This window comes from Corythoichthys intestinalis, chromosome 18 (genome assembly GCF_030265065.1).
Source record: "Corythoichthys intestinalis isolate RoL2023-P3 chromosome 18, ASM3026506v1, whole genome shotgun sequence".
Classification (NCBI taxonomy): Eukaryota; Metazoa; Chordata; class Actinopteri; order Syngnathiformes; family Syngnathidae; genus Corythoichthys; species Corythoichthys intestinalis.
Window position 1 is genome coordinate 36,270,692 of NC_080412.1, and position 121,896 is coordinate 36,392,587.

The window sequence follows — 121,896 nt, forward strand, 5'->3', positions numbered from 1 at the left end:
TTTTCACTCGAAATCTCTCGATACATGGCCCCATTCATTCTTTCCTTTACACAGATCAGTCGTCCTGGTACCTTTGCATAAAAACAGCCCTAAAGCAAAGCATGATGTTTCCACCCCCATGCTTCACAGTGGTGTTCTTCGGATGCAATTCAGTATTCTTTCTCCTCCAAACACAAGAAACTGTGTTTCTACCAAAAAGTTCTATTTTGGTTTCATCTGACCATAACACATTCTCCCAGTCCTCTTCTGGATCATCCAAATGCTCTCTAGGGAACCGCAGACGGGACTGGACGTGTACTTTCTTTAGCAGGGGGACACGTCTGGCAGTGCAGGATTTGAGTCCTTGGCGACGTATTGTGTTACTGATAGTAGCCTTTGTTACTATGGTCCCAGCTCTCTGTAGGTCATTCACTAGGTCCCCCCGTGTGGTTCTGGGATTTTTGCTAACCGTTCTTGTTATCATTTTGACGCCACAGGGTGAGATCTTGCATGGAGCCCCAGATCGTGGGAGATTATCAGTGGTCTTGTATGTCTTCCATTTTCTAATAATTGCTCCCACAGTTGATTTCTTTACACCAAGCATTTTACCTATTGCAGATTCAGTCTTCCCAGACTGGTGCAGGTCTACAATTTTGTCTCTGGTGTCCTTCGACAGCTCTTTGGTCTTGGCCATAGTGGAGTTTGGAGTGTGACTGACGGAGGTTGTGGACATCCTTTAAAAAATTATGTGATGCTTCTCTAATTTGCGTAATTAACAGCACCTGTTACTTACCTGTGGTACATAAAAGGTGGTGGCAAGAACTAAATCAAACGTGCAGCCAGTTAAAATGGATTGAAATTGACTGAACCTCTGTCCTGTGTCCTTGTGTGTACTACATTGAGCATGGGGAAAAAGGAGACCTAAGAACTGTCTGAGGACTTGAGAAGCAAAATTGTGAGGAAGCATGGGCAGTCTCAAGGCTACAAGTCCATCTCCAAAGACCTGAATGTTTCTGTGTCTACCGTGCGCAGTGTCATCAATAACTGTAAAGCCCATGGAACTGTGGCTAACCTCCCTAGATGTGGACGGAAAAGAAAAATTGACGAGAGATTTCAATAAAAGATTGTGTAGATGGTGGATAAAGAACCTCGACTAACATCCAAACAAGTTCAAGCTTTCCTGCAGTCCGAGGGTACAACAGTGTCAACCTGTACTATCCTTCGGCATCTGAATGAAAAGGAACTCTATGGTAGGAAGACCCCACTTCTGACCCAGAGATATAAAAAAGCCTGGCTGGAGTTTGCCAAAACTTACATGAGAAAGCCAAAAACGTTTTGGAAGAATGTTCTCTGGTCAGATGAGACAAAAGTAGAGTTTTTGGGGAAAGGCATCAACATAGAGTTTACACCAAAAAAAAAAAACAGGCCTTCAGAGAAAAGAACACGGTCCCCACAGTCAAGCATGGCGGAGGTTCCCTGATGTTTTGGGGTTGCTTTGCTGCCTCTTGCACTGGACTGCTTGACCGTGTGCATGACATTATGAAGTCTGAAGACTACCAACAAATTTTGCAGCATAATGTAGGGCCCGGTTTGAGGAGGCCGGGTCTCCCTCAGAGGTCATGGGTCTGCCAGCAGGACAATAACCCAAAACAGACTTCAAAAAACTCTACAAAATGGTTTGCGAGAAAGCAACTGAGACTTCTAAAGTGGCCAGCAATGAGTCCAGACCTGAATCCCATAGAACATCTGTGGAGAGATCTGAAAATGGCAGTTTGGAGAATGCATCCTTCAAATCTCAGAGACCTGGAGCAGGTGGCCAAAGAAGACATTCCAGCAGAGCATAGTAAGAAACTCATTGATGGATACCAGAAGCGGTTGTTGGCAGTTATTTTGTCTAAAGGTTGTGCTACCAAGTATTAGGCTGAGGGTGCCGATTCTTTTGTCTGGCCCATTTTGGGAGTTTTGTGTAAAATGATAATGATTACATTTTTCTTTCATTCTCTTTTGTGTTTTTTCATTGGAAGCAAAATAAATGAAGATATTACTACCAAAGTATTTGTAATTGCAATCATTTTCTGGGAGAATTTGAGCATTATCTGACAGAATTGCAGGGTGCCAATACTTTTGGGCAGCAGTGTACTTTTTGTTTTAACAAAAATATGGCCGCCAAAACATTTTTATTCCAACTCATCCACAGACAAATAAAAAATGATTATTTGTAGCCCTAATTTGCACATACACAGATTTTCCAACACAGTGGAAAGGACGTGAAAACAATTTAAAAAGTATTACTCAACGCGTTATGTAATAAGCTTCAAACAGGAGTCAAATGAATCACCGGCTTGTGTTTACCGTTAAGCAATAATAACCCTAACCTCTCATTACTCATATACAGTGCCCTCTATAATTATTGGCACCCCTGGTTAAGATGTGTTTTTTAGCTTCTAATATATATACAGTGCCTTGCAAAAGTATTCGGCCCCCTTGAACCTTGCAACCTTTAGCCACATTTCAGGCTTCAAACATAAAGATATAAAATTTTAATTTTTTGTCAAGGATCAACAACAAGTGGGACACAATCGTGAAGTGGAACAACATTTATTGGATGATTTAAACTTTTTTAACAAATAAAAAACTGAAAAGTGGGGTGTGCAATATTATTCGGCCCCCTTGCGTTAATACTTTGTAGCGCCACCTTTTGCTCCAATTACAGCTGCAAGTCGCTTGGGGTATGTTTCTATCAGTTTTGCACATCGAGAGACTGACATTCTTGCCCATTCTTCATTGCAAAACAGCTCGAGCTCAGTGAGGTTGGATGGAGAGTGTTTGTGAACGGCAGTCTTCAGCTCTTTCCACAGATTCTCGATTGGATTCAGGTCTGGACTTTGACTTGGCCATTCTAACACCTGGATACGTTTATTTTTGAACCATTCCATTGTAGATTTGGCTTTATGTTTTGGATCATTGTCCTGTTGGAAGATAAATCTCCGTCCCAGTCTCAGGTCTTGTGCAGATACCAACAGGTTTTCTTCCAGAATGTTCCTGTATTTGGCTGCATCCATCTTCCCGTCAATTTTAACCATCTTCCCTGTCCCTGCTGAAGAAAAGCAGGCCCAAACCATGATGCTGCCACCACCATGTTTGACAGTGGGGATGGTGTGTTCAGGGTGATGAGCTGTGTTGCTTTTACGCCAAAAATATCGTTTTGCATTGTGGCCAAAAAGTTCAATTTTGGTTTCATCTGACCAGAGCACCTTCTTCCATATGTTTGGTGTGTCTCCCAGGTGGCTTGTGGCAAACTTTAAATGAGACTTTTTATGGATATCTTTGAGAAATGGCTTTCTTCTTGCCACTCTTCCATAAAGGCCAAATTTGTGCAGTGTACGACTGATTGTTGTCCTATGGACAGACTCTCCCACCTCAGCTGTAGATCTCTGCAGTTCATCCAGAGTGATCATGGGCCTCTTGGCTGCATCTCTGATCGGTTTTCTCCTTGTTTGAGAAGAAAGTTTGGAAGGACGGCCGGGTCTTGGTAGATTTGCAGTGGTCTGATGCTCCTTCCATTTCAATATGATGGCTTGCACAGTGCTCCTTGAGATGTTTAAAGCTTGGGAAATCTTTTTGTATCCAAATTTGGCTTTAAACTTCTCCACAACAGTATCTCGGACCTGCCTGGTGTGTTCATTGGTTTTCATAATGCTCTCTGCACTTTAAACAGAACCCTGAGACTATCACAGAGCAGGTGCATTTATACGGAGACTTGATTACACACAGGTGGATTCTATTTATCATCATCGGTCATTTAGGACAACATTGGATCATTCAGAGATCCTCGCTGAACTTCTGGAGTGAGTTTGCTTCACTTAAAGTAAAGGGGCCGAATAATATTGCACGCCCCACTTTTCAGTTTTTTATTTGTTAAAAAAGTTTAAATTATCCAATAAATGTTGTTCCACTTCACGATTGTGTCCCACTTGTTGTTGATTCTTGACAAAAAAATTAAATTTCATATCTTTATGTTTGAAGCCTGAAATGTGGCAAAAGGTTGCAAGATTCAAGGGGGCCGAATACTTTTGCAAGGCACTGTATATATATATATATATATATATATATATATATATATATATATATATATATATATATATATATATATATACACCCCTCTGTTATCGAGAGAGTTGGTACGCTCCATTAGCCGTGGGAGCTAAGCTAAGAAAAAGCTACGAGTGACGTCCCCACTCGTAATTAATATCTCAATAAAAGCATAATACTGTTTCTACAAAACCGTTGCAGCACAAACGATTAACATCATTATCATATAAATTTGCGTCTGATGGGGGGCGGGCAACTTCATAAAGTGTCTTTTTTTTTTTTTTTTTTTTAACTTCCGGGTCATCCACTTGCCGTTGTGTTGCGTGATTTTGGAGTTGTGCTCCGAGCTATTTGCTGTTGCGTTTTATGAGTTGGGATTCGTGCATTTGCCAATTTGCAATCGCGCGTTAGGAATTGGGAATAGTGTTGTGGGAATTTGCATTCATGCTACGAGCCATTTGCTGTCGTGTTGTGGCAATTGGGGTTCGTGCTTTTTTCTTTTGCAAAGCGTTTGCAATTTGGGTTTGTGTTTTTTTCTATTTGCAAAGTGTTTGGACTTTGCATTTCACCTGACACCTCTCGGCCACCGTAGTCTAGACATTATACCCTTTCACGACGCTAGATGGCGCCAGATATTGAAGCGATGTTCTGTCATGATAGATCTCAGCTACTCTCAAGTTTAACCAGTTTGCATTATTTTATTGCAATGTTTTTCCTTATTCAGATTTGTTTAAAGACTACAGTTACAGTTAGACTTCACTTTGATGGTTAATGCAGTTATTGCAGTTTTGTTGTTTTATCACAATAGATTGGGTTTATTTACATTTCAAAAACTAGATGCCATTCATTTACGAATGTGATTACACTTTAGTTTACATATTTAAATGTTCAGATATTAACATTTGAATGAGGCAAAATAACATGCTTTTTCTCTCAAATATATTGTTATAATCATTTGTTTCAGATGTACTGTAATTATTTTCTGTATAAAAATTAATTTGGTGTTCAAAAAGTCTTTTTTCAAATTTGAGTCTTGAAAAACAGGGGGTCGTCTTATAATCAGGGCTGTCTTATATTCGGGCCAATATGGTAACCTCTGCCCCCATGCAACCCTGGTAGATCTGTTATATCATGCACCTTCACACGTGCACACACACACTGTGAAAAGTAAGTGATTAAAAAAATTATGCCTACCAAATTTCATTGTGATCTGAGCACAGATAAGAGTTTTTTTCCTCTCCATGTGTTTATGAACACGACAAAAACTGTAAATGTTTAACTCACCGAATTCTTGTAAAACCATGAAAACATTAAAGCAGTAGATAAAAAGGGCAGTAATGAATTTAGAGGAAAACGGACATTAATGGTAATAACATTACTCGTGTTCCATGTAACAAATTATTGGAAATTCAACAAGCACACCAAATTATGTCCTTATGCTGGCCCAGAGAGTACTAAAGTCCTCTCTACCTGCCGAGGAAAGACAATTTCTGCTCATTTCACTATTTTTAACAATAGAACCAAGCCATTAAGACAAATTAATGTCATTATCAAGTCTCTATGAATATGAAAAATACCACCAGCTTTAGAGGCTATTGACAATAATGAAATTCGCTGTACAGGTACTGAAAAGAAACACTCCAAGTAATTATTTTCTAGTAGCTTGTTTGTCTGCCATCCGTTCATTTGCTTTCATCTCAATTATCTGACTCTGTGAGCATGTGGAGGCGCATAGTGCTCTGCGGCCCACGGAGCGAGGGCCCTAATTGGCCAATTACCGTTCTGTTTCTGGGCTTTTAGCACCGGTGGAGAGTGGAGGGAGATCGCCATGTGTGGCCATGAGGACCTCGCATACACAAGACCGCACAAAACAAAACCGATGCGAGCCTATATGGTGCATGGCGCTTGGGAACAGCTGCTGCCAGCGACACTAAAAACATGAAAAGTGACAGCAGCTACAGGACAAAACAAACTCTCTGCATCAAATGAATTAGGTGTGTTGATGCAAACATGCCATTACCTGTTCATCTGTCTGTGCATTCCATCAGCATTAACTCATTGGCTGACATTGATAGTGGAAACTGTTGTTCAAAAAATGAACTGGTTTTTATACCACTTACAACAGTCAAACTCAGAAAACATATCAACAGCTGTTCTAGCTGCTTTTACTTTGTACTGTGGTATGAAAAAGTGTCTGAACCTTTTGAAATTTTTCACATTTCTGCATAAAATCACTATCAAATGTGATCTGATCTTTGTCAAAATCACACAGATGAAAAAACAATGTCAGCTTTAAGTAAAACCGCCCAAATATTTATGTTTTCATATTTTAATGAGGATAGTATGCAAATAATTAGATAAGGGGGAAAAATAAGTAAGTGAACCATTACATTTTGTATTTTGTGCCCCCCCTCTTTGGCAGCAATAACTTCAACCAGACGCTTCCTGTAGCTGCAGATCAGTTATTTGGCACATCGATCAGGACTAATATTGGTCCATTCTTCTTAAAAAAAAAACTGATGTAGTTCAGTCAGATTCCTGGGATGTCTTGTATGAGTTGCCGTCTTTAGGTCATGCCACAGCATCTAAATGGGGTTCAAGTCTGGACTTTGATTTGGCAACTCCAGAACGTGCATTTTGTTCTTCTGAAACCATTCTGGAGTTGATTTACTTCTGTGTTTTGGATCATTATCTTGTTGCAGTATCCATCGTATTTTTAGCTTCAACTGTCTGACAGACGGCCTCAGGTTTTCCTGCAAAATATCTTGATAAACTTTTGAATTCATTCAGCCATTATTAATGATTGCAAGTTGTCCAGGCCCGGAGGTAGCAAAACAGCCCCAAACCTTGATGCTCCCTCCACCATGCTTCATGGTGGGGATGAGGCGTTGATGTTGGTGAGCTGTTCCATTTTTCCTCCACGTATGACTTTGTGTGTTACTCCCAACTTTGGTTTCATCAGTCCACAAATTTTTTTTGCCAAAACTTCTGTGGAGAGTGCCTTTTTTGCGAACATTAAATGTGCAACAATGTTTTTTTTTTTTGACATTAGTAACTTCCTCCGTGGAGTCCTCCCATTAACACCATTCTTGGCCATAGTTTTACATATAGTTGATGTGTGCACAGAGATAATGGATCGTGCCAGTGATTTCTGTAAGTCTTTAGCAGACACTCTAGGGTTCTTTTTTACCTCTCTGAGTATTTTGCGCTGAACTCTTGCCGTCATCTTTGGTGGACGGCCACTCCCTGGGAGAGAAGCAAGAGTGCCAAACTCTCTCCATTTGTAGACAACTTTTCTGACTGTCGATTGATGAACATCCAGACTTTTAGAGATGGTTTTGTATCCTTTCCCAGTTTTATACAAATCAACCATCCTTAATTGCAGGTCTTCAGACAGCTCTTTTGACCAAGCCATGATGCACATCAGACAATGCTTCTCATAAAGATATTTCTTACCAGGTGTGTGTTTTATAGTTGGCAGGGCAGCTTTAAAGCACTCATCAGTGATTGGGTACACACCTGACTTAAAATGTTTGGTAAAAATTGGTTTCAATTGCTCTTTAGGTCTCCCTAGGCAGAGGGTTCACTTACTTATTTTCCCCCTTCTGTCATTGTTTGCATGCTATCCTCATTAAAATATGAAAACCTATACAAGTTTGAGCGGTTTTAGTTAAAGCAGACGCTGTATTTTCATCTGTGTGGTTTTGACAAAGATCAGATCTAATTCGATGGTGATTTTATGCATAAATGTGAGAAATTAAAAAAGTTTAAGATACTTTTTCATACCATTGTAGCTATCTGGACTGGATTAGACGTCTATTGCTGTCAATGGCACTGAAGCATGATCATTCATTGGCATTGAATCCCAGCTCACAGGGTTTTGATGTCGATATGTAAAGTTCCAAGAATGATGACGCCCAAATCACATTTCAAACTCCAATCATTCGCAATAATAAAACACATCAAACTGAAAGTATTTCAATAAAAGAGGAGCTTTTACAGCAGGAATATAAAAGTTGTCAACTACTTTCCATCCGCCCTCCTCTACCTTGTCTAATTTTCATATTATCCCTGTGCTGTATGCTCTCCCCCTCACTTTAACATTCTGTCACGCGCTGGCAGGATCATGTTGCTGGTGTTAATTAAACCCTCTTTGGGATCATTTCCTTGCACAAGTGGCCTCAGTGCAGCACCCATTAGGCAGAAAGCTCTGTTATCTGAATTTCCAAATGTAGCTCAACATTTATTAAAGTGAAATTCATCCCATAATTGCCCGCCTCGGTATGCCCCATGTCTCCCTCTTATACCTCCAGGGCCACCTGCTCGGTGGCGCTAACTATTTACCGGCATGACGCAGGGTAATTAGACCTTTGACCCGGTCCAATAAGAGACAGGTAATTGCGTTAATAAAAAAAAATTAACAGCCGCAACATGAGGATCATTATGTAAAAATACCCTATAATGAAGCATTAGCTTTGATTCTATGCAGATTAAAAACAGCCACAGTTATTTAAGCTCCAGTTTAAAACATTTGAACGGATGATTTGTTGTGTATGAACGAGCAGTCCAAAAAATTCAGTTAATCATGAACTGAACAAAATAGACCAAAATAAACCTGTTTATTAAGCTCATTTTTATTGTGGATTTTATTTATTGACATTTCTCAAAGGTCACTTATTAAAATGTGAAAGGCCAGTGTTTGTTACCATGATGGAAGAATTACTAGATGATTATTTTATGTTTATAAATACACACACACACCCATTTAAAGGCATTATAACAAACTGACTGTCCCTTTAACTTTTGAGTTAACAATATTCACATCTGTGTCTCTTCTATAATAATCTGCTAATCCCATAAAAAATATTTCAAATGGAAAACGTGTAGCTTTTTGGGACAAATACTGTAATATGATTAAAATGTGATCAATCAAGGTTAGTGATAACAAAGCCTATAATTAATTAGATTGTGTTTTAAATCGAATTTTATCCCTAATACGTTGCAGCTTGCAGGTACTTGTATTTCTATTTCAGTTACATTTTAACAGCATTTATAAGTTGGGTGAAACCGTTTTAGAACATTAGTCACAGCTAGTTAAAGACACCACTGATTTATGTGGCACCTTGCTAAATTATTCGTGTATAAATCAAGCCTTTTACATAAAACTTGATTACACAACATCTGAAGAGTTATTCATAATTATAGTGACACCCTCTGGTGCAAAGTGCAATTGCAGCACAAAAGGGTTTTAAAAGTTTAAAACGTGAAATAATAATAACAATAATAATGATAAAGTGCTGTCTGGAATAAAAAATAAAATAAAATAAAATAAACATGGACAATGTTTATAAATGTTTACAAATCGTTTGACTTATGTTTTTTACAATAAAAAAATAAAAAATAATAAAATAAAATAACAGTTGTACAGAGGCCCAAAGGTGACATGGAAGAAGAAGAAAAAAACAGAGAATAGAAAAGAAAAAAAGTTGAAGTTAAAAAAAAAAACGGTGCCCCTAAAGCCATACAGAAGATTTCTTCCCCGTCAAAGCAGAAAAAAAAAATTACATCGGAGCAAAAAAATATGTATTTTTTTCACATCGAGGCAAAAAAAAAAATTTATGTTGAAGAAAAAAAAAGAAAAAAGTTAACATCGAAGCAAAACAAAAATCTTGGAAGATAATTTGAAGATAACCAGGCGAACGTCCTCTTTTCTTCCAAGGAGCCAGGGGTGAAAGTGGGCCAGAACGGTCAGGAACGCAGTTCCGGTATAAGATTCAGGGCCGGAATGCTGTCAGTTTCAAAGTCAATATTTGCACGATCTTCAAAATATATTCCATTTCACTCTGCATTATATAAGACATTTGTACTTATTTTTCTGAATGTATGTTACTTATATCTGTTATTTAAAAAAAAAAAAAAAAAGTAAATGTTTACATTATCTTCAATTTTATTATACTGTACATCCTATGTTCTTAAGTAGTTAAAATTGAGATTTGGCATTTTATTTTGCAAATCATTGAAAAAATACAATTTTGAATGAAAATCAGTTTTCGTACGTGTTATAGAAATAACTGTGCTAAAACAGTTTTCTTTGCATTTTAGTAGTTTAGGAGGTTTGACCCCCCCCCCCCCCACACACACACACACACACATACACAAATGAAAGGGAAAAAAATAAATAAAATTTCTTGCTCCGTGGCGACCTTCACGTCGGGGAGTTCCGGCAAGAAATTCTAGCCACTTTCAACCCCAGGGTTATTTGGTTATTATCTATTTAATTAATAGTGTTTTTATTATCATATTATATTATATTATATTATATTATATTATATTATATTATATTATATTATATTATATTATATTATATTATATTATATTATATTATAATTTTTATTTTATTTACTTTTGTTCCGTGAAGAATCCAGAAAGGGTTATTTGATTGTGGTTTTCTGAAAAACAATAAATTTTTACATTTAGGCACTCCTGCAATCGTCACGTTTTCTGTTACAAACTGACCCCGGCCCCTCATCAGAGAAGGGAAAAAGTATGTGGCCCTCACAGGAAAAAGTTTGGGGACCCCTGGTATAGCCCTATCGGTAACCATGTAGCTGTCCGGAGTATAGCAATTGGTTGATAATGTCAACAAGGACCGCCAAATAACAGAACGTTTTCCTACGAAAAATGTCTGGTTGAGTTTAAGACAACAGTTCTTTTGGTTAAAAATACAGCAGTCTATTTTAAAGAGGGACGCAAGAACAGAAACTGCTTTTTCAGCCTTGTCTGTGTTTTCAGTCATATGCAAAATACACATAAAACTTAATCAGACTTTGGTCAAACTCTAAACATTTTAGCAACTTCTTTAGCTCAACAAATACACTGGATGGCAATATTTAGTCACAATATACAACAGTGATGCGTGGAGCCATTATCAAGTGTCTTGTATGTTATGAAGACAACACTCAAATGAATGTAAGGCACAATGGACCCGCACTAAACAAGAAACTACGGCGTCAATCGAGGGACAAAACGCACTCATTGGCTTGAGCTCTAATTAATTTTAAACTCGCCGTTGACACCTTGTGGTGTATTTAAATCACTATCTTACATAGTGAAAGAGTGACACAACAATGGCGAGCTACTTGTTAATTTTTTTTATTTAAAATTTTACAAATTTTATCAAAACGAAAATATTAAGAGGGGTTTTAATATGACATCATTATAACTCGTACTAATATTCATCTTTTAAGAAATACATGTCTTTCTATCCGTGGTACCCTTTAAGACAGCACCTAAATAGAATAGACAAAACATAGGATATATTTTTACAGTCTCTCCTTTTAATGGGAGTAATTGTTGGGTGACAACACAGTTTGTTTTGTTGGGTTAAAAAGGCTGAATAGCAAGCTAGGCGGTGGCCTCACTCATTTCAGACACGCTCGGTCGGTATTTACAGCATCACGGACGAGCTGACCTTCACACCTCACACACCATTCATTCACTCTTACTAAATCAAGGTGGCCCCCCAAACAAGAAACTGTTTGCTGAAAAACCACCAAAGGCTTTGTGGCTTTACTAAACTTTTTTTTTTTTTGGGTTGATGCTAACAATGTGCGGGATGCAAAGTCGCAGCCGCAGGCAGCGTCCAATTAGCAAATGAGGAACATGGCCTTTATTGAATGCCCTTTTGGAAATCTTTTTAGATCTGATCAGTCGAGCGTGCAATCATCCACCTGCTACTTTTAAATCATGTTCTTTTTCAGATGTGTCTCAAAAAGAATTTAAATGGGTTTTCAAACATGCAGAATGATGGAAACCACCAACAGGCTTTTGAGCAGCTAAACTAATTCCCACATTATAAATTCTCCTTTTCAAATGAAAAAAATTACGGCCGAAAGCTAGGATTGTCCGATAATTACTTTTTAACTGATAACCGATACCGTCCAACTCCAAAAATCCACAGCCGATATCAAACCGGTACCAATATATGCGGCTGTGGACTTATTATGGCTAATTGTATTGTGATGCCCCACTGGATGCTTTAATTATGATTATGCTCACATGACAAATGCCAGGAATTGTAGTTTGAATAATTCTAATTGTCAATAAGCATAACTGCTGTGCTAAATTGAGACCAGCTCTTATACAAAGACGAAAGACTTCTACAGGCTGATTGAAAAGTAACTCCCTATTTCAAAAATACTTATAATGTATTTAAAGGTAGTTTGATATTTTTCTATTTTTTGAGTATGTACCTTGATGTATGCCAATTAAATCTACGTTCTAATCTGTTAATTTGTTCATGATTTGAGAGCCATACAGAAGTGGCTGGATGTAGTTTCGAGATCCGTTATTCAAGTGCAAAGATGATGGAGAACCATGAAATTAAGACATGCTTAAATTGAGTCTAAGACAATCAGGACTTGTTTCATGAAACGCATAACCACAGGATTTGTTGCTGATACTCGAAGAAGCGGTCGCCCATCAACTTCCAGGCAAAGACGGACTGGCATAGGGGGATACCGGGGATTTCCCCTGGTGGGCTGGAGGGTCGATGGGCCGGCGTCGGGAGAAATGAGTACTAGCAACACACACATCTCACATTTCTGCATAAAATCACCATCAAATGTGATCTGATCTTTGTCAAAATAACACTGATGAAAAACAGTGTAAACAGTGTCTTCTTTAACTAAAACCGCCCAAACATTTATAGGTTTTCATATTTTAATGAGGATAGTTTGCAAACAATGACAGAAGGGGGAAATATGTAAGTGAACCATCACATTTAATATTTTAATATTTTGACAGCCTTTTTTTTTCTGAAAAACTTCCGGATTAACTTTTCAATTCATTCTTCCATTTATGATCGCAGGTTGTCAGGCCCTGAAGCAGGTAAACAGCCCCAAAACATGGTGCTCCCTCCAGTATGCTTCACGGAGGGGGTGAGGTGTTGATGTTGGTGAGCTGTTCCATTTTTCCTCCACACATGACGTTGTGTGTTACTCCCAAACAATTCCGCTATGGTTTCATCAGTCCACAAAATATTTTGCCAAAACCTCTGTGGAGTGTCCAAGTGCCTTTTTGCGAACATTAAACGAGCAGCAGTGGCTTTCTCTCTGGAGTCCTCCCATGAACACCATTCTTGGCCATAGTTTTACATATAGTTTATGTGTGCACAGAGATATTGGACGGTGCCAGTGATTGCTGTCAGTCTTTAGCAGACACTCTAGGGTTCTTTTTTACCTCTCTGAGTATTCTGCGCTGAACTCTTGGCATCATCTTTGGTGGACGGCCACTCCTCGGGAGAGAAGCAACAGTGCCAAACTCTCTCCATTTGTAGACATCTTCTCTGACTGTCGATTGACTTTTAGAGATGGTTTTGTATCCTCTTCCAGCTTTATACAAATCAACATCCTTGATCGCAGGTCTTCAGACAGCTCTTTTGACCGAGCCATGATGCACATCAGACAATGCATCTCATCAAGACATTTCTTACCAGGTGTGTTTTTTATAGTGGGCAGGGCAACTTTAAATCACTGATCAGTGATTGGGCGACACACCTGACTTAAAATCTTTGGTAAAAACTGGTTTCAATTTGCTCTTTAAGTCTCCTTAGGCAGATGGTTCACTTACCTATTTTTCCCCCTTCTGTCATTGTTTGCATGCTATCCCCATTCAAATATGAAAACCTATAAATGTTTGGGTGCTTTCAGTTACAGCAGACACTGTTTTTTCATCTGTGTGTTTTTGACAAAGATCAGATTACATTTGATGGTGATTTTATGCAGAAATGTGAGACATTCCAAAAGGTTCAGATTCTATCTATCTATCTATCTATCTATCTATCTATCTATCTATCTATCTATCTATCTATCTATCTATCTATCTATCTATCTATCTATCTATCTATCTATCTATCTATCTATCTATCTATCTATCTATCTATCTATCTATCTATCTATCTATCTATCTATCTATCTATCTATCTATCTATCTATCTATCTATCTATCTATCCATGTAGCAGGTGATGCTCTCAGTCTAAACTGGTAGTTGTTTAAAACACTTCACTAACGCTTAACTTAAAGGCTGAGAAGAAAGCAAAGATTATAGCTTCTTTGTGTTGCACAGCATTAACCATATTTAGCTTTTGCTGGTCATCTGACTGTGAAATCTTTGGAAATGCTCAGTCTAAAGACGACTGAATCTTTTCTCCATTTCATTTTAAACTGAAATGAGGGAAGAAACATTTTTTAACCGAGAAATTCCGTTTTTACATGCGAACGAGGTAAAATTGTTGTTTTGTAATTGATTTAAACATATCGGTACACTATTTGGAGACATCTAAAATGAGCTAACAGAAGCCTCTTCATCCAGACCTTTAAAGAAGCCTTTGATGCCAGCCTAAGCCAAACAATTCTATCAGACCCCATCCTGCTAAGTGAAGGCCTACAAAGGGCCATTCCTGAAAAGACACGCAATTGTGGGAAATAATAGAAAAGCAAATGTTGAGAAATGAGAGCTTAGAAGACGAACACATTGGATAGAATGTGTACGGATGGTATTAAGTGCCATTCCCAGGAGAGCGAAGGAAAACAAATGGCAAACAGAGAAGGCTACGGAGTGAGGTCAAATTGTGTCGGGCTGAGTTACGTGCAGATGAGTGCACCGTGGCTGACCTGTGGAGCAAGCGTAGGCCCGCAATGGCGGCTTGAAAAAGCCCGGTTGCATTAGAGTTCCTTGATGTCATTCTATCTCCAGTGGGCCATGTTCCGATAGTTGACAGCCTCCTGCTTTGGTGACATTATTTCTCCTCAAAGCTGCCTATCAGTGAAAGCGTCCATAAAATGTCCACATCTGTGAAAGGGCACATGTGTGATCCGCTAACAAATTAGGCTATTCATGAATTCGGAACAATGACGAGAATTTCAATGGGCGGTTTCTCAGTGCGGTAAGGCAGCTTGAGGTGTTGTCATCTGTAGCTTGCGTATGAAATTTGTGGAAAATGTTACGCGGAAATATACTTGAATGAATGATGGGGTCACACTTTTCAGCAAAGATGTATATAATTGTAAGCTATAATTGTAGCAAATATGCTTAATCCAGCGAAAAAAGGAGACAAGACTAACAAGACTGAAGACATGGAAGATTTAAAATCTTGTATGCAAAAATTAGAGCAAATTTTGAAGCAGAATCAAGAAATCTTGAAGGAATTCCAGTTGCTGCTGGCTGAAAACGAGCAACTGAAGAAGACGATGAAAGAGAGAGATGATCGTATCAAAAAACTGGAAGCTTTGGCAGAGGATCTGGATCAAAGTGGACGTGCAAACGATCTCCTCATCACCGGTATTAAAGTCAGAACACGCGCATATTCGCAAGTTCTTCAGAATGACCATGAACCAAACTACGCAACGGTGGAAAAACAGAGTGACTGACAAGTTACAAGAATTGGGAATAAGAGTGGAACAGCAATTCCTTCAACAATGCTTTCCGTTAGCTTCACGAGGGAATAAACCGCCAATGATACTTATGAAGCTTACTGATCGAGAGAACAAGATTGCTCTGCTTAAACAAGGTCGTCTCTTGAAAGGATCCAACATCTTCTTCAATGAGAATCTAACCCACCGCAACGCTGAAATAGCAAGAAAGGCACGTTAGCTGAAGAAAGCTGGAAAGATTGAGAGTACATGGACCGCAGATTGCAGAATTTCGTCAAAACACAACACCAGAAAACAAAAGTTATCAAGCAAGTCGAAGCTCTGGCAGCTTATGAAAACTAATCATGACCCAAGTAGCGGACTCTATGCTCTCATCACAACTACAGTTTGAACAATTTGAAGATTGTTCCAATGAACCAAATGACATATTCGATCCTGATAAATACTTTTACGGCAACAGACCGGAGGAGTGCAAATACTACAGTGAGGATCAATTTACCAGCTCTTTTAAATTGGACAGTAAACTTTCATTAATCCATTTCAACGGCAGAAGTCTCTACAAGAACATTGAACACATTAAGGATTATTTACACAAGTTAGGCAACAAGTTCAACGTCATTGCTGTATCGGAAACTTGGATTAAGGATGTCAAAGGCTCTGACTTTAACATCAAGGTTATAATATGGCAAAAATGGATAGGACTGATAAGGGCGGTGGGAATATATATATATATATATATATATATATATATATATATATATATATATATATATATATATATATATATATATGTAACGGGTGCACGCAGGTCCATGTGAAGCGTGGAAACCTCCCTGCCGATTCCTTCATGTAAGATCGCTAGCGGCTGTGCCGTTGGCTCGAGCTTATTGGTGTAGTGGTTACCGATCTTGCCTGCCGAGTGGAAGCGTCGTTGGCGCGTGGGTTCGCGTCCCGGCCTAGTCAGAGGTGGGAGCGGAACGCGGGGCGGCGCTGACACAGGGGTTACAATGGTGCCGTGTACCCGGATCGGCAGCGAAGGTTTCGGGGGGTGAATGTAACGGGTGCACGCAGGTCCATGTGAAGCGTGGAAACCTCCCTGCCGATTCCTTCATGTAAGATCGCTAGCGGCTTTGCCGTTGGCTCGAGCTTATTGGTGTAGTGGTTACCGATCTTGCCTGCCGAGTGGAAGCATCGTTAGCGCGCGGGTTCGCGTCCCGGCCTAGTCAGAGGTGGGAGCGGAATGCGGGGCGGCGCTGACACAGGGGTTACATATATATATATATATATATATATATATATACACATATGTAGTACTTCATGGCTAAAAAAAAATTCTGAAGGGAATTATCTTATTGCTGCAGACATTTTTAATATGTAACAAAATTATGTTATGTCTGTTTTAATGCACACAAAAAAGTCTGGAAGTGCATTTTTTTTCTATGGATAACTTGTACACATTGCATGCATCTCATTTAAACACACCAAAACACATAAATCTAATGCTACATCAATAAAATAGCTGGTACCTCAAGCTAAAATGGTTGCAGAGAAATATATTAATAGCTCTATATCCCTCTTGTGGTGACTAATGGGTATTGCACTTCTACTGGACCAGTTGGTAAATGTCCTCAAGACTTGATCATCAGGTTAACGGCTTCCATGCATCTTACTTTGCAAATGAATATATAACTAATTCTAGTCATAGAAATTATAGTAAACCTGTAAAAAAAAAATTGTTTCATCTCTTGATTTTTTAACTCTACAAATATGAAACAAAGAAAAGCCGTTTGGTTTGCGTGTGTATTCGGCAAGGGCGTATGTTTGCATAGGGACGGTAGGGACAAAAAACTACACACTTTTGAGGATGCTCAAATTGTCCCCACCAACCTTTAAGTAACCTTATTTGTGTTATATAATGACTTCAGTTATATGTCATTTAGATTGCCATCCCATGTGTTTTAATTGTCGTAATTGACCGCACCATTACTAAGTGAATTATTTTCTATTATGTTTATATTTACATGTACAGCTTTTCACTTGCTGAATGTGCCAGTCCATTTTTTTCCCTCCTAAACGCACATTTGATTGACTGATGACTTGACCCTCACACACACGCACATTAGATATTAGAGATATGAGAAGTTTTTTTTTTCAGCCAGCAGCAGCCATTTTTAGAAATGTAAAAAGTAGGGCTGTCAAACGATTAAAATTTTTAATCTATTTAATTACAGCTTAAAAATTAATTAATCGTAATTAATCGCAATTCAAACCATCTATAAATATGCCATATTTTTCTGTGAATTATTGTTGGAATGGAAAAATAAGACACAAGATGGATATATACATTCAACAAAAGTACTGTATTTGTTTATTATAACAATAAATCAACAAGATGGCATTAACATTATTAACATTATGTTAAAGCGATCCATCGATAGAAAGACTTGTAGTTCTTAAAAGACTAATGTTAGTACAAGTTATAGAAATTTTGTATAAAAACCTCTCTTAATGTTTTCGTTTTAATAAAATTTGTAAAATTTTCACTCAAAAAATAAACTAGTAGCCCGCCATTGTTGATGTCAATAATCTTCAATAATTATCTTCAGACTTACATGTACCACTTTTCACTTGCTGAATGTGCCGGTCCATTTTTTCCCCTCCGAAACACTTATTTGATTGGCTGATGACCTGACACCCAAAAAATAAATAAATAAATAATAAATAAAAAAACACACACACATTAGATATCAGGAATATTTGAAGTTTTTTTCAGCCAGTAGCAGCCACTGTAAGAAATGTAAAAAGACATCAATGTTTTGGAAGTGGGGAACACACCACTAAATTTACTACTGAAAATCTGACCTGCAATAGGGTTAGCGTAACATTACGCAGTTTCAACTTGCTATCCTGCAAAACTTGAGTAGGAAGCTGCTTAGAGAGAAGGGTCCTCCTGTATGTGTTTGCTATTGTTGACGTTAGATTAACTGTGAGAAATGTAGTGAACCGAGGTCCATCCCCTTCTCCCCAATTTTACTTTTTATTTTATTTATGTGGTCTTAAAGCAGCCCACAGGAGCTTTCATTTTTTATGTGGAGTTTGGCCGTGCTTGTGGACAAAAGCAGCCGGACATTTTTTCTGGAAGTTTTCAAAATGTTTCTTTAGTAGTTTTTGAAAACAAAGGTTTGAATTGAACAGTGTAGGCTGAACCAATAAACATAAAAGTTAATATAAATCAATACAGATTTATTTTGCATTGATCATGATGTACATGCAGGTTATGCTGTTATATCGTCCCTACCAATGTTGAGACCAAACCTACACCCTTGGTATTCGGTCACATTTAGAGTAACATTGTAAAAAGGGACAAGCAACCATTTTAAAATTTACAGTGACATTTACACCAGCCTTTTTTCTTTCTTCAATGGCAGCGGTAACAGTGAATCTTTGCAACTTCATATTTTACTCAAATAACATTTACACTGACGTGATGAAAAATCATTTGATAATGTAGAGCACAGGTGTCAAACCCAGGGGTGAACGTGGCTAGAATTTCTTGCCGGAACTCCCTGACGTGTAGGTCGCCACAGAGCCAGAAATTTTTGTTTCTTTCTTGATTTCTTTTCTTTTTTTTTCTTTTTTTTGGGGGGAGGGTGTCAAACCTCCTAAAACTACTGAAATGCAAAGAAAATTGTTTTGGCACAGTTATTTCTAACACATACAAAAAATGATTTTCATTCAAAATTGTTTTTTTTTTCAATGATTTGCAAAATAAAAGTCAACCAAAACAGCAATAACCCCAACCTCCATCTCCTAATTTTTATTTTCCCTCATTTCCTCACATACTAAATGCCAGATCTCAATTTGAGCTACTTAAGAACATAGGATGTATATTAAAATTGAAGTTAATGTTGAAGCGAAAAGGTACCGTTCTCGCACACACCATATAATTGTTTGCATTAGTCTAACACATTCATTTAACTATAGTTTAGGCAGATTTCACTCAGTGGCCTTGACACAGTAAAGTTAATCACCTTATCGGGGCTCCTGAGAGGGAAAAGGAAAAATGGTACAGTTTCTCGTAGGCACCGTCTAACTGTTTGCATTACTCGAACACACGTAATATAATCAATCAGGGAATAGTATCATTTCTCATATTCACTGTAGGACTGCACTACTCTAACACACCTAATGTAAAATAAATAGCACACCATAGTTTAAAGAAACAGAATAGATACACAACGCCATCTTATCACAGAAGCCCGACGTGTGCGTCACGAGCAAGATTGACGCACCAACTCTTGCAATCAGTTCTCCCAGCAAACTCCAAGGACAAAGCGTTTTGTCCTAAAACAAGTAGAGTCAGCCGTCGGTCGCTGTGGCAACCACGTCCCATCGACGCACGAACCTAAACAGCCCGAAACCGGCCAGAGAGGGATGATCCCAAAGCAACACCCGGACACACCTTCGGCCGGCCCACCACATCACGGACTTAAAAACACTGGACACTGAGATAACACAGATTTTGCTGCTCGGAAACATTTTCTATGTAGCCTTGCTTTGGATCCAGAATGGTCCCTCCGTCATCTGTTTTTGCCTTGTTTTTTTACCATTGTCGACGAATAAATTGTGAACCTGGTTTCGGTGAGTCTTCTTCAAACTTTTGGAACATGGAGTCAGTACAAAGGGTTAACATCAGAGATGAACGCGCGGAGTTCCGCCTTCTCAGCCTTGTTCAGCTGTCGCTGTTTCTGTGCGCCTTGGCCGGAGGGGTGAATTCCAACAATGTAAACATTTACTTTTACTTTCTTTGTTTTTAATAATAAAGATATAAGTAACATACATTCAGAAAGATAAGTACAAATGACTTATATTATGCAGAGTGAAATGGAATATATTTTGAAGATCGCGCAAACATTTACTTTTTTTAAATCATAAAGAAATGAATAAGTAGCCTAACATAAATTAACAAATAGAAGTCCAAAGTGCACATTGATAGCTAAGATGTTCTGAACCTGCCCATCAGAGCATTTAAACTAAATATGATAAATAAGCCTCCTCAACTCTTTCCCTGCTCTTAATGATTTCATCCATTTTCTGTTGCATTGCCCTTTTTTTGTCAAAGGGCCGCAGTGGGTACTGGATTTCCTTCCAACCAAACAAGATGAATACCTCTTCACCAATCTGGTGTCTTCCACGTGTAATCAGTTGATTGCCGTCAGGTGCTGCTTATTTTACCAGAAACCTCATTGATTGAACAGTCTATGCTGGATCTGTTGGAACAAAGACCAGGACCCACTGCGGCCCTTTGTAGAATCTGTTTGACACCACTGATGTAGAGGATTTGACGTAATCCTAAGCAGATCGGCGGTCCGATCACGTCATTTTCAAAGTATCGGAATCGGCAAAAAAATATCGGACATGCCTTTTATTTTTTTTTTTTTTCAATTTTTTAATTAAATCGTTTTCTAATTGTATTTAACCTTACAGACAAAATGTCTTACACTCATCCAGAGTCTTTAGTTTTGGCTTAAAGTAGGACTATCAAATTTATCGCGTTCACGGCGATAATTAATATTTTTTCATTTAAACACATCAAAATTTTTAACGCGATTAACGCATGCGCTGCACGACCCACTCACGTACTGTCGCGTTCAATCTATAATGGCGCTGTTTCACCTATATATAGAGCTGAAAGGCAGCGTAAGATGAGTAGGGTGAGTTTTGAAACCTTTTTTTAATTGGCTAAAGCCTTATAATCCTCCTTTCAATAATTAGGACTATCGTGGGAAGCAATGTGGGGAAGTAAGATAGTAGTTGATCTTTTTCTGAATAACCATGTGTTTTATTCAAACGCAGAGAAGATGCCACTATGCACAGTCATGGGTGCACTTCCCATCATGCATTTGGGCAACCGTTAAATGGCTACAGTATCATTTAATGAAAGCTCAACAAATACACTAGATGGCAATATTTTGTCACAATATACAAAATCACATTTATCCTTTGAGAATTACAAGTCTTTCTATCCGTGGATCCCTCTCACAGAAAGAATGTTAATAATATAAATGCCATCTTGAGAATTTATTGTCATAATAAACAAATACAGTACTTATGTTGAATGTATATATTCATCCGAGTTTTATTCATTTTTTTCTTAATGCATTGCCAAAATGTATATGATCGGGGAAAATTATCGGGAATGATTGGAATTGAATCGGGAGCAAAAAAAAAAAGCAATCGGATCGGGAAATATCGGGATCGGCAGATACTCAAACTAAAACGATCGGGATCGGATCGGGAGCAAAAAAACATGATCGGAACAACCCTACTAAGCAGTACATAGTATAGAATCATGTTGATAAGTGAAACTCCAACAACAAAATGTCCACCCTGTTAGCAAGCTCAATTTTTCTAGATGTGAGGGAGCTTGACTAATGTGCATTTTTAACAGCATAACTTCTGGAGTTCACGAGGAAAAACTCAACTTTTAGCAGTTGAAAAAAAGACGTCTAAAGTCGGCCATGGAGTTAACCGACCTTAGGTCAACTAAAGTTTCAAACTTATCTTTTTGTCTTTATATCTCTATTAGCAGTGGAATAATTGAACTCGCGTGCCTCGTGAGAGTCGCACTGACGGCGGTACGGCCATTTGTTTTTTTGGGGGGCTGCACTTCTTTTGCAAGAAGACATTGTCCTTTTTTCTCTCCAAGCAACCAACGCACACGATGAGATTCCAGAGCGCACACAGTCACACAGCTTTTAGACACTCATTAGCCCTTGCTAATACAATAAGTGTCACCTTCTATTACATGGTGCTGGCAAAGATATCAGGATTGGAAAGCCACCAAATCTCCACACAAGGGGCGTCACAGTCTCATGGCCAGTATTGTCTTTCGGTCACAATGACGAATTGTTTTCATTTGCGCCTTTACCATCTCCTTAAATAGAAATACACATCATAAATGTGCGTGAAACGATCATAGTTTCTCTACCACAGATCATACTGATTGAACAATTCATAAAAATTGATGGAAATTAGAATGATGTGAAAGACACATTCCTTCAAAGTGTGAATCTTCATCTTCACTTTGCTTGAGAACAAGCAGCTGTTTAAGGAGCTGCCACACCCCACCCTATTGAAGCCATTGTCTCGCATATGAACAGCACATGCAGAGTTGTTAAAAATCTTAATTAAGACTCTTAATTCTCCATGCTGTCGCCTGAGCAGAGCTGTGCACTCACGTGAAAGGCTGTCTTTGTCATTCTGGTATTTACGCTTTTTTATGCTGTTATGCTGTTTAACTAAGGACAAAATGCACGTCTGACAGAGTCAAACCAGCTCCGAAGAATAGAATAAATAAGAATTGTATTTCTAGTTGCAGGTGCTCATAGTCAAAAGAAAAAAAAGCTTGTTTCCAGAAGTAACTAAAGCGTTTTTGCATCACTCTATATGCACTCTACTTTACGTTGTGATGAATATACCAAAAAATTCTATTCTACTTTAAAAGAATATTGTTACCTGCAACCCACAAAATTCATACATTATTTTATTTCTCCACCTAACAGTGGTAAATTATCATTATTTGGGTATTTGATAAAAGACCCAGAAAGTGTTATTGTTTTTTTTTTCAGGGAATTTTTCAAACGACCCCCAAAAAATTTCCGTTCGCCGGTAAACGCCGATCATTCACCGATTTATGGGTAAGAACATTTTTTTCCAAATGTATCTAGTCCAACAATTTTTGACCAAATCACATAATTTGGACAATAAAAATTCCAGGACGGTGAGGGGCATAAAAGTTGTAAACAGAATTTGGAATAATTATGGTTACCCGGAAATATGCCAAAAACTTTCCTATTCATTTTTAATGGGATGCAACGTTGGTTCAAATTTCCCATTCACTTCCAATGGAAAATGCAATGGAATTTACAGTGCATTGATGCAATTGACGGCCATGTATGTCGAATATATTGATGCCGATGTACTTGGATTCCATTGACATATATTTTAGGTCGATGCCATCGACGGCCATGGACGTCCAAATTTCCCATTCATTTTCAATGGCAAAAAAATTAATGTCCCCAAATAAACAGGAAATGACCAGATATCAATAGGACGTGTCCCCCAAATGTCCCAGATTCCATTGACGCATATGGAAGGCAATGCCATTGACGGCCATGGATGTCAAAATTTCCCATTCATTTTCAATGACATTTACTTTGTTTAATCCCATTGACGGCCATGTTTGTCAATTCTATTGATGCCAATGTACTTGGATTCCATTGACTCAACTGTAAGTCGATGCCATTGACGACCATGGACGTCCAAATTTCCTATTCATTTTCAATGGCAAAAAAGGAATGTCTCCAAATCAACAGGAAATGACCAGATATGACTAGGACAAGCCCACCAAATGTCCCCAAATGACCTGTATAACCAGGATGTGTCCCCCAAATGTCCCCAAATCAACAGGAAGCGACCAGATATTGTCCCCGAAATGTCCCCAAAACAACCTGAGCGGGGCTAAGAGCTATATCTCCACACAGCAAAGACCCAGAGTAATTGCTCCAGAAATGGCAGTTTCTAGTTACTTCAAGCATTTTAATCGACTATCTAAAACACAAGCACTTTTTGGTGTCTAAACCTGAAGTAAAATTCAACCAATTAAGAATTTCCAGTTAGGACGGGGGTCAGCAACCTCTAGTGGCTCCCTGGACTACTTTCAAAAATGTTTGAAAATGGAAAAATATTTTTCAGGGAAATATATTTTTTGTTTTGATATTGTTTCTGTTGGAGGAGAAAAATGACACAGACATTCTTTACTTTTTCCAATGCTGAAAAAATGTGTAGAAAAAATATTAAATTTCAAAATTTGCGTCATAGCTTGCAACACACGTTTCTATCGGCAAGGCGGGATGCCAGGCAGGTGGCTATTGTAAACAAACCATCAGCCGAGTACCCAGTTGGGAGTGAGAGAAAAGTGTGATTCAATTACTTCTGAAGAACTTAGAGCAGCACAAAAATAGCTTTAAAAAGTGGATTGCACCGCCAAACTCCACTACTGCTGCATGTTTTGTTGCAACCCGGGAGTTAATAAAGCGTGAAAAACCGTTCACAGATGGTGAGTACATGAAGCAGACATTCATTAACATATCAGAACACAGATTTGCACACTTCAAAAACAAAACCGAGATAATAAAGAAAATCAAAGAAATGCCCAGATAAGGGGCATGTTATGCACGTTCTATTTCTATTTTTTATTTATTTTTCGAAACCTCAAAATAAAAATGACATCAAAAATCGAATTTCTTTAGTGCATTTCTATAATTTCATAAAAGCAATGAAACAATTCATTAATAGTGTAATGAAGTTTAACTTGAGGTGGCATCATACAACAGAGTAGTCACGTGGTGCATTGGGTGCACTGCAGGGAAAAAACATTAAATCATAAAGGCTCATAATGTATTTTTAGCCGACTAAGTCATTTTGATAGTAGACTAATATAGCTAATACAGATACATACAGCATGCGTTGCCTTCATTATTAGGTTTATTTAACGCTTTTAGGTTTTTGCAGCTCCAGAGATATTTGGGGTTTTTTTGTTGGTTTTTTTTTTTGGGTCCAATAAGGCTCTTTCAACATTTTGAGTTAGGAGAACATGTTGAGGAACATAACTGTGATGCAGATGTCATTTTCTGTATTCCAAATCCGTTACATTTAGTCAGTATTACACTATAAAATTAGGGCTGTCAAAATTATCACGTTAACGGGCGGGAATTAATTTTTTAAATTAATCACGTTAAAATATTTAACGCAATTAACGCACATGCCCTGCTCAAACAGATTAAAATGACTGGTCAGTGCAATGTCCACTTGTTACATGTGTTTTTTGGAGTTTTGTCGCCCTCTGCTGGTGCTTGGGTGCGACTGATTTTATGGGCTTCAGCACCCATGAGCATTGTATAGTTATTGACATCAACAATAGTGGGCTACTAGTTTATTTTTTTGAGTGAAAATGTTACAAATTTTATTAAAACGAAAACATTAAGAGGGGTTTTAATATAAAATTTCTATAAATTGTACTAACATTTATCTTTTAAGAACTACAAGTCTTTCTATCCATGGATCGCTTCAACACAATGTGAATGTTAATGCTATCTTGTTGATTTATTGTTATAATAAACAAATATACAGATACAGATAATATACAAATACAGTACTCATGTACCGTATGTTGAATGTACAGTGGGGAGAACAAGTATTTGATACACTGCCGATTTTGCTGGTTTCCCCACTTGCAAAGCATTTAGAGGTCTGTAATTTGTATCATAAGTTCTCTTCAACTGTGAGTGACGGAATCTAATACAAAAAAAAAACAGAAAATCACGTTGTATGATTTTTAAATAATAAATTTGCATTTAATTGCATGAAATAGGTATTTGATACATCACAAAAATCAAACTTAATATTTAGTACAGAAACCTTTGTTTGCTATTACAGATACCAAACATTTCCTGTAGTCCTTGACAAGGTTTGCTCACACTGCAGCAGGGATTTTGGCCCACTCCTCCATGCAGATCTTCTCCAGAGCCTTCAGGTTTCGGGCTGCTGCCGGGCAACACGGACTTTCAGCTCCCTCCATAGATTTTCTATCGGGTTCAGATCTGGTGACTGGCTAGGCTGGTCCAGGACCTTAAGATGCTTCTTACGGAGCCACTCTTTACTTGCCTTGGCTGTGTGCTTTGGGTCGTTGTCATGCTGGAAGACCCAGCCACGACCCATCTTCAGGGCTCTCACTGAAGGAAGGAGGTTGTCAGCCAAGATCTGGCGATACATAGCCCCATCCATCCTCCCATCAATACAGTGCCGTCGTCCTGTACCCTTGGAAGAGAAGCAGCCCCAAAAAATGATGTTTCCTCCTCCATGTTTCATGGTTGGGATGGTGTTCTTGGGGTTGTACTCATCCTTCTTTTTCCACCAAACACGACGAGCTGAGTTTAGACCAAAAAGTTCAATGTTGGTCTCATCCGACCACATGACCTTCTCCCATTGCTCCTCTGGATCATCCAGATGGTCAGTGGCAAACTTCAGACATGTCTGGACATGCACTGGCTTCAGCAGCGGGACCTTGCGTGCGCTGTAGGATTTTAATCCATGACGGCGTAATGTGTTTCCGATGGTTTTCTTCGAGACTGTGGTTCCAGCTCTCTTCAGGTCATTGACCAGGTCCTGCCGTGTAGTTCTGGGCTGATCCCTCACCTTCCTCATGATCAGTGATGCCCCACGAGGTGAGATCTTGCATGGAGCCCCAGAACCAGGCAGCTTGACCGTCAACTTGAACTTCTTCCATTTTCAAATAATCGCTCCAACAGTTGTTACCTTTTCACCAAGCTGCTTGCCAATTTTTCTGTAGCCCATCCCAGCCTTGTGCAGGTCTGTTATTTTATACCTGATGTCCTTACACAGCTCTTTGGTCTTGGCCATTGTGGAGAGGTTGGAGTTTGTTTGTTTGAGCATGTGAACAGGTGTCTTTTATACAGGTAACAAGTTCAAACAGGTGCAGTTACTTCCGGTAATGAGTGGAGAACAGGAGGGGTCTTAAAAAAGAACTAAGAGCCAAAATATTTACTAGTCGGTAATGTATCAAATACTTATTTCATGCAGTTAAATACAAATTTATTATTTAAAAATTATGCAATGTGATTTTCTGGATTTTTGTATTAGATTCCATCCCTCACAGTTGAAGAGAATTTATGATACAAATTACAGACCTCTACATGGCTTGCAAGTGGGAAAACCAGCAAAATCGGCAGTGTATCAAATACTTGTTCTCCCCACTGTATATATCCATCTTGTGTCTTATCTTTCCATTCCAACAATAATTTACAGAAAAATATGGCATATTTTATAGATGGTCTGAATTGCGATTAATTACAATTAAATAATTTTTAAACTGTAATTAACTCGATTAAGAATTTTAATCGTTTGACAGCCCTATATAAAATGCATACTTTTTTCCCCACCAAGGCATAATTCATTACCAACCTCAAAAGGAAACGTCAGCCCAACAATCATCATGACCATATTTACTATTTTCATCCTTACTTCACAGAGAAACTGCCCTATATTTCTACTCTATAAAATAATAATGTGACAAGTGTGTGTCAATGTGATTTCTGAATGCAGTACCGCAGCAACGAGAATGCTCCATATGAGCGGTGGCAAAGGCCACGAAGTCCTCTGCATACAACAGTGCCCCTAAGACGACTTGAGTCGAAAATTAGCGTGACGCGTGTTAAACAGGCGTGCCAAGCCCCCGCGACATTGACGTTTGACAAGATGATAGGCGTCGGCAATCATTATCATCTAAGCGAGCAGTTAATACATCTAAGAGAGCAGTTATTACTCAATGTTGAACCCACCTTTTGGAATTCGATCGATAGAGTTTCAAGGTGAAATGCTTTTACACACGTAAAAACGTGCTTGTTTAATTTAAGACAGCCTTGTGTTAAACAAGTGATTAAGTATTTGTTTCAAATGATAAGAGGGAAAGAATTCCTTTCCTTGTTACTTAGCACTAAGGTGACCTCAGTCCTTCCTTCCTGACAGAAGGTGCCAATGACTGCTAGTTGGGCATCATGGCGAACATGCCAAGGAGGTGCCCCCACGCTCCCCCCACTCCAGAACCATTTGGACCACAGGGAATGGGTTAATCACATTAGAGGCCCAGAAGAGAGATGGGAAGTAGACAGTACCGTGACAGCCGGGGTAGCACTGGCACGACTAATCCCGTTAGAGCGAGGAAAAAGGGGGACGCCATCGCGCCTACAAGGCTGAGAAAGAGAAAAACATTTTCCCAGGAATGAGTTCACCTGTATGGTAACTGGGAGAAGTTGGCCTGTTGATGCCTATTAGTTGAAACAATCACACTTGGCACATCCAAATGTTTTTTTTTTTCCTTCATGCTGGGCACCACTTTATTGTCTGGCTTTGGAAAGAAAAACAAAACATGCGGTAGCAGACAGTGGCATTGAGTGAGATCCTCTTTCATGGCACGGTAAAAGCAGCCCCTTTCAAGTCTGTGCCATCAGCACCCCAAACAGTGAGAAGATAGGGGGGGTGCTGTAAGAAGGACAGGGCTTACTTCTTCTGTCATTGTAAGTGCACCCGAGTTCAACCTTAATGTAAACCTTTGCAAGCAGAATATGAATAGGATGCTCTCTATAAAAATCTATCCAGCTGGGTAATCCGGCAGATGGCCACAGCGGTGGACACTGCAAGCGAGGCCGGCCACTGCAAGGGGTAACAGGGAATGTCCGATCAGCCGCCACTCTTCAGCCTGGGAGATACGAAATCAAGATTCCTAACTCCCTTTCGACGAGGCTGGGAACGCGAGCCGTCACTTTGGATCCATCAAGTTTCTTCTTAATCTCGCTGGCCATTTTTTTTCTTTCTCCCCGTTTTTTTAGCATCGGCCCCTTTTGTCGTGGGGATTAAGCTAAGTGGTAAAACAGTGATTTAATGATCTTTCCATGGCTATGTGCACCACTTAAACCATGAGACAAACAAGCCAAGGCATTCTTAGAGTCACCCCCACTTAAGGCGGCTCAGGAACTGTGAAGGCTTTTCATGCGGTATTAAGCTGCGCCTGATTATTTTTCCCACTCTTCTGTGATGTGTGGCGCGCCACTATGGGAAAATTCAAGGTTTTGTCTTTTGTTGAGGCCCATTGTAAACAAGACAAGAAGACAACAGTGGCTTAATTACATAATGACAAGGCCACAATGGTACAATTAAGGATTTCAAAGGAAACACTTGGAAAATGTGTCTCAGACAGTTGCTTTTCAAAACGATGTCTTGAAAGGATCACCAAACCGATATCAGATTAAGCCACTCCCTTTTGTCAATCAGAAAATTACACAGCAAAAGCATTTTTACTCTATTAAATAAATCGTGTTCTAAAAAATTGAGCACCAAATATTAGAGATGTGCATCGGCACTGCCCTCACGATTCGATTCGATTACGATTCGGAGGGCCACGATTCGATTCGATTCATTTCGATTCAGAGGGTCACGATTCGATTCGGTTCGATTCGGCATTGCATCGCGATGCGTTAAAGCCTGGGATGCATTAAAATTCTAAAGCAAAGCATATTTTTCGTGAATCATGAGGCAACACAACCGGTCAGACATTAAACAACTTTTTATTGGCTCTTGTGTCACTCCTGGTTGAAGTCAAATGAAAATACTTTCAGATATATATATATATATATATATATATGTATAAAAAAAAACAGCTGATCACAGCATTTAATTAGTGCTTTGAATGAGGGCTTTCTCTTTTTTTTACACACAGTAGCAGCCTTTCACACAGTGCAACATCTGAACTCCTGTGCAAAATCAGTAATAACAGTCACTGTATTTTAGTCACAACGACCCAGCAATAAAAATATTCAAGTAAATATTAAAGAAAACGACAATGAAAATATTGAAGTGCAGCAGCATCTTTACCGCAATATCAATCCAGGGATCAGTTCAGTTGCAAACAAAACATCAACTTAATTGCAATGTAGAACAAAAGTAAAATGTAGGCCTAGCCCACTATATATGTGCAATAGAGGTTAGATCGGGCCTAAAAAATCCAGCCCGACCTGACACGGCCCGCTGGTATTGAAGCCCTACCCGGCCCGATCAATTAACTAGATTTGCAGGCCCAGCCTGAAAAAACGAATGTGTTTTTTTTTTTTTTTTTTTGGAGTGACACGGGGAAAAAAACCGCAGCAGCAGCAATTTATTTTCATTTCTTCGAGTTGGCAGAAAAAAACGCTTTTCTTAATGTTTAAATAGTCTACATATTTTTATGATCATTATAAAAGCATTTACACAATGAAATAACGCTGGGAAAGTTTAATATAAAAAAAAAAAAAAAAAAACATGCGGTTTTGCAGACACACAGAGGAGAAGATTCAAAAGGATCACATTTGTGTTGCCTTTCTGTGCATAAATAAAAGTGTCTTTCGTAACGAATTCTCAGTTGGCAGAAAAAAATGCAAGTTTTCTTAATGTTTAAATAGTCTACATATTTTTATGATCATTATAAAAGTATTTACACAACCAAATAACGCTGGGAAAGTTTAATATAAAAAAAAAAAAAAAAAAACATGCTGGCCACGGTGTTCATGTGCGTGCACAAGCAAATGCACAGTACAGAGAGCCTGCTCTCGGTTTTATCCCGTTTTTTTTTTTTTTTTTTTTTTATAATTTATTAGTCCGGCGCGGCGGCCCGACCCGACCCGAACGTGAATGCTTAACATTTTGGTCGGGTCAGGTCGGGCCCAAAATGTTAATCGGGTTGCATGGACCACTTGGATGTGTGTGGAAGCGATCGCTTTACTTATTCAATTTTTGAATCCCACACAACAAAAATGAGTGACTTCCGGCTCCAGTCTTGGATTGAGGACGAATGCGAATGTGACGTCACCCGGGTCAGCATCTCACAATACCGCATTGCTTTATAGCATGCAGATGGACTGCGGATTCAACTGATTTTGTGGATTAATTCGTTTATTTTTCACATCACGCCAGCCAAATGTGCTGCATGGTTTTGTTGCTGCGCCAGGGAGAGGCGTGTGAGCCTTTTTGGGTTTTAAAAAGTTCCCGTTCACCCCGAGATTGGCCAAAACAAGTCCGACAACAGTGGGACTATTAGACTTACGAGGAAGTGAGTAAACATCGTGTTTTGTATTATGTCAAATACTGGGATCATGGTACACGTTTTAATATGGAGGTGGCTTGCATTTTGTGCCTGACAATGCTCCTTGTCCACCGAGAATGCCACTCGGCCGACGACCGGGGGCTTGCTGCACACCCCCTTCGGTCCTTTTTGTGTGCCCGCTGGGAAGGCACTATACTCGGTGTATTACCCTCTTTGTGTGCCCGGTGTTCTGTCAAATTTTGCACCCCATCAGAAATTGCAACTTTGTGTTAAAAATAGGGTTGTTCCTATCATGTTTTTTTGCTCCCGATCCGATCCCGATAGTTTTAGTTTGAGTATCTGCCGATCCCGATATTTCCCAATCCGATTGCTTTTTTTTTTTTTGCTCCCAATTCAATTCCAATCATTCCCGATAATTTTTCCCGATCATATACATTTTGGCAATGCATTAAGAAAAAATGAATAAAACTCGGACGAATATATACATTCAACATACAGTACATAAGTACTGTATTTGTTTATTATGACAATAAATCCTCAAGATGGCATTTAGATTATTAACATTCTTTCTGTGAGAGGGATTCACGGATAGAAAGACTTATGACTTTGTATATTGTGACTAAATATTGCCATCTAGTGTATTTATTGAGCTTTCAGAAATGATACTGAAGGCCATGGCCAAATGAATGATGGGAAGTGGAACCATGACAAGTGGACCCATGACTGTGCGTCGTGCTACCAATTCATATATCTTCTCTGCGATGGGATATAACATAAGGTGTTAAGAAAAGATTAACTGCTACCTTGCTTCCCCGCATTGCTTCCCATGATATTTCTAATCATAGGGAGAGGGATTGTAAGGCTTTAGCCAATTAAAATAAGGCTCCAAAGGCTGCCAAAATTTACTCTACTCATTTCATGGGCAAAACGGCGCCATTACAGATGGAGCGTGAAAATGTGTGAGTGGGTTGTGCAGCGCATGCATTAATTGCGTAAAATATTATAACGTGATACATTTTTTAAAAATTCATTACCGCCGTTATTGGGATAAATTTGATAACCCTACCTTAAGCCTAAACTAAAGACTCAGGATAAGTGTAACATATTATGTCTGTAACGTTAAATACAATTAGAAAACGATTTTATTAAAAAATATATCCATATATTAAAAAAAGGCATGGCCGATATTTTTTTGCCGATTCCGAAACTTTGAAAATGATGTGATCGGCATCGGGACATCTCTAATAAATGCATTTTTTATATTTCATATTCGATTTAGCACAAGATTGTTATTTATTTACCAATTAGGGAAACATTCTTAGATGAAAAGAATATCCTGTAAAAATAATGGAGTTGAGAGATTGAAACAATGACATTTTGCTTCTCTTTTCGTAGCATTTTCCTCTTTCTGAATAATTCCCCCTCAACGGGCTGAATTCTAAATCAGATGAAATCGTGACCCTGTCGACGTCATCCTCCAGCTGGGGACGCTAGAGCGCTATAATGACAGGCAGGTGCTAAACGGCAGATTAAAAAACAAATTTCTCGTCATCTGCGCATTGCCAAATTGTTGTATATAGTCGAATCATCTCAAAATATGATTCTAATTCACATAATAATGCTTTTTAAGACTTTTTTTTATCCTTTTATTAGCACTTTAATGTGTTTATTAATCTAGTACAGGGGTCGGCAACCTATGACACGCGTGTCAGCACTGGCACGCGAAGGGTTAACCAGTGACACGCGAGGGCATGGCAAAAAAAAAAAAAATGCGTGTTATGTTTATTGTCGGTTGTATCTTTATCACTTGCTGAAGCGCCCCATCTTGTGGCCGTTTTATTTATTGGTTCTTAAACAGTAGAAGAAAAATGCAAATAGGAAGTTCTTCAAATGGGATTCATTGTGTTACATGGCAGCTCCACTCTCACAACTTGAGTGGCATTTGTGTTCTTTAGAGCAACGTCTGTGAGTATTTTGTTGTCAAATTGAGAATTACACTCTTTATATTGTCTTTAGGTTGCATGTTTGAGGGGAAATGTGTTTGATATTTCTAATTAAGAACTACTGAATACAGGCTAATTGTGTTTGCATATATGGATGGCATTTTTGTTATTTGCAGCATTGTTGCTGATTGCATGTATTTTTCATTGTTTTAGTTTCATAAAAAAGAAAAGCGACACGTAAAGGATGACTGAAAACATCCGGAGTGTGAACCTTTTCATGTTTAGCTGTTTGGATAGCGGAAGCGAGCCCATTTACAATGTGCCTTTTTACATTTTTAAATTAAGGCATTTTCAGTTGCGCGCCCTGTTATTTAGGGGTTTTACGGGACTGCCCCTCTCACCCACTCTGCCTGTGGCGTTATATGCGAGCAATAATGGATTTTGAGCACACCTCCAGCTCTTCCCCAATTTCTCGACTCCTGCGCTTGTCGGATTTTTTTTCTCTGCGCGTTTAATTCAGCCCACGCAACTAACATGTCACGAAGCCGACCAAACAGAGAGCTGGCGGAAGTACACTGTGTTACCAATTGCACTTTTTGGTAATTGCAACTCTGCACCGTAGGGTGTAGTGGACAGGCGATTAACGTGGCTTGTTGTAGTCGATTCGCCCGGTACTTACTTCAGAGAGGTGGTGATGTGTATAAAAACACAGTGACACGTTGGATGGTATTTTGCTGGAGACTTTAATTAACAAAACTAAAACCAGCATGGGACACAGCCACTTTTCGTGGCGCTCTTCGCACAACTCTCTCTCAACACCTTGCTCCCTGCCTCTCTTTTTCTTACGCTTAACTAGTAAGCTGGTCATACTGTAGGGGACAGCGGCCCCTTGGGGGTGCTGGTAACAACTGGTTGGCTGGTTACTTCCGCTTGCTCTGTGCATTATGCCTCGGGAGCGTTGTGTGTGTGTCGCACAACAAGTGTCAAACGCAACTACGAGACAAAACATGAAATTCATGGAAAACAGGGCCAGGGATCACATTAAGGTAGGCATCTTTTGAATTTGTTATATAAAATCTAAAATTGTGCATAGAATTCACTGTTCGTGAAAAAGACAAAGTAGTTGCTTGACTTTGAAGGTTAAAACAGCCCGCTCTGTACTGTGAGAGTCCTGCACTGAGAATCATGCTCTTTCCCCTTCTCTTGATGGGTTGTGTGTGTGTTATATGTTTACATAAGATGATGCTCAGGTTTTGCTATTTTCTACAATATACTTTTATTTTTTATTTATTTGATAAAGAAGAATGGTAGTTGTAAGATTTCAACGTATGTTCATGTTGTTTTCTTTGGAGTAAAATTACAGCTCTGTTGGATATAAAAATTCAGATGTGCGTCATTAATCTTGGTGTGGCACACTGATTGACAAGAAAATTTGAAAGTGGCACGCCACATCAAAAAGGTTGCTGACCCCTGATCTAGTATGTAAAACTACTGCATCACAGTGAAAGCTGACTCTTAATATTTTGGGTACCTTATAAAGTTACACAAGGTAAGACGAGGTGTGTTCTATTAGATTATCTATTTATAGACATACATCATATTTTTATTTCAGAATTTCTGGACACATCATTAGTAGTGTAGCTCAAAATCATTAGGTGTTTTGGTAATTAAATTACCACTAGCAACTCTTCATTCCTTGGTAAGCCAATAGCCAATAATGTGAGGATTTTCTTAAGAACTTGTCTTCAATTTAAGAGTCACCATACGTCATGGTTATATTCAGTTTATTGACATTAAACAGGCTCTCAAACACAAATCATAAATATGACATTTTCTTCTCATCTAAATGTTGTACCAGCTATAGCCAGCAGGCGGCACTATTGGTAGAGCAAAATGTATTCCCATGTTATAAAGCAGCGGGTGTAAAACTTTATACACTAAGTACAACCAAGAGAAAAAATCAGCATTGAGATGTTATTCCACAGAATATGATAATATTGTCACCTTATGAGCAGTTTTAACATTAACACTCTGCTTAATGATGATGATGTGGGGGTACATCTTATAATGGGGTTAATACCACTGATCTGAAGATTATTGCACCATTAAAAACACAGACACCCCCTAAGTGACATGTGCTCTTCCCGTGGCATGTCACCCAACATGAAAATAACCCACAAGAAAACAAAAATAACAGGCTTATGAGTATGTAATATGCACTGAAATGTTGATGTTCAGCTTTTATGATAACATTTTATTTTGGAATGCAATATTTAGTCATATTCATTGTACAGTAGAGGCCAAAAGTTTGGCCACACCTTGTCATTTGTGCGTTTTCTTTATTTTCATGACTACATTGTAAATTCTCACTGAAGGTAATAAAACTATGAATGAGCATGTGCGGAGTTACAGTGTATAACAAAAGTGCAGATTTCTGCAGATATTTAAGTATATCTTTTCATTGGACAACACTGATAAAATGACACTTTGACACAAAGAAAAGTAGTCCGTGTGCAGCTTATATAATAGAGTTAATTTATTTTCCCCTCAAAATAACTCAAAATATAGCCATTAATATCCAAACCCCTGGCAACAAAAGTGAGCACACCGCATGGTAACTACGTACATCCCTAAATGTCCAAATTGAGAACTGCTTGTCATTTTCCCTCCGAAATGTCATGTGACTCGTTACATGAGCGCTGTCAGCACAGTGTCATTTTGTCGGTGTTGTCCCATGAAAAGATATACTTAAATATCTGCAGAAATGCAAGGGGTGTACTCACTTTTGTGATACACTGTGTGTACTTAGCAAAAAAAGCGAAATAACTAAAAACAAGAAGAAAATCAGTATTTGAACACCCTGCTATTTTGCCAGTTCTCCCACTAAAAAAAAATCACAGAGGAGTCTGAAATTTTCAAAGTAGGTGCTTGTCCACTGTGAGACAGGTTATCTAAAAAGAAAAATCCAGAAATCACAATGCATGATTTTTTAACAATATATTTGTGTGATACAGCTGCAAATAGGTATTTGAACACCTGTCTATCAGCTAGAATTCTGACCCTGGAAGACTTATTAGTCAGCCTATTAAAAGTCCACCTTCACTCCATGTATTATTCTGAATCAGATGCAACTGTTTGAGGTCCATAGCTGCATAAATACACCTGTCAACCCCATACAATCAGTAAGACTCAAACTTGTAACATGGCCAAGACCAACGAGCTGTCCAAAGACACCAGAGACACCTCCACATGGCTGGAAAGGGCTACGGAGCAATTGCCAAGCAGTTTGGTGAAAAAAAGTCCCCTGTTAGAGCAATTATTAGAAAATAGAAGAAGCTAAACATGACGGTCAATCTCAATCTGAATGGAGCCCCAGGTAGGATGTCACCTCGTAGGGTCTCAGTGATTCTAAGAAAGGTGAGGAATCAGCCCAGAACTACATAACAGGAGTTGGTCAATGACCTGAAAAGAGCTGGGACCACTGCTTCCAAAGTTACTGTTGGTTAAACACTATGACGTCATGGTTTGAAATCATGCATGACACGGAAGGTTCCCCTGTTTAAACCAACATATGTCAAAGCCTGTCTTAAGTTTGCCTATGACCATTTGGATGATGCAGAGGAGTCATAGGAGAAAGTTTTGTGGTCAGATGAGAGAAACTTTTTGGTCACAACTCCACTAACCATCTTTGGAGGAAGAAGAATGATGAGTACTATCCCAAGAACACCATCCCAACTGTGAAGCATGGGGGTGGTAGCACCATGCTTTGGGTGTGTTTTTCTGTGCATGGGACAGGACGAGTGCACTGTATTAAAGAGAGCATGACTGGGGACCTGTATTGTGAGATTTTGGGGAACAACCTCTTTCCCTCAGTCAAAGCATTGAAAATGGGTTGTGGCTGGGTCTTCCAACATGACAATGATCCGAAGCACACAGCCAGGAAAACCAAGGAGTGGCTCCATAAGAAGCATAACAAGGTTCTAGCATGGCCTAGCCAGTCTTCAGACCTAAACCCAATAGAAAACCTTTGTAGGGAGCTCAAACTCTGTGTTTCTCAGCAACAGCCCAGAAACCCAACTGATCTAGAGAAAATCTGTGTGGCGGAGTGGGCTAAGATCTCTCCTGCAGTGTGTGCAAACCTCGTGAAAAAAATACAGAACACGTTTGACCTCTATAATTGCAAACAAAGGCTACTGTACCAAATATTAACATTCGTTTTCTCAGGTGTTCAAATACCGTATTGGCCCGAATATAAGACGGCCCTGATTATAAGACGACCCCCTCTTTTTTAAGACTCAAGTTTGAAAAAAGACTTTTTGAACACCAAATTAATTTTTATACAGACAATAATTACAGTACATCCGAAACATGATTATGACAATGTATTTGAGAGAAAAAGCATGTTAATTTGCCCCATTAAAATCTTAACATCTGAACATTAAAATATGTAAACTAAAGTGCAATCACATTCGTAAATGAATGGCTTCTGGTTTTTGAAATGGAAATAAACCAATCTATTGTGATAAAACAACAAAATTGCAATAACTGCATTAAACATCAAAGTGAAGTCTTACTGTAACTGTAGTCTTGAAACAAATATGAATAAGGAAAAACATTGCAATAAAATAATGCAAACTGGTTAAACTTGAGAGTAGCTGAGATCTGTCATGACAGAACATCGCTTCAATGATATCTGGCGCCATCTAGCGTCGTGAATGGGTATAATGTCAGTCTTATTTCAATGCAAAAAACACCGTCTTATATTCGGGCCAATACGGTACTTATTTGCAGCTGTATCACACAAATAAATCGTTTAAAAAATCATACATGCTGATTTCAGGATTTTTTCTTTTTAGGTTATCGCTCCCACAGTGGACATGCATCTACGATGAAAATTTCAGACCACTCCATGATTTCTACGTCGGAGAAAGTGCAAAATAGCAGGGCGCTCAAATACTTATTTTCTTCATTGTATAATATTTTAGTACCTTTAAAGTAGCCACCCCTTTGGTTTGATTACTTTTTTGCTCACTCTTGCCATTCTCTTGATGAGCTTCAAGAGGGAGTCACCTAAAATGTTTTTTGACTTGACAGGTATGCCTTTTCAGGGTTGATAAGTGGTGTATCCAAACTTTTGGCCTGTACTGTAACTCACTTGTATCCAGATCACTCGCACACAATAAGGCCTTGTACATTCCACTCATGCACTGCAATGTGATTCCAATTGTTTCCACGGCTGTCAATATCTTTCAGTGGATTCTGCAACTACTGTATTGAAACACTCAATATCTAAAAACAAGGTAAATCTGAACGAACATTCTTAATGTTAGATTACACAATGTATTTATGGAATAAACAGTCTACGTACTCTTTGTAGGTTTAAGAGTTTGACGATGTGCTACTTATAAAGATTTAAGCCTCGATATCTAGGTTACAATACTCCCTCCCACAATCCAGATGAGACCATCTGTGATGAAGGAGGGATGTATGTGTGTGTGCGTACGTGCTTGAGTGCGCGCGTGTCCATGTGATGCTTTTAAATCAAATAGCCTCTCCTTGCACTGTAAATCCAGGTCAACTACATTGAAGTATCAACTGATTGACTTATGTTTATGTTGAAGAATGGGCGATTATGAATAAGAACAAGATCAATTAAGCGGATATGTCGAAATGGACAAAATTATAGCATGGATAATACATTTTTGTATCAGTGCAACAGGTGAGCTCTACATCTGAAAAGGTATGGTACGAGATTAGAAGTCATAAAGTAAAAAATGCCGACTGAGTCGCCGTGATATGTGCTGAAAAACAGGTTCAGATTATTTCAACATTCTTAATTTCAGAGCGTTTCATGGGGAACGAGGGTATCTTTAACAGCTTCAGCTTTTTGTGTCACGTTGCAGATGAGAAAAAAATAATTGTTGGATGGATGGACGGACAGATGGTAGCTTGCTCCTTAACTCATGTTAGACCCCAATGCCTGGAGGACGTGGTCACAATACAGCCAAATGCAATTCTACCCTAACCCTAACCCTAACCCTTGGAATTTTGGCAAAGACTATTTAAGTATTATTATTAATTTAGCCATATTTTCATAAGAGGAGTTGGGGGGGGGGGGGGGGGGGCGAGGCCCCCCTGGTGGCCGAAAAGTGTCAGTGCATGTAATTGACTTTCCTATATATATAAAAGTTGTAAAGCAATAAAACAAACAACAAAAATAAATGAAATGAACAAAAATAGATATTTTTATAATGGGTCAAAATGATTTTTCCAACAGACCATGTGACGAGCACCTTAAATAGTCATTTGCTTTGCATATTATTTTCAACAACAACAAAAAATAGTGGAGGGCAATTTTATTTTTCAAATGATTTTTTTCTTTGTTTGAATTTTTTTTTTTTTTTTATTGAAGCAGCTTTTTGGGGGATTGAATGATTTAGACACAAATGTCACACAAAAAGATTTGCTAAAATCCAAGAATTTTTTTTTAAATGAAAAATTAAGTGTTCAAATGCAAATAATTGAGTCTCAAATATTTTTTCACATTCCAAAACTTGTCTTCTATGATTTAATTTTTTCTTTTTTTTAATTGAAGTGATTTTTCTTTTCAAAACATATATTTTTTGTTTGAAGCAATTTTTTGAGTGATTAATAAAGACACAAATGTTCTAGCCAAAATGTGGCCCAAACGCAAAACAACATTACTTCAGTCAAAAAAGTTGCTTCAACCAAAAAAAATGACTTCAGTCAAAAAAAAAAAAAAATCCAAAGAAAAATAGCATTCAAACGCATTTTTTTGAGTTTCAAATTTATTTTTGCATTCAAACACTTTTTTTTTTTTATTGAAGTCACTTTTTTATTGAAAATATATATTTTGATTCAACTTTTTTTTTTTTTTTTTTTTCTGATTGAAGCGACTTTTTATGGATCAAATAATGAAGACACAAATCTACCTCCATATGGCTTCGCCGAGGTGATACAATTTTTAACTGGGGTAACTACATTGGCACGACACCAGCGGGCATACCATATTCAATGGATGACGATCTTGGCAAAAACTATAGCTTTCCTAACCAGCCTGATTTAGAAATCCCCTCAAGAATGATGGGAAACAAAAAAACGCTCATTTTCAACTTATTATTATAAATATTCTTGTAAGTTATATTTATTGCTGACACTGCGTTTTGGGGTCATCAACATGATGTATTTTCATACATCTTTTTATCTGTAAAAAAAAAAAAAAAGCCACCACTCCCTAGTTCAAGAGGTGCAATAAAGGTCAACCTATATCAAGCATTACTGTAAAAAGTGAAGTAATCCTAAAAAAGTGACGTTAAAAGTATATAGCTGAAACGATTTGAGTACCTCGATTTTGAAAATTAATCGAGGAATTTTCTTTGGCTTGAGGAATCTTTTACTTTTGCCAGCTCTAAGCATGACATTTTACTACTTTTAATGCGGCACAACGCGTTGAAGTCACGTGCGTACAGGAAGACAGAGGCGGCGGATATATTTGATTTCAACCATGCATGAATATAGAGGTAACGACGAAGAAGCCGACGAAAGCAAAGAGAAAGGCACCAAGAAAAAGCAGAAAATATCAAAAGTGTGGGAGCATTTCAAGCTGGAGACCAAGGCGAGCACTGTTTCATGCGTTCACTGTAAAGGCCGAGTCATGCTTCCGCGTCAGACCTGCGCCGTCATCGAAGACCCGATTTACGACTCTGCGCTGTAGCCTCTCTGACTCCTTCTTTTTTTTCTGACTTCGCGTCGCGTCAACGCGTGTGACGTGGTGGAAATGGACTATGATTGGTCCGCTCAGACTGTATTGTGAGATTTTGGGGAACAACCTCCTTCCCTCAGTCAGAGCATTGAAGATGGGTTGTGGCTGGGTCTTCCAACATGACAATGATCCGAAGTACACAGCCAGGAAAACCAAGGAGTGGCTCCATAAGAAGCATAACAAGGTTCTAGCATGGCCTAGTCAGTCTTCAGACCTAAACCCAATAGAAAACCTTTGGAGGGAGCTCAAACTCTGTGTTTCTCAGCAACAGCTCAGAAACTGAGGCTTTTTGAACACCAAATTAATTTTTATACAGACAATAATTACAGTACATCTGAAACATGATTATAACAATATATTTGAGAGAAAAGGCATGTTATTTTGCCTCATTCAAATCTTAATATCTGAACATTGAAATATGTAAACTAAAGTGCAATCACATTCGTAAATGAATGGCTTCTGGTTTTTGAAATGTAAATAAACCAATCTATTGTGATAAAACAACAAAATTGCAATAACTGCATTAACCATCAAAGTGTAATCTAACTGTAATTGTGGTCTTGAAACAAATCTGAATAAGAAAAAACAATGCAATAAAATAATGCAAACTGGTTAAACTTGAGAGTAGCTGAGATCTGCCATGACAGAACATCGCTTCAATGATATCTGGTGCCATCTAGCGTCATGAATGGGTATAATGTCTAGACCGCGAATATAAGACGACCCCCACTTTTTCAGTCTTATTTCAATGCAAAAAACACCGTCTTATATTCGGGTATAGTCGTTTCCGGTTCAGTGCGAAATGACCGCCATTGTCAAGCATTATTTTTCTACACGCAAAAATGGACCAAGCCGACGAGAGTATGAACGAAGAGCAAGTATGACAACTTCTACAATGTCTCGTCAAGACATTATGAAGATTGCCAAATGGCAAGCAATTCGTGGGAGGAGATTGCTGAAAATATGGGGCTGGAGGTCAGCCAGCAATTGAATTTAAAAAAAAAAGAAGAACCACCGAGACAAGTACAGTATGTGTGTGTTCGGAATCGAATGGCCACACGAAGCGGTGACCCAAACGGCCAAAAACTGCCAGCTTTTTATCACTTTATGTCGTATATTTGGTTGGTGCACTTATTCATTTATTGTGTACATATGTTTGCTGTGAGTCTGACTTATTTACGTGTCACACTTCAAGTTAATGAAGAATAAAGCACAGGTTTGGTGTCAAAAGAGTTGTTTTGATGTTTAATTTTCAACAACAGACAGTTCACACACGATACATATTCACTTATTGAGATTGCTTCGGTGCTTTTATGATAACGTTAACATCAAGGCTTCCAACGCAGTTTGGGAAGTTCCATAGAGGGATGTCCACTGGCTGGTTATAGGACACGGCAAACAAATCGGGCTGGAAGGCTTTGCAGACCTCAGACAAAACTCTGGACGTAGCGCTCGACGCCAGTTTGAAGTTAGCCGCTACAGCTAGCTGGTTTCCACCCGAGGCTAGAAGTCTCTATGCGGCATCAAAAGTTGGACAGACCGCCTCCAAACTGTCTTCTGCGTCGCCTGCGCCTCAACATTTGTATGATCAATATTTATTCAATGTTGATGAGCTGAAGATCCAAATTCAAGCATTCCTTCTTGTATTGTTTATTTTTTCTCCGTTAAACTAGACAAGAGGAAGTCAACGAGCATGCCCCAAAACCGTACAAACATAACGCCACACCCCTCTAGTGGCTTGGCGGTGAATTACAGAGCAATGCATCACCAGGCTGGAGATCCATCGAATGTCAAATGACACCGTAGTCACTGCGCCGTCACCGCAACGCGGAAGCATAACTCAGGCTTAAGACAGCACTTGCATAACATTACTCTCACCCAGCCCCGGCTACCCATGGCCCCGCCGATGCTTCCGCACTCCCGGCTGAACCCCGCGACCGATGACCACGCCCGAAATCCGGGCCGGATGCCATCGCACGTCCCACCCGCCTAGCTCCTTCTCCACCAAAGGCACCCCGTTTACTCCAAGAGTGGAGGAGCAATACTCAAGACAAGGTAAAATTAAGTTTACGTAGCGCCATCATTGTCAGTGTTAGCTCAGTAATCAGTGATCGATAAAACACTACAGTGTATCACAAAAGTGAGTACACCCTTCGCATTTCTGCAGATATTTATATCTTTTCATGGGACAAAACTGGCAAAATGACACTTTGACACAATGAAAAGTAGTCTGTGTGCAGCTTATATAATAGAGTTAATTTATTTTTCCCTCAAAATGACTCAAAATACAGCCATTAATATCTAAAACCCCTGGCAACAAAAGTGAGTACACCCCTTAGAAACTACGCACATTCCTAAATGTCCAAATTGAGTACTGCTTGTCATTTTCCCTCCAAAATGTCATGTGACTCGTTACAGGAGTTCTGTCAGCATTGCTGCAGAGATTGAAGAGGTGCGGGGTCAGCCTGTTAGTGCTGAGACCATACGCCGCACTCTACATCAAATTGGTGTACATGGCTGTCACCCCAGGAGGAAGCCTCTTCTGAAGACGGTACACGAGAAAGCCTGCTGAAGACATGTCAACAAAGCGCATGGATAACTGGAACCATGTCCTATGGTCTGATGAGACGGGTGGGCTTTCGTGTGTACCGTCATATTAATTATGCACTTTGAAATTAATAAGAGTTGAAAAACTTTCTCACACCACTGAAAAGTGAAGTCTCTCAAACCCTCAGACTTCTTCAGTCAGACTGTCTCGAAAAATCTTGATTTAAACTGATGTCTTTGTCAATGGTACAAGGTTATAATTAGGCTTTGGGGGGGAAAGCACACAGGATGTCAGAGGTTTGCCATGCTTCCGAGGGATTGGCCGATCCAGTAAATCTGCTGAGTAAATCCCCTCATGTTGTGATTTAGACTGAGAGGTCATGTTGTCACAGTGCATTCCGTCGGGCTCAAATGACTCGAGTATCTACCTGGCACACGGCAGCAGAGAGGATTACAAAACTGTTTTTAATTTTTTGAATTAAAGATACAAGGGAGTCCCCTCCTCCGTCCGGCGCGCTGGTGAAAATTCAACAAAGAGCATACTTAATGCTGACAGCAATATAGGTAGGTTATTACTTTCAGCTTTTGTGTGTGTGCGGGCATTACCTATGGTATTTGAGAGCTTTACGGTCATTTTCAGAGGGTTTTTATATGTTGTAATTTCAGTGTATTGGTTAGCTAGCATAGTATGTTGTGCAATTAATTGTGGGTTGTTCACAGTCATAGACTTCATAATGATACTGATAGGACATGTGGTGCCAGGCCGATTGATAGGCGGCTTGCATTGTTGGCAGGGCCGTCAAAGCTGATAGTGGAATCACAGACAAAGAGCTTTTTTTGTTGAAAATTCTTGTGAATAAATGCTTAAATCCCTGAATTCTTTATAGATATGGACGGAAAACAGTCTCGATTCTTGGTTAAAAGCAAAACAAAACAAAAAGTGCAGTTAGCATTTATTTTACGTAAATATGTCGAAGTATAATGCTAGTCTGTTAGTCAATGTGGCGGCTGCCATATCTAAACAGAGCTTTTCCGGTGAAATTTCTTGTGAATAAATGCTTAAATCCCTGAATTCTTTATAGATATGGATGTAAAACAGTCTCGATTCTTGGTTAAAAGCAAAAAAAAAAAAAAAAAAAGTGCAGTTAGCATTTATTTTACATAAATATGTCCAAGTCTGATGCTAGTCTGTTAGTCAATGTGGCGGCCGCCATACGCAAATAGAGCTTTTCCGGTGAAATTTCTTTTGAATAAATGCTTAAATCCCTGAATTCTTTATAGATATGGACGTAAAACAGTCTCGATTCTTGGTTAAAAGCAACAACAAAAAAAGTGCAGTTAGCATTTATTTTTCGTAAATATGTCCAAGTATGATGCTAGTCTGTTAGTCAATGTGGCGGCTGCCATATCTAAACAGCTTTTCCGGTGAAATTTCTTGTGAATAAATGCTTAAATCCCTGAATTCTTTATAGATATGGACGTAAAACAGTCTCGATTCTTGGTTAAAAGCAACAAAACAAAAAAAAGTGCAGTTAGCATTTATTTTACGTAAATATGTCCAAGTATGATGCTAGTCTGTTAGTCAATGTGGCGGCTGCCATATCTAAACAGAGCTTTTCCGGTGAAATTTCTTGTGAATAAATGCTTAAATCCCTGAATTCTTTATAGATATGGACGTAAAACAGTCTCAATTCTTGGTTAAAAGCCAAAAAAAAAAAAGTGCAGTTAGCATTTATTTTACGTAAATATGTCCAAGTCTGATGCTAGTCTGTCAGTCAATGTGGCGGCCGCCATACGCAAATAGAGCTTTTCTAGTGAAAATTCTTGTGAATATATGGCGGAAAACACTCAGGTGACTTGACTTTCCGCTCTGAGACCCCCAATTTGGTCAAATTTCAAAATTTGCTGATGTGCATGTGTGATACATCATTGGAAAGCTTAAAATCTCCGTTTTCTGGGGGAAGAAAAATTTTGGACAGGAGGGCTTTTTTTTTTTTTTTTTTTTTTTTTTTTTATGTTTTTTAAACAGCAAAACCCTATCCGGAGGTGAGAGCACGCGAGAGCAGAATTACAGACGCCATGACTTAAACGAGATATTATCGTGTACTTACTTTGTTTCGATCCAAAACACTCCATGCCACATGGCCACAGCTGGATTTTTGGGGGATTTTATGAGTGAAACATGGTAATATAACAAGGGTCGCGATGCAGAAATCGCAGACATCAAGGAGTGGTTGAGATTTTCTTTTTCATATATTTACCCTTTTAAACTTTTTTTTTTTTTTCAATTTTTCTTTGTTTGGATAGATTATTAATTATCTAACATATCGGAGAAAATGTGACAGCCTTTTTTTCATTGTGACGTCGTGTGTTTAAAACTTTAAAATATGCAACGAATAATTTTTTAACCCTTTAACAGCTAAGCCAATTTTGGCCGAATTTGCATGCATTTGATGTTGCCTTTATATTTCCAAGAAAAAATTGTTCACAATGGCCAAGTTGGGTCCCTTTTTTCAGGACACCTTGAACTTCATGTCCAAAATGTTGTTTTCTTCACTGACCAATTATAATCCACATTTTGGACCCAAAAAGACAAAAAAATCCCAAAATATGTTTTCAAAATTTGTAATGTTGGTGTCACATTGACAACCAAACATGCTCGACCAACCGTTTTGAAGCTTGATAATATTTATTCAACTTGTTATGATAAACATTCAATAGAAAAAAATAAGATTGAATAGTTTTATGTTTGACTATTCAACACAAACAGCGGGTATGGGCAAAGGTGTTTTTGGCCTTTACACATACTATGGTCAAAACAGGTTATATACAGTGCAAAATAGTGAGGAAAAAAATTATATATATCATCTAACACAAAAAGGGTTTGGAGGATATCTCTTTGTGAAGTTAGGTATTATACCCATCACCTTATCTAAAGTATACGCAAATGCAATCAAGCTTATCGAACACACATCTATATAAAAAACGAAAAGATTCATAGTGAAAAAAAATATATATATAACATTGAAAAAAAGTTTTTTTTAAAAATATTGACAAGTAGTTTAGTTCAATTATTTCAGGCATGCGACCCGATAAAGTTTTTTTTTTTTTTTTTTGCGCACTCAAAGTTTGTTTTTGAATAGGTCACTGAGCTGCGTCACATAGAACGTCACACAGCCTACTCTTCTGCCGTTTGAGCGCTGCTGTCACTTCTACTCGCCGAGACGCCGACTAATCTGAGGAAAACGACAAATACAGCTCATCCTATTCCTTGACTTGATGAAAAAATGCATTAGCTTGCGCTAAATTTAGTTTTCGATTCATTCTGCACGTTTCAAAGTCGCTCGCGCAATCCAACCGGTGTTCATGCCTCCTTTTCCTTATTTGCCGCCTAGCTCGGCAATTTATTAAAAATGTTCACATTCGGTTCGTCCTTCTTGACATCACAACGGATATTGGGATATGTAGTCTTTTGTGCTGCTTTCGGTTTTGAAAAAGGACAAGAAAAGATGGAAATATGGAGATAGATACATGGTACATGCAGCGTTTTGATGCATATTTATGCGTGCAATAAGACTATAAAACTCAAATGACATTATCTCCCGTTTTTCTTGGTCGATTGACTTCAAATAAAAACTGGTGTGGACATCAACTTCCGCACTTTCAAATGAGACCAACCAGCGGCACGTGGGTGGCGTAATTACAGCGTGACGAAGCTTCAAAGATGACATGCGTAAACGCGTCGCTGCCGACACGTTCCGTGTTAAAGGGTTAAAGTCTTTTTTTTTTTTTTTAAACAAAATATTAGACATCAATTAATGATTCTAAGCTTAAAATGATATACATTTTGAATAATAAATATAATTAATTACCTTCGTTTTATGGCTGGGTTGAAACAAAAGCAGTTGCGCGACGTCTGTAAACTGGGATTTCCGGGATAAAACGGACTAATTAAAAATAGTTCGGGGGCCTAGGCGCCATGAATTTGCTATGGCAGCATTTAGACATATTGTTCTATCAAACGCAACAGTTGTTTTGGCTTAAAATACAGCAATTTCTTTTAAAGAGGAGTGCAAGAGCAGAAACTGCTTTTTCAGTCTTGTCTGTGTTTTCCGCCATATGCTTAAATCCCTGAATTCTTCATAGATATGGACGTAAAACAGTCTTGATTCTTGGTTAAAAGCAAAAACTTGCAGTTAGCATTTATTTTACGTAAAGCTTTTCAGGTGAAAATTCTTGTGAATCAATGCTTAAATCCAATAATTCTTTATAGGTATATAGGTAAAACATTTCTCAATTATTTGTTAAAAGAGCAAAAAAACGGGCAGCTAGCATTTCATTTACGTAAATATGTGGAAGAATAATGCTAGTCCATAGCGGTTAATTTCTCCCACTGATTTTTTTCACAAACTATTAAAATGCATGCATGGTACGAAAAATATAATAATTACCTTGAATCCTCAACCAATTTACTCCTGAGACAATCCTTCCTGTTTGTATGCGGTACACCTTTCACATTTTTTCAACCTAAATCTGGTGTTAGATCGCTGCATGTGTTGGATCTGCGAATAACTGAAGCGGATTGTAGGACGGCCCCCTCTTTGAAGGCGTTGCGCAGTGGCTGACGGATGTGACACGTTAATACAATTATAAAGTCTATGGTACAGTATATTTAGAAAACAAATGGAAAAGGTCTGTATTGGCTACTGAATAGGTCAAAAAAATATCAAGATTTGTGACTTCAGCAGTAGTTGGTTCATTAAAATGTAGTCATTAATGTTTTTATGGATATTTCAAATGATAAATTAAAGAATTATGAGCAGCATGAAGTGTCACTGATGGTGTAGCAACACTTTTTCCTGACTTTGGTGCAAGCATTATCCACATTTTAACTGTTGTTTTTACATAGTCTACAAAAGGTACTGCTCATCCTTCCATTTTAAACATCAGATGTCACCTTCGGTTAGTCAGTAGTTAAGTTGGAATAGCAGCTAAATAGGTTGATTCATATTTTTGTTTCAGCGATGGGGAGTCGTTTTATCAAAGGAATGTTAGGTTTAGTTTTACAGGTAATCTACTAACCCTGATGTCTATATTTTTTTCCAGCAGGACATGATGTGAGACGGTGTGATGCCTTTGATCAGGAGAGCCATTGAACCTCGGCACCTGTGCCAAACTGCAGTGCCCACCGGGATTGATAGCGAGCTGGAATGTGTGAACAACAACACCTTGTCATCAGTCATCCGTCAACTCAGTAGTCTGAGTAAGATACTCAGAGTTTCGTGGACTGGTGCTTGTTTGACCCGATTCGAGCTGCTTTCCAACAAGTCAAATTTTGTGCCTCAGCATGTCACACACAAAGAGAACTGCTGCAATATGACAAGCAGAGAAATATGAACAGGCTATTTTTGGAAACAAATTTACACTTGAGTTGGACATCTGGTTTATAGTCACTGACACACACATACAAGTGCTCAATATGAATGTGATGGGATTTAGAGAAGTTATGGGGTTTTAGAGCTTACTGCGGAGCTTGCAAAGGCAGATAAGATGGAGAATGGGTGGGTGGGAACACAAAGCCATTCTAATAACATATAAGTCTCTCTGCTGTTCTTAATGTTTGGTTGAGAAAGGATCACGTGGGGCTTCTGTAATCTACACAGATGAATTGGATTTAGAAAAGTATATTTTTAAAAATTGTATAGTGCACACTCAATCTAGGGAAGAGTATAAAACTGATGGATACTGTAAAATACATAGTGTATATTGAGAGGTGTTAGTCTAGCAATTTGTTTTTCGTATATTCAACTCTACTAATTGATACAGTGAGGAAAATAAGTATTTAGTCAATCACTAATTGTGCAAGTTCTCCCACTTGAAAATATTAGAGAGGCCTGTAATTGTCAACATGGTTAAACCTCAACCATAAGAGACAGAATGTGGGGAAAAAAACAGAAAATCACATTGTTTGATTTTTAAATAATTTATTTGCAAATCATGGTAGAAAATAAGTATTTGGTCAACACCAAAAGTTCATCTCAGTACTTTGTTATTTACTCTTTGTTGGCAATAACGGAGGCTAAATGTTTTCTGTAACTCTTCACAAGCTTTTCACACACTGTTGCTGGTATTTTGGCCCATTCCTCCATGCAGATCTCCTCTAGGGCAGTGATGTTTTAGGGGCTGTCGTTGGGCAACACAGACTTTCAACTCCCTTCGCAGATTTTCTATGGGGTTGAGACCTGGAGACTGGCTAGGCCACTCCAGGACCTTGAAATGCTTCTTACGAAGAGACTCCTTTGTTGCACTGGCTGTGAGTTTGGATCATTGTCATGCTGAAAGACCCAGCCACGTCTCATCTTCAATGCCCTTGCTGATGGAAGGAGATTTTCTCTCAAAATCTCTCGATACATGGCCCCATTCATTCTTTCCTTTACACAGATCAGTCGTCCTGGTCCCTTTGCAGAAAAAACAGCCCCAGAGCATGATGTTTCCACCTCCATGCTTCACAGTGGGTATGGTGCAATTCAGTATTCTTTTTCCTCCAAACAAGAGAATCTGTGTTTCTACCAAAAAGTTCTATTTTGGTTTCATCTGAGCATAACACATTTTCCCAGTCCTCTTCTGGATCATCCAAATGCTCTCTAGCAAACCGAAGACGGGTCTGGACGTGTACTTTCTTCAGCAGGGGGACACGTCTGGCAGTGCAGGATTTGAGTCCCAGGCGGCACATTGTGTTACTAATAGTAGCCTTTGTTACTGTGGTCCCAGCTCTCTGTAGGTCATTCATTAGTTCCCCCCGTGGGGTTCTGGGATTTTTGCTCCCCATTCTTGTTATCATTTTGACGCCACGGGGTGAGGAGGGAGTTGAAAGTCCGTGTTGCCCAACGACATCCCCAAAACATCGCTGCTCTAGAGGAGATTTGCATGGATGAATGGGCCAAAATACCAGCAACAGTGTGTGAAAAGCTTGTGAAGAGTTACAGAAAACGTTTGGCCTCCGTTATTGCCAACAAAGGGTACATTAACTACTGTAAGTATTGAGATGAACTTTTGGTATTGACCAAATACTTATTTTTCACCATGATTTGCAAATAAATTCTTTAAAAATAAAACAATGTGATTTTCTGGGGGGGGGGGGGGGGGGGGTCCACATTCTGTCTCTCATGGTTGAGGTTTACCCATGTTGACAATTACAGGCCTCTCTAATATTTTCAAGTGGGAGAACTTGCTCAATTAGTGGTTGACTAAATACTTATTTGCCCCACTGTATTCTGCGGACTCTTGCTGTGATTTTAGGTAAACATGCAGAAAATGTATTTGGTGATCTTTTTGATGAAGCCAACACATTTTATACACGCGCAAACTCTCTCCAAGACCGTATTGACCGCTTGGCTATCAAAGTCACTCAGCTTGACTCCAGCGTGGAAGAAGGTTGGTTGCATGTTTTTGTTTTTGCATTGTTTGGGAGCTAGGGGGTTAAATTCTCATCTCACATTTTACGCAATGCTATTGTTTTGCAGTCTCTCTTCAGGCCATAAACTTGAGGAAAGCATTTAAAAGTTCCAACATCCAGGATCAGCAGGTGTTGTCCAAAGGCAGCACTCCAAGCTCAGTGACTGACATGTATGAGAACAGCGACCGACCTCCTCCTCTGAGAGACCTCACTGATTACAGGTACTACAACAGTATTATTTAAAACATGTGCCTTAGCTTACAAATGTTTGGGGAACACTAATATAGTTAACTGGTTAACAAACAGAAAAACACAAGGTTGTTTTCTTCTTTTAAAACAGAGAGGATGGCAGTGATGCAATGAAGTTCTACTCAGACCCATCTTACTTTTTTGACTTGTGGAAGGAGAAAATGCTGCAGGACACCGAAGACAAGAGGAAAGAAAGGAGAAGGCAGAGAGTGAGAAAATACACCATATTTTATTCCCCTTTGCCTCATACTGACTGACCAAAATGGCTGCCTTTAAAAAGATAATCCTCTCTTTAGACGGACATTATGTTTAAGATGATTGACAAACCAAGAGTTGTAGTAACATGTTGCAAGCATGGTCACCAAACAAATTCACATTTTCAAGGGAACCTCGGACATTAAGACTTGTAGGCTCTAATAAGTCACAATTGTTCTGTTTCACTAAAATACGGTATTAGAAAAACATATGCATCTGTAGGTTCCATGAGAAAAAAAAACAGGATTTAGCAAGGGTTATAGATATTAGAGTGCTTATTACACATATTCATTTTGACTTTGGTTTTTATAAATTTGAAAAAAAAAGGTTTCATTAGGACCTTATTTTTCAAATTTCGGGATTCTCTGATAATTGCTTCATGTTGCAGGTATTTAAGGGATAATATGTAGTACATGTTTTGACCTACGGAGGGTGCCATGTTTTATGGACGCTCGGGGTGATGACGTAGATGTTTCACCGGTGTAGCACATTTTGGCAGCGTTTTTTCTACTCTCGTCTCGTTTCATCCCGTCTTTTCTGTTCATTTTGCTTTGGCTGCTCGTTTTATGAAATATCGACGATGCCGTCATGCTCATTGATACTCCTCTCGGGTTCAATTTGAAAGGGTTGAACAGATGACACGTTTATGTCGCTAGAGTCATACTCTAGAAGCCCGGCAACATAACCATGTGACATCACCGCCCTGCGACGTCAACAAAAATAGCGACCTACTAGTTAAACTAATTTTACAAATTGTACAACAACGAAAACTTCAAGAAGGGTTTCATTATCAACTTGTTTTAACTCACAATAACGTTGATCTTTTAAGTACTACAAGTCTTTCTATCCGTGGATCCCTTTAATGAATTTACTCTCCATTCAGGAGCAAAAACGATGCGTGGAAAGCAGTACTCTCCAGCGCCAGGTGAAGAAGGTGAGAAAGGCTCGAAACCGCAGACACGAGTGGAACATGATGGCCTTCGATAAAGAGCTACGACCAGATCACCGCCATCCTCAAACCCTGCGAAGAGGAGCATCTTCCGAGGGCTCCCTCTCCCCAGAGGGCAGGTTTGTTAAATGTCACCATTTTGTGACCTTTTATCAATGATTCTCTACAAAAAAGGCAAGAATGTTCACAATAACATACGTACATTGCTTTCCGAAATTTCCAGGTTCGCGGTGAATCAGTAACAGGCACACTTTTGCTCAATAGACGATGTTTATTGATTAAAAAATGCAGAATAAATGAGACTTATTGATTACAATCCCACAAGAGCAAGCAATAAGCATCAAAAACAAGGGTAACGATGACGCTAGATTTGAGTTTGTCAATCCCAGAATCCCCGCGCTACGTTATAGCACAACCAGGTGTTCCTTGGCAATACAAATCGCTCACCGTGACAAATGAGCCGGAGCCAACACTCCGGTTAGGCGGCGAAGGAACAAAGCCAGGCGATCCGTACGTGACCCGCTGGCGGACTTCATGGGTCGCCCGGAAATGTCCGGTTTTTGTAGGGACGCACCCCACGGAGGCGGAGAGGCCAACCTTCGTCTCCGAGCGGCGCGGCCCTGCCCAATGACAAACATTAAAGCTACTTTTGGTTCAGCCCCCTTGAAAAAGGGCTTTTCACATGGGACAAATGAGCTGTGCTGCAACAGATGCAACAAATGGTAAATATTATGGGTGCAAAACAAGTTATCTCGTTAGATTCCCTTCTAGCTATGGGATCCAGGTGTGTAACTATGGGACCCAGGCGTGTAATATAACAATACTATGGTGCAAAACAAGTTATCTCGTGAGATTCCCTACTCAAGCGCGTCTCCTAACTATGGGAACAAGGTGAAAAACAATAGAAGTTGTTCACAGACATAAAAGCAATAGAAGTTGTTACAAGCTACGTATGTCACAGAAGCAATCATACATCACAAAAGCATAATGTAATATTTTCCCCCATCATACATAAAGCTGCAATTTATATTTCCGAGCTGCAAATCATGTGTTGCTTTCTTTTTGTTCTTCTAGACCTGACCTTCCAGACTATCCCACCCCTCCTGTGCCAGGCAACAGTGCTTCTAACAAAATCAAGTCACATGGGAACGGGCAGCTCTCCCCACCAGCCGAGCACGAATACCACAGTATTGACGTCAACTACAATATAACAGCAGTCGAAGTTCAGACTGCAGACCCTCCATCTGCCCAAAGCCTGCATATAGCTTCAACCAAGACACCCTTTGCTTTCCCCCCAGCAGCAGTGAATAATGGAGCCCCTATACACGTTGGCACAGGTTTCCCACTTCCGCCCGTGCCTCCTCTGAGACCTTGCATGGCACCTCCACCACCAGGTCCCCCTCCTCCACCTCTTCCTCCCCCGGCTGTCCCACTACAACTTTCAGCCCTCCGTGGAAACACTGGAGCTGAAGTACAACCAGTCAGAGATGTCAGGAGTGACCTGCTATCTGCAATCCGCATGGGTGAGTGCAGATCTTCCTCAGTGGGTGGTTAATTCGTTTGAGATTATATACAATTCTATTTCCGTTTATGGAAATTAGGCATCCAGTTGAAAAAAGTGCAAGAGCAGCAGGAGTTGCAGAGTAAGCATGACCCCGTCGGGAATGACGTGGCCACCATCCTTTCACGGCGCATTGCAGTGGAGTACACGGACTCTGATGACGACTCAGAACTGGATGACAATGAATGGTCGGACTGACTGCTGTGAGGCGTCATTGAACCTTCGGTGCGACTAAAAACATTTTTAAGAGTACTGTATTTTTCAAACTATCAAGCATACCGCATTATAAAGTGCATTAGTGCATAAATGTAAAGCATTTGTTCTTTTTCTTTTAACATTGTAATTAATGTTTTATTTATCAATGAATTATTGGTTTTATTTATTGGTTTGATGAATGCTGTATGTGTGTCTTGAAAGGTTGAAGGTCATAACGCACAAACAGAATTTTGGGGAAAAAAAGGATTTTAAGTGCGCCATAAAGTCCGAAAAATATGGTGTATGACTTTATAATATTGTGGCGTCATTATTCATGTGTGTTTTCTCATCTTTGGATAAAAACTCACAACAAGGAAATCTCCGAGAACAAGAGCGTCTTGTTTCTTCTGATACACAATTCGGACTCCTAAATCAAGGCCAACTTTTTCAGTTAAAATATACCAAATTCCCCATGGCATTTTCCTCTTCTTGATTATTCAAGGCATGGAGTACAATTGAACACACCATTTAGTAAACCTTAATTCGTAAAAGGAGTGTATATGAATGTTTAAATAAATGCCCAATGCTTTTTGAGACACGTCTTCAAGGACCAACATGAAAATTCATTAATGACTGCTGCAATAATTAAATGTTCCTATTTTTGTAATATTTTTTATGCCACAAATTACCTGTTGTTGTATGTCTGACACATCTTTATATTTGTTTGTAATTACTGTCATAATGCACTATGGACACTTGGACAGTCTCCCTACCTTTCATTCCAAATCTTTTTTTTTTTTTTTTTTTTTTTTTTTTTTTTTGTAATATTATTACATAGACATATAACACACACACACGAAAAAACAGAACTGCAATATTGCAGCACTGGCTGGAATTGTTACTCAATAAAATGAATCAAATAATGCTACGCAAGATAAATGGCATTTATTTATGAAACAATCCTTATTTTAATAAACTGCAATGGGAAAAAACAATATGTCAAATAATTACAGGAGTCAAGTGAAGCATCCGTAACTCTGAGGGTGCTCTATAAATCTAAGCTATTAATAATATAATTATTTTTATTCACAATGGTTTTGTGAAACAAAACATCAGCAGTGGGATGTACTTGAATTTAGTACATGAATAGAGCGCCCAAAAATTATATAAATACTTTTTTTTTTTTTTTTTTTTTTTTTTAAACTGTATAACAACATTAGCCTGGTACACCAGACTCAACGCTGTTCCAGCTATTGTGTCTGGCCACCCTTCCCACTGAAACAATTTCCAGGGCGGAGCAAGCCACAGCATACAGACAGCGGAGTGGACCAATCAGCGACGGGCATACGTGACGTTAGAAAAATGGCGACTTCAGGATGACGGACTTGCGCGCGGAAGTAAACATACGAAGAGAGCGGAGTTTATTCGACATGGCTAGCGCGAGACAGATTGTTGTCAGTGACTCGTGTCGATGTGTTTTTGGTCATTTAAAACTGATTTTACCGTGGATTGGAACATATTCTCGGCTCTGCCGTTCACCGTCTGTGTTGCTGAAGGGACGACTGTCGACGCGCAAGAGTGACGTTGCTTGTGAAGAACACGTGACGCAAATAAACGAATCTGATTTGTCGATTGATTTTGTATCTGCTCGAAAAGGCCGTTAATGGGAGGGGTTCCAGACTATTTCTCTCAGTGTTTGAAAAATACAGGGAGAATAGTCTGGCAGAGCCAGGCTATAACAACATATGTATTTATATAACGTTTTCTATTTTGTGATTGAATTAGTGCGTTTTTTTTTTTCCATTGAGCTATGAATTGTGTCCAGTAGATGTCACTGGCGTGCCTTGTGACAAGAGTCAACTCGGAATCTGTGTTGCTTTCGCCGCCATGTTGGCTCCAAAAAATGACTTCCTCTTGGACACCGAGCCACAATGGCGACATTTTCTTTCAGTTTCTTTCCATTCTGGTAGCTGGTAGTGACGGGATCTGTCGTTCACTTGAGTAAACGAATCCATTCCGGTTCGTTCAGTAAAACGATTCGTTCAAACGAATCGTTCAACGAATCGTTCGCCCCACTCATCTCCCTCCCCACCCAAATGAATCGTTCGGTTAGTGAACGGGAAGTGACGTTGCCGAACGAATCACCAAAGACCGCTTCGCAGTATAACTGAACGGGACAACAATTTTCATGAAGAATTTGGATGAGGTCCCTAAGGTCCTGGATATAATTGAATTTTTTTCGAAGGCGTCTGGTTTAATGTTAAACCTTAAGAAATGTGAGTTGTTGCCAATTCATGATTCTCATCTGAAAACAATTCATAATATACCAGTTAATTCTACAGTTAAATACTTGGGCATACACATTTCTAAGGATGCTGACGTTTTAAATAACCAAAATATTTGGAAAAATTTAGAAAAATGTAAATCAATTCTGAATATCTGGTCTCAAAGGGACATCTCTATCATAGGTCGAATATTTCTGACGAAGATGGAATGCCTTTCTAGATTCATTTACCCAGCCTATTCTCTTCCACTTCCAAAAACAGTGATCAAAGCTATAAATCAGGCTAATTTCAATTACATTTGGAATAGAAAAGCACATTATATTAGGAAAGGTACTTTGATTAAAGATTATGAAAAAGGAGGCCTTAGAGCTATTGATGTTGATTGTATTAATGGTACTATTAAAATTAATTGGTTGCGATCCTTTTTGAAAGGTCAGGACGAAATATGGTTTCACATCCCATACTACATATTTAACCAGTTGGGAGGTATTGAATTCTTTTTGAGATGTGATTTTGATATTAATAAAATTCCCATAAAATTGTCTATGTACCACCAACAAGTTTTGCTATATTGGAGAATGATCTATAAACACAACTTCAGTCCCCACAATACCCCGTTATGGAATTGTCGATATATTCTGTTCAAAAATAAATCACTGATTTATCGCAATTGGATAGAGGGAGGAATTTGGTCGGTAATGCACCTCTTAGATGATTCTGGACATATTGCGTCTTTTGAAAATCTATCTTCCAAACATAATTGGATTGATAAAAAACAATATAACAGTCTTATTAAAGCAATACCCAAGTCGATTATTAAGATGTCTTATAATTTGTTTCAAATGAAGCTAGAGTCGAAGCTTCCTTTGCTGTTGGTAAATGGATTCAATATCAAGGATTCAAAATTACCCAATGTCAAAATTCGGAAAATTCTTGTAAATGAAATGTACCCATTTTCGTCGAACAGAATTTCGATTTTGAATTTTTTTTTCTAAAAACGATGTTGAAATTTTGAGATCCAAATTTTTTAAATTTCCAATTTTACCAAAGGCTAAGGAAGTTCACTATAAAATTATTAACAAAGTATATCCTTCAGCAGAATTTCTAAGGCTCCGTTTCAATTTGGACTGCAACAATTGTGTTTTTTGTAATGAAGACATCGAAACGATTGACCACTTATTTTTTGATTGTAAATATGTCACTGCGTTTTGGGAAGATTTGTATGACTGGTTATTTCCTAAATTGGCAAATTTGTCTAGGTTCACGAAAGAAAATGTTTTATATGGTATTTCTGTATCAGAGTCATCGCACGACCTGGTTATTAATATAAGTTTAATTCTTGGGAAATTTTTCATACATAAAAATAAATATTTCAAGTCTATTCCTACTTTTACCATTTTTCACAAAGAATTATGTCATTATTTTTCTTCTTTGAAACATATGAAGGGGAAAATTGCTTTAAAACTGTGTGAAATTGCTGAGGAGCTGGACTTGGCTGATAGACCCTAGTGTTTTTTTGCTTTTACTAATATTTATTTTGTATGTATATATGTATATATATATATATATATTTTTTTCTTTTCTTCCAAAATTTTATTTTTTATTTATTTCTTTATTTTTTTTGGTGTAATTTTTGTTGTTATGTAGATGATCAAGTTCTTGGCTTGTCTGTTACTTTTGAAGTGGTTTAACATTGTACCATGCCACTTATGTTGTAATGTTTGTTGTTGTTTGTCAATAAAAAAAAAAATATATATATATATATATATATATATATATATATATATATATATATATATATATATATATATATATATATATATATATATATATATATATATATATATATATATATATATATATATAACTGAACGGGAAGTGACATTGCTTGGTCCCTCCCTCTCTTGCACATTGACCACTCGTCGTAGTTTCAGAAATGAGTGACAGGCGATATCATTCTGCTCTCAGAGACAGCCTCGTCTCCCTCCCGCTGCTGCAAAAGCGAGGGAGGACTTCCGCGTCGTCTGTCCTAGTTCTATGGGCTCAAAGTCATGGCTCGTGCTTGCATTTCGAATTAGGACACGGTTAAACATTTTCCTTTTGAGGGGGAAGTCGGGGTTTGGGGTCGGGGGCGCACGGACTTTCTTTAGCATGATCTTGCTCACATATACAATGCTGCTGCTAACAGCCAACGCGGCATGCTTGCTGTCACGAAAATAAAAATAAATCGAAAGTTTAATTTCTAATTATGGAACGGCCAACACATCATATTAACCTCTCGCTCTGTTGTATTTTTGTTTTTTATTATTAAGATGATCGTTTTGAATTTTTGCACTGGTATTAATAAATAAAATAATCCGGTCAGCTCCCCTGTCGTCCCCGCATCTCAGATCGTCAAATGCTGACGAGAAATAATTGTTTGCTTTATGATTTCGCCTTTCTACTCTTATTAGTCTGTTAAGAAAAATGTAGACATATTGCGACATCTCCCGTGTCCGCGCGCTTTGTTTTTGGGGCGCTTGAGTAGCACATGATGGACGGATTGACATAATTTGTCAAACCAACCGACACCCTCTGACACGAAAAAAAAAAAAAAACACTCGGAAAAAATTGACATGTATATAGTTTCATTGCAAATCAGTATTATGGTGATCATACTAAATATTTTTTTTTTCTGTGCACATATGAGGTACATATCGCTGCCATGAAGCGCCCATATAGTGACAGTTCTCTGCCCGCTTCACTGCCGTCACGCGACCGCAGCTCAGGTTTTGCTTGCCTCGTAGCTACGCGTGTTTTAAATTACTGTAAATTTGATAGTATATCGTCATAGGCACAGTCCCGAGTCTGTTGAGAAAAGTAGAACACTAAACCATGCTCGCTAGATTTGTGTGGTGTTTTTGTCTTTTTGAGCAGCATTTGATAGGCTCCACGTTAACAAATATGTGACAAAGTCGTTTCCTTTCATTTTATGACTCGTTCACCGCATAGTCATTACTGGAAAGTCAAGTTAGCAGCAAGCTAGGTCAGGAACCGGAGGACCGAATCACTGAACGGGAAGTGACAAAACTTAGTCTTTCCCCCCTGCCTGCACGCTGGCTGCTTATTGGCCACACGTGGAAATGAGTGACATACGCCATGATTCTGTTTCCGCTCCCTCCCCTGCCCGCGATGAGGCTGGCGTCTGATTGGTCGTGTGCGATGTCAGAAGACGCTGCCGCTTGCTCAACGCCCTCCCACGCAGCGAACAAGCGCCACCAACTTCATAGAACGAATCAGTGCAGATGGTGATTAGTTCGGTCTCGTTCACCCAAACAATTCGTTCAAAAAGAACGAATCGTTCGCGACCGATACAACACTAGTAGCTGGCAGGTGATTAGCACAGCTAAGCTTCTCTCTTCTGCCAATACGTGAGTGACAAACCTGGACTACTGTATATCCCTGCGAGGTAGGACATTACTAATTGCATTTAGCTCACTTTAGAACAAAATATTGTTACCACACTTGAGCCATTTTTATCATAATGACGATTTTCCGTGTTTATGATGAGGATGATGACGTTAGCATGTCGTTGCGAGCTAGTCACCTGACTTGGACGCGTACACAAATCAGCTTTGCTAAGTCTTGGGGAAACACTCAATTTCCTAGTAACACAATAGGTCACAATAAATTATAATAACAATGTCATATTAGTGGAAGTATGTTGTTATGTTTCGCGAACTCATAGTGACCCTGTGTTGTCAGTGTCGGTCATTCATACTGCGGCAACGGGTCATATGAGCTGGCCTCTTACTGACATTGGAGATGTTGACATCCCTGCGATTGTTTAAATGGCCTGACAGCGTGTGTGTAACACGTATGTCTCAATGGATATTTCAGGAGAGGCACTGTCAAGATGGATATGTCAAAGCTTCCAAAGATCCAGGATGCGGAGCGAGAAAGCCAGTTTGGATACGTCCATGGAGTTTCTGGACCAGGTCTGGTTTATTTACCTTTAAATCGAGTTTTTTAATGACTAACGTAGCATTTTATATGGCATGATTTTCACTGTAGTAATAGCTATTGCTACAAATACAGTGGTACATCTACATACGAAGTTTATTCGTTCCAGGACCTTGTTTGTAAGTCGAAATTGTTGTATGTCGAGCAGGACTTCTCCATTAGAATACATTATTCATTCATTCATTTTCCATGCATTATGATTCCATTAACTCGTTCCACAGCACGAAAACATACACTAAATCCTTAATAAATACTGCTGGTATCATTACAAATGGCAAACTCACATAGCAAAACAAATAAATTATAAATAAAATTCAGAATAATAATATGATAATAATTCCTGTGATAATGTAACGAATCAGGTTCTAATGTGGCGCATGTGTTTTGTGTGCTGTACCTGAATGCTTTGACTGACATGACAGTGAGATAGATGCGTGCACAGATTTTACTTTCACTTTTAATGTCCTGTTGTTTTTGGCGTCATCTACGGCGGACAGTAGGTTTGTTGTGTTGCACAAGTTTTGAAATGAATGATTATAAACCTGCTAAAGCTGGCAATTTCTTTAGCGATGTTTCCATAATAATAATTGTCACCTTAACTTGTAAAGCAGGGGTCCCCAAACTTTTTCCTGTGAGGGCCACATAACTTTTTCCTTCTCTGATGAGGGACCGGGTCAGGTTGTAACAGAAAAAATGTGACGATTGCAGGAGTGCCTAAATGTAAAAATGTATTGTTTTTCAGAAAGCCACAATCAAATAACCCTTATTGAATTCTTCACGGAACAAAAGTAAATAAAATAAAAAATAATATAATATAATATAATATAATATGTAGGGCTGTCAAAATTATCGCGTTAACGGGCTGTAATTAATTTTTTAAATTAATCACGTTAAAATATTTGACGCATTTAACGCACGTGCCCCGCTCAAACAGATTAAAATGACAGCACCGTGTCATGTCCATTTGTTACTTATGTTTTTTGGTGTTTTGTCACCCTCTGCTGGCGCTTGGGTGCGACTGATTTTATGGGTTTCAGCACTTTGAGCGCCTTGAAAGGTGGAAAAGCGCTATATAAGTGTAACACCATTTACCATTTACCATGAGCATTGTGTAATTATTGACCTCAACAATGGCGAGCTACTAGTTTATTTTTTGTTTGAAAATTTTATAAATTGTATTAAAACGAAAATATAATTTTAATATAAAATGTCTATAACTTGTACTGACATTTATCTTTTAAGAACTACAAGTCTTTCTATCCATGGATCACTTTAACAGAATGTTAATAATGTTAATGCCATCTTGTTGATTTATTGTTATGATAAACAAATACAGTACTTATGTACAGTATGTTAATTGTATGTATCCGTCTTGTGTCTTATCTTTCCAATCCAACAATAATTTACAGAAAAATATGGCATATTTTATAGATGGTTTGAATTGCGATTAATTACGATTAATTAATTTTTAAGCTGTGATTAACTCAATTAAAAAATTTTAATCATTTGACAGCCCAAAATATAATATAATATAATATAATATAATATAATATAATATAATATAATATAATATAATAATGACACTATTAATTAAATAGATAATAACTACATAACCCTCTCTGGGTTCTTCACAGAAAAAAGCCAGGAAATAAATATGACTATTGGGGGAAAAAAAAAAAAATTGTTCAGGGGGCCGGACCAAATGTGGAGGCGGGCTGTAGTTTGGGGACCCCTGTTATAAAGACTGGCAAACACAGAGAGGAGGCATTCTACGGCCGTATTGTCCAGCCCATTCACGGACGCGCACACCACGCTCATATTTTTCGATCATTTCCATCTTTTCAATGGTAAACGTCACCTTTTTCCTTTTTTTTTCACCACCTGCACTAACATTCTTGGAACCCATGTTGATTTTCCTCGCAAGAAAGTCCGCTGTGTGTCCGTTTTACAGGAAAACAAAGAAAATAATCGTATTTCGAGCATGTCGTCGGATATAGAAACAAATAGTGAGTCAAATTTGACGTCTGATGTCAAAAGATCGTGTGTCAAAGTGATCGTATGTTGAGGTACCACCGCATAGTTATTGTAGGCTTCGGAAAATACAGAAACAAGTATGATCTCTTTTAAACCACACGATGCAAATCATTTCATTTCAAATAAGATCCTTTGCCATTGGGTCTGTTCCTGAATATTTGTTCTCTTCTCATCTCTTAGTGGTGACAGCTACAGCAATGGCCGGAGCAGCCATGTATGAGCTGGTCCGTGTAGGCCATAGCGAGTTGGTTGGAGAGATCATTCGTTTAGAAGGAGACATGGCCACTATCCAGGTCTATGAGGAGACTTGTATCCTCTTTTCCTACCACGATAGCTCCGAACACAAAGTCGTCAGCGTATTTTTCGCCGGTTTTACATTATGAAGCTTTCCTTGACTTAACACCACAGCTGGTGTGTCTGTGGGTGACCCTGTTTTACGCACAGGTAAACCTCTCTCTGTAGAGTTAGGACCAGGTGTCATGGGCTCCATCTTTGACGGCATTCAGCGACCACTCAAAGACATCAATGACCTCACGCAGAGCATCTACATCCCAAGAGGAGTAAACATTGGCGCTCTAAACAGAGATTTAAAATGGGAATTTACACCTAGCCAAAGTCTTCGGGTACGTTTTTGAAGTATGGTTGTTTATGCTCAGGTGGACGTCATTTTGTTATGTATTAAAAAAAAGGACATGCCTTATTTTTTTTAGGTTGGCAGTCATGTTACAGGTGGCGACATTTACGGCATGGTGTTCGAGAACTCTTTAATCAATCATAAACTGATGCTTCCGCCTCGCAGCAGAGGCACCGTGACCTACGTGGCACCGCCTGGGAATTATGATGTCTCTGTGAGTTTTTAATATTTTTCATCACAAAAGTTCTTGATTCTTAATTTGTGTTTTGCAAGAAATTGCTTTATTATTTTTTTTACATTATTTTAAATTTAGGATGTTGTTCTGGAGCTGGACTTCGAAGGCATAAAGGAGAAATTTACAATGGTGCAGGTTTGGCCTGTGAGACAAGTACGCCCGGTCACAGAGAAATTGCCTGCCAATCATCCTCTCCTCACTGGTCAGAGAGTCCTGGATGCACTTTTCCCGTGAGGCATTCTCAGCATAACCTAAACATACTTTTGTGCTGGGGGAAAAAAAAAATCAAACTGATGTGGCTGTGTATGTTGCATTACAGCTGCGTGCAGGGCGGCACCACAGCTATACCAGGTGCCTTTGGCTGTGGAAAAACCGTTATCTCCCAATCACTGTCCAAATACTCCAACAGTGATGTCATCATCTACGTCGGGTGCGGAGAGCGTGGGAATGAAATGTCTGAGGTGCTGCGAGATTTCCCTGAGGTCAGTGAAACAACTTTAATTGAAAATGAATAGTTCTGATCAAGTTATCACAATGTTCAAAATTCTCCTGCCCCAACAGCTCACAATGGAAGTTGGTGGCAAAGTTGAAAGCATCATGAAGAGAACGGCACTTGTTGCCAACACATCGAATATGCCAGTAGCTGCCAGAGAGGCTTCAATCTATACAGGTACCTACAAATAAAGCAAATCATAGACTTCATGAAGATATTGACGGTAAAGACGACCGATCGGGTCCGATCACGTCATTTTCAAAGTATCGGAATCAGCAAAAAAATATCGGACATGCCTTTTTTTAATATATATACAGTACTGTGCAAAAGTTTTAGGCAGGACACCTGCCTAAAACTTTTGCACAGTACTGTATATTTTCATTATATTATGTATATTCAGGATATACTGAATGTATATATTTTCCCCAAGTGGAAGCTTCCATGATCCTGATAAATTTAATAATTATAAAACTTTTGCACAGTACTGTATATTTTCATTATATTATGTATATTCAGGATATACTGAATGTATATATTTTCCCCAAGTGGAAGCTTCCATGATCCTGATAAATTTAATAATTAAAAGAATATATATATATATTAGGCAGGACACCTGCCTAAAACTTTTGCACAGTACTGTATATTTTTTAATTAAATCGTTTTCTAATTGTTTTTAACGTTACAGACAAAATGTCTTACATTCATCCAGACTCTTTAGTTTTGGCTTAAAGTAGGGCTATCAAATTTATCGCGTAAACGGCGGTAATTAAATTTTTTTTTTAAGTAATCACGTTAAAATATTTAATGCAATTAACGCATGCGCTGCACAACCCACTCACGCATTGTCGCGTTCACTCTATAATGGCGCCGTTTTATCTATATATAGAGCTAACAGGCAGCGTTAAATGAGTTGAGAGAATTTTGGCAGTCTTTGGAGCCTCATTTTAATTGGCTAAAGCCTTAAAATCCCTCTCTCAACAATTAGAAATATCGTGGGAAGCAATGTGGGGAAGAATGGTAGTGGTTGATATTTTCCTTAACACCCTGTGTTACTTCCCAATGCAGAGAAGATATATGAATTGGTGCCACTACGCACAGTCATGGTTGCACTTCCCATCATGCATTTGGGCAGAACAGTTAAATGGCTACAGGATCATTTACTTAAAGCTCAACAAATACACAAGATGGCAATATTTAGTCACAATATACAAAGTCACATTTATCCTTTAAGAATTACAAGTCTTTCTATCGGTGGATTCCTCTCACAGAAAGAATGTTAATAATGTAAATCCCATCTTGAGGATTTATTATCATAATAAACAAATACAGTACTTATGTACTGTATGTTGAATGTATATATTGGTCCGAGTTGTATTCATTTTTTTCTTAATACATTGCCAAAATGTATATGATCGGGAAAAAGTATCGGGAATGATTGGAATTGAATCGGGAGCAAAAAAAGCAATCGGATCGGGAAATAACGGGATCGGCAGATACTAAAACGATCGGGATCGGATCGGGAGCAAAAAACATGATCGGAACAACCCTAATTGACGGGGCACGGGGCTAATTAATAAGAGGCCTGCATTGTTGGCGTGGCCGTCAAAGCTGACCGAGTGGAAACACAGAGCTTTTTTTCGTTTAAAATTCTTGTGAATAAAAACTTAAATCCCTGAATTCTTTATAGATTTGTACGCAAAACAGTCTCGATTATTGGTTGAAAGCAAAAAATAAATAAATAAATAAATAAATAAAGAACGTGCAGTTAGCATTTATTTTACGTAAATGCTAACTGATGCTAGTCTGTTAGTCAATGTGGCGGCTGCCATATGTAAACAGAGCTTTTCCAGTGAAAATTCTAGTGAATAAATGCTTAAATCCCTGAATTCTTTATATATATGGACATAAAACAATTTCGATTCTTGGTTAAAAGCAAGAAAAAACGTGCCGTTAGCATTCATTTTACGTAAATATGTCGAAGTACGATGCTAGTCTGTTTGTCAATGTGGTGGGTGCCATATGTAAACAGAGCATTTCCGGTGAAAGTTCTTGTGAATAAATGCGTAAATCCCTGAATTCTTTATAGATACGGACGTAAAACAGTCTTGATTCTTGGTTAAAAGCAAAAAAAAAACAACAACAAAAAGAACGTGCAGTTAGCATTTATTTTACGTAAATATGTCGAAGTACGATGCTAGTCTGTTATTCAATGTAGCAGGCGCCATATGTAAACAGAGATTTTCTGGTGAAAGTTCTTGGGAATAAATGCTTAAATCCCTGAATTTTTTATAGATATGGAGGTAAAACAGTCTCGATTGTTGGGTAAAAGCAAAACAAACAAAAAAAAAACGTGCAGTTAGCATTTATTTTACATAAATATGTCGAAGTACGATGCTAGGCTGTTATTCAGTGTGGCGGCCGCTGTATGTAAACAGCTTTTCCAGTGAAAATTCTTGTGAATAAATGCTTAAATCCCTGAATTCTTTATAGATATGGACGTAAAACAGTCTCGATTCTTGGTTAAAATTAAAAGAAAAAACATGCAGTTAGCATTTATTTTACGTAAATATGTCGAAGTACGATGCTAGTCTGTTAGACAATGTGGCGGCCGCCGCCATATGTAAACACAGCTTTTCCGGTGAAAGTTCTTGTGAATGAATGCTTAAATCCCTGAATTCTTTATAGCTATGAATGTAAAACAGTCTCGATTCTTTGTTAAAAGAACAAAAAAACGGGCAGTTAGCATATATAATATAATAAAATAAACGAAGAATGGTACTAGTCCATAGCGGGTAATTTCTCCCGTGGATTTTTTTCACGTTTCAAAGTGCATGCATGGTATGAAAAATTGAATAATTACCTTGAATCCTCAAACAAATCACTCCTGAGACAATCTTTCCTGTTTGTATGCAGTACAGCTTTCATACTTTTTTAACCTAAATCCGGTGTTGGATCGCTGCATGTGTTGACTAACTGCGAATAAGTGAAGAAGACTGTAGAACGGCCCCTACTTGGAGGCGTTGCGCACTGGCTGACAGATGTGACCCGTCAATACAATAACGAAGTCTATGAGAAAATGCTATATTTTAACAATCGAAATGTGCTCATTTATTTCCTTATAACTTGGGCAGGAATTACACTCTCTGAATACTTCCGAGATATGGGTTACAACGTGAGCATGATGGCCGACTCTACCTCACGATGGGCTGAAGCTCTAAGAGAAATCTCTGGCCGATTGGCTGAAATGCCCGCCGGTGAGCTCACAGTGTTATTGCAGACGAGAAATAAGATGGCGTTTTGTTAACCGCGGCCTTGTATTGTTGTACGCAGACAGCGGGTACCCAGCCTACCTTGGTGCTAGGCTCGCCTCTTTTTACGAACGAGCGGGACGCGTGAAGTGTCTGGGAAATCCCGAGAGAGAAGGCAGCGTCAGCATCGTTGGAGCGTAAGATGACTTTAATCTTGATAAAACGTTGAAAAAAAACGTACATAAGTCAACTATAGATCATCTTTTCCAGTGTGTCGCCGCCTGGTGGCGATTTCTCAGACCCCGTCACGTCAGCCACATTGGGAATAGTTCAGGCAAGTGATGGCTAGTATGCGCTTATGTATAACCACTATGACGTGATTTCCTTACATTTAAATGCGAACCCTCCTATCCAATACATTCAGGTGTTCTGGGGACTGGACAAAAAGTTGGCTCAGCGAAAACACTTCCCGTCTGTGAACTGGTTGATTAGTTACAGCAAGTACACAAGGGCACTAGATGAATACTACGATAAACACTTCCCGGAGTTCGTACCTCTTCGTACAAAAGCAAAGGAGATTCTCCAAGAAGAAGAGGATTTGGCTGAGATAGTGCAGCTTGTGGGAAAGGTGAGGAATAAGACAGAGTGGCGCATACATGCCATTTTTAACATACAGTGCTGGCCAAAAGTATTGGCACTCTTGCAATTCTGTCAGATAATGCTCAATTTCTCCCATAAAATGATTGCACCTACAAATGCTTTTGTAATAATATCTTCATTTAGTTTGCTTGCAATGAAAAAACACAAAAGAGAATGGAAAATTTTTTAAATCATTATCATTTTACACAAAACTCAAAAAATGGGCCGGACAAAAGTATTGACACCCCTTGAAAAATCATGTGATGCTTCTCTAATTTGTGTAATCAACAACACCTGTTACTTACCTGTGGCACATAACAGGTGGTGGCAATAACTAATTCACACTTGCAGCCAGTTAAAATGGATTAAAGTTGATTCAACCTCTGTCCTGTGTCCTTGTGTGTACCACATTGAGCATGGAGAAAAGAAAGAAGACCAAAAGAACTGTCTGAGGACTTGAGAAGCAAAATTATGAGGAAGCATGGACAGTCTCAAGGCTACAAGTCCATCTCCAAACACCTGAAAGTTCCTGTGTCTACCGTGTGCAGTGTCATCAATAAGTGTAAAGCCCATGGCACTGTGGCTAACCTCCCTAGATGTGGACGGAAAAGAAAAATTGATGAGAGATTTTAACGAAAGATTGTGTGGATGGTGGATAAAGAACCTCGACTAACATCCAAACAAGTTCAAGCTGTCCAGCCGTCCGAGGGTACAACAGTGTCAACCTGTACTATCTGTCAGCGTCTGAATGAAAAGGGACTCTATGCTAGGATACCAAGGAAGACCCCACTTCTGACCCAGAGACATAAAAAAGCCAGGCTGGAGTTTGCCAAAACTTACCTAAGAAAGCCAAAAACATTTTAGAATAATTATTCTCTAGTCAGATGAGACAAAAGTAAAGCTTTTTGGGAAAAGGCATCAACATAGAGTTTACAGGAAAAAAACGAGGCCTTCAAAGAAAAGAACACGGTCCCCACAGTCAAACTGGTGGAGGTTCCCTGATGTTTTGGGATTGCTTTGCTTCCCCTGGCACTGGACTGCTTGACCGTGTGCATAGAATTATGAAGTCTGAATATTACCAACAAATTTTGCAGCATAATGTAGGGCTCAGTGTGAGAAAGCTGGGTCTCTCTCAGAGGTCATAGGTCTTCCAGCAGGACAATGACCCGAAACACACTTGAAAAAGCACTAGAACATGGTTTGAGAGAAAGCACTGGAGACTTCTAAAGTGACCAGCAATGAGTCCAGACATGAATCCCGTAGAACACCTGTGAAAGATCTGAAAATTTGGAGAAGGCACCCTTCAAATCTCAGAGACCTGGAGCAGTTGGGCAAAGAAGAATGGTCTAAAATTCCAGCAGAGCATTGTAAGAAACTCATTGATGGATACCAGAAGCGGTTGTTCGCAGTTATTTTGTCTAAAGGTTTTACTACCAAGTATTAGGCTGAGGGTGCCAATACTTTTGTCCTGCCCCTTTTTTGGATTTTTGTGTAAAATAATGATTTATTTTTTTTCCATTCTCTTTTGTGTTTTTTCATTGCAAGCAAAATAAATGAAGATATTACTACAAAAGCATTTGTTATTGCAATCTTTTTCTGGGAGAAATTGAGCATTATCTGACAGAATTGCAGGGGTGCCAATACTTTTGGCCGGCACTGTCTGAAGCGATTTCACAGGGAAAAATAAATCATGATTATATTCCTTCCCCAGGCTTCTCTGGCTGAGACCGACAAGATCACTCTGGAGGTGGCAAAACTCATTAAAGATGACTTCCTGCAGCAGAACGGCTACACACCTTACGACAGGTGATGACAAACTCATCGCACGCAAAATGTTGTCAACTTTCTCTCACTCTTACCCTTCAAAAATAGATTCTGCCCCTTCTACAAAACGGTCGGCATCCTCTCAAACATGATCGCCTTTTACGACATGTCACGGCACGCCGTCGAGTCGACGGCTCAAAGCGACAACAAGATCACCTGGGCCATGATCAGGGAGCACCTAGGCGAGATCCTGTACAAAATCAGCTCGATGAAGTTTAAGGTATGTCTCAGATCGTGTCGACACAAAATAACCGCAACATGTTTATGTACAGTTGTGGTCAAAAGTTTACATACAGTTGTGAAGAACATAATGTCATGTTTCTCTTGAGTTTCCAGTTATTTCTACAACTCTGATTTTTCTCTGATAGAGTGATTGGAACAGATACTTCTTTGTCACAAAAAACATGAAGTTTAGTTGTTTTATGACTTTATTATGGGTTAACAGAAAAAGTGATCAAATCTGCTGGGTCAAAAATATACATACATGGATCTGAAAAAGCGAATCATTGACTTGAACAAGTCAGGAAAGTCACTTGGAGCCATTTCAAAGCAGCTGCAGGTCCCAAGAGCAACAGTGCAAACAATTGTTTGTAAGTATAAAGTGCATGGCACTGTTTTGTCACTGCCACGATCAGGAAGAAAACGCAAACTATCACCTGCTGCTGAGAGAAAATTGGTCGGGAGGGTGAAGATTCAACCGAGAATCACCAAAAAGCAGATCTGCCAAGAATTACAAGCTGCTGGAACACAGGTGTCAGTGTCCACAGTCAAGCGTGTTTTGCATCTCCACGGACTGAGAGGCTGCCGTGCAAGAAGGAAGCCCTTGCTCCAAAAGCGGCACCTTAAGGCTCGACTGAAGTTTGCTGCTGATCACATGGACAAAGATAAGACCTTCTGGAGGAAAGTTCTGTGGTCAGACGAAACAAAAATCGAGCTGTTTGGCCACAATGCCCAGCAATATGTTTGGAGGAGAAAAGGTGAGGCCTTTAACGCCAAGTACACCATGCCTACCGTCAAGCACGGTTGTGGTAGTATTATGCTGTGGGGCTGTTTTGTTGCCAATGGAACTGGTGCTTTACAGAGAGTAAATGGGATAATGAAGAAGGAGGATTACCTTCAAATTCTTCAAGATAACCTAACGTCATCAGCCCGAAGATTGGGTCTTGGGCGCAGTTGGGTGTTCCAACAGGACAATGACCCCAAACACACATCAAAAGTGGTAATTGAATAGCTAAATCAGGCTAGAATTAAGGTTTTCAAATGGCCTTCCCAAAGTCCTGACTTAAACCCCATTGAAAACTTGTGGACAATGCTGAAGAAACAAGTCCATGTCAGAAAGCCATCAAATTTAACTGAACTGCACCAATTCTGTCAAGAGGAGTGGTCAAAGATTCAACCAGAAGCTTGTGGATGGCTACCAAAAGCGCCTAATTGAAGTGAAAATGGCCAAGGGACATGTTACCAAATATTAGCGCTGCTGTATGTATATTTTTGACCCAGCAGATTTGATCACTTTTTTCTGTTCACCCATAATAAAGTCATAAAAGAACCAAACTTCATGAATGTTTTTTGTGACAAAGAAGTATCTCTTCCAATCACTCTAGAGTTGTAGAAATAACTGGAAACTCAAGAGAGCCATGACATTATGTTCTTCACAAGTGTATGTAAACTTTTGACCACAAATGTAACATATTATAATGTATTTCCTTTTTCTTCTATCAATAAGGACCCAGTCAAAGATGGTGAAGCTAAAATAAAAGCAGAGTACGCCCAGCTGCTAGAGGACATGCAGAACGCGTTCCGGACCTTGGAGGAATGAATTCAACTCCTAAGCACCCCCCCTTTAATTTCTCACCCCCCATATTTGGTGGTGCAGTCTAGTGCAGATTAAATGGTCCTATTCCTGAATATCACGTGAACTCCTTTGTTTACCCTCCCATGTCAGCATTCCATCATGTGCACACGTTTTACAGTTTATCCTGTTGATTTACTGTAATATGGACCAGTCAATACATATTTATTCATGCATCACGGTGTTGCATATGAAAGTCAGGTGCTGCTGCAACAAGAGGGAACCTACTGGGAACATTACATGACCGTGAATAAAGGGACTTTGAGATGTCTGGAGGAAGGCTGAGCAATCTCCCGCCTCCTTCTAACCTCAAAAGTGTGACAATAATGTGATTTTGTGGACTATATACTTGATATTATGTGTAAATTGTGAATGAATGAGTATTAGTTGTGTTGTAACAAAAGATGTTTAAGTAAACTCAACTGTCTCATAAAATATATGAATATGCAATACCATTATTTTGGTCGTCTTTATTTTGTTGCTCATTTCACGCCTACCAAAACCTTAAGAGCAGTAATTCAAGAGTTATTTATACGACCCTTTGCCCTTTTACACTGCTAAATGCAGTAGGCAGAAATATGCTGAACTAAAACTGGACTGTAGATGGCACAAAAAGACCATGCTGTAGGAAATGCAATAGCACAACTATCCAATTTATCTCCGCTGACTTTGTGCAAAAGGTCGACTACGGTATTACCTTGGATTGGTCGACTATCAACAGGACGCCATTTACGGTGAAAGGCGATACTTGTGAGTCTTCATTGGTGCTTTAAAATTGAAATGATGCTTGACTGCAATTTCTATAGCTATTCAGCAACATCGAATCCAATGAAAATATGTTTCCTTAGAGTAGTTTTATCACGCAATACTTTTTACTTGAGTAGATTTGAGAAGAAGTGTTGTTTTCGGCAAGCCTTTTCATTTTCGTCTTAGCCTTTTGGACGATAATACTTATTAGTCTTAGTCATATTTTAGTCATTTCAAAATGTGTTCTCGTTTTCGTCTAGTTTTTGTTGACGAACAAGACTATTTTCACCTAGATTTCGTCGACGTTTACTCAAAATGTTTTGGTCTGTAAAATTCTCAAGTTTTACTCCAAAAATAAATAAAGGTTTTTAACTTTTTCGAATGAACATTGATACACGAGCACATGTCGTCACGTCAATTTAGCGCCAACTTGGTGATAATAGACACTCTGCAAGCAAACAGTACATTATTTTCAACTAATTATACCCACCTGGACGTCATGAGCTGTATTTTTAAAAAGTTGTGAGATTTAGAGGACTCTCGCAGTGACCATTAGCCTAATACTAACTCGAACGTGAATGCTATGCTAACGCTAAAAGTTATATTTAGTGTGTGATAATCACTCAGCACAGACCTTTCAAGCATAAGCGGATTTTAAGGGGGGGGCAGGGGGGCCTGGCCCCCCCGATGGCCGAAAAGTGTCATTGCATGAAATTGACTTTCCTATATATATAAAGTTGTAAAGCAATAAAACTGCAACAAAAATGAATGAAATGAACAGAAAAAATAATTTTTTATAATGGCGTCAAAATTATTTTTTGAACAGATCATGTGAATAGCACCTTATGGTGTTGAATCAAGGCCAAAAGTTTTGTAATCCGAAAAAAAAAAAGATTTGAAAGCGAAAAAAAGATTCGAAAGTGAAAAAAAGATTTGAATGTGAAAAAAAAAAAATTTGAAACTGAAAAAATAAGATCTGAAAGTGGGAAAAAAATTTGAAATTGAAAAAAAAAAAGACCTGATAGTGGAAAAAAAATCTTTGAACCTGAAAATATCAACTTTGTAACTGGAAAAAATAAAATGTTTTTTTTTTTTTCGCTTTTGAAAGATTCAAGAATAAAACAACATTCAGTTTCAAACATTTTTTTTTTCAATCGTTTCATTTTTTTCAGATTACAAAACTTTTGGCCTTGATTTAACACCATACACCTTAGACGATCATTTGTTTTGCATATAATTTTCAACACAAAAAAAAAGAAAATTGGGGGGGGCAATTTTATTTTTCAAATGATTTTTTTCTTTGAAAATATTTTTTTTTTGATTGAAGCAACTTTTTTTGGGATTGAATGATTTAGACACAAATGTCCTACCCACACTATGGCCCAAACACAAAAAGGATTGCTTCAATCAACACTTTTTCAATGAAAAATTAAGTGTTCAAATGCTACTTTTTCAATTTCGAATATTTTTTCGCATTCAAAAAATGTTTTCTATGATTGAAATTTTTCTTTTTTTGATTGAAGTAATTTTTCTTTTTGAAAATATATATTTTTTGAAAAAACTTATTTTTTGATTGAATAAGTCTTTCAGCATGACAATGATCCCAAACATACAGCCAGGGCAACAAAGGAGTGGCTTCGTAAGAAGCATTTCAAGGTCCTGGAGTGGCCTAGCCAGTCTCCAGATCTCAACCCCATAGAAAATCTGTGAAGGGAGTTGAAAGTCCGTGTTGCCCAACGATAGCCCCAAAACATCAGTGCTCTAGAAGAGATCTGCATGGAGTATCGAGATGAACTTTTGGTATTGACCAAATACTTATTTTCCATCATGATTTGCAAATAAATTCTTTAAAAATCAAACAATGTGATTTTCTGTTTTTTTTTTTTTTTTCCCACATTCTGTCTCTTATGGGTGAGGTTTCCCCATGTTGACAATTACAGGCCTCTCAAATATTTTCAAGTGGGAGAACTTTAGTGGTTGACTAAATACCTTTTTGCCCCACTGTAGGTTATAGTACAGTATAATCGTAACAGTTCATATACTATCGATGAAGTTGTACTGAGAAAAAAAATATACCATCATTATTATTATTTTTTTTTAATCAGACATTGTAAGCAGTTACTGACAATGTTACTCATTACTTGAGTATTCTTTCCAACAAATACTTTTTCACTTGTACTTGAGTAAATTTTTTGATGGCCACTTTTATTTTTTTACTTCAGTAATATCAATTAGAACTAAAGCTACTCTTACCTAAGAATTTTTTTTGGCTACTCTACCCACCTTTGGAAAAAAACACCGGCAAATAGACATTATATCCAAAATGCTGACGTCAAGAGTTTTCACAAGCTTTTCCCTCCTGCTCCTTCCAAATCTTTGTGGTGCGCCCGTGCACTCGTCACACGCTGGCTCGTCGAATTTGCGGCAGTAATTCCTCTAAAATAGATTACAGGCGGCCTGTGTATCTCCAGTTCCGGCCTCCATCAAGACTAATGGACGCACAAAGCCACAGGAGCAAGAGCAGCAGCTTTGGGCTGCATTGATTGAGTCCATCCAGACTCACACTCATGGACATTAAAAAGGTTTAAGTGACCTCATAAGGCTCAGGCCTTTATCTCGTAATGCACATGGCCCTTTTTAGATGATGTTCTAATATTCAGTGATAAATTCAAAGAAAAAGGAGGGTGTGTCTCTAACACAGCGGCTGTGCTGACGTCATGCAAAAATGCATGTCTATCCTATCCATTTGAATTGAGAATGCTGGCTATGAGTGACTGCCATTGACGATGATATACAGTGGGGAGAACAAATATTTGATACACTGCCGATTTTGCTGGTTTTCCCACTTGCAAGCCATGTAGAGGTCTGTAATTTGTATCATAAGTTCTCTTCAACTGTGAGGGACGGAATCTAATACAAAAATCCAGAAAATCACATTGTATAATTTTGAAATAATAAATTTGTATTTAACTGCATGAAATAAGTATTTGATACATTACCAACTAGTAAATATTTCAGCTCTTAGTTCTTTTTTTTAAGAACCCCTCCTGTTCTCCACTCATTACTGGAAGTAACTGCACCTGTTTGAACTTGTTACCTGTATATAAGACACCTGTTCACATGCTCAAACAAACAAACTCCAACCTCTCCACAATGGCCAAGACCAAAGAGCTGTGTGAGGACATCAGGGATAAAATAATAGACCTGCACAAGGCTGGGATGGGCTACAGGAAAATAAGCAAGCAGCTTGGTGAGAAGGTAACAACTGTTGGAGCGATTATTAGAAAATGGAAGAAGTTCAAGTTGACGGTCAATCTGCCTCATTCTGGGGCCACATGCAAGATCTCACCTCGTGGGGCATCAGGTGAGGGATCAGCCCAGAACTAATGACCTGAAGAGAGCTGGAACCACAGTCTGGAAGAAAACCATCGGAAACACATTACGCCGTCATGGATTAAAATCCTACAGCGCACGCAAGGTCCCGCTGCTGAAGCCAGTGCATGTCCAGACACGTCTGAAGTTTGCCACTGACCATCTGGCTGATCCAGAGGAGCAATGGGAGAAGGCCATGTGGTCGGATGAGACCAAAATTGAACTTTTTGGTCTAAACTCGGCTCATCGTGTTTGGAGGAAAAAGAAGCATGAGTACAACCCCAAGAACACCATCCCAACCGTGAAACATGGAGGAGGAAACATCATTTTTTGGGGCTGCTTCTCTGCCAAGGGTACAGGACGACTGCACCGTATTGAGGGGAGGATGGATGGGGCTATGTATCGCCAGATCTTGGCTGACAACCTCCTTCCTTCAGTGAGAGCCCTGAAGATGGGTCGTGGCTGGGTCTTCCAGCATGACAACGACCCAAAGCACACAGCCAAGGCAACTAAAGAGTGGCTCCGTAAGAAGCATCTTAAGGTCCTGGAGTGGCCTGGCCAGTCACCAGATCTGAACCCGATAGAAAATCTATGGAGGGAGCTGAAAGTCCGTGTTGCCCGGCAGCAGCCCCGAAACCTGAAGGCTCTGGAGAAGATCTGCATGGAGGAGTGGGCCAAAATCCCTGCTGCAGTGTGTGCAAACCTTGTCAAGGACTACAGGAAATGTTTGGTATCTGTAATAGCAAACAAAGGTTTCTGTACCAAATATTAAGTTCGATTTTTGTGATGTATGAAATACTTTTTTCATGCAATTAAATGCAAATTTATTATTTAAAAATCATACACCACGATTTTCTGTTTTTTTGTATTAGATTCCGTCCCTCACAGTTGAAGAGAACTTAAGATACAAATTACAGACCTCTACATGCTTTGCAAGTGGGAAAACCAGCAAAATCGGCAGTGTATCAAATACTTGTTCTCCCCACTGTACATCCTAATCCATATAAACTAGGATGACTGGCAGTGAATAATTACTGTCAATGTGTTAATAACAGAGGTGTGTAGAGTCGCCAAAAAATTTACTCAAGTAATAGTAGCGTTACTTAAAATAATATTACTCAAGTAAGAGTAAAAGTAGTCATCCAAAAAAAAGAACTCAAGTACAAGTAAAAAAGTATCCAGTTGAAAGAATACTCAAGTAATGGGTAGCATTTTGAGTAACTGCTTATTTTTGTTTGATTTTTTTTTTTTTAAACAATGTTTTTTTTTTCTCTCAGCACAAACGCATCTATATGAACTGTTGTTATAATGATACTGTACAATAACCCATTACATAACCACATTAAGCCAAAGAAATAGTTAACAAAAAAATCATGAAAGAAAGGGAAAACAACATTAATCAAGCATTTTTCATCCAAAGAGCATGAGTGCCTGCCCTAGTGGAGAAAATAGTTCCTAGTTTGAATAGTGAATACTGTAGTTCCTTCATAGTTACTATTATGAAATTAAAAGGTTTTCCGTGGTCAATCGGTGCCAAATAAAAACTGGGAGAGAGTTTGAAATCTGCGCTTACGATTCATGTTGAGGGCAGCGCTCTATGTCAAATACTTTATTTGCTACGGTGCTTTAAAGACGCGTAATTGAACAGGCTTGCGTGATCATAGAACGGCAAGCTTGCATCTGATTGGTGTAATGGAGTCATGTGATGATTGTTGCGACGTTTCATTGGTGAAATTAGTAGCACTACTCTTGTCAATATCATCGCTAGCAAAAACAAAAAAATCTGATTTAGAATAAAGAGGAAAAATGTAACGACTCTTGTGTAGCCCAAAGTAGCGGACGAAGAGTAGCGTTTTTTCTTCAAAAATCTACTCAAGTAAAAGTAAAAAGTAAGTACCGTATTGGCCCGAATATTAGATGGCCCTAAATATAAGAAGACCCCCTCTTTTTCAAGACTCAAGTTTGAAAAAAGACTTTTGAACACCAAATTCATTTTTATACAGAAAATAATTACAGTACATCTGAAACAAATGATTATAACAACATATTTGAAAGAAAAAGCATGTTATTTTGCCCCATTCAAATCTTAATATCTGAACATTTAAATATGTAAACTAAAGTGCAATCACATTCGTAAATGAATGGCTTCTGGTTTTTGAAATGTAAATAAACCAATCTATTGTGATAAAACAACAAAATTGCAATAACTGCATTCATCATGTAAGATAAGCTTGTTTTTGTATGCTGAATATATTATGCCAGTTTGCTCTCCCACAACTATTATACGCACACTCCCAAGCTATTATGAAGAATAGTTTTAGCCCATAATAATGTGCTTGCATTTTTATTACCGGCAATTGCTCACATTGTGCTGATAAATAGATACACACACATATGTTGATTCATCACACAACGTCTCAGTACTTTTCCACCAAGCTACAGTACTTTGATTCATCACACAACGTCTCAGTACTTTTCCACCAAGCTACAGTACTTTGAGTGCAAATGTGTGTTCAAAAAAAGATATCTTGCCCGCTCAAGAGTGTGACTGTTAATTTAATCAAGAGTGTAACTGTTAAATCAATGATTAGAATAAGGAACTTGCCCGATCGAAACTGCCACGTTGGACAACAATGTTGTAACTATATTTTGCCCAGCAACAAGCCTTCAATAAAAGTTAGCAGCGCGGGGGAGCTCGAAGAGAGACTTCGATGAGACAGCATTGGTCGCGGAACTCTGTCTCCTGGCTCTCCCAACCTCCAGATTGAAAAACGTCAACTCTCTGACTCTACCTCACTTCGTGCCCTGCCTTTTGTCAGCTTGCCTTGGGTAAATAACTAAGTTAAAGAACGAGTTTTAGACCCAACAATCATCAAAGTGAAGTCTAACTGTAACTGTAGTCTTGAAACAAATCTGAATCAGGAAAAACATTGCAACAAAACAATGCAAACTGGTTAAACTTGAGAGTAGCTGAGATCTGTCATGACAGAACATCGCTTCAATGATATCTAGCGCCATCTACCGTCGTGAATGGGTATAATGTCTAGACCGCAAATATAAGACGACCCCCACTTTTTCAGTCTTATTTCAATGCAAAAAACACCGTCTTATATTCGGGCCAATACCGTAATTAAAACTACTCTTAGAAGTACATTTTTCTCAAAAAGTTACTCAAGTAAATGTAACAGAGTACATGTAACGCATTACTACCCACCTCTGGTTAATAAAGATTTGACAGTTTAAGCCTTGAACAAATTCATGCAACTTTATTTCCTATGAGTAAAAGCGGTTTTGAAATAACAGCAAATTGTAAATCAACCAGCGACACAAAACCAATTACCGTATTGGCCCGAATATAAGACGGTGTTTTTTGCATTGAAATAAGATTGAAAAAGAGATGGTCGTCATATATTCGCGGTCTAGATATTATACCCATTCACGACGCTAGATGACGCCAGATATCATTGAAGTGATGTTCTGTTATGACAGATCTCAGCTACTCTCCCCACTGACGACGCTAGATGGCGCCAGATATCTTTGAAGCGATGTTCTGTCATGACAGATCTCAGCTACTCTCAAGTTCAACCAGTTTGCATTATTTTATTGCAATGTTTTTCCTTATTCAGATTTGTTTCAAGACTACAGTTACAGTTAGACTTCACTTTGATGGTTAATGCAGTTATTGCATTTTTTTTTGTTTTATCACAATGGATTGGTTTATTTACATTTCAAAAACCAGAAGCCATTCATTTACGAATGTGATTACACTTTAGTTTACATATTTAAATGTTCAGGTATTAAGATTTGAATGAGGCTTTTTCTCTCAAATATATTGTTATAATCATTTGTTTCGGATATACTGTAATTATTTTCTGTATGAAAATTTGTTCAAAAAGTCTTTTTTCAAACTTGGAGTCTTGAAAAAGAGGGGGTTGTCTTATAATCAGGGCCGTCTTATATTCGGGCCAAAACGCTATATTCCTTTATGTGTCGTTGAGCGTGTATAATGTATGAACTCGGTAATTAACGTGTATGTACCTGTCTATTTTCCAGTAATATTCCTTGGCTGCTGCCGTCTGCCAGAATAAAACTTAAAACTTTTCAGAAAACCCTAGTAAGTGTTGGCTGAGCCATCAAAATTCTATTTTCAAACAGAATAAGCAATTTTTATTGCTTTATGTTGATCAATAATATTTTTTAAAGCACACCTACATGAGGACAGAGTAATGAACTCAATCTGTGTATAAACAGAATGTAAAATTGAGCTAAACATTACCGACATGCATCATCTGTATCATTGCTATTGCTGCAACACATCGATTACAAAGTGTAATGCAAAGACACTCCCGGAACAACAAGTGGGCCGGGCACATACAAAGTCTTCCGGAGTTTTCTATGAGCAAGAGGCAAGGTCAGGTTGCTTGCGTTAAGGAGGAAATGCGATCCCAGAGGGTGGAGCTGCCCTGTGGATCATCACTCCACTCCACTCTATGTCCATCTACTACACTGCCTGTCATGTGGCTAATATTAAGCAGCCTTGTCCTGCAGCTACACCAGAGTGGATCCACAAGGGCTTCTGACCACGTCAACAACAAAGCTCCCTTAGTCAATCAAAATGAGCTATTAATGCGAAGACAAAAGAGTCACTAGGGCCAAAATGTGGGTTAAATAGACTCAAGAATAACTTTTTGTTGGCACTGCGAGGAATCAAGGGCAACTTGATGGGATACCTTCACCATGGGAATGCTGGAAATGACAATCATATCAATGCTTTGACACGCAGGCGCCACAGCAGAGTGACAGCTTCTCCGCTTTTTCTTTTTTTTTTTACTCATACAAGGAGCTCCAGTCGACAGAGACGTTTTTAATCTTTTTTTTTCACGAGTGCTTTTGATTTTGTGTTTGGAGACAAAAGGTGAGTTGGAAATTTCAAATAATTATCTTTGCTTCATTAAGGAGAGGAATTATTAGTCAACATGTAAATAATGATCAGCAATTGAATTTAAAGTTGTTGTGGAAAGTTGTTGGTAAGATTATAAATTCACTCAGTGGTCACATTACGGAAAGCTGCACAGATTAATTGCATCAAACCTTTCACAGGTTATGAACGTTCCTTTTGTGAGGGTAAAATCTGAAAGCTACAAAAGAAATATAGAAAAGTTACAAGTGCTGTACAGTTGAGTACTGAGGATGTCATTAGCCCAGATAGTTTGTCTCTATGGACATAGTGTCCTTCTTTCAGCAAATTACATTGGCAGCACTATAGGCTGATTATAGGAATTATTCATTTTTAGACATCTTGTGGGATCTAGATCATTTCTGCGTATTACGGTCGCTAAGAATTCGTTCATGACCGTGATAAAATTGTTGTCAGGAAATTGATCGATATGCATGGGCTTTGTGTGTATGTCAAAGTAAGCCACTATGAAATGGGAGAAGTTAAAACCTCCAGAACCTGACGATCCAATGTGTTGCTGTGAATGCGACATATTCCAGAACGGGTGTTGTTGTGACTGTGAGGATCTGAATGAGGCCTTCAACAGGTAAGACGAAGAGGCAATATTGTACCTAAATTTCACATCACGTTACGGTTTAATAACTATACGATGATCCATCCACACAGTCATTGCTAACTGTCTGTCGATCAATATAATTATCGTTTGTAGATGGCTGAGAGACAAGGCGCCAAAGAGTGGATGCCATTCATTTCTACTGGTAGCCTTAATTGACAACTTGGAGATCTCCCTGGTTCCTGCACTGGTTCTTCTGCCACTCCTGATACGTGTGGCGGCGCTGCACTATCTGCTAGGTATCATGATCCTAACGGCTCTACCTGGCTTGGTGCTATGGCTCTACTATGCCACCCACAAAAGGAAAAGACGCACGCTCTTCTTCCTCACCCTGGCGCTCTACTCTCTCGCCTACATGTATTACCTCTTCATCACTGAGATTTTACCTCGTGGAGATGTGAGTCAGGGGCAACTGTGCACTGTGACCACTGGGATGATCTTCACAATTGTCTCTCTGGTTCGGACCAAGAGAGGCCCGGGGATTGTCAGTAGCACACCACATGAGGACATCAACGGTTCATCACATCTTACTGTATCAGTGCTGTCAGAGGCCTCCTCACCTCTCTCAGAATCAAGACCTGTGGGAAAATGGAGCCGCTGTTCTATTTGCAAAATCCTACGACCACCTCGAGCGGGACACTGTAGAACATGCGGAGCATGTGTACATCGCCTGGACCACCACTGTGTCTGGTGTGTGGTTTTACAGACTATCCGCAAAATATCACAACAACATAAACTAAGATTCCAATGAATCTTCTCAAGTACAGTTTGAGCATTTTCAAGCATGTAATAAAACTTAGAAAACTGCAATAAACTTAATATTGCATTGCAGTAGCATTCATTCATCATACTCATAATTACACTGCCGGCCAAAAGTCTTGGCACCCCTGCAATTCTGTCAGATAATGCTCAATTTCTCCCAGAAAATGATTGCAATTGCAAATGATTTTGTAGAAATAGCTTCATTTATTTTGCTTGCAATGAAAAAACACAAAAGAAAATGGGAAAAAAAATCATTATCATTTTTACACTAAACTCCAAAAAATGAGCCTGAAGTATTGGCACCCTTTGAAAAATTGTGATGCTTCTCTAATTTGTGTAATTAACAGCACCCGTTACTTACCTGTGGCACATAACAGGTAGTGGCAATAACTAATTGACACTTGCATCCAGTTAAAATGGATTAAAGTTGACTCAACCTCTGTCCCGTGTCCTTGTTTGTACCACATTGAGCATGGGGAAAAGAAAGAAGACCACAAAACTGTCTGAGGACTTGAGAAGCAAAATTGTGAGGAAGCATGGTCAATCTTAAGACTACAAGTCCATCTCCAAAGACCTGATTGTTCCTGTGTCTACCGTGCGCAGTGTCATTAAAAAAGTGTAAAGCCCATGGCACTGTAGCTAACCTCCCTAAATGTGGACAGAAATGAAAAATTGACGAGAGATTTCACTGAAAGATTGTGCGGATGGTGGATAAAGAACCTTGACTAACATCCAAACAAGTTCAAGTTGTCCTGTAGTCCGAGGGTACAACAGTGTCAACACGTACTATCCGTCGGCGTCTGAATGAAAAGGGACTCTATGGTAGGATACCCAGGAAGACCCCATTTCTCACCCAGAGACATAAAAAAAGCCAGGCTGGAATTTTCCAAAACTTACCTGAGAAAGCCAAAAACGTTTTGGAAGAATATTCTCTGGTCAGATGAGACAAAAGTACAGCTTTTTGGGAAAAGGCATCAACATAGAGTTTACAGGAAAAAAAACGAGGCCTTCAAAGAAAAGAACACAGTCCCCACAGTCAAACATGGTGGCGATTCACTGTTGCTTTGGGGTTGCTTTGCTGCCTCTGGCACCGGACTGCTTGACCGTGTGCACAGCATTATGAGGTCTGAAGACTACCAACAAATTTTGCAGCATAATTTAGGGCCCAGTTGGAGAAATCTGGGTCTCCCTCAGAGGTCATGGGTCTTCCAGCAGGACAAAGACCCAAAACACACTTCAAAAAGCACTAGAAAATGGTTTGAGAGAAAGCACTGGAGACTTCTAAAGTGGCTAGCAATGAGTCCAGACCTGAATCCCAAAGAACACCTGTGGAGAGATCTGAAAGTGGCAGTTTGGAGAAGGCACCCTTCAAATCTCAGAGACCTGGAGCCATTGGCCAAAGATGAATGGTCTAAAATTCCAGCAGAGCATTGTAAGAAACTCTTTAATGGATACCCGAAGCGGGTGTTCGCAGTTATTTTGTCTAAAGTTTGCGCTACCAAGTATTAGGCTGAGGGCGCCAATACTTTTGTCCAACCCATTTTTGGAGTTTTGTGTAAAATGATAATGATTAATTTTCTTCATTCTCTTTTGTGTTTTTTCATTGCAAGCAAAATAAATGTAGCTATTACTACCACAGCATTTGTAATTACAATCATTTTCTGTAAGAAAATGAGCAGAATTGCAGGGGTGCCAATACTTTTGGCCAGCAGTGTAGGTCGATTTAACCAAAGCTTAGGATGTAACATAAATGTGAAACAAGTCCTAAGCTTGAACCAAAACCAACAACGTGTGTGTACTATTTTGTAGGATAAACAGTTGTGTAGGACAGGGTAACCACCGCAGCTTCCTGTTGACTCTGTGTGTGTTCCTGCTGACATCTCTGTACGGGATCAGTTTGGTGCTCCGCAGCCTGTGCCCTCAACAGTATCTAGTCAGCGCACTCTTCTACTGCCCTGGGGTCTACTCTCAAACCAGGTAGGTGTCATTTTTATTGCAGTAACTTAGCCATTTTGGTCCTGCTAAATAAGAAAAGATTCATGCACACATAACTTACTCTATGCGCTTTCTAAATCCTTCTTTGTGTGTGTGCAGCTCAGCAATCTGCTTCACCTGTGCCTGGTACAGTGTCATAGTTACAGGGGGGCTGCTGTACCTATTGGTGTCACAAGTAGTGAATATCAGCTTCAACGTGACCGAGCGAGAAGCTCAGCTGGCCCTGAGGAACAAAACGGCTCGAAGTCGTCTGTGGGGGCTCGCCATCACCACGGGAACATATTCACGGGGCTTCTACCAGAACTGGGTTGACTTCCTCACTATGGCTGATGCCGTTACATGCCCTCAATCTGCCCCACCAGACTTGGTCTAGTTTCACTTCCTTGGAAACAACGCAGCTTTAAGACGTGAATCTCATGTCTTTGAAAATAAAAAGGTTTTAGTTTTGTTGTTGATTTAATATTAAAAATAATGATGCACAAAATGTAGATACAATACACTTCACTACTGTATGTACATTTAACCGTCACAAAAGATCTCCCAGGACTGTTTTTGCAGTCATGCAGGAAATTTGTACTTTAAATTATTCATTTGTTAATGAAGGGCTTAGCATTGTGAGTATGATATTTACTGCGCTGTATCTCCTTGTCATAATGCATAGAGTGGGTGAAGCAAGCTGTTTAAATCAATACAGTGTTTTCATGTAAAGCCAAAGTCACTGCACTAAGTTTTTTTCCCCTGCACCCCTCCCTTTATCACGTGAATTAATTTGTGTTTAACGAGTTACATTGTCGAGAATTACAAGATCAATAAATGAAAAGCTTTTGTAGTCTTAGTATTATTGCATTTGTAAAGGGAGATTGTTTGATTCATTTCTTGTACTGATCTACTGGATCGTGTAATAATTCTACTACTTGAATACATGATTAAACTTTTTTCTTTTTTTTTTAACACCGATATAAAACATTGTTTTGACTGATTAGATTTTTTTCTGTTAGCCATCTATGAAGACGTTACTTGCATTGCTATTGAGACTTACTGTCCAACTAAAACACATGTGTACCTTCAATTTTAAGTGATTTTATCAGTGAGCATGTTTCTGTCAAAATGGGACTAAGGCTGCAGCTATCGATTATTTTAGTAGTCGATTAATCGATCAACTAGTTAGTTCGAATAACCGAGTCATTGGATGAGGAACATTTAATGTATTGCAGAATCAATTTTAGGAGATGTAAAACGGATTGCTGAGATTGCACTTTCAAAGGAGCATTAAATATGGACAAAATATAAAATTCCTGAGTGTTTCTTCAAATGAAGTAATAACAGAGCTTACCCTCAAACATATTAAAAAATAAATGGATGAGGATCTAAGTACAACAAAAGAACAATTGGCTAACTCACAGAGTTAGTCTGCTTGCTTAAATGCTCTAAAATGCTAAAGTTTGTTTTTTTTTAAACAATAGTCTTGAAAAATTGTTCAAACACATGTTCCTGCAAAAAACAGCTAAATATACTGTGGTATGAAAAAGTGTCTGGGCCTTTTGAAATTTCTCACATTTCTGCATAAAATCACCATCAAATGTGATCTGATCTTTGTCAAAATCACACAGATGAAAAAAAATCAGTGTCTGCTTTAACTAAATCCACCCAAACATTCATGTTTTCATATTTTAATTAGGATAGTATGCAATCACTGACAGAAGTGGGAAAAATAAGTAAGTGTACTATCACATTTAATATTTTGTGGCCCCCCCTTTGGCAGCAATAACTTCAACCAGACGCTTCCTGTAGCTGCAGATCAGTCTTGCACATCGATCAGGACTAATTTTGGCCCATTCGTCTCTACAAAACTGCTGTAGTTCAGTCAGATTCCTGGGATGTCTGGGATGAATCGCTGTCTTTAGGTCATGCCACAGCATCTCAATGTCGTTCAAGTCTGGACTTTCACTTGGCCACTCCAGAATGTGCATTTTGTTCTTCTGAAACAATTCTGAAGTTCATTTACTCCTGTGTTTTGGATCATTGTCTTGTTGCAACATCCATCTTCTTTTTAGCTTCAACTATCTGACAGACGGCCTCAGGTTTTCCTGCAAAATATTCTGATAAACTTTTGAATTTCCTTCTTCCACTAATAATTGCAAGTTGTCCAGGCCCTGAGGCAGCAAAACAACCCCAAATCATGATGCTCCCTCCACCATGCTTCATGGTGGGGATAAGGTGTTGATGTTGGTGAGCTTTTCCATTTTTCCTCCACGCATGACATTTCGTGTTACTCCCAAACAATTCAACGTTGGTTTCATCAGTCCACAAAATATTTTGCCAAAACGTCTGTGGAGTGTCAAAGTGCCTTTTTGCGAACATTAAACGAGCAACAATTTATTTATTTATTTTTTTTAGACAGCAGTGGCTTCCTCCATGGAGTCCTCCCATGAACACCATTCTAGGCCATAGTTTTACATATAGTTGATGTGTGCCCAGAGATTTTGGACTGTGCCAGTGATTTCTGTAAGTCTTTAGCAGACACTCTAGGGTTCTTTTTTTACCTCTGTGAGTATTCTGCGCTGAACTCAGCTGGATTCAAACATGTTAAATGAGTTATGTCATATTCACTGTTGCCAGCAGACAGGAGTGTATCCACCCAAATCAATAAAACTAAATGCAAACACTTTAAAGACAAACCATTATAACGCACTCTAAACAAAAACTCGAAGAAGGAAAATTCGATTCAAAGCTTTTTTTCTAATCGAATTACTTGAGTTAATCGATTAATCGTTGCAGCGCTAAATGGGACCTTTATGGTGTTTCTAGTACTGAGTCAGAGCAAGAAATTCCAAGTTAGGTTCCATGTTCTCTGAACTCACTGACAGTAAATTACAATCTTATGAAACTGTATAACAAAACATGACTTCTAATAATTCTATTTTCCCGCAAGGCTCTTTGCTTTCCTGTTTAAACTGGCAAGGTATGTGAGGATTCAATGTAAAGATCATCGTCGAAAGGAGAAAATCGCAAAGGCACTTTCTCACATTTTGGTTGTTCTAGGATTTATTTTCGATGCATATTGTAATGGTTATTCAAAATAAGACATTTGATGACATCTCCTAGCCTTTATGTATAACACCATAGTTATATTAAAGCCAAAAAATAGTTAAGACTGAAGCGTCAACTGCACCCCTTCGACACTATTATCTACCAGTCAATTCCACATTTTTGACTTGATTCTTGCCAAATGGAACTCTTCAAGTTGAACGCCATGTTGTAAAGTTTTGAGTTCGACCAAAATTTTCTATTTGTTGCATAAAGACATTGTTTTAAAATCATGATTGATGTGGCAAAAGCATTGCCAGTGTAGCACATGAGAATACAGTTAGTGATCCACACAACCACATGGTATTTGGCATTTAGCGATGTTTTTGTTATAACTGCTGACAGCTGGATTTAATTGTACTTTCTGCAGTGGAACACACCAGAGAGGAGCTGCTGTTTCACTCTCCATATTTAGTAAAAGATTATTCAGAGGGAGTAAACATTGGTCTGTTGCTTTCCAATCGACGTCATTTTTACTGAATTCTCACCCTGACAGGGTTAAAATTGTGGCTACAGGAACATGTTTGGACTCAGCTCCCATTTTTATGTAAGTGTGAGTGCTTGCAAGAGAGAGAATGTGAGCCCTCCACTATATAAAGAGATGTCAGACAAGTAGAACATTACCAGTCTCTTCATCATTATCCTCCAACTCTCATCCAGCCACGATGGTCTTACTAGTGATGGTGTTAGCAGCCGCTTTGGCGTCCGCAGAAGTCATGCCCCAAGCTGACTTCGATGTCCAGCAGGTAAGACATCTCCACTGAGTGGAAAAAATGTCTTTTTTTTTGCATGTCAAGGGCAGAGCTTCGGACATTATGCACTTTTCCACAGATGGCAGGAAAGTGGTACCTGATCGGTTTTGCCTCAAATGACCAATGGTTTGTCCAACACCGTGATGGCATGAAAATGGGCACAGCCATGCTCAACCCGACTCCAGACGGTGACCTGGATATTTCATATGCAAGTCTAAAGTGAGCGAAGAAGAAACGTGATTTTTTTTTGAAGAAGGAAATGATGACGGTGTTTACCAGTTGTTTCTGTGCAGAGCTGATGGAACATGTTGGAGAATGAACAACCTTGCCAAGAAGACTGATGTGCCTGGAAAGTTCACATACACAAGTCAGTGTTTGTAAACAAAAACAATACAGTATTTTCTATTAAATGACTGACAGTTATATGGACTCTTTAAAACAAGGGTGTAGGTTTGCATAGGGACGGTAGGGATATAACACTAACAACTTTTCAGGATGCTCAAATTGTCCCCACCAACTTTTAAGCGACCTTATTCGAATGTTACAATGAGTTCAGCTATAAAGGTATTTTAGATTGTCTTCCCTTGTGTTGTTAGAATATAATTGACCCTACCATTATTAAGTGAATTACTTTTATTATGTACAGACTTATGTTCACCCCTTTTCACTTGCTGAATGTGCCGGTGTTCTGCCAAAATCTGCTACATCGGTGAAACGTCGAATTTGACTCCCAAAGTACTACCGTGTGCTCTAAACTTGTTTTGTTTAGATGCATACAGGCAGAAGGTACTTTAAAAATTGCCTTAAGAAAATACTTAAATGTAGTTATAACAAATAAGGACGGTTTAAATACGTTACGTGAATAATGTGATCAACTGCCTCAAAGCTAACACAAAAAAACACAATGGTTAAAAGTAGGGTTGTTCCGGTCATGTTTTTTTGCTCCCGATCCGATCCCGATCGTTTTAGTTTGAGTATCTGCCAATCCCGATATTTCCCGATCCGATTGTTTTTTTTTTTTTGTTCCCGATTATATTCCAATCATTCCCGATCATATACATTTTGGCAATGCATTAAGAAAAAAATGAATAAAACTCAGACGAAAATATACATTCAACATACAGTACTGTATTTGTTTATTATGACAATAAATCCTCAAGATGGCATTTACATTATTAACATTCTTTCTGTGAGGGATCCACGGATAGAAAGACTTGTAATTCTTAAAGGATAAATGTGACTTTGTATATTGTGACTAAATATTGCCATCTAATATATTTGTTGAGCTTTCAGTAAATGATACTGTAGCCATTTAACTGTTCTGCCCAAAATGCATGATGGGAAGTGCACCCATGACTGTGCGTAGTGGTACCAATTGATATATCTTCTCTGTGTAGGGAAATAACAGGGTGTTAAGAAAAAGATCAATTACTACCTTTTTTCCCCACATTGCTTCCCGCGATATTTCTAATCGTAGGGAGAGGGATTGTAAGGCTTTAGCCAATTAAAAAAATGTTTCAAAGGCTGCCAAAATTCACTCTACTCATTATACGCTGCCTTTTAGCTCTATATATAGGTAAAACGGCGCCATTACAGATTGAACGCGACAATGCGTGAGTGGGTCGTGCAGCGCATGCGTTAATTGCGTTAAATATTTTAACGTGATGAATTTAAAAAAAAAAAAATTACCGCCGTTAACGGGATAAATTTGATAACCCTACCTTAAGCCTAAACTAAAGACTCTGGATGAGTGTAACATTATGTCTGTAACGTTAAATACAATTAGAAAACGATTTAATTAAAAAAATATATATATATATTAAAAAAAGGCATGTCTGATATTTTTTTGCCGATTCCGATACTTTGAAAATGACATGATCGGACCCGATCGATCGGGACATCTCTAGTTAAAAGTATGAGAGGGTAATACATGCAAAAAGTATTTTTGAGGCAATGAAAAGGTTCTAAAAAACTAAATAAAAACAAAAATAGTCAGTACTCGCCCCTTTGAACCGATGTGCGCGTGCGTGCGGATGCTTGCGCAACCGCGCTGAGCATTGTGTAGGACGTTTCGCCGCGTAGTAAGGAATGGCCGAACAACGGTCCATTTTTTTCCCCTCAAACACACGTTTGATTGTCTGATGCCTAGAACCCCCACTTTCACACAATCCCGACAGAAATACATGTCAATATACCGCCTCCTCCGCCCCCTTTGAAGAGGAGGGATATTAGAAGAGGGTGTTGTTGTTTTTTTTTCGGCCAGCAGCAGCAGCCACTGTAAGTAATGTAAAAATATGTCAATGTTGTGGAGGTGGGGAACATGCCACTAATTTTGCTACTGAAAGTTTGACCTGCATCAGAGTTAGCATAACATTAAACTGTGTGAACTTGCTAACTTGTGAAACTCCAGTAGAAGGCTGCTTAGAGGTGTCTTCCTGTATGTTTTCTACTGTCAACTTTAATTCAACTGTGCATTTTGTGCCTTTATTCATTAATTAAAATGTATTTATTTTCTACATTTTCTTTAAAAAAGTATATTTGCAGCCTATGTAAATTTTTAACCCCCCCCCCCCCCCCAAAAAAAAAAAAAAAAAAAAAAAACACACACACACAAACACAACCACTGTAAACTTCCTTGAAATGAAGGAAGCATTTTGAAAAATGACTTTCTCCCTATGAAAATAATTTTAACTTTTTTCATTTTTATGCAGTAACCAGCTATTTTTGAGAAATGTATCCAATCTTTTTGGTCTTATTAATGTTCCGTCCCCAGCCAAAAGTGTACAGTACATGCAGGTTATGCTGTAATGGCGTTCCTACCAATGTTGCAACCAAACCTATGCACTTGCTTTAAAATCATTAAGGTGCTTAATGTTACCAATGACTGCCGAAAGCCATTAGATTGGAATTATTATTATTGTTTAAAATGCAACATGACTTTTTACTGGGTAATTATTCATCTTGAAAAGCTGACATTTGAACAGTGGTTTACATGTTATATTGCCTATGCAAATCTGTTTACATTCCTTTACTCCCTGAAATATCTCCCCGTCCATCAGGTTGGGGGAATGAAAATGACCTGCGTCTGCTGGACGTCAGTTACGACCAGTACGCCTTAACACACACCGTTAAGACAGAAGGGGGTAACCCCACTGTTGTAAACAAGCTATATGGTAATAACTGCCACTGTACCCTTCATCAATAGAGTTGTCCGATAAAGACTTAAACCGATAATCGATACCCTAATTTGACGAACTCCAAAAATACGATACTGATACTGTATATTATTGCTGCAACGATTAATCGATTAACATTCTAATAGGAAAAAAAGATTCGAATTAAATTTTGCTGCTTCGAGTATTCGTTTAATTTAGGTGGCGTTGTAATAGCTTATTTTGAAAGTGTTTGCATTTCGTTTTATTGATTTGGGTGGATACTCCTTCTAGTCTGCCTCATTTCACATGGCTGAATCCAGGTGCTCCCTGTCAAGACCAACATAAGTTACAATTCTGTTTGAGCGGAGTTTTTTTTTTTATGCATTCGTTATTTAGTTTAAAGGTATTTTTAGCCTATTTTTGTGGGAATATGTGTCGGAACCATTTGTTAAGAGCATTGTAAAAAAAGTTAGCATTTTATAGCATTTAAACTAACGGACTTTTGCTATGTAAGTTAGCCAATTGTTCTTTTGTTGTACGTAGATCTTTTTTTTTTTAATACCATTTGAGGCTCAGCTAAGGTAATTCAATCTTTCATGTTCCTTATCAAATTACTCAATTATTCGAACCAATGGTTCTTCGATTAATCGAATACTAAAATAATCGATAGCTGCAGCCCTACTGTATATGCTGTCATGGACTTAACGTATTATTTTTCATTTATTGTTCATTTACTTTTTGCACCACATAACAAATCCCAAAGTTTGGAGATATTTGCTTGTCAATAACCATAACTGCGGTGCAGAGTTGTGACCAGCCTTTGTACAAAGGCAGAAGGCTTCTACATCGATTATGAAGGCAAGGTGCATTTGGCCCAGAACTGAAAATGAAAAATCAACGTCAATATAATCAGATATCATTTTTAAATGCTTGTATCGGCTGATATACCCGATAATATCAGACAACTCTATTCATCAAGTTAAAATTTGTTGTCAACAGAGGAGAAGACTAACCTCTCATGATTCCACAGGTCGTGGAGTGGATCTCAGCCCAGATCTGCTGGAGAAATTCAGGCAGTTCTCTCTACAAACCGGAATTCTACCTGAAAACATTGCGTTCCTCCCAAGAAATGGTAACATAACGACCAACATGAAAAATGTTTAATTTAATGACATCACTTTTTTTTTTACCCCATTAGGTGAGTGCACAGCTGCCTAGCTTCCTGCAAACGTCAGCTCACCTCAATGATGTAGTCGAGACAAACAGAACGTGTAAAAATGTGTGCTAATAAAAAGTGAAAGCTGAAATACTTTGGTTTTTTTTATTACCTTTTTTAACAAATACAACATACATCCAGAATGACACAACTCACTTTCATCAAATGTTTACATCTACACGCTTTATACAGATTTGTATACAAAACAATAATTTACGTCCAATAAAAGTCTAGTTACACATAACTATACAACTTGTAAATGAAATAAATATAAAAACAATCATAAGGTGGGGAGGGAAAAAAAGAGGAAGAATGTAAAAAGTACGCCACAAGCACCTGTTTTCTGAAGTTGCTTCATAAAAGATTTACATTTTTTCCCCCTTTTGGTAAGAGCAATGCGTGTTGGTGGATCTATGGCTCTGAAGTGGGCCACTGACTGGATGTTATTTTGACCTGCTGAGAGAATTGGGCTAGTTCTACAACTTAACACGTGTCAGTTGAAAAGTTTAAAATGCTTTCTCTAAAAATAGTTCAAGTGAGAATATTTTGGCATTGTGGGGCATTTTTTTCCCCTACTATACATAAAAATACTGTCTGATGATTTTTACTGCCTTGGATACTTCCTAACCCATTATGGCCGGCATGAACTGGCAAATGTGAAATTTCCACTGAACCATTCAAGTCGAAGTTTGTGAACTTAACTCAAAGTGATTGTTCCTGTGTGCTACACAGAAGTAGAATCGTGATTTTTCTATATTTTTACAAATACAAGCCAGAAGTGAAGATGTAAGCCTCGGGAATCACAATAGAAGTCATAAAAGGCATATACCTTCAAGTGTCAAGTGCTACGGCGAACAAGATCCATATCCATACTGCTTTGTAAAGTACACTGGGACTCACAAGACATCCCTCACACTCTGTTAAGGGGACATGAAATACGGACCCTTGTGATTGCTAACTTCAAAAATAAAAAAAAGTGTATCAAAAACAGACATTTGCACTATCTGTCATGCAAACTTCCCAGCATGGAACATGCAGTCGAAAGTGCAAGTCTACAGAGAGTTCTACTGCTCCCAAAGAGCATTTGTGTTGTTATGTACACGTGAAGAGACTTGAGGCTGTAAAACAGAGTACAGTGAACCCCCGCTTTATCGTAGTTGGTCTTTCACACCCCCACTTATGGTGGAATGTTAGGCGAACATTCAAGGGTTTTTACAGTGCACAGCCATATGACAGTGTCCTGTGTTATTTCTTGACATGTTAAGTATCAGTGTTTTAAAGGAGTGTAACAATACTCATTTGTTAGCAATTGATGTCAACATTAAGCTAGTGAAAATGATAAGGTTTGGCAGCCCATTTTGCTGTTTGTATGTCAATTTTAATTACTTTTTGTCGTTACCTTCAAAAGCCTGAAACTAGCAGCTTTTTTATTTCTCCAGTCATGATATTTGATCTACTGTCTTTATAGAAGTTTACACAGGTTTAAAGTGTGTAGGACGGGTAAAAGTAGGAGTGGGAACCTCTTGGTACCTCATGATACAATGTGCGATACAAAGCTCACGATAACGATGATCTGACGATACAACGATTATTAATACATTGGTCAGGAAATCATTCTAGGACAGGGGTGTCCAAAATTTTTGCGAAGGGGGCCAGGTTTGGTGTGGTAAAAATGTGGGGGGCTGACCTTGGCTGACGTCCTTTACGTAGAACAATATATTTAAGCAAATTTTAGCAAGCCATTCTGTGTGTTACATTTGCTTTATTATTTCTTCAAAATTAATCATTTCAACAATCTCGCAACTAGCCTTTTTGGCGTTCTCATTTGACTCACGGGCTCTTGCGAAATACTGCTGCTGTGAAATTATACTAGCTTCAAGTTGCTTCAATTTCTCGCTGCGTATCTTCCCTGTAATCTTGCCGTACATTTTAGCGTATCTTGTTTGGTAATATCGCCTCACATTGAACTATTTAAACCTTAAAGACCTGCAACATGAAGCAATTATCAGAGAATCCCAAAATTTGAAAAATAAGGTCCCGATGAAACCTTTTTTTCAAATTTGTAAAAAGAAATGTCAAAATGAATATGTGTAATTAGCACTCTAATATCTATAACCCCAGCTAAATCCTGTTTTTTTCCTCATAAAATCTGCAGATGCACGCGTTTCATCCATCTTTTTTTTTCTTCCAAAAATTAATGTCAAAATTCTGAATTACTCTCAAAATCATGAAATTTTAGGTGTATCAAATGTGATACATTTGGCAATAAAGTGTTTTTGCAAATGAGGCAGACATAGTTGTTGGATATTTTACTGAAGAAATAGTCCAATTTCCACCTATCCTTGAAGTCAACTTTTTTTTTTTGTTGATTATCGCCATTTTAGAAAATTGGAAGGTTCACACTGGGTAATATTGCTTAGAGTGCTGCTGCCTTTTAGTGGGTAAATGAGGAGCAGCATTTAGTGTGTAAGCTACTTCATATGCTGGTAGCAATACTGCTGACCAATTTATTAAGTCTGTGTGCAGGCCAGACGTTATTGATTTTATGACAGAGGCTGGGGGCCGGATGAAATTTGACCACGGGCAGCATTTGGCCCCCGGGCCTGACTTTGGACATGCTGTTCTAGGATATTCTACAAACAACTAATAAACAGAAAAACAAGCTTTTGCTGTGAATTGGAATGAGTTTATCATTAGTAGACGTAAAATTCATTTGAAGTGGGAGGGTGGCAGCGAATGAACGAATTGGACGTCTATGGCCGGTAGTGGGAGCCAATGCCAGGTAATGAGGTAATTTTGGGCCATTTAAGGTCATTTACCTGTTAATTTTCAGTTACTTTCTGTCGATTTTGGGGTATTTTATGGGCCTCTTCCTGTTTGAGTTAAAGAACAGGAAATGACTTGGGAATCACCCAAATGAAGAGGCAATGACTCAAAGTCAACAGATGCCCTAAAATGAACAGCAAGTGACCTGTAAATGCCCTGAAAATCGGACAGAATGACTGTGAATGCTCTGGTTCCCAGTCTAAATGGATTGGGCGTCGAGCACCGTCAATGCAGCCTTAGAGTTAACTGAGACACTATTATGGTGGAAAATTAGGGTAGCAACTTGTTGGTTCATTCTTTTTTTTTTTTTTTTTTTAGACATTGACACCTGTTAAAAACGATATCTCGATTCTTGGAGGGAGCATATCGATAACCTTTTGGGATACAAAGTATCACGATATATCACCATTTCAATATTTTGTCACATCCCTAGGTAAAAGTATTAAAACATTTTATAGTGGGTGGGTCTTGAATGTGCCCTCGATAACAGGGGATTCACTGTAAACAGGAGGACAAGCAAAGAGCAGCAGATGCATCACACAGTTTTACGCGAGTGGCGCAGTGCTGAGGGTTTATCACTCTGCCTGGACCACATCCTTGTGGTGGCGCAGGATATGCTGGTTCTTCTCCGACGGTCGCCGGAAACCTTTTGAACAGATCTCACAGCGGTGCGGGTAGTCTTTCGTGTGGATGGAAATCACGTGTCGCTTGAATCCCGAAGCGTCACCCGTGCTGTAGTCGCAGTATTGGCACTGGTAAATTCGCCGCTCTTTTTGTCCTTTACCAACAACCACAGTCACACTGCTGGCTAAGCTGGCCGCGCTCACTCTAGTAGGCTGGCTAGAACCGGTGGAGGCGCTAGGGGCGGGCTTTTTAGGGGACGCCACGGGAGATTGCGTCTCTGTCCTCTTGGCCTCGTTCTTTTCTGGGGAGGCCTGCTGCTGCTCCTTAGTGTGGACAGACAAGATATGGCGACTGAGGACAAAGGGGTCGGCGTTCTTGAAGTTGCAGTGTCGGCACTGGTGGAGTTTCTTGGTGCGGTGGGCTAAAGAGTGCTTCTTGAGTTCGGACGGCCTGTGGAAGCCTTTGCCACAAACTGCACATTTGTGCGGGTAATCCTTAGTGTGCACTGATATGATGTGGCGTTTCAGGTCGCTGGAATTGGAACTTTTGTGGTCACAGTGGGCACAATGGTGAGTCTTATTTTCCTCGTGCGTTAGTCCGTGCTGGTTTAACTCCTCCTCCTCGGCAAACGTCTGAAAACAGCGCTCGCACTTGTACGGCATCTCCTTGCTATGCTTTGTCTTGACGTGAGTCTTGAGGTTAGAAGAGTCAGCAGACTTGTAGTCGCAGTACATGCAGGAGTAAGGCTTCTCGCCCGTGTGCGTGCGCATGTGTTTTTTCAGCTCCGAGGGGTGACGGAAACCTTTCCCACATTCCACGCAAATGTGCGGGAAACTTTTACTGTGAACGGCCAACAAGTGTCGGTTTAGCAGCCCTTGCTCAGCAGTTTCATACTCACAGAACTTGCATTTGTGCGTCTTGGCGGGCGGAGGAGGCGTCTGCTGACTCTTGGTCTCCCGGTGGTGGTGCTGCAGTCTGTGGGAGAACAGCGCCGCCTGCTGGTGGAACTCTTTGCCGCACATTTCGCACTCTAAGGGCGCTTTGCTGCTCAAGGCGTGCACTTCCATATGGTTATGGAGGCTTGCCTTCTTGTTGGTGGTGAAGTCACAGTCAGTGCACTGATATTTTTTCCGGGTAAGAACCTCCTGGTGGTGATTCTTCGTGTGCCGCTTCAGGAAGCCTCGCGATTTGAACTTTTTGCCGCATAGCATGCAGGGATACACTGTCAAAGGTTGACCATAGGGACCAATGATGATGGCTGGGATGGAAAAACAAGAACAACTTCAATTCAACAGAAAGGGTTCTGGAACCCACTGATATTTGTTATTTGGATATAGTTTTGTATAGTACAAAACAATGTAATTCGTTTGATCAGTTAAAGTACAACCACATACGTACTTTAATAGAAAGAGTTTGATGGCATTTTCCCATAGTGAATTATTGCCCGCTTGCGTCCTACCTGTTTGGACTTGTCTTGGCTCAGATCGGCGCTTGGTCTTATTACGCTGTCGGCCTATTTCATCAACGCTATCAGATTCGTCAATGTGTAGAAGCGCGCTTGCTGCTCCATTCCGGTTTTCACAGCTCTCATTATCCTCCACACCTGGAAGGAGAAAAATATTTATTAATAAGGCATCCAGCATGTGAAGTGCTTCAATGATTTTTAGCACAGATATAACTGCGAAACCCCGAGCGGACTTTCAGCTTGAAGGGAAAAGGTTTGTAAAGACTTGCCAATTTCGCACATCCCTGTTTAAACTGTTCATCATTTGCTACATTTCTTCCACCACTTGCTAAAGCTAAGTTCTAAGGCCACATCCATGTTTTTACGATCCCCTGTCGGGGCTCTTGAGGGGGATTGAAGGGAAAAGGTACCATCATCGCACACACCATATAATTGTTTGCATTAGTCTAACACATTCATCTAACTATTGTTTAAGCAGACTCCACTACATGCCCTTTTGACACAGTAAAGGGAATCACCTTATCCGGGCTAATGAGGGGGAGATTAGAAAGAATGGTACAGGTTCTCGTAGGCACCGTTTAACTGTTTGCATTACTCTAACACACGAAATATAATTTATCAGGAAATAGTATCATTTTCATATTTACCGTAGGACTGCACTACTAATATAAAATAAATAGCACACCATAGTTTAATGAGAAGAAATAGAAGAGATACACAATGCCGTCTTATCACAGAAGCCCAACGCGTGCGTCACGAACAAGATTGACGCACCAACTCTCGCAATCAGCTCTCCCAGCAAACTCCAAGGACAAAGCGCTTTGTCCTAAAACAAATACAAGCCAGCCCGAAGCGGGCGTCCCATCCGCGCACGAACCTAAGCCGCCCAAAACTAGCCACAGAGGGGAAGACCCAAAAGCAACGCCCAGACACACCTTCGGACACACCTTCAGCACGGCCCGCTTCAGCACGGACTTTAAAAGGACTGGACACTGAGATAACACAGATTTTTGCTGCTCGGAAACATGTAGCCTTGTTTTGGATCCAGAATTGTCCCTCCGTCGTCTGTTTTTGCCTTGTTTTTGACCACTGTCGACGAATAAATTGTCAACCTGTTTTTGGTGAGTGTTCCTCAAACTTTTGAAACATGGAGTCAGTACAAAGGGTTAAAAATAAGAAGAGAACGCGCGAAGTTCTGCCTTCCCGGTTGGCGCGCACGGGGGCAGCATCGGCAGAGCGGCACTTTGTTCGGCCGTCGCTGTTCCCGTGCGCCTTAGCCGGGGGGGCGAATTTCAACTAGCTATATGTAACTTTGACACAGCACATTACATTCAAGTCTGTCACAACAACGTCACAATAAGTAAATACAGTATTCTGAAATAATAATTACCTTGTCCCAATTTACTCACAAATTAGTGCAGAACGAAATTTGCGCTAGTTTAGTTTAACACCAAGCTTTATTTCTTTTTTATGAATGAATGGCAAAAAGTGAATAAACTGGTTGATTTGACCTCTCGCCATTCAGTAAAGGAACTTTGAAGTAATCTGCCATTTAATATACCTCTTTATTATTGAAAGATGAACAAAGATACAGTGGTACCTCGACATCCGACGTAACATTTGACTCGTTATTTGTCTCGACATATGACGACATGCTCGTAATACGACAATTTATGACAGCGTCGCAATTTCATTGTTTTCCCGCAAGACAGACGCACGATGGATTTTCTCGTGAGAGAAATCAACATGGGTCCCGAGAAGGTTAGTGCAGGTGGTGAAAAAAGTAAAAAGGTGACACTTACCAATGAAATAAAGAAGAAAATGATAGAAAAATACAGTGGTACCTCTACATACGAAGTTAATTCGTTCCAGGACCTTGTTTGTAAGTTGAAACGGTTGTATGTCGAGCAGGATTTTCCCATAGGAACACATTATAATTCCATTAATTCGTTCCACAGCCCAAAAACCTACACTAAATCCTTAAAAAATACTGGTGGTACGATTACAAATGGCAATTACACATAGAAAAACAAATAAATTCTAAATAAAAATAGGAATAATACAATAATAACAATAATTCCTGTAGTAATGTAACAAATCGGGTTCTAATGTAGCGGACGTTTTTTGCTGTACCTGAACGCAACGTGGGGCTGACATGCCAGAGACAGAGCGGTGAGCTTCAGAGTTTCACTTTCACTTTCAACGTTTTCTTGAGAGCACCGTCAATTGCGGCAGACAGTAGGTGTTTTGTGTTGAATAAGTTGTGAAATAAATTATAAAAACGTGGCAAAGCTGGCGATTTCTTTGGCAATGTTACCACAATTATAATTGTCAGCTTGACTTATAAAGACTTGCGAACAGTGGGCGGAGGAGGACCGTGGAGATGTATTCTTGAGCCAGTTCATGGATGCGCACCCCACGCTCATATTTTCTATAATTTGCAACTCCATTTAAAAGGTAAAACGATTAAAATTTGTAACCACCTTTTTCTTTGTTTCGCCACCTTTGCCAACCTTTTTGAAACCTTTTGTGTTGATTTCTCACACAAGAAAATCTGCCATGCGTTCGTCTGCGGTGCTGTCATGTCGTCGTATTTCGAGCATGTCGTCAGATGAAGAAACAAATGGCGAGTCGAATTTTACGTCGGATGTCGAAAAGATCGCGTGTCGAAGCGATCGTATGTCGAGGTACTACTGTGTGAGTTTTGTGTGGGCGTCAGTGAACTGGCTCGGCAATCCGGCTGGAATATACAGTATCTACGATCTCGAGGACAACTCTCATTATTGTTATTATTATTGAAACATCGGCTGGCATCGTCAGGTTTTTAATTATTTATTTCAGAACTTGTGCAACAAAAGACGGCTACTGTCCGCCATAGCCGACGCCAACAACAACTGAACAAGGAGGGGAAAGTAAAATCTCTTCCGCACCGCTCTCGTCAGCCACACGGTGCATTGAGCAGCATGCAAAACACAACCGCCACATTAGAACCCGACTCCTTATATTATTATTCCGATTTGTATAATTTAATTGTTTTGCTATGTGTAATTGCTATTCGTAATCGTGCCTGCAGTATTTATTAAGGACTCGGCGTAGGTTTTTGGGCTGTGGAATGAATTAATTTAATTATAATGTATTCTTATGGGAAAATCCTGCGCGACATACGACCATTTCGGCATTCAAACCAGGTACTGTAACAAATTAGAATTCTTATGTAGAGGTACCCCTGTATATTATTTTGAGTAATTTTCAGACCATTTAAAGTATCATAATTCTGTATGGCACATATAGCGACCTTTCAAACCATGGTTGGTAATGACTGGTCTTAAACAGAATGCAAAAGAAAGTCAAATAAAGCACTGCATTTACCTATAACACAGATTTGCGGCGTGAGGTTGGGCAGCCTTGGACAAGTTAACCCAATTTGGTTGCTACTCACTCACCATGGTTTCCTTGATGATGAGAATCACCAACAGACATGTAAACCATCTTCTCTCGAAGCGTTTGGCCTGAATCTGTTAGTGCCATATTTTCCATGTCTCCATCGCTGATGTCTACAGATTCTCCTAGCGGACAAATACATAGGTCTCTGAACTCTTTATAACACATAGGGAGACCAAAGGTATAGGTCTGTCGCGATAAATTTTAGTGTGCGATAATTATTCTCATAAATTATTGCAATATGCGATATTATTGCGCTCCCCAATTTTTTTTTAACCAATTTATAATAACACAGTGAGAATACAGTATATATTAATAGATCAAGTACACCCATTTAAACGCGATAAATATTTACTCTTAAATACAAAAATACTTTTTAAGAAATCACAACTAAAAACAATAGACCATGCCTCTTAAGTAAAAAACAACAATATTGATACCGCACAGACACTCAGAATAAATAAAATGTGTTTAAAAAAAAAAAAAAAAAAAAATTGCACTTAATAACTTAAGCATTTAGGCAAATGAAAACTTTTCCCGTCATATCTTCTGCAGTGGTGTTCCATAGAGATGCAACGATACAGTTAAGTCACGGTTCGGTATGATTTTTGATACGGGGGACACGATTTTCGATCCGATTCAATACATTTAATGCTCTGTAAAAAACTAACAATTATATTTTTTGTTTCGTTTTTTTTTTTTTTTTTTTTTGCTAATGAGCAAAAATTAAATTGCCATCATAGAAACATGCATTTTAGTGCATAATATTTATGTGCTTACTTCTTACTGATCTGAAAAATTTTTGTATAAAAGTGCTGAGAACAATCTTTACTGTTTGTAAAGTGAGGGCAAGGCACACTGTTGATTGCTACAGCTCTCTTAGTAGCTAGGTTTATTACATGAGCAAGACATCCTATTTGTGGTCCGAATCCATCAGTGTCACGTACTGAATTAACAATATTTGCAACATTATCTATAGTCACTGGAATGGATTGATTTGGCCCGCTCAAGCCCCATTCAGTCATGACAGTTTAGAATTAGAATGTAGTTAGAATGTAGTATATGGACTACGTGTCCCATAATCACTCTGGGCTCACGTAGCCAATGGCATGGGACATAGCACATCTAGTTTGCCATTTCATGATATCTAGTGTGTGGGCGCATTAAAAAAGTTAGCAAGCGCCGCTGAAGTCACCTCTGCTCAATACTACACAACACCAGCATATGACAATCGACTTTCATAAACAGTACGAGTTTGAAGCACAGCGCTCTTAATTTCATTCAGTTGTTCGTTGTCAAAGCGAGGGTGTTCGTAGCAGCCAAGTCAGTAACAATGTTTTGGCGGACTTCAATGTAAATATCCGGCGCTGTGCCGAAAAATAGCCGCCCCGCGTGAAATGTCACTCCTGAAGGGAGCGCCCACACGTCAACAACACTACAGGTGCGCCGTAGATGGTCCACAGTCACTCCGGAGCACTGACGCGGCCGGTATACGTTGAACAATAGGATATAATGGGAACGATTGGCTCCGGCGCTAGTTTTTGCCAGACCTGGAATGAAGATGCGTTTTGCGCAGTTGGTAATGAGGAATCCAAATTTTTAACAGCACGTCTGCCGCACGCGCGCACGCACGTGCACGCGAGGCGATAAATCGCAGCGGAAAAATTACCGCCTTCATTTTTATTTATCGCGCGATAAATGGAATTATTGCATATTGCGACAGGCTTACATAGGTTTTCACTTATCATCTTACCCATGTCATCTTCCCCAGAGTCAGCCTTGAAGATGTACACCTTTATCACTTCCTGTCCATCTTCATCCTTCTCCACTTCCTGGTCCTCCACTGCTCCCTCCACGGTTACCTCCGTCCCATCCTCAGACACCATTTTACCAGCTTCATCCACTGGTGGGGGTGACAAAAAAGACCTATATTACTGTTTAGCACATGTGAGCTCCTGACAGTACATACTCGAATTGCTTAATTTTATGCCTTAAAATATTGAACAGCAGTAACAGACTTGGAATCATATTTTCCATTCACTGTTTTCCATTTTGCAGACATAAACAATTCATTAGATTATGTCACACTTTCAATACTTGAATAGCAACTTTTGCATCTTAAAACCCTCACATTTGCATTAAAACAGAACAATGACATCACTTCAGAGAGAGTTGACTTACAAGATATCATCAGATAATCGCCACAGCCATCTTGGTCATCGTCCTGTTGCTCGGGGTCGAGGCCGTCTTCGGGGATGTCACCCATGGCGACGCCTTCCTCCTCACCATCCAAGGCCATCACACAGGTTTCTACAGCGACATCTTCATCTTCATCGCAGTGCACATACTCAGATACCACATCCTCAACAGCATCCTGGATGACTAGCTCGTCTGGGGCAAACCTGTGCACCGCCATGCCTTCACCCTCGCCCTCTGACACCAACACAGTCTCTTGAAGCTCCACAACAAATTCTTGCCCGCCGGCACCACCCTCATCTGGAAGAGGCAGGATTACCCAGTTAGCCAGATAAGCATGAAGAGCATTATTTTATTGGAAATTAATAAAATTGAATGGCTCACTGTCATCAGTGCAATGCATGCATCAATATAAACTTTTCGGGTCAAAAGTTATCTGGCTGAACTAAGAATCCTGCTTCTTCAAATACCCCAGTACGCTCTACTGTATGTCATCAACTTTCAGTCCAGTGTATACAAGCATTAACACAAAAATGGCTCATTACCCGATCCGTGTAATATTATTTTAGGCTCTTCAGAAGATATTGAAAGCCTGGTGACTTCCTCATCCATTGTCCTCGCACTGCATTTGTTACTGGAGAGCTGAAAAGAAATAACAGAAGAAACTTAGGTCTTTGGTATTCTGCACTGCGGATAACAAAGAGAAAAAAAAAACACGCTATATATTTTGTAGGGCTGTCAAACGATTAAAATTTTTAATCGAGTTAATCACAGCTTAAAAATTAATTAATCTTAATTAATCGCAATTCAAACCATCTATAAAATATGCCATATTTTTCTTTAAATTATTGTTGGAATGGAAAGACGGATATATACATTCAACATACTGTACATAAGTACTGTATTTGTTTATTATAATAATAAATCAACAAGATGTCATTAATTTTCTGTTTAAGCGATCCATGGATAGAAAGACTTGTAGTACTTAAAAGTTACTACAAGTTATAGAAATTTTAAATAAAAAAACCCTCTTAATGTTTTCGTTTTAATAAAATTTTTAAATTTTCCAATCAAAAAATAAACTAGTAGCTCGCTACTGTTGATGTTAATAATTACACAATGCTCATGGTGCTGAAACCCATAAAATCAGTCGCACCCAAGCGCCAGCAGAGGGTGACAAAACACCAAAAAACACAAGTAACAAGTGGACATGACACTGTGCTGTCATTTTAATCTTTCTTGAGCGGGGCATGTGCGTTACATGCGTCAAATATTTACGTGATTAATTAAAAAACTTAATTACCGCCCGTTAACACGATAATTTTGACAGCCCTAATATTTTGTGTTAAAATACTTTAGCTTTATTTTCTCTATTTCCTGTGTTCAGAGTTTCAAAATCGACAATAAATATCAGATTCAAATAGAAGGGAATCAATTCATATAACTTGCTCAATTGATATTGATAGTGGGTGGAAATGTTGCAATGTTCCAAATGATGAATACTTTTTCCCACTCCCATGTGAGATGCGTACAATTATTTTAAAAATGAATGTCACGTTGGGATCTTTCACACATAGGGTTTCCTTTTAAACCAATAATGGTCTCGATACAAAATCCTGACAAGGGAACTCGCACCACCTTTCTCTCTCCCCCACGCAGACCAGGAAGGATACAGAGGGGTAAATAGTGAGGAGGGATGCCTGGCTAGCATGTCATTTTCAATGAGTGTCCCATCCCCCAGCTCCAGGTGAAAGAGACAGCTATATTGTTCAAGATGCTGCATGATTCCACCAAAGTAAAGCACCATAACGGAGACAGGCAAAACGATATGAACAGCTAATTAGGGTGAATTACAGCAAAGCAGTACAAATTTACACAGGTAAATTAAATTCTAAATATACATTAAAATTACGCAGAGCCGACTGCAGCTTGCATAAAAATACAAAGAGAATCCCCACATGTCGAGAGCTCTTTTCTTTTTGAGGGGGCGCTCTTTCGCACATACAAATCTGCCACAGACGATTTTCATCACATTAGCATCCGCCATTTTGTTAGCTTCATATACAAACGAATGCTAATTTAATTCGGATATATATAGTAAACTAACTAATGATGGCATATTTTTAGCGCCGTTATTTAGTGTTGTTTCAAAATGTTGAAGCAATACATGCGTGGCGGAAGTCAGCAAATGAGAAATAAATCTTTTTTAAAAGCTAGATAGTTAGCATGCTAACTAAAAGGACAGGCCCGGATTCCCATAACAATTGTGGCCTTTCTTCGGGCCTGGGCCTGAGAAGAAAAGGCCACACTGCTTATTTTGCGGCCTCTCGGTTAGAAATAATGAGTAGGTCGGAATGCACCGTGCATGCAAGAAAAATAAATGAATGGGGAAAAAGACACGACACATAAGCAAATGCACACTTCGCATTGCAAGCGGCTGCCTTACGAGCAACAAGGAGCCCCGTACCAGATGCAGCAGGGATGGCCTCCGTCCGCTCCTCGGCTTCCCAGGGCCGCTTGGTCCCCCCCACTACCCCAGACTCGGGCTAGATTCAATCGGGACTTTGGTGTTATTTGGGCGGGCCGCAAATGAGCAAAGAAGGAGGGGTCGGGGGATGTATCTAGAGCTCCGCTCAAAGCAAGGCAGGGCGTCTAGAGCAGTGGAGCCTGATCTTGTCATGCTAGTAGCCCCCCGCTCCTCCAAGCTCCGAGGCCGCCGTCAGCACAACACGTCACAGCCCGAGAGCGGCAGGAAAATGCGGAAGGGTTTGTGGTGGAAAGCACACGGCAGGTAACCAACGAAGACAGGCCATAAACCCCAGACGAACCCTCATTTGTGGTCGTTACTTTATTCGCAGAGACCCCCGGAGACTGGCATGAACACGTTCCCTTATATTTAAGTAGCCGGTGACAAGGAGGTCAAGAAACATAAGTACCTTCCAGTTTGGAGGGCAAAAGAAAATAGGTTTGAAAGGCAATAGCCTGATAAACAAGTTACTTGTGCTTGTGTCCTCAATTTCCGGGGTCTTGGCATGCCACTGAACAGAAAAGCCACAGAAGTACATGCAGCACGTTACACTGAAATAATAAACATTTCAGTTCATCCAAAAGCATTTAATACAAAAAAGAGAATCCCCCTGTTCAAACATAACCGAGCAGTGTTGGAAGAAAGTGATAACTCAAGCATATGATGATTCATAAAACTCAACAGGTAGGCTTGCTGAATATTTTTACAGCTTTAACTGATTGTGCAGTCCTAAAAATAAACCTTTACACTTAAAAAAATAGTGGGTAATAATAATCTTACAAATTAGCAGATGTGGGTAGTAACGCGTTACATTTACTTGAGTAACTTTTTAAGAAAAATGTACTTCTAAGAGTTTTAAGAAGCCATATTTTGTACTTGATTTGCGAAGAAGAAACGCTACAGTTACTCCACTACTTTTGGGCCACACTAGTCATAACATTTTTCCTCCTCATTCTTCAATAAACACAAAAATACCTCCTGTTTTTCCCATTTTACTTATTACTTATATATCCAGTCTAGCAGGCGGTCGGCTGTTGCGTGCAAGATAATGATGTTCAACAGTCACTTCAGATTTTCCACTTGTGAACAGTGGCGCCTCCAGAAATTTTTCATAGGGGTGGCCAGATGGGGCCCCTTAAAATCTTGGGGTGGCCAAAACTAAAAGCCATAATTTCAGGTTTTCATTATATTATTGCAGTGAAAAGGTCAGGGGAAAACTATCAGAAAGACTTAAGGACACAGCTACTCATATATTTTGGTGTATTGTGTAATATTTGATGTTACTAATGATTTAATGTGCACAGTCCATAACTGTTCTGTCAACATTTTGAGTTCCACAACAATTCTGTTTTATTGTGTTAGGCATAAGGTGTACATTTAACTAGGGCTGTCAAACGATTAAGATTTTTAATCGAGTTAATCACAGCTTAAAAATTAATTAATCGTAATTAATCGCAATTCAAACCATCTCTAAAATATGACATATTTTTCTGTAAATTATTGTTGGAATGGAAAGATAAGACAAGACGGATATATACATTCAACATACTGTACATAAGTACTGTATTTATTATAACAACAAATCTACAAGATGGCATTAACATTATTAACATTCTTTCTGTGAAAGGGATCCACGCATAGAAAGACTTGTAATTCTTAAAGGATAAATGTGGGTTTGTATATTGTGACTAAATACTGCCAGCTAGTGTATTTGTTGAGCTTTCAGTGACTGATACTGTAGCGACTTAACTGTTCTGCCCAAATGCATGATGGGAAGTGGTGCAACCATGACTGTGTGTGGTGGCTGCAAATGCTATATCTTCTCTGCGTTGGGTACATTACAGGGTGTTAAGAAAAAGGTCAACTCCTGTCATTCTTCCTCACGTCGCTTCCTACAATATTTATAGTTGCTGTGGGAGAGATGACAAAGTTTTTGCCAATTAATAGCACGGCCCAAATGAATGCTTGTATCTACTCCACTCACGTGACACTGCCTCTTATCTCTGTATGTAAGTAAAACGGCGCCATTGTAGGCTGTTTGCAACAATGCGTGAATGAGCCATACCGCGAATGCGTTAATTGCGATAAATATTTCCACGTGATTAATTTTAAAAAATGAAAAGAATTACCACCCGTTACCGCGATAAATTTGACAGCCCTACATTTCACAAAACAAAATAAATGCATTCATTTGGGACGAAATCCATAATTGATGCTACAACAATCTAACGCTATACTGGCAAGTGGGGTGGCCTAACAATTTATAGGGGTGGCCGTGGCCACCCCTGGCCACCCCCTGGTGGTGCCACTGCTTGTGAAAACAGGTTCCGATACTGTTTCAGGTTCCGTTTGTGCATTGGTTGAATTAGACACAATTACAGCAGGATTGTTTGGGTTTGCCACATCCGGTAAGCTAGACATTTCTGGTATAATTACACTGCTAGCATCATCACAATCAATAGACAGTTCTGGAGTAGTGTCTGGTGTTCCCAACAATTGATTCACATGGCGACGCCAAACACCATCAGCTGTCTGAACTGTGCAGGAAACAGGCCCAGTTTGAACAATTATGGTGGCACTGGCCCACTTTTCCTTACTCTGATAACTCCAGGCCATAACACAGTCACCAGGTGCTAAAACTCGGTTCTTGGAATGCAGGTCTCTGTACTTTACTTGTTTCTGTTGATATATTTGAACAATCTCGCTCAGGGTTGGTGGTTTCAGCAGGTCCATGCCAGTTTGAATCTCTCAAGAAAACATTAGACTCGCTGGCGATACCATGGTAGTTGCATGCACAGATGTTCGGTATTTGAGGAGAAATTCGTGTAGTCTCTGATGGAGTGTACTTTGCCCTTGTGATGCTTTGAGAGCATGTTTGAGGGTGTGCACAAACCTCTCTGCCAAGCCCTTGGTTGCCGGGTGATAGGGAGGCGACTTGATGTGTTGAACCCCATTGGCTTGCAGGAATTCAACCATTTCTTTTGACACAAATTGGGGCCCGTTGTCTGACACGAGTTGTGCAGGGGCTCCGAAACGACTAAACATCTCTCTTAACTTTTCAATTGTCTTTTCCGATGTGGTTGATTTCATGATAGCGACCTCTGGCCACTTACTATGGGCATCGATAGCAACCAGAAACATTCAATTTTCGAAAGGCCCTGCAAAGTCAATATGAATGCGGTGCCAAGGGTCCTGAGGAAAATCCCAAGGATGAAGTGGGGCTGCAGGTGGATTGGTGCTAATCTTCTGGCAAGATGAAGAATTTTTTACTGTCTCTTCGATCTGTTTATCTAATCCTGGCCACCAAAAATAACTTCTCGCCATTTCTTTCATTTTAACAATACCACTGTGACCTGCATGCAGTTGCGCAAGCATTTTAGCCCGCAGTGACTGTGGCACAATGACTGATTTTCTGGATATTAGAATTTTACTATTTTTTCTTGGCAGAAACGCCAACAGTGGCTCTACCAGTATCACCAATGAGACGTTGCAACAATAATCACATGACTCCATTATACCAATCAGACTTAACCTTGCTGTTCTATGATCACGCCAGTCTGTTCAATCACATGGTATCTTTAAAGCACCGTAAAAAAAAATTAATTATTTGATACAGCGCGCCGCCATACACATAACTCGAAAGCGCAGATTTTAATCTCTCTCCCAGTTTTTATTTGGCACTGATTGACCACAGAAAACTGGAGATATGATCCTTTTAGTTTCATAATAGGAAATATGTTTTCTCCACTAGAGGGCACTCATGCTCTTTGGACATATAATGATCAATTTCTGTAGATTTTATTTTTCTCTCGCCAGAATTTAATGATTTTTTTTTTGTATTTCTTTGGCTTAAAGTGGTTATGTAATAGGTTATAGTACAGTATAATAATAACAGTTCATATAGATAACTGCTGAGAAAAAAATACCATTGTTTAAAAAAAAATCAAACAGCGTAAGCAGTTACAATGTTACTCACTATTTGAGTATTTTTCTGACAAAATACTTTTTTACTTGTACTTGAGTACATTTTTTTGGATGACTACTTTTACTTGAGTAATATTATTTTTGAAGTAACGCTACTTTTACATGAGTAAAAATTTTGGCTACTCTACCCACCTCTGCAAATTAGTCATATTACAAACATGGCAGGCTTGGTGTTAAATTAACTTTGGTTTGTTTTTATGCTAATGTTAGTGTGCAAACACTTTTAAACCAAGATTACAAACATGGCAGGCTTGGTGTTAAATTAACTTTGGTTTGTTTTTATGCTAATGTTAGCGTGCAAACACTTTTAAACCAAGAGAGCAACTCGGACAAGAATTCAAATAATGAGCAAAGACTCAAGTTGGCATATCCAGCCATTCATTTTCTTTTTAATTGAAAAATCACTTACATAACCAGAGCCTATATATCCAATACTAGTGATGACTTGTGGTCAAAATGCATACTGTTCTTTCTCTATTTACTCCAATAATATACACACACACACACATTTCCAGCTAGTTGAGGTTTACAGTTGACACTCAAACACAAATTATATACACATTTAAATGTTTTTGATAACACATATCTCCTAAAAATGGCATTACAATGTCACAATTAAATGTTGATTTATTACAGACATTATACAATTGACACCTCCTTAAAAAAAGACAAGAAATTGAGACCATTATCTCAATACTGCACTGAATTTAACAGCTCACAAAATTGAGGCTAATCAAAAATATGGTTCAAATTTCATCAGTAAGTTGTATTGCTTTTTGTTACCTGTCACAGAAAATTATTAAACATTTTAATTAGTGGTCATCTTCATTAGCTCCTCCTTGTCAATGGCGAACAGGCGCCAACCTTCCTCAGATGAAAGGTCAGATGCCCCTCTTCTCTTGTAGAACTCTATAGACTTTGTGTTGTTTTCCGCCACGATGAAGTGCATGCTGCTGCATCTAGTCTTCACCGCCGTCTGTAGCAAGAAGTACATGAGATGTGGGGGGAGTACACAAATGGCACTGAAGGCAGTTGTAAAAACAGATTTTACATTACCTCACTCAAGACCTTCAGGATCTCAGAGCCAATACCGAAACCTGACCAGTGATTAAAATGTGTTCACAATAATTACCAATGACAATAATTAACAGACAGTTGATGTTACACAACCTATTCTGTCAATGATCAACTCACACAATACACAATCTTTACCTCGAAACTCTGGCATTACGAAGAAGTCCTCCAAATAGAGCAGCTTTCCAATCCAAGGGTCGTATGTGAAGTAGTACATGGCAAAGGCAATTACAGTGTGCCCTAGCGGATGAGAGAAATAATAGAATCTCTTATCAGTCTCATGAAATAGGTTTATTGCGTTTACCTTCAGATGTTTTTTTTTCTTTAGGCACTTCAGCAACCAAGCAATGGTAGAATGGATGATCCCCAAAGCCATCTTCAAGTAGCTCTACAAATAGAATATTAATTTTGTCGGTATCTAATATATTTACTTACAATGACACACTCCCAATCACAAAGAACAATTACCTTTCTCGGTCAGGATGACCTGTTCCTCCATCTCTTCAAATTTCGCAAGTTCCTGTACAGCAAAAACAATGAAATGTTTTAATGACAACCACTGTCAGCCATTACAGTGTTTTAATGAGCTTACCTTTATGAGTCGCAAGATATCACAAACGTCGTTTGGTTGGGCCTTCCGTAATATGAAATTGGCCATTTTCTTTTTTTCCCCTTTTTGCCTTTTCTCACTATCCCTCTGAATGTGAATAAGAGCAAAATTTGTTTCTTCATCCGCTCCTCAGGAGTTGACCCCCCCGATGAAAAAGGACAAACAGCATAGACTGACTGGTTTCAGGCTGTGCTTTCTTCACATACTTTTCATCCTCTATATGTAGGTCTTAGTGTGGGAAAACATCCCTTATAAGGGGAAGACACCAGTTACTTCCTGTTGTATATGCCTTATCTTAAAATTTTTTATCATCTTATCTTTAAAATGGTGACTGTGTTTTCCCTCCTAAACTCCTTGAGATAAACGTTAATCTGACCTGGAAAATTTCCAACTTAAATTTGTAAAGAAATGATAATAAAAGCAGTATAACCCGGCATTGCTCAGGTTTTTGTGATGTGAACGCCATACAACAGAAGGCAGATAAAACATACTTTCCTTAAAAATGTAGCTTTAATGTAATATTAGTAAAAGGATGCTTTTAAAGTGCTTTTTAAAGTATTGCGGCAATCGACGTGGAGAACAGAAAGCTTTTGTTTCACCATAGACTTCATAATTATATTGACGGGACATGGGGCGTGGGGCCGATTAATAGGGGGCCTGCATTGTTGGCGTGGCCGTCAAAGCTGACCGAGTGGACTCACTGACAGAGCTTTTTTTGTGGAAAATTCTTGGGAATAAATGCTTAAATCCCTGAATTCTTTGTAGCTATGAACATGAAACAGTCTCGATTCTTGGTTAAAAGCAAAAAAAAAAAAAAAAAACGTGCAGTTAGCATTTATTTTACGGAAATACAGTATGTCGGAGTACGATGCTAATCTGTCAGTCAATGTGGCGGCCGCCATTTGTAAACAGAGCTTTCCCGGTGAAAATTTTTGTGGAAAAAATCCTTATATCCCTGAATTCTTTATAGATAAGGATGTAAAAAGTTTCGATTCTTGGTTAAAAGCACACAAAAAAAAACCGTGCATGTAGTATTTATTTTATGTAAATATTGCGAACGATGAGGCTAGTCAGTAAGGAAATTAGCGGCCGCCATATGTAAACAAAGAGCTTTTTCCGTTGAAAATTCTTGTGAATAAATGCTTAAATCCCTAAATTCTTTATAGATATGGACGTTAAAGAGTTTCGATTTGAGCAAAAAACCCGTGCAGGTAGCATTCATTTTACGTAAATATTGCAAAGTATAATGCCAATGCTGTATCGGCTAATTTCTCCCATTTATTTTTTTTTTCACGTTTCAAAATGCATGCTTTATACAAAAAATATAATAATTAGCTTGAATCCTTGAACAAATCACTCCTTAGACAATCCTTCCTGTTTGTATGCGGTACAGCTTTCGTACTTTTTCAAAATAAATCCGGGGTTGGATCACTGCATGTGTTGCTGCGACCGACTGCGAATAACTGAAGCAGATTGTGGGATAGCCCCCTACATGAAGGCATGGTGCACTGCAGGTTGAATCTGACCCGTCAATATCATTATGAGGTCTATGGTTTCACACTTGCTGCTCTTGTGCCCCATACACTGCATGACCTTAAGAGGCAGTGCCTTTATTGAACAGAAATCACGACATAACAACGGCAACCACCACTCTCAGTCATGGGTGCCACAACTACCCATGAACAATTGCGAGCATAACATATGATAAATAACAGTATGAATATCCAGCTAAAATGAATCCCTTAGTAATATTCCAGAAAATTGTAATTTTCTTGTTGCGGTGTGCTCAAAGCCACAACGCATCACCACAGCACATTTAAAATGTGTACATTAAACCGTAAAGTTTGAACGCCAACTGTGACATTGCAATCACAAGAGACGGGTCTTTTGCCTCAAAGACAGCGCTGTCGCCGCCACAATTGGGGATTTTCTATGCTAATTTTTTATAGAGTTTCTAATTAATTTCCACACTAAATGGAGGCCTACAGAGATTAAACCCATCTAAGAACCCTCCCAGAAATAAAGTACAACAGTGTAAATTTCTAGGGCCGCAGCTATCTATTATTTTAGTAGTCGATTAATCAATGAACTAGTTAGTTCGAATAATCGAGTAATCGGATAAGGAACATGAAAAATTAAAATACCTGAGCTGAGTCTCAAATGGTATTTAAAAAAATAAAAGGATCTATGTACAACAAAAGAACAATTGGCTAACTTACATAGCAAACGTCAGCTAGCTTAAATGATATAAAATGCTAACTTTTTTTTGTTTTTTACAATGCTTTTAACTAATGGTTCAGACATGTATTACCACAAAAAATGGCTAAATATATCTATAAACTAAATTATGAGTGCATTAAAAAAACATTAGCTCAAAGAAAACTTAGCTTATGTTGGTCTTAACAGGGAGCAGTTGGATTCAGCCATGTGAAATGAGGCAGACCAGAGGGCAGTGTATCCACCCTAAGCAATAAAACTAAATGCAAACACTTTCAAACAACGCCACTTCAATTAAACGAATACTCGAAGCAATACATTTTAATTTAAATATTTTTTTAATCGAATACTCAAGTTAATCGATTAATCGTTGCAGCACTAAAAATTTCGTCAAAATCCGCCCTGCTGTTTTGGAGTCCATAGGGAACGAACTTACAAATAAAAGTTCCATTTATAAATATACATATTGATAAACAGTAAAGGTTGACCATTGAGTTTTTAATATTTAATCTGTTTTTAGTCAAATGTCTTCAACAACCAAGAAATGTTATTTTGCCTTTTACATTTTTTCAGGTTGCCAAACCAGATTGGTTGAGAAACTTAAAAAAAAAATATATATATATATATATATATATGTGTGTACAATTTGCACATTGATGGGATTGGAAAATAACACCTTAATTGATCAAATGGATTGATGTTGGAAATAACACTCTTTCTATGACTACTATGAATAATGTAATGTCAAACATTTCAATTTTTTCCCCTCAACCTTTGACATGACCTATTGCCCGTATGTAAACGAAAACATGCAAAAAACAAACAAAAAAAGGGTCTCACATGAAAGCTACAGTAATCCCTTACTCTAACGCGAGTCAACATACACCTGCCCCTGTTTAGCATCTGTAGCCCAACCCTAGTAGCTGACTTGACTGTACTGTACTCTTATTGCTTCTGAGTGCCACCCAGTGCTGAAAAACAACTTTTTTTTGTCGAATATAGATTTTATTTCTATTCTTCAAACACTAGTCTAATTGACACTTTCTAGCTCTTTGGCTGATAGGAGCAATCACAAAAAAGCCTGGCTTTACGAAAAACAATCTTTATTGGAATTGTCAAATGTATTACATCAGTTCAGTTTATCAAAATACTTGAGCTTGCCTGCGGGGTCAGGAATGATCTGCGGAAAACAAGGGAAAGTAAGGTTTCAGAAAATAATAATAGCTGCATATTTATGTACAGAGATCAGCATGAATGAGTACACCCTTAAAGACATACAGTGGGGCAAATAAGTATTTAGTCAACCACTAATTGTGCAAGTTCTCCCACTTGAAAATATTACAGAGGCCTGTAATTGTCAACATGGGAAAACCTCAACCATGAGAGACAGAATGTGGAAAAAAAAAACAGAAAATCACATTGTTTGATTTTTAAAGAATTTATTTACAAATCATGGTGGAAAATAAGTATTTGGTGATTTTGGTCTATACCAAAAGTTCATCTCAATACTTTGTTATGTACCCTTTGTTGGCAATAACGGAGGCCAAACGTTTTCTGTAACTCTTCACAAGCTTTTCACACACTGTTGCTGGTATTTTGGCCCATTCCTCCATGCAGATGTCCTCTAGAGCAGTGATCTTTTAGGGCTGTCGTTGGGCAACACGGACTTTCAACTCCCTCCTCACCCCGTGGAGTCAAAATAATAACAAGAATGGGGAGCAAAAATCCCAGAACCACACGGGGGGACTTAGTGAATGACCTACAGAGAGCTGGGACCACAGTAACAAAGGCTACTATCAGTAACACAATGCGCCGCCAGGGACTCAAATCCTGCGCTGCCAGACGTGTCCCCCTGCTGAAGAAAGTACACGTCCAGGCCCGTCTGCGGTTCGCTAGAGAGCATTTGGATGATCCAGAAGAGGACTTGGAGAATGTGTTATGGTCAGATGAAACCAAAATAGAACTTTTTGGTAGAAACACAGGTTCTCTTGTTTGGAGGAAAAAGAATACTGAATTGCACCATACCCACTAGAGGTGTGAATCTTTGGGCACCTAACGATTCGATTATAAATCGATTATTGATGCACCACAACTACCCCCCCCCACCCCCCCGCTTTTAATTTTTTGTACACTAGTTCCAAAATTGTTCAAAAATCCTCTCAGGCTATACAAAATACTATTTCAGTGTCAAGTTAACCGTTAAAAACAGTAAATAAAATACTCAAGTCCCCATTCTGTATCGGCAGCTTTAAACTACATTCAATTAATTTAATGTTGTGAATCAGCCGTTAAAGTTGTTAAAATTGCTCCCATTATTCCATAATTTCCCTTCTGTCTACTTTCGACGTGATAGTTTTAAAACTGTTTCATCATTTAAAGATAGATTCAAGTCAAGATTTTGCCGATTTGTTTTTTTTTTTTTTTTTTGGATAGTTTTAAAACTGTTTCATCATTTAAAGATAGATTCAAGTCAAGATTTTGCCGATTTGTTTTTTTTTTTTTTTTTTGATAAAAAGTAATTAGGTTTGCTACAACAGAGCCTTCTAGAGAAGTCTACTGCTTTAAGATGGCGCCTGTTTACTTGCGCGGGAAAGTCTGTCATTTCGCATCTAGTTCTTGGTATATGATCTAACACGGCCGTCGTCTGTCATTTCACATCTAGTTCTAGATATATGTGATCTCTACCATAGCCGTATGTTGCCGTATGTTTGTAGCAACTAGGCGCTGTTTGTAGCGGCTGACTGCGGCAGTCAGGTATTGTTGTTGTTTTTTTTATCTAGCAACATGAGTTGAACATGATATTTACTCTCGGTCCATTCCTCATTGTGTCCTGATGACCGCGCTGACTGTGTTTTATTTCCGCTTTACCTGGTATAATTCAATAATTGGATGTTTGTGAATCGTTCTCGAATCTTCCACGGCCGAATCGCGAATAATCTAAGAATCGGAAATTTCGCACGCCTCTAATACCCGCTATGAAGCATGGGGGTGGAAACATCATGCTTTGGGGCTGTTTTTCTGCAAAGGGACCAGGACGACTGATCTGTGTAAAGGAAAGAATGAATGGGGCCATGTATCGAGAGATTTTGAGTGAAAATCTCCTTCCATCAGCAAGGGCATTGAAGATGAGATGTGGCTGGGTCTTTCAGCATGACAATGATCCCAAACACACAGCCAGGGCAACAAAGGAGTGGCTTCGTAATAATCATTTCAAGGTCCTGGAGTGGCCTAGCCAGTCTCCAGGTCTCAACCCCATAGAAAATCTGTGGAGGGATTTGAAAGTCCGTGTTGCCCAATGACAGCCCCAAAACATCACTGCTCTAGAGGAGATCTGCATGGAGAAACGGGCCAAAATACCAGCAACAGTGTGTGAAAAGCTTGTGAAGAGTTACAGAAAACGTTTGGCCTCCGTTACAACCAACAAAGGGTACATAACAAAGTATTGAGATGAACTTTTGGCATCGACCAAATACTACTTATTTTCCACCATGATTTGCAAATAAAGTATTTAAAATCAAACAATGTGTTTTTTCTGTTTTTTTTTTTTCCGCATTCTGTCTCTCATGGTTGAGGTTTACCCATGTTGACAATTACAGGCCTCTCTAACATTTTCAAGTGGGAGAACTTGTACAATTAGTGGTTGACTAAATGCCTATTTGCCCCACTGTATTAGACTGTTGTACTCACCGTTTCACTGCCTGGTTTCCATCCTGCTGGACACACTGAAAAAGTAATTTAATTCCAGTTAGTGCTTGAAGGAAACGATACCAAAACTCTTTCTGATTAGCTAAAATATCTACTATACTAAATTGCTATGTATTACATCTCCATCTCTGTAGGTTTCATCACTTTACCTTCTCCGTGTTTATCGGTGTACTGGAATGCTTGAACCAGCCGAAGCGTCTCATCTACGGAACGTCCAACCGGAAGATCATTCATGGTGATCTGCCTCAGAACGCCTTTGTCATCAATGATGAAGAGTCCCCTGAAATAGACAACCACTCGGTCACAAGGTATGACATAAAGAGTGGTGTGATGGGAGGGAAAACACAAGTGCTTTGACGACTGTACCTCAGAGTGTGGCCTTGATCCTCCAGATACACTCCATAGTCTTTGGAAATCTGGTGAGTGAGGTCAGACAAAAGAGGAATTTTCATTGGTCCCAATCCACCCTGTTTCCTGGCTGTATTGATCCTGGCAAAGGAAGGATTTGGGAGTACAGGCTAATGTTACAAATTAAGAGGGATTGGATATTTAAAAAAGCTATCCGAGAATTTTGATAAGTTGTAGAGGAAATAAATTCTAAATATTAAGTGAGACAAAGAAGGAAGATTGCCGCTATTCAAAATGGATTGCACAGTCATGCAGTTAAATAATGTTTTAAATATGTTCTTCTTTTACGACCACAATACATAATCTGAATACATTTATATGCACCTGGGCTGGCAGTGAATGGGTTAATGTTGCATGATTCATTTATTATTCTATTACAGTAAATGAGATAACATGAGGTTACCAGGCCAGGTGGGTAAACTGGGAGTCCACTGAGCAGGCAACCACCTCCGCATTGATGGCCCTAAACTCATGTACGCGATCACTGAAGGCAATGATCTCAGTTGGGCAGACAAACGTGCTGGAAGGAAAAAACAAAAGGTTTAACTTTGCACCTACAACCATAATGTTTTTACGTTGTGACATTTGCCTAAGATCACTCACAAGTCCAGAGGATAGAAGAAAAAGACAAGGTATTTGCCAATGTAATCTGACAGCTTCAGCTCCTTGAATTCACCATTAATGACCGCTGTTCCTTCCCAGTGTGGCGCAGGCTTTGAAACTGCAAGATATATTTGTGATAAAACAAGAAATAGAGACAACAAAACTCACGTGTAGACATCTGCCGATTACCGGTCTCAAAGTATACCGTAGTATGAAAACGTCAAGGTTTCAAAACCGAAAAAAAATTCCGTTATACCGTCTCTAAGGTATTAGCTATTTTTTATGTCCAAAAAAATGCATGGAAAAATCCCTCGTTTGCAGCTGGAAGGGTCAACCCAACCCCACCGGTTGTTGCTGAGTGTCAGTGAGTCAGCTGTGCTACACGATGGCTGGATGAGGTGAAACTCCTAAACTTTTTTCCCCCATCGAAGAAAACAAAATTGCTAGTCTGGGAATACTTCAGCTATAGGAAAGTTACAGACGGCCATGGCTTAGAGGAGGCGGGCTGACCAACATGTAAAACATGTTTATGGAGGGTGGCTGCCGAGTAGACAATACCTTCAATATGATTTCGCATTTATACAAAATTAAAGGTTAGTAAACACTGTCATGAACGTTTCCCACCAGCTACAAGTTAACTCCAGCGTGTTTAGTGTGTCTAGCGATGGGAAAACGTGTTTTTTTTTCTCTCTGGCAACTGTGTTGAGAAAGAGTGCGTGAATAACGTAAACGGGTCATACACACTAGAGCCGTGCGAAATTTCTGATTCTAAGATTGTTCGCGATTCGGCCGTGGATGATTCGAGAACGATTCACAAACATCCAAATTCCGATTATTTTATTATACTAGGTAAAGCGGAACTAAAACATAGTCAGTACGATCTTCGGGACGCAATGAGGAATGGACTGAGAGTAAATATCATGTTCAACTCAAGCCGCTAGATAAGAAGAATACCCGCCTGCGGCTAACAGCCTCTACAAACAACGTCTAGTTGCTACAAACATATGGCCGTCGGCTACGGTAGATATCACATATACAGTGGGGAAAACAAATCAAATACTTGTATGTATACAGAACTAGATGCGAAATGACAGACGACGGCTGCGTTACAACATGTTTAGAGAACTAGATGCGAAATGACAGACTTGCGGGCGTTAGTAACCAGCCGCCATCTTAAAGCAGTAGACTTCTATGGAAGGCTCTGTTGTAGCGAACCTAATTAACTTTTTATCTAAAATACTCCTAAATTGGCAAAATTCTTAACTTGAATCTATTTTTAAATGATAAAACAGTTTTAAAACTTTCACATTTCGAAAGTAGACAGAAGGGGAATTATGGAATAACGGGAGCAATTTTAACAACTTTAACGGTTGATTCACAACATTCAAATAATTGAATGTAGTTTAAAGCTGCTGATACAGAATGGGGACTTGAGTATTTTATTTACTGTTTTGAACTGTTAACTTCATACTGACATAGTAGTTTGGTTTAGCATGAGAGGATTTTTGAACACTTTGGAACTAATGTAAGAAACATTAAAAGCGGGGGGGGGGGGGTCATCAATAATCGATTTATAAATCGAGTTAACGGGCAGTAATTATTTTTTAAAAATTAATCACGTTAAAATATTTAACACATTTAACGCATGCGCGGAACGACCCACTCACGCTTTGCTGCGAACAGACTATAATGGCGCCATTTTAAGTATATTGAGAGTTAAGAAGCAGAGACAAGCGAGTGGAGTAGACACAGTCTGAAGCCACACTATTTATTGGTATTAGCTTTGGCATCTCTTCCACAACAAATATAACTATTGTGGCGAGCGTCATAGGCAAGAATAACAGGAGATTATCTTTTTCTTAACACCCTGTATTGTATATAACCCAGAGAAGATATACCATTTGAAGCCACTACTGTTAGTCATGGTTGCCCAATTTGCAGCCACCACTGAGAGTCATGGTTCCAGTCATAAATTTGGGCAGTTAAGAACAGTTAAGTCGCTACAGTATCATTTAGTGAAAGCAGAACAAAAATAATATTCCTATCTCTTAAAAAAATAATGTTCACAAAATGAAAAGCGCTCAGTGCAAAGAGAACTGGCATTCCCAATCAAAATAGCTGGCAAAACAATACTCACAAACTCTATTCAAACATTTCGTTTAGCTCAACAAATACACTAGGTGGCAATATTTAGTCATAATATACAAACTATCAAAATTACTATAACTTGTATTCACATTTATCTTTTAAGATTTACAAGTCTTTCTATCCGTGGATCCCTTTCACCGAAAGAATGTTTATAATGTGCATCTTGTGGATTTATTGTTATAATAAACAAATACCGTACTTATGTACAGTATGTTGAATGTATACGGTATATCCGCCTTGTCTTATCTTTCCATTCCAACTATAATTTACAGCAAAATATGGCATATTTTAGAGATGGTTTGAAATGCGATTAATTACGATTAATTAATTTTTAAGCTGTGATTAACTCGATTACAATTTTTAATTGTTTGACATCCCTATATTATACATATGTTCCAATTTGCTAATATGTTTTGAAAAATAAAAATCCTGTTCAATGGAAAAAAGTTGTTTTTTTAACCCAGATATCTCAAAGTAAAACATTTTAGAGCTGTGATTGCAACGCCTTGATACTGTGATATTTTGGCTTAAGGTTATTATACAGTCCGAATCACATATCGGCACATATGTACACGTGCATATATTCTTTATCCTTTGTGAAAATTGATGACTATTTTTTTAAAGGGGACATATTGCTGATAGTCCAACCCCTTTCTGTTCCTTTGCCAGGCATGTACGCAGGCAGTTTGGATACAAGAATGACGTGTCCTAAAAACGCCACTAGTGTTTCAAAATAAGGCCTAATGTTGATGTGCAAATTGTAAACGTTATAACAAATTTTAATAAAAAGATAAAGCAGTCTGCGGCAGTGAGCTAAGCTAAAACGTTCCCCTTTCCACCCAACAGCAGCATCGTGCTAAAAGACACGAATGCGTGATTTAAAAGGTAAATAGCTGAGTAGACCCACTCTTTGCCTTGCTGAGGTGCAAGGAATGATCTGACACAGGTACACGGGAAGCCTCCCCAGGATAGACGTGTCCTCCGGCGTAGTTGTGACACTGGGCATTCTTCACCTGGGTGCCTTCTTGTGCGGACGAGAATGTGACGAAGAGCAGCAAAGCGGCACAAAACAGCTGCTTCTGCATGCTGGCGTGAATTGAAAGCTCCATCAGACACTTCCTGTGTTTGCTTAAGTCAACAGCGCACGCGCACGTGTGTGTTTGTGTACGTAGCTAAGTGGTGAGATTTTGCCAGATTCCAATAATCAAACGCTTTTCTTCTTGAGTGTAATGCAGTTTTGCGCCTTTGTTATTGCGTTACTGCCACCGTCTGGAGATTAGTGATGGGATTTTCGGCTCTTTTCGGTGATCCGGTTCATTTGGTTCGGCTCAGTGAAAAGAGCCGGCTCTTTTTGGCTCTCAAACGGCTCTTTTAACTTTAGCTTTTCTTTTAAATGTTTATGACAAATTTAGCATATAGAGTGGTACCTCTACATACGAAGTTAATCCGTTCCAGGACCTTGTTTGTAAGTCGAAATGGTCGTATGTCGAGCAGGATTTTCCCATAGGAATACATTATAATTCCATTAATTCGTTCCACAGCCCAAAAACCTTCACTAAATCCTTAAAAAATACTGCTGGTACTATTACAAATGGCAATTACACATAGCAAAACAAATAAATTATAAATCAAAATCGGAATAATAATAATAATAATAATAATTCCTGTATTAATGTAACGAATCAGGTTCTAATGTGGCGGACGTTTTTTGCTGACGCTGAACGCACCGCGGGGCTGACGTGCCAGAGACAGACCAGTGAGCTTGAGTTTCACTTTCACTTTGAATGTTTTCTTGAGAACACCGTCAATTGCGGCAGACAGAAGGTGTTTTTGTTTTGAATAAGTTGTGAAATAAATGATAAAAACGTGGCGAAGTTGGCGATTTCTCTGGAGATGTTACCACAATAAGAATTGTCAGCTTAACTTATAAAGACTGGCGAACGATGGTTGGAGGAGGACCGTGGAGATGTATTGTTGAGCCATTTCACGGATGCCCACCCTACGCTCAT

General features: G+C 38.9%; 6 protein-coding genes across 16 annotated transcripts; 3 read left to right on the forward strand and 3 right to left on the reverse strand.

Moving 5' to 3' along the window:
• The first annotated feature begins 38,740 nt into the window (after nt 1-38,740).
• Nucleotides 38,741-55,079, forward strand: wasf3a (WASP family member 3a). 4 transcript variants are annotated; one of them, XM_057821814.1, is made up of 9 exons: nt 38,741-38,881; nt 42,828-43,576; nt 48,602-48,755; nt 50,792-50,926; nt 51,016-51,169; nt 51,289-51,406; nt 52,336-52,520; nt 53,476-53,924; nt 54,003-55,079. In XM_057821814.1, exons 3-9 carry the CDS (start codon nt 48,623-48,625, stop codon nt 54,158-54,160), a joined length of 1,332 nt encoding a protein of 443 aa, XP_057677797.1. In that variant the 5' UTR covers nt 38,741-38,881; nt 42,828-43,576; nt 48,602-48,622; the 3' UTR covers nt 54,161-55,079. The 4 variants fall into 4 exon arrangements, with proteins under 4 accessions (XP_057677797.1, XP_057677798.1, XP_057677796.1 ...); XM_057821815.1 differs by lacking the exon at nt 42,828-43,576 and having other exon boundaries at nt 38,755-38,881; nt 48,599-48,755; XM_057821813.1 differs by lacking the exons at nt 38,741-38,881; nt 42,828-43,576 and adding an exon at nt 43,632-44,056 and having other exon boundaries at nt 54,003-55,078.
• A 1,192-nt stretch (nt 55,080-56,271) lies between these two features.
• Nucleotides 56,272-71,856, forward strand: LOC130907025 (V-type proton ATPase catalytic subunit A-like). Of its 2 annotated transcripts, none has more exons than XM_057821859.1 (15): nt 56,272-56,433; nt 60,322-60,419; nt 62,659-62,787; nt 62,887-63,101; nt 63,189-63,326; nt 63,426-63,577; nt 63,667-63,829; nt 63,909-64,017; nt 66,972-67,094; nt 67,171-67,285; nt 67,359-67,422; nt 67,513-67,716; nt 69,439-69,533; nt 69,600-69,771; nt 71,278-71,856. In XM_057821859.1, coding segments are annotated over exons 1-15 (1,872 nt in total). In that variant the 5' UTR covers nt 56,272-56,431; the 3' UTR covers nt 71,371-71,856. The 2 variants fall into 2 exon arrangements, with proteins under 2 accessions (XP_057677842.1, XP_057677843.1); XM_057821860.1 differs by lacking the exon at nt 56,272-56,433 and adding an exon at nt 59,737-59,890.
• Nucleotides 71,857-80,937: 9,081 nt separating this feature from the next.
• On the forward strand, nt 80,938-92,176 carry LOC130906809 (palmitoyltransferase ZDHHC23-A-like). Its single transcript, XM_057821459.1, has 9 exons — nt 80,938-81,065; nt 81,189-81,782; nt 83,664-83,831; nt 83,949-84,183; nt 87,768-87,907; nt 87,982-88,055; nt 90,748-90,861; nt 91,874-91,975; nt 92,042-92,176. Exons 1-9 carry the CDS (start codon nt 80,947-80,949, stop codon nt 92,059-92,061), a joined length of 1,566 nt encoding a protein of 521 aa, XP_057677442.1. The 5' UTR covers nt 80,938-80,946; the 3' UTR covers nt 92,062-92,176.
• LOC130906807 (zinc finger X-chromosomal protein) lies at nt 92,135-105,606 on the reverse strand. 7 transcript variants are annotated; one of them, XM_057821456.1, is made up of 8 exons: nt 105,079-105,606; nt 103,157-103,253; nt 102,818-102,911; nt 102,597-102,725; nt 102,169-102,318; nt 100,418-100,540; nt 96,969-97,112; nt 92,135-96,767 (listed from the first exon to the last, which is right to left on the reverse strand). In XM_057821456.1, exons 3-8 carry the CDS (start codon nt 102,909-102,911, stop codon nt 95,461-95,463), a joined length of 1,947 nt encoding a protein of 648 aa, XP_057677439.1. In that variant the 5' UTR covers nt 103,157-103,253; nt 105,079-105,606; the 3' UTR covers nt 92,135-95,460. The 7 variants fall into 7 exon arrangements, with proteins under 7 accessions (XP_057677439.1, XP_057677437.1, XP_057677438.1 ...); XM_057821454.1 differs by having other exon boundaries at nt 102,597-102,743; XM_057821455.1 differs by having other exon boundaries at nt 102,597-102,743; nt 105,058-105,606.
• Nucleotides 105,607-109,533: 3,927 nt separating this feature from the next.
• Nucleotides 109,534-110,939, reverse strand: LOC130906620 (diamine acetyltransferase 1-like). Its single transcript, XM_057821120.1, has 6 exons — nt 110,789-110,939; nt 110,665-110,716; nt 110,501-110,584; nt 110,335-110,436; nt 110,179-110,219; nt 109,534-110,098 (listed from the first exon to the last, which is right to left on the reverse strand). Exons 1-6 carry the CDS (start codon nt 110,852-110,854, stop codon nt 109,931-109,933), a joined length of 513 nt encoding a protein of 170 aa, XP_057677103.1. The 5' UTR covers nt 110,855-110,939; the 3' UTR covers nt 109,534-109,930.
• Nucleotides 110,940-114,087: 3,148 nt separating this feature from the next.
• prdx4 (peroxiredoxin 4) lies at nt 114,088-121,105 on the reverse strand. The gene is made up of 7 exons (XM_057821816.1): nt 120,795-121,105; nt 117,740-117,857; nt 117,540-117,656; nt 117,095-117,217; nt 116,878-117,008; nt 116,711-116,745; nt 114,088-114,203 (listed from the first exon to the last, which is right to left on the reverse strand). The coding sequence occupies exons 1-7, from the start codon at nt 120,994-120,996 to the stop codon at nt 114,153-114,155; spliced, it is 777 nt and encodes a 258-aa protein (XP_057677799.1). The 5' UTR covers nt 120,997-121,105; the 3' UTR covers nt 114,088-114,152.
• Nucleotides 121,106-121,896: the final 791 nt, after the last annotated feature.

Coding starts and splice junctions, on each gene's coding strand:
- wasf3a (XM_057821814.1), top strand. CDS start 48,623: ATGCCTTTGATCAGGAGAGCCATTGAACCTCGGCACCTGTGCCAAACT. Junction 48,756..50,791: donor CCGTCAACTCAGTAGTCTGA/GTAAGATACTCA, acceptor CTGTGATTTTAG/GTAAACATGCAGAAAATGTA. Junction 51,407..52,335: donor AAGAAAGGAGAAGGCAGAGA/GTGAGAAAATAC, acceptor CTCTCCATTCAG/GAGCAAAAACGATGCGTGGA.
- LOC130906620 (XM_057821120.1), bottom strand. CDS start 110,854: ATGGCCAATTTCATATTACGGAAGGCCCAACCAAACGACGTTTGTGAT. Junction 110,585..110,664: donor GGTCATCCTGACCGAGAAAG/GTAATTGTTCTT, acceptor TTCTATTTGTAG/AGCTACTTGAAGATGGCTTT. Junction 110,099..110,178: donor TCCTGAAGGTCTTGAGTGAG/GTAATGTAAAAT, acceptor TTCTTGCTACAG/ACGGCGGTGAAGACTAGATG.
- LOC130906809 (XM_057821459.1), top strand. CDS start 80,947: ATGAAATGGGAGAAGTTAAAACCTCCAGAACCTGACGATCCAATGTGT. Junction 88,056..90,747: donor TGGAAAGTTCACATACACAA/GTCAGTGTTTGT, acceptor CCCGTCCATCAG/GTTGGGGGAATGAAAATGAC. Junction 91,976..92,041: donor TGCGTTCCTCCCAAGAAATG/GTAACATAACGA, acceptor TTACCCCATTAG/GTGAGTGCACAGCTGCCTAG.
- LOC130906807 (XM_057821452.1), bottom strand. CDS start 103,223: ATGGATGAGGAAGTCACCAGGCTTTCAATATCTTCTGAAGAGCCTAAA. Junction 97,113..100,417: donor TCATCATCAAGGAAACCATG/GTGAGTGAGTAG, acceptor TTCTCCTTCCAG/GTGTGGAGGATAATGAGAGC. Junction 96,768..96,968: donor GCCAAGACAAGTCCAAACAG/GTAGGACGCAAG, acceptor TTTCCATCCCAG/CCATCATCATTGGTCCCTAT.
- prdx4 (XM_057821816.1), bottom strand. CDS start 120,996: ATGGAGCTTTCAATTCACGCCAGCATGCAGAAGCAGCTGTTTTGTGCC. Junction 117,858..120,794: donor GCACCTCAGCAAGGCAAAGA/GTGGGTCTACTC, acceptor TATATCTTGCAG/TTTCAAAGCCTGCGCCACAC. Junction 117,218..117,539: donor CAGTTTACCCACCTGGCCTG/GTAACCTCATGT, acceptor TTCCTTTGCCAG/GATCAATACAGCCAGGAAAC.
- LOC130907025 (XM_057821859.1), top strand. Junction 62,788..62,886: donor CCAGGTCTATGAGGAGACTT/GTATCCTCTTTT, acceptor TTAACACCACAG/CTGGTGTGTCTGTGGGTGAC. Junction 69,534..69,599: donor GGCTACACACCTTACGACAG/GTGATGACAAAC, acceptor CTTCAAAAATAG/ATTCTGCCCCTTCTACAAAA.